Genomic DNA, 132491 nt, shown 5'->3' with positions numbered 1-132491 from the left:
TACAAATCATGATTTTGTTTTCTTGTCAGTCAAGATTCATTTTCGTCTGTAAAACAGTTTTATTTGCTCGTAGCCCATGCCTCTGATCAGTATAGAGTTACACATGACATAGTGAAAAATTTTACTTTGGCAACTTTTACAAATCATGATTTTGTTTTCTTGTCAGTCAAGATTCATTTTCGTCTGTAAAACAGTTTTATTTGCTCGTAGCCCATGCCTCTGATCAGTATAGAGTTACACTTGACATAGTGAAAAATTTTACTTTGGCAACTTTTACAAATCAGGATTTTGTTTTCTTGTCAGTCAAGATTCATTTTCGTCTGTAAAACAGTTTTATTTGCTCGTAGCCCATGCCTCTGATCAGTATAGAGTTACACATGACATAGTGAAAAATTTTACTTTGGCAACTTTTACAAATCATGATTTTGTTTTCTTGTCAGTCAAGATTCATTTTCGTCTGTAAAACAGTTTTATTTGCTCGTAGCCCATGCCTCTGATCAGTATAGAGTTACACATGACATAGTGAAAAATTTTACTTTGTCAATTTTTACAAATCAGGATTTTGTTTTCTTGTCAGTCAAGATTCATTTTCGTCTGTAAAACAGTTTTATTTGCTCGTAGTCCATGCCTCTGATCCGTATAGAGTTACACTTGACACAGTGAAAAATTTTACTTTGGCAACTTTTACAAATCATGATTTTGTTTTCTTGTCAGTCAAGATTCATTTTCGTCTATATAACAGTGTTATCTGCTCGTAGCCCATGCCTCTGATCCGTATAGAGTTACACTTGACGCAGTGAAAAATTTTACTTTGGCAACTTTTGCAAATCAGGATTTTGTTTTCTTGTCAGTAGAGTTCTCGTAGAGTAAATGCTATTTTCGGTAATATGTTTTGTCTCATATGGCAACATAGGATAACATAAAACGCCTGAACAGATTTTCATCCGGTGAACTTACCTATAAACATGCGTGATATGGAGAACTAATGCTATTTTCGCATTTGTACTATTTGGTGATTAGTTTTAAACATCAAGAAAAGATGACTTATCAAAATAAAATTACAAAGCAAATACCTAGCATTTTGACAGTTTTTACTACCAATTTATATGAAGATTGGACTGTAACCATAGTTAAATAAGTATAAATAGATGGCAAACACGGCCGCTTTGATGTTACATCAATTATAATTCTTTCAATAGATGTCGCAACCAACTGTAGCACGTAAATTTACCATCAGGTTCAATTCTAGATAAGATTTATTTGAATATATAATATAGAAAAGACACTCCTGATTAATTTGACTAAATGAAATTAGAACAAAATATACGCGTATCAAATATATTTTCAAAAAATCGCAAATGTGTTGTAAGAAATCTATGATGAGAAAAAATTAAACATTTTTTTCATTCAAAAACTATATATTTAAAAATATAAAATTGGTAATTTACGTGTACTATATCTAGAGAGACTGTATTTTAAACTGTGTGTGCTGAATTTGAAGCACACTAGCACCATCTTTTGAACGCTGAAAATACTCAAACCGTGTAACGCGTATTTGTTCTATGTTTACCCCCCATGACTGTAACATAGCGTTGCCATTACAACACTGAGTTACCTTTCTATTGCATCGAAAAACAGGCCCCGGAATTTAATAACAGTACCTTATTTCTATCAATCTTGAAATCATAACATTTTTGACAGTTTTTACTACTAAAAATTACAAAAAACCACTTATCATTGTTTGACATTGAAAACATTTGAACAGTTATATGCTAGAAATTCACTTGAAATTTGAATTTAGCTGACTATGCCAGAAATTAAAATAATATAAGATACAGTGAACAGTAAATGTTAGGCAGATGAAATTATATAACTTATAAGAAGATAGGAACGTATCATTTAGAGTTACATTTCTATTTTCGGAAAATAGGCTCCTGCATTTAACATTAGTATCTTATTTCTCACAATCTTAAAATCTAACCATGTTACTACCCCCCGCTTTTTAATATTTTCAGACTCCTCTTCTCAATTACAATCTTTGCTAGTTTCGCGAAGGTTGTCGACAATGGACCAGGAATGCATGCAGGGGCATCAGCCGGAAACAGGAAATCGGACCAGGGCCGGAAATGATGCATACGCACGCACCCCTTTTGTTAACCAGAGAGAGAGGGATAGAAGGTGGGCTGGTGCAGGGGATGGGACTGTAGGGATGCAGCGGTTGTTATGGATATGTAGATGTCAGGCGATAGTAGGCAGATTGCGGCACAATGGTGAGTGATACTAATGTGTAGATGTGGATATATATATATATATATATATATATATATATATACTAGCAAACCCGACGAACTCCGTTTCGCCACCAGATGGTTTCGTGAGATAGATGAAAAAAATATTTGTTTGTTTTATATTTGAAAAGGAAAAATGTGATTTTATTATACAACAGTAATGAATTTATTTCGATTACAAAAATGAAGTGTTTTTTAGTTGAACTTCTCTAAGTAAATGAAAGTGAATCCGCAAATTATCCGTTTTATTCAAGTGCTCTTTGGTAAACCACATTTTTTGTTTTTTGGTCTGACGTTAACACAAACAAAGCGGATGGATTTCCAACTCGTGAACAGGCAACGTATAACTGCCCATGTGAAAAACAATGATTTTCTAAATAATCTATTTGAAATTTATCCCGCAAACACAAAGCGATTGGTGTCGGAATCATTGGTATGTCACCAAATCGCCAACAATTTTTGATTGAATGGTGAAATTCTGTGCGTGTACATCATTATTCTTTGCGGCAAGAATTGCTCGTTGACTTAACTAAGCATAATTCTGATAAATCTCACTAATGCAATTACTCGAATTTTTAATTACGGTGCGTGAAGTTCCAGCAATTTGCATTAGGGCACGATACCATGCATCACTAATTTTCTTAGCTATAAACCTTGCGGAGCCCGAGACCTTAACAACGAATACAAAATTTTCGAAATCGGTTCGTGCGTTCTGGAGTTAAATCGTCAGGAAGGAAAACCCGACTTATTTTTATATATATGTAGATTTTTAAACTATACATTATTCATTTGTTATCCTATCCTTATGTCAACAATATATTATGAATTTATTCTAATTCTCCTTCGGAGTATAAACGGTGCGCCCTGAAGAGCTTTCACCTTTTTATCGGCGAGTGACATAATTGTGGGTATTTGTGCCCCTACCTTGTAAAGGATTTGGGGTCTCAAAAAAAATAGCTAGGATAAGCCAAAAACGTATGTTGGTACAGTTATAACAAAAAAAAAACTCTCAACGCTATTTAAGATACTCAGGCAGTACAACGCAGCGCGAGTTAAAGAATTGTTAAGATTAATTAACTTACCGAAGGAAAAATTGATTTCGTCAGAAAATCCTAATTGCTGATTTTATATTATCTCAGAGTTTCAAGTCATTTTGAATCGATTGACACCCAAATTATAAATATGTGAATAAGTATATAACAGTATATATATATTACCAGGGTTTGGTAAAATCCGCTAGTGTATCTAATTCGCCTAAGTGCCGGGGCGGTGATTATGCAACTTTCGACACTATCATCCATCGTCGTCTCTTTCTAACTTACACGAAAACATATCTTGTATCCTTCTCCCTCACCATAATTGTGCCTAAAACGTTCCCATGACTGATAATGCGATTCTGGGGTGCAAATTGGGGAAGCAATTATTAAAAAAAATACACTTAATGGTATCATCCATTAGAATATATCAGGCTGACTATTAAACACATACATACACACAAACATATTAAAAAAAACAATAATGAGCCAAATAAAATGAATTCAAATTACTTTCATTCATTAAAATTTTCAATCAAGATTAATGTTTACACACATACGTGTGTGAACATCTAATCATGATTTTTAGTCGTATTATTCTAAGATCGAGACTTACGATTGTGAAATTTTCAAAAGAAAAGGAACCTTGGCTGCAAACATGTTTTTCGACACTATGAGAAGAACAAGAAAAATAGAACTGTACTGACGAGCAAAATGTATCTTCATCATTATTTTTTATTTTGCCCCACAGTATTTAATGAAATATCTTATGGCTCAGTACGGATCAGAAATATGGACTATATAAAAAAAAAACTCTACTGGTGAACAAGCTATGTAACTAAATAACCAGATATATAAATGGAACCTCACTGTCGTCTTAATTCTATTTGAAAAGAAACTAGAATACTACTGATCACGATTTACAAAACTTTAATTAATTTTTTTTTTCAAATAAACTATTTTTCATAAGCCTATAATATTTTTTGTTTCATTAAAATCCCAGAATAGTAAATCTGAAGTGTTACCCTTGTTAGGGTAAATAGAACTCTACTGACCAGTAAAATCGATTTGTTAGAAAACTGGTTTGGTACTGATCTCACTTTTCAACAATTTAATTTTTATAATTAAACCACCTCTCATAGGCCTATAATATTTTAAGGAGTTCGTTTTGACTACAAACTCTTCCACCATGCCAAGTTTCATCAAAATCCCAGAAGAGTAAACCTGAGGTTACCCTGGTTAGAGAAATAGAACTTTACTGACTATAAATCACTTTTCAAAACTTATATTAATTTTTACAATTAAACTACTTCTCATAGGCCTATAATATTTTAAGAGTTTTGTTTTGACTTTCAACTTTACTATCATGCCAAGTTTCATCAAAATCCCAGAAGAGGAAATAGTTTAGACTTCTACTTTTTAGCAAATTAGATTTAAATAAAAAATAGAACTCTACTGACAGGCAAATTAGATTTGAAAAAAAAAATCGAATTTTTTCTTTAGTGACATTCATGAAATCAGACGTCAGAGCGATCAATTCGTGAGAATTTTCTAGTGCTCGTGACGAATTATTTATGTACCAGATTAAATTAACTGTGTATAAATATATAATCCTGATAATAAACTGCAACTAATCTGTTGTCAGTATGAAGTGCATAATGAAGTGATCGGCAGTCGTGGATTAGGGGGGGAACTGTATTGCAAATAATCCGCGTAGGGTTAATTTTCGAATTAGACACACCGCAAGGCATTTGTATCGGCCCCTCGATAATAATAGGAACTTAAAAACATACATTTAAGCATGCTGTGGTGAAATGGTAAAAAAATACATGGACAAGAAAAGACTAGTTGGATACCAGATTGATATCTGTCTGGGGTTTGCCCAGATTGATATCAAGCAGTATGATATGAAATTTACACTTGAGGTTATAGATCTGAAGTGGAAATTACTTTTGGTGTACCTTGTTGAACCACATGTACGTCGTTACTATTATTGATACAAATCTAATTTATATAGTCTATACATGAAAAAGACTGGTTGACCACTGGGTTGCCTATTCGAGAAAAATATTACATTGGAATGTACTATAACTGTCGAACATAGATAATAGATTATGTAGTTCTGATTACTGTTAAAAATGCTGTCCAAATGAGAATTTAAAATTCTAGAATTTATTATTCTTTTGAAAGTTGGATTAAACAGTGCGTCCTGACGAGCTCGCTTAAAACGACATTGGTTGCAGAGCTCTGGCTGTGTAATCAACCTTACAAAATCTTCTGTAACTTGAATTTTTGTTCCGTACCCCATTGATTTTAGTATTTGTTTTTGCAATAGACACTTTTGAGGTATGACATGTTAATTTTCAAGGTTGTAGTACAAACGGTGCGTCCTGCAGAGCTTTTAGAAATATTATATGCAAGTCTATGCAGAATATATTACAGAGTGCAAATTTTTATAAAATCTTTTTTCAATTAAATTGTTGTTCCAAAACATGTCGATTTTAGTATTTGCTATAATAATAGAAATCTTAAACAATATAATCGTCAAATTAATTACAAACGGTGCGTCCTGCAGAGCTCTTCGAATGCCGAAAGCCCTTTCTACATGAAATTAACTAATAAATGTCATCATAAATTCGGTTACGTGCCCGTACGTCCTGAAGAGCCATCTAAATAATCAGTTTTATTTCCCATTTAAACAATTAATATTTGGGTTTTGAAAAATGAAAATCGGTTCAGCCGTTCTCCTTGATTTTATTTAGAAATTATCAGTAGGTCCTAAAACTAAACTAATTGTGTCAATATGAATGGAATGGTTTTCGAGCTTTCAAAATTGGTCAGACGTTCTCCTTAAACTTATCACCGCAATAATATAATACTCCAAAATGATCAGAAAGCCTGGAAACTACAAAAGTCCGTGTTGACAGTACGAATTGTAAGGTTTTCATTTTAAAATAAATTCATTTGGAAGTAAAATATTTTTATTATTATTTTGACATCAATTTGTTCGCAAATGATCAGGAGGTATGGATCACCATGTCACAAGACAGTCCGAATTGTAAGGTTTTCATATTAAAATCAATTCATTCGCATGTAAAATGTTTTTATTATTATTATTTTGACATCAATTTGTTCGGAAATGATCAGGAGGTATGGATCACCATATCACAAGACAGTCCGAATTGTGAGGTTTTCATATTAAATTCAATTCATTCGCATGTAAAATATTTTTATTTAAATAAATTTGACATCAATTTGTTTCCAAATGATCAGGAGATATGGATCATCATATCACAAGACAGTCTGGATTGTAAGGTTTGCATATTAAAATCAATTCATTTGCATGTAAAATATTTTTATTATTATCGTTTTGACATCAATTTGTTCGCAAATGATCAGGAAGTATGGATCACCATATCACAAGACAGTCCGAATTGTAAGATTTTCATATTAAAATCAATTCATTCGCTTGTACAATATTTTTATTTTTATTATTTTGACATCAATTTGTTCGCAAATGATCAGGAGGTATGGATCACCATATCACAATACAGTACAAAATCCTCAATGTTTAAATTCACACGTTGCATGTAACCCTTTTAAAGTCAAGTCTATTAACTGTTAATGGTATTCAAATTTTAGTGTTGCCCGATGCTAGGGGGATGCTGGAATAATATTTATTAGTCATATTTTAAGGTTATGATTCATTAATCCTCCCCGAAAAAAAACTAGTCGTATTTGTTTTAAATTGTTTTAAAAGCACGTGCACGATTTGTTTGAAAATAAAAGGTTTGGAATTTATTAACTTCCCGTAGGGTAAGTTATAGCAAACGCAAAAAAATTAAAAATGATATTCTTTATATATCTTTACGTTTCAAAGGTTTTTGAATATTTTGGCATACCCTAAAAAATCATGATTGCGTGTATGTATTATATATATTTATGTCCAGATACATTTTTTCGTCTACGATTTTCAGACCACGGATCAACCGATTTGAATGATTCAAATTATTCAAAGCATTCGATTCATATTGATGGGTGTCGTGCTGATTACTTTTTGGCAAATATTGGTAGAGTCGTTTTGAAGATTCGGGTCAAAAAGTGCAACAAAATGGCAATTTATATTTTGAGAGAACGGAGCATCCGATTTGAATCATTCAAAGAACATTTTACTTGTATTGACATAGTTAAGAATTGATTATATTTTTGGGAAGGCACGTCCAGCGGTTTCAGAGGTCTAATGAAGAATTTAAAAAATGCTATTGGGCGTTAAAAAATGATCATTAGACATATGCACATCAAATTATCAGATATTTTATCGAGATTTTAATAAAAAGTTCTATAGTTGTTTACATCTTTATGGGTTCTGTACTAATGTTTATCCGTAAGACTGCAACACGGCGCTTAAGCGCTTCGATATTTCATCTGCCAAACAGCTACTCAACTGTCACTGTTGATCACTTTCAAAAAATTCAAAGTTGTCAAACTTTTTGTAGATTTTCAAAAAATTACATGAGTATCAAAATTGTTGAAAAAAAAAACAAAAAAAAACTTCAAATAATTTTAAAGCTTTTGCGGAACGGGAAGTTCCAGCAATTTGCCTTAAGACACGATGCCACGCATCACTAGTTTTGGCAATTTAGTAGAATCTTTTATTCCCTGATGACACAGATCTAGAGTCGAAACCTACCAAAATAATTATAATTTATAGCACATATATCCATATACATATAATATCCATAATAAATGGGCTCTCCCCTAATATCTCTTCTGCGAGGCAGCTAGTGAGATAATTCCTATCTCGGGCTTCCGTTTCGAGTGCCGCGATTGGTCGTTAAGATTGCCCAATGGGAGCGCCCGTCGAGCGGCCCCCATCGAGCACCCTCCACTCGCGACACAATCGAAAGAGGAGCATGGTGGCAGCGGAGGGACTCTTAATCTATTCCCTTGCTCCAGGAGGGAAGATGAAGTGGCGTTATCTATTGTATATGATATATATATATATATATGTATATATATATATATATATATATATATATATATATATATATATACTAGCAAACCCGACGAACTCCGTTTCGCCACCAGATGGTTTCGTGAGAAAGATGAAGAAATTTTTTGTTTGTTTTATATTTGAAAAGAAAAAAAATGATTTTATTACACAACAGTAATAAGTGTATTTCGATTACTAAAATGAAGTGTTTGTTAGTTGAACTTCTCTAAGTAAATGAAAGTGAATCCGCAAATTATCCGTTTCATTAAAGTACTCTTTGGTGAACCACATTTTTTGTTTTATGGTCTGACGTTCACACAAACAAAGCGGATGGTTTCCCAACTCCTGAACATGCAACGTATAACGTATAACGTATAACTGAAATTTATCTCGCAAACACTAAGCGATTGGCCTTGCGGCTTGTTAATTGTCATTGCAAACTGGAAATTGCAATCATTTGAAGTCAAACGGAAGACCAGTCGGAATCATTGGTATGTCACCAAATCGCCAGCAATTTTTGATTGAATAGTGAATTTCAGTGCGTGTACATCATCATTCTTTGCGACAAGAATTGCTCGTTGACTTAACCAAGCATAATTCTGATAATTCTCACTAATGTCATTACTCGAATTCTTAATTACGGTGCGTGAATTTCCAGCAATTTGCATTAAGGCACGATGTCATGCAACACTAATGTTCTTAGCTATCAACCTTGCGTAGCCCGAGACTTTTCTAACGAATGCAAAATTGTCGATATCGGTTCGTGCGTTCTGTAGTTACATCGTCAGGAAGGAAAACCCGACTTATTTTTATATATATGTAGATAATCTATTTGAAATTATTTAAAACAATTATTAATTATTTTCATTGCTCGACTTTTTAATTACGGTGCGTGAAGTTCCAGCAACTTGCATTAAGGCACGATGCCATGCACCACTAATTGCCTTAGCTATAAAAAATTTTAAAAAAAATTTTTTTTTTCAAAAAAAAAGTAATTTTTGGTCCAATTTATAGTTTCTCAAAAATCTTATTTTTTCGAAGTAAATTTTTTTCAAAAATGTTAATCGTTTTTAAAAAAAAATTTTTTTTGGTACGGGAAGTTCCAGCAATTTGCCTTAAGGCACGATGCCTTAATTGCCTTAAGACAGAATTCCACTTACAGCTAGTTGTTTTTTTAAATTACTCTTCACACCAAAATGCATATACATCAATATGAACGATGTTAAATGTTTAACATGCTTTAAATAAAATTATGAGTCTCAATTCCCACAATATTGGAAATTGAAGTCTTTTAAACGATATAATAAATTCAGAAAAAAATAATATATAGTATCCGCGGTAGAAGTACAATATTACCTTGAATTTTTTCACTCAAAATAATTGCTCCAATAATGTTGCCTATAATTTTTATAATCTCGTATCATATTTTAACTGGTTTTTAGTAATTATAATATTCAAATTACATTTTTCTTAAGTAAAGTAATAATTCAATATACATTATTACCAGGCAAGCTCCTGGGGTCCTCAGCGATCGCATGCCATTTTTTTCCTAACTAAAAAACTATATTGATAATTTCATATCGAAATCTTGTGTTAGCGCCCCCTGAAGCGTGCGCTTACATTTTTTGCATGCATCGCATTTAAGGTAGGATCGGCCCTGATTATTACTTAATTTCATATTTTAGGTGAATTAATTTGTCAAATCCTGTTCTTATGTGTATCATTCAATCTGCCATACATATACTGTATCTTATATTATTTTAATTTTTGGCACATCTCAGCTGGTTTTTGGCTATAATTATGTAGACATTTTATTTTTTTTCTTCATAGCCATGAATTTATTATACATATTCTAATATTGTCTAGTCTCATAAGTAAATTGAAATTTTTGGCAGATGACAGTTTTTATTTGTTTTCAATGCCAATAATGTCTCAAATATTTTCAATGTCAAACAATGACATGGCGTTTTTGCAATTTTTTCCATTTATTTCTATAACAATAAATTACTATATTTTTAGACAATATTACTATATTTTTATAATCACATACATCTTAAAAAATTCCTTTAACAAACTTCAGAAAGATTTATCAAAATCTGAATAATCGTTTAGGAGGAGTATATATACATACATCATTACAGAAGAATTTTATATATAAGATATGTCTTATATATAGAATAGTCGTGTCACAAAGTTTGTTCCCGTACTCCTCCAGAACGGCTTTACCGATTTTTACCAAATTTTATCTATTAAGTAAATAAGTATCTACTTTTAATACCTCTAAGCTTGTTCAACCTTAATTTTATTTTATTTTTTATGATGTGGCATTAAAAATACATACAACCCTAAGTTTTTATTTCATTATCACCAACCCCTATTTTTTATAGCCATTAGTAATTCAATCATTTTTTATTTTTTGCTCAGTTGACATAATTTTAGTTCTGATTTTTGAGTTTGAAGAAAAAGCTTAAAATTTACTTTAAAATACAATTTTTTATTATTAAGGGTTGTCCAACTCTGATACTTTTTTTAATTTTGGGTCAACTTTTTTTATTTTAATTTTTTTGATGCGGAATTGACAAAATATATAGAAATTTTTTTACTTCAAAATACTTCAAAATATTTTTATCAAGGGTTGTTCACCCCTGACATTTTTAATTATAAATTTTGGGACCAATTTTCTATATTTTGATTTTATATAATTCGAAATTGTAAAATACCTAGAACTTTTTTTACTTTGAAAAACTATTTATATTTATCAAGGGTTGTGCAACCCTATTTTTTTCTCAATTTTGGAATCAATTTTCTTTTAATTTCAATATTATTTATTATTTGACATAATTTTAATTAAGATTTTTTGAGTACATGAAAATGCCTAAGAGTTACTTTAAAAAAGCGGTTTATTTTTATTAAGGGTTGTCCAACTACAATACCTTTTATCAATTTTGAGATCATTTTTGAATGTTTATTTTTTTTTTAATGCGGTATTGACAAAATATATACAACTCTTTTTACTTTAAAATACTATTTATTTTTATAAAGGGTTGTCCATCCCTGACATTTTTTTTGAATTTATTTTTGATCAATTTTCTTTATATTATTTTTCTTATAATTCTAAATTGAAAAATACTTGATACTCTTTTCAAATTAAAAAATATTTATTTTTATCAAGGGTTGTCCTCCCCTATTTTCTTTTTTATTGTTTATTTGTTTATTTGTTGACTTTGTATACACGTATATTAGTCATATATATTTTATAAGTTATCAATTTTAACAATTTTATTTTATTTGATTGTATGTAATGTTATATTTTTTTTCTATTTGGAATCAATGTTCTTCTAGTTTTAATGTTCATAATGCATAATTAAAAAATGCACACAACTCTAAATTTTTTACCCCGCTCCCACAAATCTCTTTTTCATAATAGCCATTTTGGTAATCGAATAATTTTATATTACTGTTAAGGGCGTATTATGATATGTGGTGTGCTTTGCAGTGGGTAAACTATTATGCACCACATTTGCTGTCAGTTAGTAATTTTTGTACTAAGTGTTTATTGAAGAATCGGACAATACTAAATTTTCTGCAATTCCGAAAAAAGAAGATTTGTATATAAACGCTAATCATGAACGTTTATGAGTTCTCTTGTTTATTCTTTCACATTGTTCACTTATTTTTGCGTGTTTGATGTATTTTTCGAATTTTATCTGTTATTCATGTTAATAAATGCTTTCATTAATTGCAACCAGTGTTCCTTATTGCAACCAGTGTTTCTCAATTTTACAAAATCAATTTCAATCAAGTTCAATAAGCTATACCGAAAGGATATAATCAACCACCATCCTTAAAACTAAGAATTTTATACTGGAAATATTTTGTGTGGCGAAACAACGTTTGCCGGGTCAGCTAGTATATATATATATATATATATATATATATATATATATAACTACCCAGTTTTTTATCTGTCCCTCACCCCTCCGAAATGGCACTCGTGCGGTTTTACGAAGGGTAACACTCTTTGTCATTTTCTTTTTCATTCAACAAGCGATTTTTCTTTTATCGGTCTGAGGAGCTCGTTAAAAAGCGCTCTTCAATTTTAGATTAAGCCATCTGCGACATATATTATTATCGAAGATTATAGTTCTGTGTTCGGTTAAAACGACCCCGGTTATAACGTCATTTAACATCAAACGATGGTATAGATTTAAAGTATTATTAGATTTATAATAATTTGTTAATATTTGAATTACCCAGGGCGGGCGGCGAGGACGTTAAACTCTTTGCTGTTATATGTTGATATAACAATCTACTATATCAATCTATTCGCCCAGGGCAGGCGGCGAGAATGCATTTTTTTTTTGCTCACAACTTCTATGAAATTTCTTTTACAAGGAGAGAACTCGAGCTTCTTTTAGTTGGGATAACTCGCGCTTTGAAATACTGCCCGCGTGCCTTATAAACCTTACGCTGCTCTTTCGTTTTACTTGACTTATGTGGTGGATTTATCTAGCCCCTGTTAGAGAATCCTAATTTTTTTTAGCCCCAAATCCTTTACTAGGTAGGGGTGCAACATCATACCAATCATAATAATCATAACTCATTCATCTTAAAAGTGAGAGCTCTTCAGGACGCTCCTATTGCACTACGACGACTCAATGAAACTTCTATCGAGAACTGTTTATTATAATTTGAAATATTAAGAATTGTTTTTTATAAACTTGGTCTCTCGAATGTATTATTTTTGTATTATGTTGTTTTAAGAGCTCAACAGGGCGCACTGCTTGAACCACAGTTATAAAATCTTAATCTATAATACCTAACCTGCCATACTTTAAAATTTTTAGAGCAAGATTCGAGCTATAGAAAATTTTATAGAAACTTGCACTTTGAATTATATTCTATTTAATCATAATTCCGACGAGCTCTGCAGGACGGCACCGTCTTGGTGATAGAATTGATAGACCCTAAAATATTATAGGCTTATGAGAAGATAGGATTTCTATTTTTGATGTAGAATAGACATCTTGATTTCTATTTTATATGTAGAATAGACATCTTGATTTCTATTTTATATGTAGAATAGACATCTTGATTTCTATTTTATATGTAGAATAGACATCTTGATTTCTATTTTATATATAGAATAGACATCTTGATTTCTATTTTATATGTAGAATAGACATCTTGATTTCTATTTTATATGTAGAATAGACATCTTGATTTCTATTTTATATATAGAATAGACATCTTGATTTCTATTTTATATTTAGAGTAGATATCTTGATTTCTATTTTATATGTAGAATAGACATCTTGATTTCTATTTTATATGTAGAATAGACATCTTGATTTCTAATTTATATGTAGAATAAACATCTTGATTTCTAGTTTATATGTAGAATAGACATCTTGATTTCTATTTTATATGTAGAGTAGACATCTTGATTTCTATTTTATATGTAGAATAGACATCTTGATTTCTATTTTATTTGTAGAATAGTCATCTTGATTCATATTTTATATGTAGAATAGACATCTTGATTTCTATTTTATATGTAGAAGAGACATCTTGATTTCTATTTGTAAAATAGACATCTTGATTTATATTTTATATGTAGAATCTTGATTTCTATTTTATATGTAGAAAAGACGTCTTGATTTCTAATTTATATGCTGAGTAGACATGCTGATTTTTATTTTATATGTAAACATCTTGATTTCTATTTTATATGTAGAATAGACATCTTGATTGCTATTTTATATGTAGAATAGACATCTTGGTTTCTATTTGATATGTAGAATAGACATCTTGATTTCTATTTTATATGTAGGATAGACATATTGATTTCTATTTTATATGTAGAATAGACATCTTGATTGCTATTTTATATGTAGAATAGACATCTTGGTTTCTATTTGATATGTAGAATAGACATCTTGATTTCTATTTTATATGTAGAATAGACATATTGATTTCTATTTGATATGTAGAATAGACATCTTGGTTTTTATTTTATATGTAGGATAGACATCTTGATTTCTATTCTATATGTAGAATAGACATCTTGAATTCTATTTTATATGTAGAATAGACATCTTGATTTCTATTTTATATGTAGGATAGACATATTGATTTCTATTTTATATGTAGAATAGACATCTTGATTTCTTTTTTATATGTAGAATAGACATCTTGATTGCTATTTTATATGTAGAATAGACATCTTGGTTTCTATTTGATATGTAGAATAGACATCTTGATTTCTATTTTATATGTAGGATAGACATATTGATTTCTATTTTATATGTAGAATAGACATCTTGATTGCTATTTTATATGTAGAATAGACATCTTGGTTTCTATTTGATATGTAGAATAGACATCTTGATTTCTATTTTATATGTAGAATAGACATATTGATTTCTATTTGATATGTAGAATAGACATCTTGGTTTTTATTTTATATGTAGGATAGACATCTTGATTTCTATTCTATATGTAGAATAGACATCTTGAATTCTATTTTATATGTAGAATAGACATCTTGATTTCTATTTTATATGTAGGATAGACATATTGATTTCTATTTTATATGTAGAATAGACATCTTGATTTCTTTTTTATATGTAGAATAGACATCTTGATTTCTTTTTTATATGTAGAATAGACATCTTGATTTCTATTTTATATGTAGAATAGACATCTTGATTTCTATTTTATATGTAGAATAGACATTTTGATTTCTATTTTATATGTAGAACAGACATCTTGATCTCTATTTTGTATATAGAATAGTCATCTTGATTTCTATTTCATATGTAGAATAGACATCTTGATTTCTATTTCATATGTAGAATAGACATCTTGATTTCTATTTTACATGTAGAATAGACATCTTCATTTCTATTTCATATGTAGAATAGACATCTTGATTTTTATTTTATATGTGGACATTTTGATTTCTATTTTATATGTAGAATAGACATCTTGATTTCTATTTTATACGTAGAACAGACATCTTGATTTCTATTTTGTATATAGAATAGACATCTTGATTTCTATTTTATATGTAGAAGAGACATCTTGATTCTATTTTATATGTAGAATAGACATCTTGATTTCTATTTCATATGTAGAATAGACATCTTGATTTCTATTTCATATGTAGAATAGACAACTTGATTTCTATTTCATATGCAGAGTAGACATCTTGATTTCTATTTTACATGTAGAATAGGCATCTTCATTTCTATTTCATATGTAGAATAGACATCTTGATTTTTATTTTATATGTGGACATTTTGAATTCTGTTTTATATGTAGAATAGACATTTTGATTTCTGTTTTATATGTAGAATAGACATCTTGATTTCTATTTTATATGTAGATTAGATACAATTACCTAAACAACCAATAAACTATTGGAGACAGATGAATTCCGATTTTTGACGTAGTGTACTATTTTTTGATACTTGAAAATTCTCTTTTGTATATATTGTATATATATATATATATATATATATATATATATATATATATATATATATATATATATATATTGCCACCTTCACAGATGAATCTTTTGCAAACCCCGCCCCCGGCCACGCCCTCCCGTTACGTATGCAACCTTCCGCACATCCTCAGTCCGGCGTGAACTTCGCGCAAAGTAACACGCTTACCAATACACGAAAACGCGAAATAGTGTTTTTAGACAGATTTTTTTTTAAATATTTTTTGGAAAAAAATTGATGGTTTTTTATAATTTATATTTAATTGATAATGTTTATATCTCAATTAATTAAAATTAGGTTTTAGGGTTGTGCAGTGGTAGTTTAAAGGATTTTGTTTGTGTGGTGGTAATAATAATAATAAAAATTTAAATAAATATTTAAATAAAAAAAAGTTTAAATAATAATAATATTATTTATAATGATTTTTATAATTTTTAGTGTGTAATGTCTGTTTTTTAATTTGTGTTTTGATTATCTAATTTTAAATTAAGTGCATGATGGTATCTTAATACAGTTTTGGAGTTGTAAAGTGGACTTAGAACTTTAAATATACATATGGTAAGCCTTTTGATTATTGTTATTGCATAGGGTAGGGCTGGGCACAAAGGTCCAATTTGACTTCGAGAAATTATGGCAAAATCATACAAACAACTATATGACTCTGTTCATTGAAACTCCATGCTAATTCATTATTGTAGAAATATGTTTTTTTTAAATTTGTCACCTGGTCCTTTTTAGCCCATAGGCTGGGAAAAAAAGGACTGCCAGGAGCAAACGGGTCCTATGTCTGACTAGATTTTACGAAATAATAGCTGCAATATTCAACCAATCCAATTTTTATGGATACATTTTTTACAAAAATAACCCTGTATATAACCGTGATCTTGGATTTTGGAAGAAGCAAGGTAGGGCGAGGCACAAAGTTCAATTTTGACTTTGGGCAATTATATTGTGAAAACCAAACCAATTGTATCACAACAAATTACACATATCAAGCAAACAACTGTCTGACTATGTTCAGTAAAACTTTTAGCTAATTCATCGTTATAAAAATGTGTTTATTTTTGCTATTTTGCAAAAAATTGTCACCTGGTCCTTTTTGCCCCATAGGCGTTGTAAAATGGGACTGTTAGGAGCAAACAGGTTCAATGTCTGAAGGGTTTTTACGACATAATAATAGCAATATTCAACTTTCATTTTCACTTTGAGCAATTATATTGTGAAAACCAAAACACTTTTACCTATATTACAACAAATAACACAGATCAAACAAACAACTATCTGACTATGTTCAGTGAAACCACCAGCTCATTGGTCATTGTAGAAATGCAGTTTTTTTTGTTGTCTTCCAAAAATTTGTTATCTGGTTCTTTTTACCCCAACCTCTAAAAAGGGACTGCCATCAAGCAAACAAATACAATGTCTTATTTTCAATTTTAAAGAAATTTTACGAAATATTAACTACATTATTCAACCAATGTAAAATATAATTTTTATGGGTATACTTTTTACAAAAATAACACTATATACAACCTTGATCTGGTATTTTGACAAAATTATTCATCAACAGAATTGGAATAACTATTTAATTAATTTATCCCTTTGCAAATTGCTTTCTTTAACTCAATCTACTTTTTTATTGACTATTTTTTTTATTATTTACATCTTTGCCAAGGTAAAATTTTAGTTGGTTCCTTTTACCCCACCCACATATAATAGAGGTTATATAAACATTCTGCTGCGTATATATCCGTTGTCTCTATTTCGCATAATACGCAATCGCGTTTAAGACGAGTTTTTGATCGGACTTTTGGAAAATCGTCTTAGCTTAGTCTTTACTTTAAATAATGATAAATGGTAATCCAGCCGAAGGCAGGTCCATGCTGTGAGAGCCACCATAAATAAATGTTTTCCTTATGTTGAATGTAGCTTAAAAAAAACAACAAATCTCATAAAACAATTAAATAACGTATTCTTAAAAATTATATTGAGGTCTCGTAAACTAAACAACAGTTCCCAATACCAGAATATATATCAACGATAGAACATACTTTTGTTAAAGATTTTCAAACATTGCCTAATAGTCTTCTGATGGCAGCGTCGTAAGAATCAAGATGATGGCTGGTTATACATCTTTTGCCCTCTACTTTCAAATATTGTTGTTACAGAATTTCTAATTGGTTTTGTAGTATTGTTAATGGACCTTTTTACCCGCGCATCTTCAAGCCTCTCTCTACCCTATAATTATTATTTTTCTTAGCCTCCATTTCCTCTTCTGTTGGTATTTCAAGTTTATTTCCGTTTGTTTAAATTAAAATAATTAATTTATGCTATTCTAATATTGTCTAGGCTCATAAGTAATATTGCACCATCTCATCATCATCATTATTATAATTATTATTATTATTATTTTGCTCTCTTTTTTCTTAAGGTTTTTTTAACATTGTCATCTAAATTAAATAATGAAATACTTAAAACTGAAACTACTCTTTTGTAGAATAAAATTTTATCACTGTATGCAATCAAGATCTTAATTTTTCAAGATTTTTCAAGAATTTAAATATTTCTTTCAATGTTGGTATTGCAAATTTTTGCAAAATATTTATTGAATTGGGTGATATAAGTTTTAGTACTAATAACAATCCAACTCCAACATCGAAACGTGTTATTGAATTAATTTTTGTGAACAAAAGCCATTTATGTATATATATATATATATATATATATATATATATATATATATATATATATATTGCATAAGAATGTAAAGAAAGATATAAAATGTGTTAATATATGCATTTATGGCGTTGAAAGTGTTTTTTTGTTTCCTGAACATGAAAAAGGCATAACTCGAAAAAATATACAGATATATACATTTATATATAAATATATATATATATATATATATATATATATATATAATATATATTATTTGAGTTACATCAATAAAAAATAGTATGAGAGTTTTTAGAAATTTATTTAAAATCCATACGTTTCGGCTAGCATCTTAGCCTTCAATAAGTGGCAATCAATTTAACTATAAAAATTAATTGCATAGAAAAGCAACAATAATAATAATAATAATAAAACTTACAATTTTGTATCCTAATATAACAGATAAAAACATTATTAATCCATGATATGAGTATGTGCACAGTGGTTAAAAAGATGTTTTTCAACATCATAAATGACAAAACACACAAATAAAAATGAATAACTTTTAATAAGTTGTCGAAACTATGTATTTACTATTCGGAGTTCAAGATAAAAATGTCACATTTTTTCTTGAAGTAGTTTTTAGCATGTGTTCAAATTTCACGGGAAATTTAAAAAGCTATGGGATCTTGTCATTTTTTAAGAAATTTTGACACGTTATTTAGGAACCACGTGTTTGTTTCGTTCAGGATGTTGTTAAATCTTTTGTTTATGACCTTGTCGTTATGCAATTGCAAAAACAAGCCCTTAGTGAATCTTCTTTTAATTACGTTCTCTTCAAAATCTAAAATTTTTGGTGGAAAAAATCTATATTATGATTTAAATTATTTATATGCTCGGTTAGCATGGTTTTGAATTGTTTAGTATTTTTAGAGTTATTTTTGTGTTGATGATGGCGTTTACTCAGGTTTTGGCTAGTTTCTCCGATATTAAAAACTTTGCAATTAGAGCAATTAATCTGATATACTAAGTTCCTGAGGCGGTCAGAATTGGTGTGCAAATGCGATACAATCATTAGTTCCATTTTTATACAAATTAAATCTAAGTTTAATTCTGACCAAAAAAGACTTGGATTGGATTATACCATATTTAGCAATTAGTATTAGCAAAATACTGCTAAACGAATATTTTTAATATAGATTATATTATATTAAATGATATCTCAGTAGTAGTTTTGGTTTTATTGTTTTTATATTACATCATACAACACATAATTACTCACTTATAATAAATTAAAAATTGTTTTGATTTTCTAGAAATTGTTTAATAATGTCTTACTTAGTAATACAACGTTTGCCGGGTTAGCTAGTATATATATATATATATATATATATATATATATATATATATATACATATATATAAATTTATCCGGACGATTAATTTTGGACAAAAGCTCAACAAAAGATTAATAGATCCACCATTTCTCTTTTTCGGATGCGAGACGTCATTAATAATGCTCAAGTTATATATATAGTAGAACCCCTTTAATACGACTCTTCAAGGTTAGAGTTAAAGACGCTTTTTAAACGAGAAATCTTATCATGCGTTATATAGACAATATATTCAAATCAGAGTGCAGAAACCGTCGTAAAGTGACGTATTATGCAAGAAATCGTAATAAGCATAATCGTCTTGACCCCGTAAAACTCCTTGAAGACGATTTTTTTTTTCAAAAAACTTGATCAAAAACGCGTCTTATGCGGAAATTTGTATAAAACATAATCATCTTAACGTGCTCCTGATATAGCTGATATAACAATCTAATACTAGTGATGCATGGCCAGAATTAAATATTCGTAAAAAAGAACAGTAATCAATAAATATTAAATCCATCTGAGGATATATTTCTTACGATTAGAATAACGCATTTGAAATATTTACATTTTCCAACTGGTTTGTAAATTTAAAATTCATATTTGAAGTATGAAACTTTGTATATTTATGAAAATTTAGAAAAAAATCTGAAAATTTAAACGGTTAACTTTATTAAAAAAATAACAATATTGGTGCGGACCCAACAAAATTTTAACAAAATTAGTACTCATTTATTAAAATTTTATCAAAAATCTGATAATTTGATATGCATATGACTAATGATCATTTTTGACCACCAAATATCATTTTTATTTACTTTTTCCTCGGTATCTTCGAAACCGCTAGCCCTACTTTACCAAAAATTTCATCAATTCTTCATTCGTTTCTTGAATTATTCAAATTGGGTACTCCGTTTTCTCAAAAATTAAATTACCGTTTTTAGCACTTTTTTCCCCGTATCTTTGAAACGGCTGGACCTCTCTCCACCAAAAACTAATCAGCACGTCTTCTCATCAGTAGGAATCAAATTTTTCTTGAATCATTCAAATCAGTTGATTAGTGCACCCGAAATCGTGAACGAAAAATTGTATCCACTCACACACACACACACACATACCTATACATCCATTTTTTAAGGAATGCCAAAATTACTAAAGTTACTAATATATCATGATAGTACCAACTTAAAAAGTTAGAAGTTACTAAATTCACTAGAAAAATTGTTCTTATTTTTGTATGTTAAATTTTCATATTCGTTTTTTTCACGATTACTATAACTTACCCTACGGGAAGTTAATAAAAAATATAGCTAATATTTATATTTAACGCTGATAGTTGAGTAGCTGCTTACTTAACTTGACTTCACCGTAAACTATTTTTTCTCATTGTCAGTGTATTCGAATGGTTCAAATCTCGGATATACCTCCAACCGCTGTGAAGTACTTGCGAGTGTGTTTCGAGAAGACGTCGCCAGAGTGCGGCCCTGTCTAAAAATTAATTTAAAACGGGGCTTCCTGTCTTAATGGTAATGTGGTCGAGTAATTCATTTAGACAATCACACTTTAACTCCAACTGATACGTATCGCTATTTTGATACAGCGTGATAAAAAAGAGAAATTAGTTAGAAACTATCTTCAGGCTGTTTCAGACACTTTTAATTTTGAAAAACAAAAAAAAACTTCTTGGTAATACACTCTAAGAATTATTTAAAAGGAACTGGTGTAAAAAGGGTAAAAATTACTAAAAAAATGACTAATTTACTAAATAGTTATAGTTATTACTAAACGAATTTGTAAAAGAAAATACTTTTATTATAAAAATAATTATTAATTTGCTAAATTAGTCTCATGAAATAATCTAAAATTTGTTAAACAAAATAATTATATTGTAAAAGTTTGCGCACATATTAAATTGTTTAAAAAAGAGTGCGCGTAAGGATCACACGCGATTGAAGTAAAACTTATTTGCTAGTGTACAAAGTAGCAACTTTAAGTTAAATAAAAATAAATACATCATATAACAATTTTAAATAATGTTTATTAGTAATATGGTAACACTTGTGATGCACACATTTATTAGTGTCGTCAATCATTATACACATTTATATAATGATAAATAATAAGTTATATAATTATGATTACATTAAAAATATGTATAATATTTACAAACAATAATGTAATCAAAGTCATATTTGCAATATGACATGATCGGTTTAAAGTAATTGCTGGTTAATAAATTCTATAATATTCGTTCACACAGTGGATTATGTTAAACAACGCCTAAACAAATATTGTTTTCGTCTTCACTCATCGTGTAATAATTGTGTTTGAAGAACATTATGTAATTAAAATAAAAATTAACATACATTCATTGACTGTATCTTTTTATTTTTTCGCTGGCGATATAATTTCATTTTTTGAACAGCTGTAATATCTGTCTTGCCTAAAAGATTGAAGCCATACTTTTATATTTGTTTTATTTATCAAGCCCTGCACATAGCTTGATCTATAAATCAATTTCTTTTTTATGTGAACGTTAATGCAATGATCATCATCAATATTACGAGGTAATAAATTAACCATATTATTAATGTCAACAGGCACATTTATAATTTGGCCAAATATTCCAAATTGTCCATTTGCATGTCGCAATCGTCTAATTTGCATGAAACACAACCTAGGTGAAATTAACTTTTGAATAAATCAAAAAACATTCGATTCATATTGATAAGGAGAAGTGCTGATTAGTTTTTGGCGAAAGCAGGTCTGGCCGTTCCGAAGATATGGGGCAAAAAGTGCCAAAAACGATAACTCAGTTTTTAAGAGAACGGAGCGTGCGATTTGAATAATTTATTTGTATTGACTAAATGAAGAACTGTTCAAATTTTTGGAAAGGCAGGTCCAACGACTTTGGAGATGTGGAGGAAAAAGTAAAAAAAATGAGCCATTTGGCGGTCAAAAATAATCGTTAAATATATGCACATTAAATTATCAGATATTTTATAGAGATTTTAACAATAAGTATAAATTTTGTTTACATTCCTATGGGTTCCGTACCAATGTTTACGCGTTAGACGGCTTACGCGCTTTGATATTTCGTCTTTATGCAGGTAAAGCAGTACGATTGCTTTGAAAAAAAGTTCAGATTTTCCAAAATATTTCAAAGTAAATGATTTATGATAGAGTGATTTATTATGGTTCGAAATTCTATTACAAGTTTCAAATCATTGATCAACTTTTATTGATTATTATTATTGATTATTTTTAATTACTCGAATTTTGAATTGCAGTACGGGAAGTTCCAGCAATTTGCCTTAAGGCACGATGCCCTAATTGCCTTAAGACAGAATTCCACTTACAGCTAGTTTAGAATTTAGATTATATTTATAGATAGTTTTCATCCGCTGTATTTATATTGGTGGCGTTCTTAGCTAATTTATATTTTTTTTATTTTTAATCCGGAAGTACCAATTGACTTTGCTCTCAACTATTCGCAAACTTCATTTATATATATATATATATATATATATATATATATGGGGTGTCCCAGAGCTTAACGTCAAGCCGAAACGGGATGATAGTATTAACCTTATTTGTCCTAAAAAAATTATATTACTTTGTTTAAAAATTGAGCTTTTAAGTGCAACCTGGAGCTTTGGTGATCATGACAATTTTTTTTAGTTATTGTGGTTAATTTCTATTAATTTTGTTTATTTAAATTTAGAAACTATAACCGTGAATAAACATTACAGGACCCCATTAAAAAATAATAACAATATTTCCCCAATTTTTGAAGAACTAAAACTTTTTGTTGAACTATGGATTTAATTTTTTTTTCTGAATTTTTCCGAACAGTTAAGTGTTCTGTGACACCCTGTATAACAATTAGCTATAATCAATGCAAACTGTAAGTGACATTGGTACATTTTTTATTTGCTATTTTTCATTTTTTACATCTTTGCCAGGATATGTATAGTAGGACCTTTTTGTCCCACCCAGGTGTAAAGTTACTATGCGGTTTTGAAATAAAATTTCATCTTTCCCACAACCTCAGGATTAGCACGAATTTTTAAGACTAAGAATGGCCAAATCGGTCAAATGTATTCTGAGTGGTTAAATATTAATTCGGAAATATGAACAAACAGCACTCTTTTTTGCATTAATTTATTAAATAATATTAATTTTACAAACGTTTCAAGACTAGGTTTGTCTCGTCATCAGTTTATAATAATTTAAAATTTAAAATATGCATATCTAAAATAGAATTATGCGTTAACTTTTCCAAATTTTTCTTCTTACTAAATGCACGTGCCATACGAATTGTACTAGACTGAAAACTTCTGACTGAGTGAAGGTCAATTTGGTGACTCATGCAATATCAAAAATATAAGGGCCTTATGAATAAACAGCACCCTTTTTTGCACTGATTTATTAAATAATATTAATTTTACAAACGTTTTGAGACTAGGTTTGTCTCATCATCAGTGTTTTATAATTTGCAATTTAAAATTTGAATATCTAAAATAGCACCCTATTCCTGAAATGTAAGTTTATTGAAGTAATTTGTATTATTCGAGTTTTCCGAGGTTATTATATAAATGGAAAATACTTTTATAGGCAATACAGATACTATAGTTGCTCAGAGAATGAAACTGTATCGCCAGCGAAATAGTCAAAACAAACAAGCAGTCAATAAACGTATGTTAATTTCAATTACATTAAGTTCTACAAACACAATTACATGATAAGTGAAATTGTGAAAACAATATTACTTTATTGGAAATTTAAAGAAAGTTTACATGTTTCTCTTTTATGATGGCTATGAAGACTAATTTTATTTAATAAATTAGTGCCCTATTCTTTCTCATTCTTTTTTGATATTGCATGACTCACAAAATTGACCTTCAGTAGTCAGTCAGACGTTTTCAGTTTTATATATTTGATATATATATATATATATATATATATATATATATATATATATTTATATATATTTTGCCTGATTCGCCTCTGTTACCAAAAAACTACTCTTATTACAACTTGCATTCAGGCAATTTTTTTAGTCAGTGCGTTTTGCTCTTTTGCCATCTGTGTGTGTGTTTCGGAACTAAAAATAAAATACTAGCAATTGTGTGTGAAAAATATAATGTGCTTTTATTTAAATAATTTTGTGTTGCTTTAATGAAATATTAGTTTCTAAAATGAGGTTAGAATCTTATATATTATAGTTATTGACTTTATGGAAAATATTTCAAGCAAATATTCGGACAATTTTGCATAATTGTTTTTTTTTCTTATTTTATATCACAATTTATTTTTTCACATAATTAATATTCAAATAGCTTGTAATTTAAAAAAAAATCTGAATTTTCAAACCATGTTGGTTTCTAAGTTGTGATATTAACTTTTTCATACTATTATTAATCAAGTTGCCTGAAGGTTACCTGAACATTAAAAAGTCAGACTTGTTTGTAAATATTACAATAATATCCTTGAAATTGTGCTATTTGAATTGATATTCGATTTGCAAATTAAATTATTTTTATTACTAATAGTCAAGTTGCCTGAAACATTCTTGAATTTTAGAAAACTTGTCAAGCATTAATTATCTAAAAAATTAATTCTTATATTTGTTATTCATATAAATTGAGTTTTCTGTCAGGCCTCTAAATTATTTTATAATTATAAGAGCACTTTTATTTATTTATAATAAATTTTATTTATTTATTTAAATTAATATTAATGTTGCTTGAATGATAAGCAAAAAATCAGCACTTACCTGACAACCCTGGAATGATTTTATTTTAGTTAAAATTTGACCTGAATTTATTTAGTAATATTAATAATTTTGAACATAAACCTTTACAAAAATTCACGACCTGTCTATCAGACATTATTGTATTAGATATTTAAAAAAAATCAATAATCTTTGTCAGGCAATTCACAAGCTTGCCTAAAATAATTTTTAAATTTTATATAAATTAATGCTTGAAATTCTCTCAGAGATATAATTAATTATTTTTAATGTACTTATATTTGAACATTATAAAAATCGATAAACTCATCAGGCAATTCGTAGACTTGCCTGAAATAATTTTCAAAATTTATATAAATCAAAGCGTAATAGTCTCAAAGATACAACTAATTATTTTTGATGTTCTTATATTCGAACTCGATTATGCTTGAAAAAGTCTCAAAGATATAAGTTATTATTTTCAATGTACTTATATTTGAACATCATAAAAATTGATTCTTTATTAATCAGGCAATTCGCAGACTTGATATATCCAAGATATAACTAATTATTTTTAATGCTCTTATATTTGAACATTATAATAATTGATTATTTATTTATCAGGCAATTTGTAGACTTGACTGAAATAATTTTTAAAATTTATATAAAATAACTTCAAATAATTTCAAAGATATAACTAATTATTTTTAATGTACTTATATTCGAACATTATAAAAATTGAAATAATGTTTAAATTGTTTTCAAATCAATGTTTGAAATAGTCTTAAGGATATAAATCATTATTATTTATATATTTAATTAATAAAATTGTATACTAATCATCAGGCAATTCCTAGACTTGCCTAAAATTATGTTTAAAATTATTTAAAATGATTATTTGAATTAATCCTAAAGCTACAAGTTGTTACTTTTAATATGATTGTATCAAACGTTAGATAAATACAATATTTATTTTTCAGGCAATTTCTGGAGTTGCCGAAATTCATTTTCTAATTGGTATTTGAAATAGTATTCATGCTACAATTATGTGCTTTTATTATAAATAGAAAGCATCAGACAAATGCTAAATTTAGTTGTCAGGCAAAGTAAAGTCTTGCCTGAAATTATTTTTAATATTGCAACTGAATTCTATATTTGAAATATTTTAAAAATGCTTAACATTTAATTAAAATATATTATTAATGAACAGTGTTTTCCTATCAGGCAATTGCCTGAAATTATTCTAAAAACCTAATTTTTCAGGTTGGTATACCGTCAGCGCAAATCTTCTGTCCCCAGGAAGAAAATACGGAAAAAGATCGACAGGGACAAATCCTGTGACGTCATGTACGAAATGACGTCATCGTGCTCTTATCAGGTAACAAATACACCATTATTGGAATCACCTAAAACTTAATGAGAAGTCTTTTCATTTCTTGGACTTGTCTCATTGTATATTTTTCCATTAGGCCGCCTTAGATCTGAAACGACACCACCTGTCGACAACTTCATCAGCCACTTCCCAGATTCAGAACCAGCACTCTGTCCTGACTGGAGGTTCCTTGAGTGACGTCATCAATGGCGTCGGAGGTTCTCTCAGTGATGTCATCAGTGGTGGTCTTGGTCAGATCAAAACCGAGCACGACTGTATTGGCGGTCTTGCACAGGTGAGATAATAGACACGAAACTCCAAGACTTGAAATTAGACAAAAAACGCTAAATACTAAACACAGGGCGTCAATTGCTAGTCAACAGACCTGAGATATACTGTCATAAGACTTTTTTATGACAAAGGGCAATAGGAACATGATACTATTCAACCAGACAAGACCAGAGAGATGAAACACAACCAGATAAGATAAGAGGGTTGAGACACTAGATTAGAATCTAGACAATTAGATTGTTTAGAAACATAAAATTAAAGCCAAGACACATTAGACCCTAGCCATTAGGAATGAGACATAAAACATTAAAAACAAGATACCAAATACCACGTACTTTGACACTAGAAACTCTAATTTAGGTATACAACATTAGAAACAAGGCACTAGAAACAAAACGCCATAAACAAGACTTCAGAAATGATGGACCATAAAATCTATTTGGTTAGAGGTCTGGTGTCTTGTATCTGGTGAGTTGTGATCACCTGTCTTGTTTTTTTTATGATGTGCATCGAAATACAAAACACCATAAACAAGACACCAGGCAGGATGGAGCATAAAATCTATTTGGGCCGTAGTCTTTTGTCTGGTCTCTTGTTTCTGTTGTGTTGTGACCTCCTGCCTTGTTTTTTTATGATGTGCAACAAGAAACAAAACACCATTAACAAGATACCAGACAGGATGGATCATAAAATCTATTTGGGTAGAGATCTGGTGAGTTGTGACTACTTGTCTTGTTGTTTTATGATGTGCAACGAGAAACAAAACACTATAAACAAGACACCAGATATGGTGGACCATAAAATCTGTTTAGGTACAGATCTGGTGTCTTCTGTCTGGTGAGTTGTTGCAACTTGTCTTGTTTTTTATGATGTGCAACGAGAAATAAAACACCATAAACAAGATACTAGACAGGATGGATCATAAAATCTATTTGGGCAGAGATCTGGTGTCTTGTGTCTGATTAGTTGTGACCACTTATCTTGTTTTTTATGATGTGCAACGAGAAACAAAACACTATAAACAAGACTCCAGGCAAATTGGAGCCTAAAATCTATTTGGGTAGAGGTCTGGTGTCTTGTGTTTGGTGAGTTGTGACCACTTGTCTTGCTTTTTTATGATGTGCAATGAGAAACAAAACGCCCTAAACAAGACACCAGGCAGGGTGGACCCTGAAATCTATTTGGTTAGAGGTCTGGCGAGTTGTGACCACTTGTCTTGCTTTTTTATTATGTGCAACAAGAAACAAAATACCAAAAGCAAGTCGCCAGGCAGGATGGACCATAAAATGGCTGGTGAGTTGTGATCACTTGTCTTGCTTTTTCATGATGTGCAACGAGAAACAATACACCATAAACAAGACACCAGGCAGGATTGATCATAAAATCTATTGGGTAGAGATTTGGTGTCTTGTGTCTGGCGAGTTGTGACCACTTGTCTTGTTTTTTTATGATGTGCAACGAGAAGCAAATTACCATAAACTAGACACCAGACAGGATGAACCAAAAAATCTATTTGGGTAGAGGTCTGGTGACTTGTGTCTGGTGAGTTTTGACCTCTTATCTCATTTTTTTATGATGTGCAACGTGAAACAAGATACCCGACAGGCTGGACTTTTATCTGATATCTTGTGTCTGTTCCTCTTGGCTTGTTTTTTATAATGTTCAAAGAGACACCAAATATCATTTTAATTAAAATTAAATTATTTTTTTAAGACGGTCACCGGTGGCGACTGGACAAGGTACGGCTTGCACCAGAGCACCTTTGAGCAACTCAAGCAGAGTGTCGAGAAGGCGAAGGCAGCGCTCCAGGACAGGACGGCAGGTCTTCTAAGCACTGCCAGCGCATTCAGGCAAGTATAAAATAGAGACGAACTTAGATATTCTTAAATACATGACACAGGACTGTAAATATGAGACTCAAGACATTCAACACACAAATTTGAGGCCAGAATGCAGTCAACATAAAACTCTAAATGCAAGGCCTAGTAGTCTGAACAGAAGATATTTTTATAGACTCCAAACGCAGGGTACATATGACTCCAAATATAAAACATAAGACTGGATAGATACTAAATTTTGGATACAAGAACAAAGACTTTAAAGAATACAAGACCCAAGACTTGAATTATAATACATAGTGCTTTTGTTATAATCCAAGATCATTATTAAAATATTAAAATATGGCAGTAATTTTATTGTAACAAGCTTGAATTACAAGTCATGAGATCTTAAAAAGACGCAAGACTTCAATTACAAGATCCACACTTCAATTCCAATACACACCAATAAAAACAACAATACTTTTATTACAAGACACAATATTTTTATCACAAAACTCAATTTTTAATCACGATATGCATTATTTCTTTTTTTCAAATAATAAATTTTTATTAACTATTTCTTTTACAGTGACATCTACAATAGCACCCGCCTATCAGCCGACACTTTATGTTCCTCAGATGCGACGACAGCGCCACAAACGTCGATCAGTACAAACAATGTGTCGCAACAGCAGCAAACTTCACGTCATAACAACTTGACGACACGGAATAGCGATAGCCAACATAATAACGATAAAAACACTAGGAACGGTGAGTGAAATAAAAATGAATTTAATAACTTCCTATAGGGTAAGTTATAGTATTCGCAAAAAAAAAATGAAAATGAAAATTTTTATCTATCTTTACGTTTGAAAGGTTTCTGAACATTTTGAAAAAAATGATATATGTGTGTGTGTGTGCGGATACAAATTTTCGTCGACGATTTCGCGAACACGAATCAACTGATTTGTATGATTCAAAAAACATTAGATTCGTATTGATAAGGAGACGTGCTGATTAGTTTTTGGCATAGGCAGGTCTAGCCGTTCCGAAGATACGGGGCAAAAAGTGCCAAAAACAATAATTCAGTTTTTAAGAGAACGGAGCGTCCAATTATAATAATTCAAAAAATATTTTACTTGTATTGACAAGATGAAGAATTGTTTATATTAGGCGGTTGTGGACTCTCAATAAAAATAAGTTAAAAAAATGCCTTTTGGCGGTCAAAAATGATCCTTAGACATATGCACATCAAATTATCAGATATTTTATAGAGATTTTAATAATGTGTACACATTTTGTGTAATTTTTTTGGGTTCCGTACTAAGACTTTTAATTTTAAAGTTTATTTATATGGTTCAAACAAATGTCCTCGACATTTTCGACAGTATGGATTAACCGATTTGTATGATTGAGAAAACATTCGGTTCGTTCTCGATTGCGAGACGTTTTTGTAAAAGGCACATCTTGCCGTTCCGGATGTATGGAGCGTAAAGGGTGTAAAAATGGTCATGCATTTTTTGAGAGAACGGATCATCCTATTAGATTAATTCAAAAAACCTTTTGCTTGTGTACACCATGTGCAAAAAATGGTTTTACTAAAAATTTCGTAGTTTTGAAAATTTTCAAAAAAAATAAAAAAAAATCCAAAAATAGTTCAAAGTTTCAAAAACTCATATTTTCGAATTTTTTCATCATTTTCGAGAAAAACTAAATTTTGAAAATATTTCGAAATTTTCAAAAAAAACGAATTTCGAAAACGAAAAGTTCTCAAAAAATTAAAAAAAAATCCAAAAAAATCAAACTTCAAAGAAAATATCAAAATTAAAAAAAAAATGATTTCTTACAAAAAATTGAGAATATTTATAAATTTTCAAGAAAATCGAATATTTTCAAAAATTTTCAAATTTTCAAAAAAATAAAAAAAAGGTTTTTTTTTTAAATTCCAAAAAATTTCAAATATGTTAAAGAGAAGTAAAAATTTTAATTTAATTTCAAAATTTAAATTTAATTTCTAAATTACCAAAGAAAAAACAAATTAAAAAAAATAAGAAAAAAATGAAAATAGAATAAATAATGTATTTGAAATTATTAAAAAAAGTTTTGGTTTTTTTTCATTCCTCAAATTTTTAATTACGGTACTGGAAGTTCCAGCAAGGCATGCACCCCAGTAGCTCTAATTTCAGTTCCTAATTAAATTAATTACAACATCGTCTAACATCATAAGTCTCTACAGCAACTCGGTTTACTCTAAATTTTCTCTCCAACATCAAAATTCTCTTCCTTCACCAAAAATGCATTACCACGAACGTTTCGATCATTATAATAGCCATCGTCAGTGATTTCATGTTTATATTTATACGGTGTGCATGTCGCAGGCAATTTAGAAAAATAGAAAAGAATAGAAATGATGACAATTGTTATTGTGTCGGTGTTCACTTGGATGGAAATCAAAAGTCCCCTAATAGAAAAAAATAAACAGCGCGTGCGCGCACACCCTAACAATTAGGGAAGGATTTTCTCACACATGAGATGATGCAGATGAGAGACACCGAAGGCAGGTCCATGGGGAGAGGAAGTAGAAAAATAAGAGAGTAAGCAGTAAGCTTACTACTTACTTGACTTCCCGGAGGAGAATTTTATGTTTTTACCAGAAAATCCGACTTGCCAATTTTATGTGTTCTCGACCTTTCAAGTCATATTGAATTGTTTGATATCGAAATTGTAAGAAGTGTGCGTGTGCGAGAGAAAATGTGTTTTTTAGTTCACTTGTTCTCACAAACTGCTGTACCGACTTTAAATTTTAGAAGCCGAAAATATTTAATGTATGAATTTGGAATAGAGAATATTTAATGTTCGGATTTGGACCAGAAAATCAGACATGCAAATTTTGTGTTTGCTCGACGTTTCGAGTCATTCTAAATCGTTTGACACTTGAATTGTAAAAAGTATGCGTTTGTGAAAGAAAATTTGATTTGCATTGTCGTTTTCTCAAAAACTGCTGGCCCGATTTTAAAATTTAGCTCTTTCTTTATAAATAGCTGAAAAGTGCAAAAATGTTCATCCTAGTTTTAGCCAAAAATTCTGAATAGATTTTAAAATCTAGAGTATACATATTAGTTTTAGAATAGTGATGATTCATAATGTAATTTTATTGTTAAAAATATTTTTTTCGCATTTTTAAAAAAACTTAACATGGCGATAGAGTTCAGGATCTAACTAACTGGTCATCCTAAAAATATTAGAGGCTTATGGAAAATTGTTGTATTATAAACTATAGTGGTGTATGGCATCGTGCCTTAAGGCAAATTATTGGTACTTCCCGTACCAAAAATTCATTTTTTTTTTAAAAAAAAGATTAAGAAAATTTGAATCCGAACACATACACATACATCTATTTTTTCTTGAATTTTAATTTTCGATTTTTTTTGCGATTGATATAATTTACCCTTAAGGGGGCATCCAATAATCACGTGAGCGAGTTTTTAAGGATTTTTGGTCTTCCCCTCCCCCTTGGTGATATTCAAAATTACCCCCCTACCCAACCAAACATCACGTGTATTTTTAGTTACGTGATAAAACTGTAAAATTTTTGATTTTTTTTTTTTTTGAAAATGTTCGATTTTTATTTAAAAAAAAAGTCCATTAAAAAGTAAATACACGTGATATCTTACTATACCCCTCCCTCCCCCACGTGATATTTCGTGATTTTTTTGTCAAACCCCCTCCCCCTAAATACCTCACGTGATTAATGGACGCCCCCTAAGGGAAGTTAAAAAAGTTTTTTTTTTGCATTTTTAAACAAACTTACAATGGTGATAGAGTGTATGATCTAAATGAACATCCTCAAATATTAGTGGCCTATGAAAAATGGTTGAATGACAAAAAAATATTTAATGTTTTTTTTAGGACATACATACGCGTGTGTGTACTATAAATAATATAATTTCCTAAAAGTCTGTTCAAAAAATGGTAATTGAAATTTGCAGTAATTAGGATTTAGTGAAATCAAAAATTTCTAGAAATATACCGTTGAGCTCATTTTCAATCCATATTGATTAAATCGACTTGTATATAACTTGTATCATACATCTATAGCATTAAGGCAAAATGCCACTCACACCTAGTGTATTTCACACCACCGGTTAATAAAAACAAATCTGTAAATTAAAAAGAAAATCTTAACAAAGAACCGCCCATAATTCTTTTCCAAAGACAAAGAAAGTCTTTTAGACAATACAAAAATATATTCAAAGCGCACAGCGACATTCTCTATTGTGCGGGAGATTTATGAAGCTTAACTTTATTTTTTTTGCAGTTGTGGCCAAACTGTGATTTGAGATTATTGTTTGTTTTAGTAGCCAGAATAATTATTTGAACTAGTTTGTTTTGCATTTTAGCTATCGGCGACGTTCAAGAAAAGTAGTCTAAATGTGAAACAGTATTAAGCTTATTTAACTAGGGCAGGGGACGAGGACGTCCTTTTGCTTAGAAGGGTTGTTACTACTTATTGTTAATGACGTCAACGTTTTTAAATCAGTGTTATCATATGTCGCCAATAGCTGATTGGTTGGTAACTAATAAGAAGGAAATACTGTTCTTTAAACAATATAAAAGTTTCTTTAAAGTCTATTGTTAGAGAAAGTGCATTACTCTATTTTTGTAGCCCAACGTAAACTTAAGATTATACAAAATTTTTTTGCCAACAACTCGCCAATAATATTTAATTTTATTTATTGTTATTTTATTTTTAGGATTGGATAAAAGCGTTTTGTTATCGAGTAATTCGCTAGGAGATCACCTGCGCAGCTCTAAGTGTTCTGGTGAGTTTTGTTTTTGTTATGTTTGTATACTTGGGTAAATGTATAATGACTTATCTTTTATAAATTGGTTATGTTTACTTATCTATGGCTGTTAGCGTATTGCTGTTAAGTTGTTCAGTACTAGTAAAAAAAATATTATTTATTCTATTAATACACATCTTAGATAATCGGAACTTTATTAAAATAAAATGAAATTATGAATGCATTTCGATTTGCCATTTTCAGTATTTGTTTATTGAATTAAATTTATTTTTTATAAATTAATGAATTATAATTTAATAACAACTATAAGGAATAAATAAATGCAAAATGATAAACACATAACAAATAAATAAATTATTCATAAACAAGAAAGTTGAATTTGGCGATTAACGAATTATTAACGCCGCGTGAAGTTGTGTTCAGCAATGTTGCCAACTTTTATTTTGTAAATATGGCGATAACGCCGCCATTACATTTATTATATATATATATATATATATATATATATATATATATATGTATATATATATTTATTTATGCAAATATATAAATTTATATTAGGTTAGACACAGTCCGGAAATAAATAGACACGTGCTTAAACCGTTACGAAACGGAAACGCGCCAAAAAGGACTATTCTTCTTCTTCTTAATGTATTTCTGCATATATGTTAGATATATATATATATATATATATATATATATATATATATATATGTATGTACAAAGCTGTCTTCTTACTCAAAATAAGTTACCAAGGGCAGGCAGCGAGGTCGTCCCTTTGTCTTTAGAAATATTTATAAATTGTAATGAAAAACAAATTAGAGCACAGTGATAAAACTATTTATTTAATAAGATTCATTTTCTTATTTTATTCATTATATTTTAATCTATTTTATTTTCATTGGTTTATCACATTTAAAAGAGAACCATTTTTGAAAAATCATACCAAACCTTAATATCAGCTATTGGCAATAATTCAATCTTTCTGTCATTCACAATATAAAAACTACGATCTCTATAACTCAACTAAGGAGTCAATTCTGCGGTAACATAGCGTTGTCATAGCAACACTATCTCATCTTTCTTTCTTGGTAGTAAAAACTGTGAAAATGTCTATTTAACTACTGTATGAATTAGCCAATGTTAACATAACAATAACAAAATACTCTCTGCAGTTTTCAACCTTCTCCTAGACGCTGTTGTCATGGCAACGGCATCTAAAAGAGAACATTTTTTTAAAAACCATACCAAACCTTAATATCAGCTATTAGCAGTAATTCAATCTTTCTGCTATTATCAATATAACAATTACGATCTCTATAACTCAACTCAGCAGACAATTCTGTGGTAACATAGCGTTGTTATGGCAACACTATCTTATCTTTCTTTCTTGATAGTAAAAACTGTGAAAATAACTTTTTGATTACTGTATGAATTAGCCAATGATAACATAACAATAACAAAATACTCTCTGCTGTGTTCAACCTTCTCCTAGTTGCTGTTGTCATGGCAACGGGTGACATATATCTTCGTAGTTCCCAGTGGTATTTTTATCTATTTTTATCTATTTTTATTTATTTTCATTTATAAAAAAGGGAATTGCAAACAAAGCAATTAAGAAAGCATTGTCGTGAAAAGAATAATGGCAGTGACATCTGGGGGCGGTTTTGAGTGGTCGACGAGGCGCGTGTTTTGAATATTCAAGGCACGCGCCATAGTAATGGAAACTGATTTATTAGCAAAGTCTAGTAATCGGGCATAACATCAATAAAAACATGAATTACTTTCAAAAATTTATTTGACATCCTTACGTTTCAGCTATAATCATAGCCTTCATTCAATGGAAAAAAAATAAAGAGTAAAAACTACTTACAATTAGTTAAACTTTTAGTGTTAAAATAGAAAATTCTAATAATTCATTGTATCAGAATATGGTAATGCACTACACTATGTAATATAAACAATAAACTTCCAATTAAACAATATTTTACAAAATACTAACTCAACAAATCACAATTAGAAATTGTGTAATATATGCGTTGTCTGTAAACTTCTCGAAGACATGAAGAAGTTAAATTTTTTTTAAATATTTTTACCAAGATTCTACACATTTTTATTATTTTGTGAGAAATTTGAAAAAATTATCTAAATAAAAGAGATTTTTGTTGTACAGCGTGCTGAGTTTCATTCCGTTTATTTATTGTTTTATTGTTATGAATAGTCAAAAAAGATCCTTCTATAATTGTTTGTTTAAGTAAATTCTGTTCGTATTATAGTACAGTCGGGTTAAAAAAGTCTATATTTTGTTTTAAAGCATTAATGTGGCCCGCAAGCATAGTTTTAAATTGTCTGGGAATTTTTGAATTATGTTTGTGTTGTTGTATACGTTTAATCAAGTTTTGGCTTATTTGTCCTATGTAAATTTTACGGTTTCTATAAGTCCTGCTTTTTCTGGTGCTTCATTTTATCGTCTCCACTCTTCATAGAACTATTTTTTCAATATGGATCGAAGTCAGCTTCCTTGTGACACTAAAGGTCTTTCCCAGAAAATGATTAACAATTTCATATTTTAGACATGAACCCAGCCCGGTTTTGCTTTCATGGAACATATTGATTCCCCTGCAAACTTGCTCATTATTGTTTTTATTGTTTTGACGATTTTTAATCACTGATGAAGGGAGATCAGTTTTCTGAAACGTTGCTTTATATATTATTTATATATATATATATATATATATATATATATATATATATATATATTAGGGTGGTCCTTAAAAGGGTCATTTTCGAATTTCCTTGCTCCCAGGGGCTCAAATGGTTCCAAATAGATAAAAAACAATTCTCTCAAAGTTTTAGCTCTTAATATTAACGTTTAGATAGAGCGCAATTCAATCAAAGTTTGTATGGGAAGAGCATGGAAAAAATTTTGAAAATTAAAAAAAAATGTTTTAGGTATAACTTAGCGACAAATGAATGAGTTTTATTCATTCATTTGTTCGCTAAATTACATCTAAACAACATTTTTAAAAATTTTGAAAATGTTTCCATGCTATTTCCATACAAAACTTTGATTGAATTGCGCTCTATCTAAACAATAATATTAAGAGCTAAAACTTTCAGAGAATTGTTTTTTATCTATTTGGAACCACTTGAGCCCCTGGGAGCAAGGAAATTCGAAAATTACCCATTTAAGGACCACCCTAATATATATATATATATATATATATATATATATATATATATATTATATATATATATATCGGAAACGGAAATGTCATTGACGAGATGATCTATGGATTTGAAAAAGAAAGGGCGCGCTTTGACACGTGTCTGACATTCGAATAAATCTGGCGGGTGACACAGAAAAAACAAAGATACATTTTTCGAAATATATATGTATATATATATATATATATATATATATATATATATACCATGGACCTGCCTTCGGGCAGACTACCATTAGGACGCACCGTTTGTACTACATTTTTATTAAAAATTATTCAATATCCTAAATATTCATATCGCAAACGCTTGACTGAACAGCAACCTCTTAGGATTTTAGAACGATTTATAGTACCATTTTTTACAAAGTTATCAGCATCATTTATATGAAAACTGCTACACACCATAGCTTTGCCATAACATTGGTCTATTTTACAGCAGAATCCGGACTTTAGGGTCATAACATCATCAAACATCATTCATCTACTAAATCAAAAATTGTAGAACTACGGCACCGAAGACAAACTTGCGCAAAATTTTATAACCTACAAATGACGTCATAACTTCATTTCTCCCAAACCCAACAGCTTACAATATATTTACAAAAAACTGAAAAAACTTCCCAAGTAATAAGTCATTCCTTACTCGTATATCAACCTTTATCTAACCTCCGAACCAGGCGTCAATTACTTTCGAATTTGAAACATAGATGTCACACATAAATGGGGGTGAAAATGTGTAATAAAATCGATTTATTTGCTGCCACCATGTGCTGACCTCTAGAAATAAATTTGAACTATAGTCCCGCTAAAACGTTTCGATTTTGCGTCATCAGGTATTTGTTTCGGTTATTCTGTTTTTTACATTAGGGTGAATAGATATCAATCTATAAATCTGACCCCGAAAGTACATAATTAGTTATCGGTACAAAGAAAATAATTAAGGTTACCACATGTAAGCCACAAAGGGGTTGTCATATCGCAAAATCTATTTCGCGGTGTCATTATCTTTATCTGAGTATGGTATCTAAGAAATGTGTGGGAACGATTTTGGATAAAAAAGAAAGAAACTAGTGGTGCATGGCATCGTGCTTTAAGGCAAATTGCTGGTACTTCCCGTACCGAATTATTTTCGATACTAAAAAAAATTGGAATGAAAAAAAATTATCTTTGCCAAAATAAAAATTTGAATCATTCAAATCTGATGCTTATTTCTTTCAAAAACTGCAAGTTTTTGCTCCGTATCTCCAAAACGGCTGAACCTGCCTTTGCCAAAAACTAATCAGCACATCTCTATATTGATAGGAATCGAATGTTTTTAAACCATTCAAATCGGTTGATCCGTGCACCCGAAAACGTGGACGAAAAATTGTTTTTATACATACATACACACACACCTCCATTTTTTCTAAGGTATGCCAAGATGTTCAGAAATCTCTGAAACGTGAATATATGCAAGAATTTTCAATTTCGATTTTTCGACTATTACAAATGTGTATTGTGTGTGTATGTGTGTGCAGAAACAATTTTTTGTTGACGATTGGATCACCCGATTTGAATGATTCAAAAAACTTTCGATTCCTATTGATAAGGAGACGTGCTGATTAGTTTTTGGTAGAGGCAGGTCTTGCAGGTAAATTAATATTAGTCAATTACGTCCGTTGCCATCTTCTGGTGTGACTTTCAGTTATGCAAACGTTTCGACTAGGTTTATTGTCATCATCAGATGAAAATAACAAAGTGTTTTTTCTTCAATAAATATATTTTTATAATACATTTTGTATATAGTATAATACATTTAAATTGTTTACTGAATTGGTTAAATACAAATAAATTATTTTTAAATCATCGTACGTTCAGGCTACAATCTTTGCCATCATCAGATAAAATTATATTATGCATTTAATTTTTTAAATAATGTTTATAAATTGAAATAATATTTTAAACTTGATGCCATGTTTATGTAAAAATATAAACTTATTTATTTATTTATGAGAACAATATTTAATAAATTACATCTGAAACTGAAACATTAAAGTCTGGCACTACGATTCATAAAGCACACTGGTGATAATAATATTTTTCTGATGATGACGTAAATTATCACCGAAACGTACTCATTATAAAATGATATGGTAAATGTTAAAACTTAAATCTTAAGTCTAAGGAACCGATTCTACCGCATAACAGACCAATGTTATGGCAAGGCTATGCTATGAAGAACTTTCCATACTAAATATTGACAAAAGCTTGTGGTGGTTGTGCAGTCAAGCGTTTTTCTCAAGTTATCAGATAGAAAACCTAACCTAGAAACCGCACAAATGTCAAAAAACGATGTTACATAACAGGGTCTTTCTGACTCACCTTCATAACGTACGAGTGAAGTTGCAGTTTATGTGTAAAACGCCTGATGCACTGCAAATACATGACATTTTGACAGAATTCAGTATGATTCAGTAGCATAATGTATGGAAGTTGGAGCGTAACATAGCCTTGCCATAACATTTGTCTGTTGTGCGCCAGAATCGGCCCATTAGATAGAAAACCTAACCTAGAGAACAAGGTCTTTCTGATTCAGCTTCATAACACACGAGTGACGCTGCAGTTTATGTGTAAAACGCCTGACTGCTGAACAAAGACATGGCATTTTGACAGTATTCAGTATGATTCATTGCTATAGAATAGTATATATTGAATCATTGTTCAATAGTGACAAAAGCCATGTGGCTGCTGTGCAGTCAGGGTTTTACTTAGGTTGTCAGATAGAAAATCTAACCTAGAAACCGCACAAATGTAAAAAACGATGTTAGATAACAGGGTCTTGCTGACCCAGATTCATAACATACGAGTGACGTTGCAGTTTATGTGTAAAACGCCTGCATGCAAAGCAAATACATGACATTTTGACAATATTCAGTACGATTCAGTAGCATAATGTATGGAAGTTGGAGCGTAACATGGCCTTGCCATAACATTGGTCTGTTATGCTGCAGAATTGGCGCATTAGATAGAAATTCTAACCTAGATAACAGAGTCTTTCTGACCCAGCTTTATAACATACGCGTGACGTTGCACTTTATGTGTAAAACTCCTGAATGCACGGCAAATACATGATATTTTGACAGTATTTAGTATGATTCAGTAGCATAATGTATGGAAGTTGAGGTATAACATGGCCTTGCCATAACATTGGTCTGTTGTGCGGTAGAATTGGCCAATAAATCATCGTACGTTTAGACTACAATCTTTGCCATCATCTGATACAATTTTATTATGCCTTTAATTTTATGAACGATTTTAATAAAAGAAAATAATATTTTAAACTTGACGCTATGGTTATGTAAAAATATAAACATATTTATTTATTTAATTCCTTTTTTTATGAGAACAATATTTATTAAATCAAATCAGAGAAACTGGAACGTTAAAAGCTATCTTCTTTAATAAAGCATACTGGTGATATTTACTCTTATGATGACATAAATCATTGCCGAAACGTATGTATTGAAAAAAGGATATTGTAAATATAAATCTAACTTAAATGAAAATTTAAATCTAACTTAAATGAAAATTTAAATCTCACTTATTTTTTTTTTTTATCATATTCATATTACCAAAAAATATTGTTGGTCTAGTTGTTTATTTATTATTGTCCACTGATGGCTTAAATACAGTTCGAAACGTCTAAAGTACCATTTATCTATCTATCTCTGTCTCTGTCTCTGTCTCGACAAGGACGACACGATATTCCCGTCTCCGCTGTCTAGCTCTCTATCTCGCTCGCACCCTGATCGATGCCGTCGCCATGGCTACACTTTCCGGTTTCCGGTTAACAGTTCCGGACTTTCCGTCCGGTTATCGGGCACTTGACAGATTTTTTTATTGGCGACATCTGTTGTTTGTTGCGGTGGCCTATTGAACTATTTAGGGGATAGATTTAGGGGAAAAAGGAAATTTTTATTTTAATTTGTTTATGTGAATTCAAAGTGGTTGTGTTAAGACTTTTGTGTGTGTGAGAAAAAATTCAATTGATTTTATTCAATTAAATGCTTAAAAGAAAAAAAAGACTTAACTATAATACTTTCATTTTACTATTTTTTTAAGTTTTTTTATTATATTAGCTCTAGTAGATACGCTACTGGGGGGATCTACTAATTTGTTAACAACTTTTCAGCATTCTCTGCTAAATCTAAAATATATACAGATTGCAGAATAAAATTACAATTAAAAAAAATGATGATTATAAATATTTTTTTTAGTATTTATTATTTATTTTAATTTATCATAGTGAAGTCAAATCAAGTTCAGAATGTTGACAACTCCTGTACCGCATCTTGTTTAAAAGTTTACTATTGTTGATATCAAAGATGCAACACGACAAAATTGAAATTATTTTACAAATGTAATAATATTGATAATCTTACCCTTTCCACTCGCTAAATCCAGAATTAACACGTATCTTGCCGCCGAAGCGGCAACCGAGTGGAAAGTGTTAAATTATCAACGTTGAAACAATTCACCAGATACCGAACCAAAAATTTAGGAATGCATATTATGCGGAATATGAGCATTTTTTCTCAAAGTGCAGGGATTTTCTAAAAGTGGTGTATTATGTGGAAAATTGTATTAAGCATGATCGTCTTAACGCATTTTTCTGTATATTTGAGAGCTCAGTCGAAATGTTTGTAAATTTACTTGGTTTTTAACGTATATTATTGTTGTTTTTGTTTTTCTCAAAAAAAATTTTTTTTTTGAATAAATATAGATAGTGTGATGCGTGCAATAAATTTCTAAAACGTATAATTTGAATTATTTCAAATTATAAATAAATGGAAGAATACATCAGATTCCAATGTACTGGCAGATAATAGAATATATATATATGTATATATATATATATATATATATATATATATATAATACGAGCTTTGAGCTTTTGCAGGCGTTAAGCTCATTTCCGGGCTGCGCCTTGCCTCGCTATATTAATTTTAAATTAAACTTTCATACAATCATACATACTTATACATACTCATACATATATAAATATATATATATATATATATATATATGTGTGTGTGTGTGTATAGGTGTGTATATATAAATCGTTTTGATATTCCGAGTTATCAAAAGTTTGAAATAAGTTGCCTAAAGTTTGTTTTCACTTGAAATGACAACCAATACAGAAAAACCGAAGTGTGTTTGCATCCTTAGCAATGAAAAGTTGAAAAGGCGGAGGGCACATCTTGGATATATATTTTATATATAAAATTCTTCTGTACGGGTGTATGATTTGATACTTCTCCTAATCGGTTATTCGGATTTTGATAATTCTTTTTAGAATTTGTTAAAGGGAATTTTTAAGATTTAATCTATAATATAAAAATGAATCGCAAAATATGTTGGTAAACGCATAACTCAACAACGCCTGGATCAATTTGGCCAATTCTTCTTTTAAAATGTTCGTTGAAGTCCAAGGATGGTTCTTACGATGAGAAAAAATTGAATTTGAGCCGGGAAAATCCTAAGAACAGCTTTTTTCTTTTTCACATACAAACGTTAATATTTTCATATTTCTGCCATCGGCGTTTGAGCGTTTTGGGTCTGAATTTTTTTTACTGTGCTCCAATTCGTATGAAATTTTGAAATTAAGTTTATCTTACTCTCAAGTTCAAAAGTGAAAATCCTCATCATTTTATTTAAAGCAGTTGTACATTGAAGATTCATATGGGGTGGATGTATATACATTTCGGTATAAACTGTAGTGTAAAAAACATAATAATTTTTATTTAATTGGTAAATATCAGTATAGGTTATTAAAAAAAATGTGAACTTTTGAATTGTAAACATAAGTACAGGACAACGTCTGTCGGGTCGTCTAGTGAACGATAAAACTATAGTAATATTGTAGAAATAAATGGCAAAAATTACGAAAAACTACTTATTATTGTTTGGCATTGAAAACATTTGAACTGTCATCTGCTAGAAATGTCCATTCACTTGAAATTTGAATTTACCTAAAATTATGAGCCTATATAATATTAGAATATGATATATAAGAAAAATGTAATGTCTACATTATTATTGCCGAAAAACAGCTGAGATGTGCCAGAAATTAAAATAATATAAGATACAGTCAACAGTATATGTTTGGCAGATGAAATCATATAATTCAGTTTAATAAATAACGTTTAATAAATAATAATAAGTTAGTCCAAAATTGCAAATACATTATATTTTTTTAAACTTATGCATGTCGCATTTTGAATTACTTTACTAAATTATTTAACAATACAAAAAAATATTTATACTTATTAAAAAATGATCTAGAATTTTGTTTCATGTGACAAAAATTCATTTGTTTGGCATTGGATATGGAATATTTAGCAAGTTGATCTTAGATTGAATAGTGCACATATGAACTACATTTTACAAATTAATTTACCTAAGATTTGAACATAAACAATAATGTTTATTAAATTATTAATGAGAAAAATGTACTTTATAAATCATAAATGCCAAAGAGCAACTAATATATCGTACGAGATTATGAAAATTATAGACTAAATTATTGAAGCAATTATTTTGTGTGGTAAAATCAAGTACGATTGCAATTTTTTCATTCATTTTTACAATATTATTATAGTTTTATAATTCATAATATTTTAAAAATTTTCCTTAACCAACTCCAGTAAGATTTATCAAAATTCGAAAAACCGTGTAGGAGGAGTTTGAAATCATACATCTGTACAGAAGAGTTCTACATATAAGATATATGCGTTTCGTTGTTTCACTGAAGATTAATGTAATATACCAGTAAGTTCAAAACGTTATATATGCATGTAACAAAAATATTATTAGGAGCTTGAGATCGAACCGAGTACCTCGTTGCTATAAGGTATGACACACAAACTGGAGTTTCTTAAAAATGACTTATGCAAAACTTTAAAAAGCGAAACATCAGTCTTGCATTCCTCAGAATATATACATATCCCACCGCCAGTATCAGATTTCAAGTCAACTTTTCCCGACCGCCACGCGTCCCGCACGCGTTCGCGAACCGCCGTCCGCCGTCGTCCCCCGCCGCCGTCACGCGTGACGCACGAACACGCGCCGACCCGACCCGACATCGCACGCAACACGTAACGGAAAGAGACGACGCTATACATTTTCCATACAAACGTCTATCCGTCTCCCTCTCGCTGTAAAAATTGGGGTTGCCAGATTTAAATGGCTTGATACGCGTTTAACTTCATAAGGTCATGGTGTGATCTGCGTAGGAGGAGGAGGGGAAAGGTGATAGGGGAGGGGGTAGGTTATGAATATTTTGGGAAAAAAATTGAGGGCAACGCTGAGAGTGAGAATTAATATAGTCGGCAATTGTAATTATTACGAGTACTTATGTTATGTATGATAAAATTGTGCTGGGAGGAAAAGGAAACTGGGTTGGAATCATGTAGAAAAAACCAACAATCTGATATTCCGGGACAAAAAATGCGGTAAAGATTTGAAAAAAACAGTTTAACATTATGCACTATATATATTAAAGATTAACATCAATCAACCAAGAACTTCGTACCAAAAATTCTACTGAAACAGAAACAAAACAAGGTTGGACTCATTTATTTAAACATTCGAAGATCTGAAAGAGTAAATACAAGCGAGTACGATGCAAATATATTAAATGCAATTATGTTTGTGTAAACGATAGTTGAATCGTTTCTTCAATAGATAAATCGGCCATTTAACTTGGCACTCACACCTAGTTCTTTTTAATATAAGAGTTATCTTATTTCAAATAATAGACAGTCGGTCGGTTTTAATAATAACCCATTTAAAATTTATTCATGTAGAAGTAAAATGTTTCGTCACGCGAGATTAAATTAAACACTCACACCTATACTGTAACATCGGGTAACACTCCGGCATTCACAGGCGCACAGTTTTACCCGATAAAGGACACAACTTGGTACAGAAAATGTTTGTAAAGAATCTTCAGTGCGCAAGAGTAACTAACTTCGTTCAATCAGAGAATTAGACTTATGTTGGTACCCACTGAGCAATAACTAACTTCATTACATTACACTTATGTTGGTATTCACTATGCAAAAGCTAACTTCACATTCATGCTTAGTAATTGAATTGAAATGGTTAGTACAATCTAGTTCCGGGTCGATTCCAAACGGATCCAGCTCGATATCAAGCAGTATTATATCAAATATTATCTCAAGTGAAAATCGACTTTCATGCTGCAAAACTTGCTTGGCGACACTATTGCATATACATATCTAAGGCATACATAGTCGGCTTATAAAGTGGTGTAGTTGACCTCTGGGTTGCCATTTGAAGAAATATACTAGGTTAGTATGTACAATAGCAATCTCAGCTCATGACACATTTGCTGTGAAAATATGTTTGGTACTACTTCACACCAATTTATAAAACCTCACAATTATCATTTCTCTCAATTCCCCAACTTGCCTCCATCCTTGAATTAATATTTTCGATCCCCGGCCCCAATCTTGGCCTTCGGTGGTCTTATTTAAATCGAAACGCGTATGAGTTACAATTACCTAAGGGTGCGGGCGGACCGTTGGGGAGTAGATTGTAGTGAAGTGTTGTGCGTAGGGGAGTGTGGGGTGCCGATGAATGCATTTCGACGTAACAGCGGATGACAGCTTGATTGTGTCATGTCAGGACGTACTTGAAATGTAAAAGGGTACATAGCACACTTGACTACGCACACTACGATATATATATATATATATATATATATATATATATATATATACTCGATAACCCGACAGACTTTGCCCTGTACGCACGTCTACATTTCAAAAGTTCCAATTTTTTTAATATCCTATCCTATACTTTTTAATATCTTATTTGATGTCCTGCCTTTATGATTCATTTATTTTCTTGAAATAAGCAGCACAAAAAATTCAAAAATAAAAATAATATAGTATCTGCAGTAAAAAAAACAATATCACACTTGATTTTAGCACACAACATAATTGCTTCAATAATTTAGTCTATAATTTTCATAATCTCGTAAGACCAGTCATCTGTCATAAATGTCAATTTACTTGAAATTTGATTTTAGGTTAAATGATTTAGGTTTAATAGCGTAACGGGGTGATGCATTGCCTGGTGTGGACTGGGTCGTGAATTCAAACCTCCACTCTGGCAACCTGACATCAGGCAGCAGCGATGACTTGATATTTACTTGAAAATATAGATAAAAAATATGTTTATAATTGAAAATGAGCCCATTTCGGGCACTGCGGTGTGAAATGACAATGGAAAATTTTTCACTCTATTCTTTCCTGAATTCAGTTGGAGTTTAACTCAGCTCACAGCATATATATATATATATATATATATATATATATATATATATATATATATATATATATATATATATATATATATATATATATATATATATACATATTTCTATTCCTATTCCTATGAATGGGTTCACCAGAGCGTATCGAAATACTTAAACGCGACAAGGTGATACGTTTCGAGATTGGATTGTGTCACGTATCAGTGACGTGTCAGTACGGTGACATGACATGACATGACCATTGTGTGACACATGTCATGCGGTTGCGATAACGCGACCGCGTGGAAAGAGGGTGATCCTGTTATCGGAATTGTATTATATATATATATATATATATATATATATATATACTAGATGACCCGACAGACCTTGTCATGTACCCACGTCTACAATTTTTTAATATACTATACTAATATTTGGTTTTGAAACATTTTACTTATTTATTTTGGGCATTTCATACGATTTATTCTATTGAGCAAATCATAGAGAGCAAAAAGTTATAGCCTTTCATTTTTAAACATAACCATAACATAAGACTGGCACTTCATGTTGGATTATAATAAATAAATAATACTTCAACTCCTTGGCTAACTAAAGGGTTGAGAATTTCACTTAAAAGATTAGCATTTCTTGAGAGATTATCGGTACATAATAATAACATGGCTTTTATAATTTATTTTTTGAAATATAGGGCAACTTTAAATGATCTAATCAATTTAGCGAAGATCAAATTCAACCAAAACTTAATTTTCAATTCAGCAAATAAACAGAAAACAATTTGGTCCTTAATTAACTCGGAAATCAACACGAAAACTAAATCTTCACAGATTGATTGTCTTACAATTAACGGCAACAAGATTATTGATAAGGTAGTCATATCTAATAAATTTAATCACTTTTTTGTCACCGAAGCGTCTAAATTAACAAGCGCAATCAACTCGATCACCACTAGTTCGACTAAATCTTTATCCGCGCGAAATAATTCTACATTCGTTCTTTATCCTGTAAATTTAGAAGAACTAAAGCAAACCTTTCTATCGATAAAAGTTACTAGTTCAGCGGGTCCGGATCAGATACCTAGTCTTATTCTTAAAGAATTCTATCCCTTTTTCATAGACAAATTTATGTTATGTTTAAATAAATGCTTCGATGAAGGAATATTTCCATCCCACCTCAAGCATTCAAAGATTTTTCCACTTCATAAGAAAAACAATAAAGACGATATAAATAATTACCGTCCCATTTCCCTCTTGAACTCTTTCGATAAAATAATTGAAAAAATCTTGCATACTAGGTTAACGTCTTTTCTCAATAAATATAATATTTTGTTCAAGAATCAGCATGGTTTCCGAAAGAACCATTCTACTTCCCACTCAATTTATAATTTAGTTCATAACATCATTGACTCCTTCGAAGAAGCCACATATTGTACTGCGATATTTTGCGATCTGTCCAAAGCTTTCGATAGTATTTCTTATCAAAGACTTCTTGACAAATTAGAAAATTGTGGTATTCGCGGACGTTCGCTCAAACTATTTAAATCTTACCTGTCTAATCGAACACAAAGCGTTTACTTAATTAACGATCACGAGCAAATAATTTCGGATAAATTGACAAGTACATTGGGCGTGCCCCAAGGATCAATTTTAGGGCCTCTCTTATTTCTCATATATATTAATGATTTACCTCATTGTACAAATCTTTGTGATTTTATTCTTTTTGCGGATGATACCAGCGTTATCATCAAGGCCAAATCTCTTAATGAATTACAACATAAATTAAGCGTGGTTATGTCAGAAATAACGAAATGGTTTTGTGAAAATAATCTAGTTCTCAATAATGATAAGACCCAAATCATATCTTTTTGTACAAAAAGTCATTTATCGAATAATATTACTTCTTTAACCATCAATAATTCTACACATAATTTTTCGCAAGTATCAAAGTTTCTTGGTATCCATATTAATAATAATTTAAAGTGGTCTGATCATATCTCTATCTCTCTATCACCAACTTTATCTAGAACATGTTTCATGTTGCGCACCCTAAAACCCAAACTTGGTTTAAATTGCTTACTTTCAGTTTATTATAGCAACTTTTATTCTCACGTTTCATACGGCATTCAATTCTGGGGTTTTTCATCCGAACTAATTAAAATATTTAAGCTTCAGAAAAGAGCTATTCGAATAATTTTTTCCTTGCCCAGTAAAGCCTCCTGCAGACCCATATTTAAAAAATACAATATTCTAACTGTACCATGCATTTTTCTGCTGGTAACATTAACTTTCATCAAAAACAATTCGAAACTTTTTGATATGGCTTCGTCCTCAAATTTCAACACTAGACACAAACCTATTAAGGCGCGTACATATAAATTAGCCAGCTCTTTCAATACGATCGACGGTCTAGGTATTCAGCTTATGAATAAACTTCCACTCAATATCCGAAACTTAGACAGCAAAAAATTTCATGCTTCCCTAGTTAAACTTTTTAAAGACATAGCTTTTTATGACATTACTGAATTTTCTCAATTTGAATTCAATAACTATTTTCTTGCCTAATCCTTATCCAGTATCTATGTAGTCTGACCATTTGATCGCCTGTACAACCATTTTTTTTTTTTTCATTTTTTTTTATTGCTATTTTACTAATTTAAATTTTTTACGGTTTTAAATGAGTATAACTTTCAACCTTGTGCAAGAATTTTGAGCTTGACTGGTGGTCAAATAGACTTTAATATGATGAACTTGATGATGAACATTGTATTTAATGTTCGAATGCTTTTTTTCAGCTCTTTTTTTTCAGAAGCGAAATTCGTGCAGCTACTATGATTATTATAAAATTACTATCCTTTTAATATTAACTATGAATAAGCTTGACAAGAGCCTGAAATAATATCTATTATTATTGATTACGGCTTGCTTATGAATAAATAAATAAATAAATAAATATTTTAATTTGATTTTTTATTATTTAAGATATCCAAAATTGCATCTTAAACGTCTTCTAATTAATATCGTATGGGCCGAATTGTATGTATTCATTTTTACTTTTCCATTTGTTGTTTTAAAGTGAAATTTTTAACGTATTTTAAAAATATTGCGCAAAGATTAGTAAAAGATGCAAAGAAATAATATATTTCTTGAAGTATATTGAAAAAAACTATATTGAAAATTTCATATCCAAATCTCGTGTTGGCGCCTACCAAGACGTGCGCTCGTATTTTTCACTCGAGTTGCATTCAAGGTTGGACCGGCCCTGATTATTACTTAATTTCATATTTTAACTGAATTAATTTGTCAAATCCTGTTCATATGTGTATCATTCAATCTGCCATACATATACTGTACCTTATATTATTTTAATTTCTGGCACATCTCATCTGCTTTTCGGCAATAATAATGTAGACCTTTCATTTTTTTCTTTATAGTCATGAATTTATTATACATATTCTAATATTGTCTAGACTCACAAGTAAATTGAAATTTTTGGCAGATGACAGTTTTCATTTGTTCTAAAAGCCAAATAATGTCTCAAATATTTTCAATGCCAAACAATGACATATCGTTTTATGCAATTTTTTCCATTTGTTTCTACAATATTACTATATTTTTATAATCATATACATCTTAAAAATTTCCCTTAACAAACTTTAGAAAGATTTATCAAAATCCGAATAATCGTTTTGGAAGAGTATATTCGCATAGATCATTACAGAAGAATTTTATATACAAGGTATTTAAAATTCAATATTATTTGGGCTAATTCAAAGAGATTCACCCAGGGCAGGCGGCGAGAACGTCCAAATCGAATCTAAAAAATTATTTCCTTAGCCAGTAGATTCCTATTTATCTATTACCATATATTTTTATTATTCCCCTTGAAGATGACCATATCCAATGGCCCGAAACGTAACAATCGTTCAATAAGTGTGCCACCGTGCCCCGGTTAATTTTTATCGCCCCAGGGTTGGGTAGTAGTAGTTCACTTCGCTCGATGTTAATGTATAAATAGGGCATTTGACATAAGTTTTGTATCAAGGGGAGACAGGGGTAAAAGGGAACAATAAATATTGATAACATAATTATTATCTCGATTGTCAGTTGTGATTGTGACCCCTCTCAGTAGTCTAGTGTGAGTTGTTGCAATTTTTAATCCCACGGTATTGGAATTACATGTTTGGGTGAAGTGGCATCTATGGATTTAAGTGAACAATGGTAAACAATAATAGAGATAAATGCATAAGTAAACATATTTATTAGATCAACAAAAATGGAACTGCATTGATGAGCAAATTTGAACTTCAAATAATTGATCTATCTCAATAATTTTTTTTTTTGTTAGAAATCATAAGTTGGTTCAAAGCACACGTTTCTCCAATTTTTTAGCCAATAGGCAAAACCAAAACCAATAATTGTTATATAATATATAATGAATGATACTGCTCAAGGGCAGGTCCATGAGCCAAGTTAAGCTTCAACTGGTTTCCGAAAAGATTGGTGTGAGAGATTTCCTTTTCCCATTTTACACCCCAGTGCTTCAAATGGGCTTATTTTCAATTCCAAACATATTTTTGATCTATCATTTTCAAGTTAAAATAAACATCGCTGCTGCCCGATGTGAGGTTGCCAGAGTGGAGGCTTGATTTTCCGACTCACCACACACTAGGCTCCGCATTTATATTTTTAGAAAGAATAAAAACTCTACTGACGAGCAAACAAGATTTAGATTCAAGGAATTGTTAAAAATGCTTTAATATTTAGAGCACCCTTCTGTACGGATCAGAGACACGGGCTGTGAGATAATAGAGCTCTATTAATAACCAAAATAAATCTGGATTTGATAGAAAGAAATGGAACTCTACTGGATTTAACTTCATATTATTATGCTTATATTGGTGACATGACTACAAAAACTAACATGTAACTGACTTCAGAAAATTATAATTATGTTGGTAAACATCCTGCAACAAATAACATGGAACTGACTTCATGATGGTGGAATGATTGCAACAACTAACATGAACTCAACAGAAATAAAATAATGCTCATAAAGAAGATGGACTTTGGACAGACAAAATAACAAATGAAGAAATCCTGAGAAGAGTGATCGAAGAAAAGACTCTACTAAGCACAATCCTGAAAAGAAAAGGAAATTGGATTGGACCTTCTTCTGCAAAAAGAGTGCCTCTTGCACGACATCGTCGAGAGTAAAATAGAAGGACTGAAAGGATTGGGAAGAAGAAGAATGCAGGCGATTGACGACTTACACGAGAAGAGAAAATACAGGAAACTGAAAGCCGAGGCGCAGGATCAAGAAGCATGGAAGCAGAAGTTCGGAAAGAAAAATACATGAAAAAAAAAAGGGGGGACTGGAAAAAGTGGCAATGGGCATGTTAAATGACGAAGGAGCAAGGGAATTGTTTATTTGTGGTGGCTCTCGCACCATGAACCTGTCTTTGGCCAGACTGCCATTTATTATTTATTTTTTATGCTCATGTTGGCGTTGATCCTGTAACTATAACATGAAACTAACTTCAATAAAACTACGCTCGTCCTGGTAACAATATGAAACTGACTTCATGATGTTATGCTCATGTTGGCGACATGACTGCAACAACTGATATGAAGTTAACTTCAATAGAATTATGCTCATGCTGGTAATAATATGAAACTGCCATAATGATGTTATGCTCATGTTGGTGACATGACTGCAACAACTAATATTAATCTAACTTCAAGCAAATTATGCTACATGAAACTGTCTTAATGATGGTGTGCTCATGTTGGTGACACGTCTGCAACCACTAATAGAAAGCTAGCATCAACAAAATTATGCTCATGTTGGTAACAATTAACATGAAACTAACTTCATAATGTTATACTCATGTTGGAGACATGACTGCAAAAACTAACATGAAGCTAACTCCAATAAAATTATGCTCATGGTGGTAACAATGAAACTGACTTCACGATGTTATGGTCATGCTGATGGCACGACTGCAACCACCAACATGAAACGAACTTCAATACAATTATGCTTATCTTAGTATTGATCTTGTAACAATTAATATGCACCAGATTCACAAATTTCTTACATTGGTGATGAAAGTGGCAGAGGACTCTACTGATGATCAAACTTTATTATAGAAAAAAAAGGAACTCTACTGACGAGCAAACAGGATCTCGTTTAAAGAAATAGTTGAAGTTATTTGTAAATTCTGTACTATTTAGAGCACGTTTCTGTACTGATAAGAGATACGGATCATGAGATATTAGAGGTCTGGTAACAACCAAATTTAATCTGGACTTGACAAAAAGAAATGAGACTCCTGCTGTCCAGCAAACAGGAAATCAATTTCACTAAGTATTTGCTAAAGTTATTAATATAATCTTCTATTATTTGGATTTCTAAACATAAACAAGAAAAACCTGAATAGATACCAAAAGTGTAATGAACAATAATTTAGTTACCCACTCGTGTGTCCTTTTCCCCTTTTCACACGAATCCCTTTAACTCGACAAAAAGAAATTAACGACCTAAAAAGAGTCCATTTCTCAAAATCCTTAATATTTTGGCAACAGATTACTCAGTCGGCTTGCTCACAAAGGGCGCACGTTTCGATGGAGTCGCATTGTCATCATCATCGTCATGAGGGAGAAAATAAAAATCACGGACGGAGAATAAATTGTCGTTAACTCCCGGACTGTTATTTCGAGTCGAGTGGCTTTTATTCATAAACAAACCTCCCACGGGATAAGGGATAGGTAGATAGATACATATATAAATTTATCCAGGGCAGGCGGCGAGGACGTTCTTTTGACTGCAGATCTTCCTTGATTGCTGCAGTATATGGATTTTGTTATTATAAGTTCTATTCAAATGGATGCTTACATAGGTTTATAAGAATTTAAGGAGATTTACTTAGGGCGGGTGACGAGAATGTAATTTTAGTCGCTCTTAATTAGGGTCACTCTTAATGGATGTAATTTTTACACTATAAATATTGTGTTACATTTGAACCCTTGCATTGGCACTTTTGTAATTAGTTAGTAGTACGCAAGCAACCAATCAAATATTGACATCATATAAATATAATAAGGAAATTTTCCAGGACAGGAGGCGAGGACGTTTGCATATTATGTAAATGTGCAAAATTGAGTATGAATGCATATAAATATAACCATTCAAGTCGGATGCTCCTTTTCACAAATTGCCATTCTTTTTACTTTTCACCCCATATCTTCGAAACGACCGATTCTGCCGTGGCCAAAAACTAGTCATCACGTCTCCCCACCAATATAAATCGAGTGTTTTTGAATTATTCGGACATTTTGTTCACACAAAATTGCCATTCTTGTTACTTTTTACATTGTATCTTCGAAACGACTGGTCCTAACGTGGCCTAAAACTAGTCAGCAAGTCTCGCCATCAATATGATAGAATGCTTTTTGAATCGACGCTCAGTTCTCTCAAAATTGCCATTCATGTTACTTTTTACCCCGTATCTTCGAAACGACTGGATCTGCCGTGGCCAAAAACTAATGAGCACTCCTCCCCATCAATATAAATCTAGTGTTTTTGAACCACGGCTGGACCTGCCTTTGTGAAGAACTAATCCACACGTCTCTCCATCACTACGAATCGAATGTTTTTTTGACAAAGACCGGTACAATGAATCATTCAAATTCGTAACTCCGTTCTCTCAAAATTGGCATTTTTGTTACTTTTTGCCCCGTATTTTCGGAACTGCTAGACCTGCCTTTGCCAAAAACTAATCAGCACGTTTCCTTATCATAACGAATCGAATTCTTGAATTATTTAAATCGGTTGATCCGTGTTCCTGAAATCGTTGACAAAAATTTGTATCCGCACACAGACACACACACGCGCACACACATAAACGCATAAAACATACATCCATTTTTTAAGGTATGCCAAAATGTTCAGAAGCCTTTGAAACGTAAAGATATATACAAATTTTCATTTTCGATTTTTTTGCGATTACTATAATTTACTCTACGGGAAGTTGATAAGGAAAATCTCCAGAGCAGGAGGCGATGTGTCAATATGTGTCAGCAAAATATATCAATATGTGTCATAGTTGATCATTAAGTAAATGAGTGTGCAAAAAATGTCCATAAATGTCATTACCTAATTATATAACAATAAACATCATCTCCCATCCATCCCTAATCCACCATCGTGTCCTTTTCCATTTCGAAAGTCAATAAAAAAAATTAATCGTCCATCGATACTGTAATCGTACCGTCGACAATAGCACCACTTAACTCGGGACCATTATGTTTAGTGTTACCAGATAGGGATTAAAAGTCCCACACTTGAACTAAAACATACACGATTGGGGTGAAGTGATTCACACGTACGATGATAATAGACACATGGTACCAACACAACGATATAATCACATACACACTACGGAAGGCAGGTCCATGGGGTAAGGGGGTAAGAGGGTAAGGATATCATTGCAACAAACATGAAAGGACACAACTAGTTATATATGCGAAGGCAGGTCTAATGAAGAAGTACAAACATACACAAAAATAGTTGTAGGTCTATGTTAAAATATCATCCAATTTGAATGATATTTTAACATAGTGAAATGAAAAAATATTCAATTCGTAATGATGTGAAGAAGTGGTGATTAGTTTTTGGCAAAAGCAGGTCTATCAGTTTCGAAGATACGGACATGAAATGGCAGTTTTTGAGAGGTCTAAGCATCCGATTCGAATGAGTCAAAAAACTTTCTGCTTGTATTGACGAAAAGATTGCTTCTGAGGAATTTTTTTTCAAAGAATATTTTTTCTAATTTTTATTCTTTGAATATTTCATTATGTTACGAGAAGTTCCAGCAGTTTGCCTAAAGGCACGATAACATACACCACTAGTTAGTATTTTTCTCATCTATCTCAACAAAACATAATTTGTATAATAATTCTCAAATTCTATCCATTTCCAACGTTTCAATACATGCTTACTGCCAACTTCAGGCAAATCTTTTTATTATATCAAAAAATCAACTGACTATTAATTCACAACTGAAGTTAGTTAATTTGCATTGCTACCAACGAACAAAAAATGGTAATGACTGTCCTTTCTTACGGGGTCAGGGTCGGCAATGGGTCGTCGTATAAATCGAGGGTCGGGGAAAAACATATGCGCCGAGTCAGTGGAATTATTATCGTGGGAATATTTTTATTTTTTTTGACTTGGGGGATGACTGTAGTTCATATATTAATTCGATAAGTGGTGCCCTCCTGCGGAGAAGTCACACGATAGAGATTTAATTTTGTTATTGTTAGTTTGGTACTGAACTTTAAATTAGGTGGAATATTCTGAGGCACTCAAAGGTTTTTTATGAATTTAAATCATTGATAGCATGGATCAGAGGTACGGACTTAAAAGAATGATAACGCATATGATTCTGATTTTTATATTGAATTTTTATGTCACCATACATATTTTTTTGTAATTTCATAAATACTGAAAAGTAGGGTTATGAGCATAAATTTAAAAAAAATTTAACATGGTTCTATATGGATCAGAGGTGTGGACTCACGATAGACTGGCTTCACATTAAAATCTTATTTGAAAAGGAAACTGAATGACAAACAACGAGTTCCAGTTAATGGAACTAATATATATATCAATCGCAAGAAGCGTAAAATAATTTTTTTCAATGATTCTATATGGATCAGAGGTATGGAATCATGATAGCTTGGCTCTACTTTAAATTGTGATTCGAAATGGAAGCTGGATTGGATACTAAAATAAAATTGAACGCCCTCATAACATGGATCTGGTTGTAAAAAAAGAGAAACGTAGTGGTGCATGGCATCGTGTCTTAAGGCAAATTGCTGGAACTTCCCGTACCGAAAACTAAAATTTAAAATAAAACTTCAAAACATTTGAAATAATTAGATTTTTGAGAATTTTGAAATTATTAATTGACTTTTTTGCAAAAAAATTTTTTTTTTCTATATTTTGAAAATTTTGAACTGTTTTTAAAACAATCGCTGTCTGAAAGTGGAAGTATCGAAGCGCGTAAGCGCCGCGTTGCAGTCTTATGGATAAGCTATGTTAAGGAATCCATAAAAATGTAAACAAAATTTATGCTTATTATTAAAATCTCTATAAAATATCTGATAATTTGATGTGCATATGCCTAATGATCTTTTTTGACTGTTAAATGGCATTATTTTTTACTTTTTTATTAGATCTCCGCAAACGCTGGACCTGTCTTACCAAAAATTCAATCAGTTCTTCAATATGTCAATACAAGTAAAATGTTTTTTGAATAATTCAAAGCGGACGTTCCGTTCTCTCAAAAACTGAAATACCATTTTTGTCACTTTTTGCACCGTATCTTCAAAATGGCTTGACTTGCCTCTGCAAAAAACTAATCAGCACATATTCTTATCAATAGGAATCGAGTGTTTTTTGAATCATTCAAATCGGTTGCTCCGTGTTCTCGAAATCGTAGACAAAAAATTGTATCTGCACATACATGCACACACTCATAACCACACATACATCGTTTTTTCTAAAGTTTACCAAAATGTTCAGAAACCTTTGAAACGTAAAGATATGCCAAAATTTTCATTTTCTATTTTTTGCGATTACTATAACTTACCCTACAAGAAGTTAAAAATTCTTAAAAGTTGAAGATTTCTAGACTGATGATGACACACTGAAACGTATCAATGATTTGTCTTCTCTTTAAATTCATTCATATACATACATACATAATACATATTCTTTTCTTACTCTCTCCTTCTACATACGTATACATCCATCTCCCTCCCTCTTGCTCTATATCACCCGCCGTCGCCCACTGGCGGCGCCGGTTGAAAACATCCCTTAAGGGGTGTTTATTAGCCAATAGGATGTCCGGGGGCGTGGCCGCTTCCACTATCTGATTGGTTCAATCCGGGGGTGAGTAATAACGAGGTCTCACGTGTACATATATATATATATATACTAGGCGTACATACAGATGTATGTATTAAGTGGAACATGACTAATTGACTGCAAATTACTTTATTTTCTTTAAACGTCAAGAAAAATAATTAATTAAAGTGTCGTACGTTTTGGATATGTATTTATGTCATCCCCAGATTGTTGGAAAGTAGTTTTTATCGAACAAGGTTTTTTTAGCATATTAAAATTTCACTTCATCTTTAGTGAAAATTATTTTTATAACTATAACTTTAAGGTTATTAAATTTAATTTTATTTTGAGACAATTTGTATTATCTTCAATTTTTTTTATTAAATATTTCTGATTGCTTTAAGAAAGTAAAGTGGAAAAAAACAATTTTATGGGTTTAATCATAATTATTATAATTTTAATAAATTTTATCTTTTAACAAATAAGAAATAATACTTTAAGGCAAACGCTTCGATCAGAAATTATCAACATCATCAAAGAAAATTAAAAATACTTGCCAACGTAGCCGGAAAATCTGTTCTAACTATTAATAAAATCTGAAATATTTTTACTAAAGCCTGGTGCAGACGACTCCAGAATTTCTTGCGACATATTTTCTGTCAAGTTTTTGTTATCAGATGTGCGTGTGCAAAGAAATTGTTCTATTGCAATGTGAACAATAAACATATATGTATCGTATTCGATTAAGATAAATCCTTGTGATTATTTTATCTCATATTTATAAGAATTAAATAGTAAAAAAATTGAATAATAATGATGAAGCAAATCTATTGTGCAAGAGTTATGAGTTATAAGCACTGATGATGAAACAAAACGACCCCGAAACGTGTGTAATTTTCATTGATTAGTAATTGTTATCAATACTTTTTTATTTTCAATTAAATTATCATTTTAAGCCCGGTGCACACGACGCCAGAATTTAATGTGACATATTTTCTGTCAATTTTTCTGGAATGTAAACATAAAACATATATGTATTGGGATAAATCCAATCGTTTATTTATAACAATTAAATAAAATAATAAAATGCTAGAGTCATATTTCACGATTAAATATGCTCACTTTACGATAATAGCTTGACAGAAAATATGTCACAAGAATTCTGGCGTCGTGTGCACCCGATTTAAAATGATAATGCAATTGAAAATAAGATAGTATTACAAACAAAAATAAAAAAGTATTAAAAATAATTAGCAACACAATCAATGGAAGTCACACACGTTTCGGGATAGGTTTGTTTCATCATCAGTGTTTATACTTTTTGCACAATTTGTTCCACTTTATTTCAAATGTCAGAAACAAAATATACTGATGATGACACAATGTTCAAAACATCATTCATACAAAATCAACCCGTACAGCAAATTCTAGAAATTTCCTTCAATTATTATTTCTTCATTCTTGATTTACTTTATTAATTGTAATTAATTTTATCAATTAAATTTATTTTATTGAATCATGCGACTCAAAAAGTAAAATGTGACATCTTCAGGTTTTTTATTGGTAGTTGTAAAAACGTAGTTTTTTTTGGGGACCTTTTTTCTGATAAAATATACCGTAACATAACGTTGTTATGGCAACGCCATTTCTTTATAAAAATGGTAGAAAAATTGTCTAAATGCTATGTGTTTGATGTGCGGTCAGGCGTTTTTTAAATAAAACCTAAATTCACGTATGTGCCATCAGAAAGATGCAGTTATGATAACATTTCTTTTTAACGTTTGCACGTTTTTGAGGTTAGGTTTTAAATCTAAAAAGCCTGACTGTACAACAAATACATAACATTTTGAATACCAGTTTATATGAAGGACTGTAACAAAGCGTTGCCATAGCAAATTATGCTCAGCAGCTGTAATCATTTCAATTTATTATAATAACCATTTATTTGCTTATATTATTTCGATAATTAATTAAAACAAGAAATAAATTATGAACTTAAAAATTCATAACCTATTTTCCACCTCAATCAATTCCCTATAAACAAATTTTGAACTTAAAAAAAAACTATCAAATTCATAACATATTTTCCACCTCAATCAATTCTCGCTTGACTGTCATAAAAGTCCCACCGGTGTGTCCCCACCCCTGTCAGAAGTTTCACCCCCGCCCCTGCCTCCGCCCTGTCCCTTGATTTTATTCAAGGCTCGTATTAGGGTGCACTCACATTCTCGCTTCAGCCGTTGCGGAGGCGACATCTGCTGAAAAAAATTAATAATAAATTAATCGATTTTTATTGTAAAGATCGATAAGTAGTGTGAAGTTAGTGGTAATAAAAATTTAAAAAAAAAATTAAGTCGTTGTGTATTGATGTAGCGTGACTTTTTTAAATGCATTAGAGTGATTTTTTTAAAAAAATTGCGGTTGTAACTGGTTTTTAGATAATTTTGAGGTTATAACGTTTCTGTTTGTACAATTTTAAGGTTATGATTAGTGTACATGTGCATGGTGCACTGTGGGGTCATAAGAATTGTTTTAGGACTTAAATTGTGTCTGTGAAGAATTAAAAGTGTTTTCCTATTTTTTTGAACTTGGTCTCTTTTGGGTACTTCATGGGACCTGTATGGGACTAGTATGGACTTGTTTGGGACATCACAATCAAACTTTTTGTATAATTTATAAATAATCGAATGTTATTGTGATTCTTTACCACGATGTTGTGTGATTGGACATTAACAAATTTAATAAACAGATCGGCACAGTCGTTTCTGCAAATTCTAAAATAATTCAAAAATAAATTTAAAAATATTGTGGTAAAAGATTATTAAAAAAATGTTGGATATTAAAAGTTCGGCCGATTATTTGACCAGGTCGAATTTTAGTAATTTTTCGATGCTGTTTGCAGGTAAGAAAATAAAAAATAGTTACGAAGTGTTTCCATTTTTTTATTTTTTTCTAATTCCTAAATATTTGACGTTTCGGATCGTGGTTGATACCATCACCAGTGATTTTTTCAAGGAATTTTTATAACGATGTGCATTTTTTTATTATATATCTTGTAATTTTTAAACGGTCAGTCCGATTTGAACGCAATATTCGACGAATTTATTTAAAATTAAATACTTAGTAATTTTGATTAACATCGCAAGGCTCTAGAGCAAGTCGGTATACTTTAAAATTGTATTTGAATATAGGCAATGAATGTGAGTTTATTTGTTTACAGTACGTACTGTAACTTTTAAACCATGTGATCAAATTGTACGATGTTTTTGACAAATTTGTTCAAAATTAAATTATCTAAAATATTGTTTAACATCATAATGCGCTATAGCAACTTGGTATACTTTAATATCGATTTGGAAATAGATTAGAATCTATGTTATGCGCCATCTTGAAACGTTGACCGTCATTTTTGAGCATAAAATTATAATATTTCTTGTACCTTTAAATCAATTCGATTAATATAAATATTTTGTTTGAAAATTATGTTTAAAATTGAATAATAAACAATATAGTCTAATATTGTATAGTTCTACAGCAATTCGGTATACTCTAAAATCGCGCCTGAATTTTTATTCAGTTTTTAGATCAGTGTTAATTCTAATCAAGAAAATTATAAAAGCTTAAATTTTTTCATACAAAACCCTAAATTTTCACATTCCTACGATAAACCCTTATTTTGTAATAGACCATAAAATGCGTAAAACCTTGAATATCAAAATGTGCCAATCTAATTTAAATGAAATCAGTTTTAGATCAGTATTTTTCCTGAATATTTATATTTAGCATGGTTTGCAGTGAGTAAACTTTCCATATAATATTGCTCCTCTCACTTATATACCAAATACTTCTACAATCAGAATTATATAATATTATAAAATTAAAGTTGCCCCTGTCACTTAATACTAAAAATTTTCTAAATATATTTTGAAGTAAAACTTCTTAAGGCGCGACTGGGGTGTAAATCCGTACAAATGCAACGGAAGTGCTTTACGACAGTTCAGAGTCGATAAGATAAGAGTCGAGTGCCAATGATTCGTCATTCGCTCTCGATGATACCATTTCTATACGCGTCGATTGTGATTAGTTTTCGTGTATGTGAATAGAGATCTGTCGTTGTATGCGTACCGGCATCAACGTTGTATACATTCCGATATCGACAAGGAAATCGGCATAGATGAATAAACATTTTAAAGTTATATCGTAATACAAATCTTGATTTAATGAAAATGCCTGAATTAGAAGAATATTTTATCCTGTTCCTTAAAAATAATAAAACAAATTAAACATTTGTGCCGTGTACTAAACGTAAGTTTATTGATTAGAAATTATTTCTATATTATTCGTAGTTTATATAAATCTTTGAAGTTATTAAAATCGAAAATATTTTTAGGCAAGACAGATATTACAGCTGTTCAAAGAATAAAATTATATCGCCAGCGAAAAAGTAAAAAAAATACCATCGGTAATTGAATGTATGTTGATTTTAATTACATGAAGTTCTTCAAACACAATTATTACATGGTCAGTGAAATTATGAAAACAATATTTGTTTAGGCGTTGTTTAACATAATCTACTTTGTGAACGAATATTATAGAATTTATTAATCAGCAATTACTTAATTTCTTTAATGAAAGTTCATTTCTAAATACTAATTACAATGACAAACCGATCATGTCATATTTGAAGTATGACTTTAATTACATTATTGTTTTTAAATATTATACATATTTTTAATGCTATTATAAATATATAATTTATAATTTATCATTATATAAATGTATATAATGGTTGACACTAATAAATGTGTGCATCACGAATGTTACCATATTGCTGATAAACTCATATCAATACTCAAAATTGTTATATGATGTATTTATTTTTACTTAAATGTCATCTTGTACAGTAGCAAATAAGTTTTACTTCAATCGCATGTGATCCTTACGCGCACTCTTTTTTAAACTAAGTTTGCCGGGTCATCTAGTATACATATAAACAATTTAAATTGTTTATTATTTTATTATTATTATAAAATGATTTATAAAAACAAAAAACGTTCCCAGATTAATTGTTATATTTTTCTCATGTGTGAGAAACTATTTGCTCAATTTGATTGTTTATGTTTAATTCTAAATTGTTTAAATTAATTATAAACAAATTAATTTGTTTATTTAATTTTGTTTCAGATTCGACTTACAAATCGACATGGGGTTCTCATACAACAAGTCAGTCTCAGAGTAAGTTTTAAATGAATAATTATATAATAATAGTTAAAAGTTTAGAAAAGTTTAGACAGGTTTAGTTGATTATATATAAAGATGTTTAGTGTGAAGATAGTGTTTACACATGTTGTGCCAACCGAAGAAGGTAAAATTTTTACATTTTTGTAAAAACGTAAAAAAAACATTCGATTAATGTGGATGGTGCTTTCAGAACTTTCAGAAGTTTTAAATGAGTAATTATATCCTGATAGTTATAATTATGGCGAAAAGTTTGGACAGGTTTAGTTAATTATATATGAAGAAGTTTAGAGTGAAGATAGGTTTAAAGACAGGGTGCCAACCGAAAAGGGTAAAATTTTTACATTTTAGTAAAAACGTGCATTTGTTTATAGATCGTAAACCATTCGATTAATGTGGATGATGATTCCAGAACTTTCAGAAGTTTTAAATGAATAATTATATAATAATAGTTATAATTGCGGTGTGAGTTTGGACAGGTTTAGTTGATTATATATGAAGAAGTTTAGACTGAAGATAGTCTTAAAACACGTGGTGCCAACCGAAGAAGATAAATTTTTTACATTTTTGTAAAAACGTGCATTTGTTTATAGATCGTAAACCATTCGATTAATGTGGATGATACTTTCAGAACTTTCAGAAGTTTTAAATGAGTAATTATATACTGATAGTTATAATTATGGCGAAAGGTTTGGACAGGTTTAGTTAATTATATATGAAGAAGATCAGAGTGAAGATAGCGTTGACACACGTGGTGCCAACCTAAGAAAGTAAAATTTTTTACATTTTTGTGAAAAAGGGTATTTGTTTAGTATTTTGTTTATAGATCGTAAAGCATCCGATAAATGTGGGTGGTGTTTTTGGAACGTTTGTTTAGAATTAAATTTTGCACAATTTTGTCTAATATTATAATGCTCTAAATGAACTCTATATACTTAAAATATTGCATAATTTTGTCTAATATTATGTTGCTCTAAATGAACTCTATATACTTAAAATAGTGTTTAATGGTGGATATACTTTTTCTTCAGTGGACAGCACATTTGTGTTTTATAAAATTTGTAACTTTTGAACCATTTGATTAATATGAATAATGTATGAAACAATCTTGTACAAAACAAAATACTTTATAACAATGTCTATTATCATAAAGCCTTACAGCACCTCGGTATACTCCAAAATCGCAAAAGAAATCAACTATTATTTTTTTTACCCAAGTATACATAACCTCACATATTCCCACCAAGCAAATATTATTTCTAAAGATCGATTTTTAGTTTTTTTCTATTTATTTCTTAAATTCAATTGAAGTTATTTCGTTTTATTTCGAAAATAAATGAAAGTGCAACATTTACGATCGCAAAGGGTGCTCCGCCCCAGTCGGGAGGACAGGAACGTTCCAAATTAATTTGGAATTGGTTTTTGGAATCGAATTATTTTGTCGATAGGAGGACATATGTCATATAAATATTATATATATATATATATATATATATATAAATATACATACAAATGCACATCATTCATACTAATCGAATGGTTAAGAGTTATAAGAAATATAATAACAATCTGAAACAATGTTAGCACTTACAATTGTATTACCACTACGCACCATTAGTTTTTCTCAAATAATATCTGATTAAGAATTTATTGTTTTCCGAGGTCGCAAATTTAAATTATGGTGTGCCGCAAGGTAGTACAATAGGCCCTTGTTTATTAATTTTCTTTTAATGCTGTTGCTTCATTATAAAATACTATAAAAATTAATATCAGTTATAATATTAATAATTATTACAATGAGAATATTAATAATAATGTTTTGCTATTTATACATTCAATAAATTTAATATCGTAACAAATACACACACAGTTGAGAAAAAAACGTGTTATGAAAGTGGTTTTAGAGTATACGTACAGAGTTGTTGTAAGTCATCATGATGTTAGACAACATTGCAAAGTATTTTATTTTGTACAAACTTATCGAATACATCATCTATACTAATCGAATGGTTTGTAAGCTATGCAAGATATGCTGAAGAGTTGCATCAATTTGCATATGGCAACACTCTGAAAGGGTTCATCATTTTGAATTGAGTTTAGGGTATACCGAGGTTTGTAGAGTTTTTTTGTTGTTAATACAACTTTGAATTTATTAAATTTTGAACAAATTTGTCTTTTACTTCATTCATACTAATCGAATGGTTTGAAAGTTACAAGAGATGTAATAAATAAATGCACTTACGGATTGGATCAATCAAGTCAGAATTGTATTACAATGTTTGGAAGTGATTTTAGAGTATAGTGAGTTGTTGTACATTTTAATATTAGAAAAGATTGTTTATTACTCGATTTTGTGCATATTTTCCTAATACATCATTAATAATAACCGAATGGTTTAGAAGTTATGTACGATTTATTAAAGTGATACATTATTTGTTCATATGGCAACACTTTGTAACTATTTGTCATGTTCAAATGAGTTTCTAGAGTATATCGAGTTGTTGATCAAAAATGATTATTTTTTAAAAAAAACTTAATTTTTTTTAGAATCTTAAAAAAATAGATTTTTGAAAATTTTAAAATTTTTGAAAAATTTGACCTTTTTGAAAAATTTGATTATTTTTACTATGAAATGTTTTGGAAATTTTGAACTGTTTTTAAAGCAATCGCGATACGTTAACTGCGTATCGTTAATACAAATAAAATGTTTTTTGAATCATTCAAATCGGTTCTTGAAATCGTCGTAGAAAATTTGTGTCCAAACATACACACGTACATAAATACACACTCACACACACACATGCATCTATTTTGTCTAAGGTATGTCATGAATCATTCAAATCGGTTGAACCGTGTTTACGAAATCGTCGACAAAAATTTGTTTCCGAACACACATACAAACACACACACATCCATTTGTTCTAAGGTATGCCAAAATGTTCAGAAACCTTTGAAACGTAAAGATATATAACAATTTTCACTTTCGATTTTTTGCGATTACTGTAACTCATATCATACATGATTTTACTATAGTGTGTGATCGATCCCATTACCTCAAAGTCACAAGTCAGTACGCGTACGTAACCACTTTGATACGAACAACCCAAACACCCAACACACATTTCCATACATGTATAGATATATTATTCCTTTGAACAATCAAACAGTTCATCCCGAAAACAAATCAAAACACGCCTAAAATAACACCATTCATTGTCACCCCGCAAAGGAGCCCCCGGGGGCCCCGCGCGGCAGGAGGACCCACTTTCCATACCATTCTAAGCCTTCGTCTCTTTGAAAACCATCGAAGCGCATAGGTTTAGACTGGTACGATAATGGGGCGCTATCACTTATCTAGTTTAACGCCTTAGGTGTCTCAACGGGAGCCCCCTTGGGGTGACGAAGTCTTTGATCTTTTGGTTGCGCGCTGATTGAACGTTTGTCGTCGTGATTTTTTGCGGTGGATGGAACAATTGTTTTTGTTGCATGGCTTAAGGCGAAAGGGGTGTTTGGAAGCGCTGATGGCGCTGCGTGGTGGCACGGATGGGAATTAATAACTAAAATATATTAATGTAAAATTTAAATAAAAACTAGTGGTGCTTGGCATCGTGTCTTAAGGCAAATTGCTGAAACTTTTTGTACCGAAAATGAAATTTTTTAAAAAAGCTTTGATAAGTTTTGAAAATTTTGAAAAAAGATTTTTGAAATTTTTGAAAATATTTGAATTTTTGTGAGCAATTTTTTAATTTCTCGTAGGGTAAGTTGTAGTAATAGAAATAAAATTTCTATATAGCTTTACGTTTTAAAGCTTTCTGAACATTTTGGCATACCTTATATAAAATGGATGCAAGTATGTGTGTGTGTGAGTGCGTATTTATATATGTATGTGTATATATTCGGATACATATTTTCGACGACGATTTCGAGAACACTGTTCAACCGATTTGAATGGTTTAAAAAACATTCGATTCCTATTGTTAAGGAGACGTGCTGATTAGTTTTTGGACAAGGCAGGTCCAGCCGTTTTGAAGATACGGGGCAAAAGGTTTCAAAAATGGTATTTTAATTTTTGAGGGAACGGAGCGTCCGATTTGAATGATTCAAAAAACATTTTATTTGTATTGACAAAATGAAGACCTGATCAAGTTTTTCGAAAGACAGGTCTAGCGATTTTGGAGATTTTTTGTATGTTGATAGATATTTTTCGCAATGTGTCTATTATTAAAACAAAGACTAAAATCGATATGTTTTGAAACAAAAATTCAAGATACATTGTAAGGATTTTATAAAAACTGCAATATATTCTATATAGACGCTAAATCAACGAGCTCTCCAGGGCGCACCGTTTGTTCCACACCTTGCAAATTAAGGAAAAAAATATTAAAAGCGATATGTTTTGGAATAAAAATTCAAGATATACAGGATTTTATAATAACTTGCACTGTGTAATATATTCTAGAATGTAGATAGTTGCTAAATCGAAGAGCTCTTCAGGTTGCACCGCTTGTACCACAAAGTTGTAACTTGCCAAATATATGCCTTAAAGTATCTTTCAAGGTAAGAAATACTAAAATCGATGAGCTTTGGAATAAAAATTCAAGTTATACAGGTTTTTATAAAAACTTGCACTGTGTAACATATCCTAGAATCTAGATAGGTGCTAAATCGAAGAGCTCTGCAGGGCCTATGGCGGTAATTACATATATATATATATATATATATATATATATAACAGGGGGTATACATACGATATTGTGGTTATTAACCATTAGGGCGTGGTAATGCAATGATGTCCTGAAAAGCTTTTGATCTTTTTCTCCCCCAATGAGATAAAATGATCTCTTATATATATATATATATATATATATATATATATATATATATATATATATATATATATATACATAGCTGGGCACCGTTAATCAAATAGTTAACTTCGTTAATCGTTAATCCGCTACAAAAAAAGTTAACTTCGTTAAACGTTAAAGCGTTACATTTCGGAAGAATTAACGCAAGTTAACGTTAATCGTTAATCCGTTAATATGTGTAAAATTACATTTTTATATCGTTGCGTTAGTGAACTTAAAAAACTTATTAGTTTAGGTTCTGAAAGTTAACAGGTTATGAATAAAACAAAATACTTGTATAATTCAAATGTGTAATTTAACCCCTCGCGCGTTTTATGCATACTTCCGTGTGTATAAGGAAAATGGCACAATTATCACATACCGTGATAAACGCTATTGGTCAACTTTCCGTTTTTATGATTGCATATTGTTTTTACAAGAATTTTTTTCTAAATAAAGGGAAAGAGTTTTTTTAACTTCCCGTAGGGCAAGTTATAGTAATCGCAAAAAAATCGAAAATGAAAATTTTTATATATCTTTACGTTTCAAAGGTTTCTGAATATTTTGGCATACCATATGTGTATGTGTGTGCGTGTCTGTGTGTGTGTGCGGATACAAATTTTCGTCGACGATTTCGGGAACACGGATCAACCGATTTGAATAATTCAAAAAACATTCGATTCGTATTGATAAAAAGACGTGCTGATTAGTTTTTGGCAAAGGCAGGTCTAGCCGTTCCGAAGATATGGGGCAAAATTGAGCCAAAAACGGTAACTCAGTTTTAAGAGAACGGAGCGTCCGATTTTAATAATTCAAAAAACATTTTACTTGTATTGACAATTATGAAGAACTGATCAATTTTTCATGAATGCAGGTCTAGCGGTTTCGGAGATCTAATGAAAAAAGTAAAAAAAAAGCCATTTGGCGGTCAAAATGATCATTAGACATATGCACATCAAATTATCAGATATTTTATAGAGATTTTAACAATAAGTATAAATTTTATTTACATTCCTATGGGTTCCGTACCAAAGTGTATCCTTTAGACAGCGACGCGGCGCTTACGCGCTTTATATTTTGTCTCTATGCAATCCTAAAGCAGTAAAATTGCTTTGAAAAAAAGTTCAGATCTTCCAAAAAAATTAATTTTTTGTCCAATAGTTTATAGTTTCTCAAAAATCTTATTTTTTCGAAGTAAATTTTTTTCAAAAATGTTAATCGTTTTTAAAAAAATAATAATTTTAGGTACGGAAAGTACCAGCAATTTGCTTTAAGGTACGATGCCTTAATTGCCTTAAGACCATTTACGGCTAGTTTTTGCGAAAAATAGGAAACGCGCGACTGGTTAAGCGTCGGGCATAAGGTGCATATTCCCCTTCATGAACATTAACATGTTGAAGTTCTCGTCTGAAAGCGAAGCTCGTTTTGGTGTCAAAATGTCTTTACCCGTGGAAAACAAACGTTCAACTGCAGCGCTTGAGGGTATAGCAGTATTGTATTTAATAAATAGATTTATGAATATCTGTTCCCCGAGGAATGCAGCATCGTTGAACGAGTCTTTTGATTTCATATCCAGCCACATTTTAACGAGAATTTGCGCTTTATTCTTTAAAGAGTTTGTAGCTTTTTGGTTTTTCTATAGACTGAGTGACAGAATTGAAAAAGTCTTCCTCCTCGTCATCATCGTTGTTACTCGCATTGCTCCCTCCGCCACTTAAACTATCTCTGTCCTTCGAATTTTTCGCTACTTCTTGCCATAAGGCATCTTCTACCTTTTTTTCCGTGCATTTTCTTACTGCATTCCTCTCTACTGCTGTCATACGTTTCCAGCCACATTAACCGAAACTTTGGGTGAAATGCCGCGGCAAGTTGGCACTGTTCATCATTCAGGAGTAGTCCAAATCTTTTCTCTATGTCGTTTAATAAGGCATTGGCTAAAGCTGTGCCGTGCGGTAAATAGTAGGCATTGGATTAACGATTAACGGACTTCTCGCATTTTAACGGAAGTTAACGTGTCCGTTAACATTTTTAAAAGTTAACTTAAAAGTTAATCCGTTAATCAAAATGTTAACTTCGTTAATTAACGATTAACGGATTAACGAGTTAATGCCCAGCTATGTATATATATATATAAGGATCAAGGCGCTGCCACCAAAATTATCTGAAATGTATCTTTTCCTTAGTTATTGTGTTAGTTTCATCATTGTTAATAAATTTTGATCATTTTTTTATATTTCATATATATATTGACAATAATTTGTTATAAAAATACCATTATTCAAAAAAAAGTTTGTAATATTTTTTATTAATTTAAATAAAATTATTGAACTGCTGATGGGGGCGCAAATATCCGAAACGTGGTCAGATGTCAGATGTTAGGAAAAAAGTGAAATAAAAATAAATGTTAATAGACCGATTAAACTTCTAAAACCATTTTTATCTTATATTGTTATAAAATGTCCTAATTTACTGAGATTGATCGGTTGAATGTAACATTCGAGTAGTCAACATAACCTCAATGTAGCCAATTGATAGATTTTATTTTGACTTTGACATGATCACTTGTCTTACGTAACATAAAATAATATTACATGATTTAAGATAAAATAATATGCGTTCTAAGATCTGTATTAAAATAATAAAACAAGTTAGATCTGACATAACCTCAAAGAGAATATGTCATAACCTCAAAGAGAATGTGCCATGATCTCAAGTCATAGTTGTTTTTCTTTCTATTGTGAAATAACATATTTTCTTTCTTTTCTAAGTTCCTTGCTATCCAATTTAATAATCAACTATAATAAGATGAGATAATTTCCTTGGCATTATTTAAAATGTCAACTATATACATAACCTCAAAGTTTCCAATTGGCATCTTTCATTCTTGCTGTTTTATCTTACTGAAAGATAGCAGAACAAGCCTATATGAGATTAATTTTATTATTTAAATGTAAAATTATTTTTAATAAATCTATTTTTATTTTCAGATTACGGTTCGAATGCTCTGAGTGTTACAAAATCTTCCCTGGACCCACATTCGCACTTGAGGCAACCCGGTGAGTAAAATCAGGCAACACTAACGTGCAAATAAAGTCTCTTACTACAATTAAATAATATTAATTTAAAACATTCTATTGAATGAGCATAAACTGTCAAAACCATTTGACATTTGACGTATAAGCCGCCGTCCATTGTTTTATTTTAAATAACGCTTCTACAAAAAAATAATAATAAAAAATGTAAAGTTTTTTTGCGGTTTTGAAATAATATCTACGTTTACGTTACATTTGTACGGAATTACACTCTAGTCTCGCCTAGAGAAGTTTTTATTCAAAAAGTTTCTCATCATTTTGATAATTAATTTTTTCTTAGTCTTTTGTCCGTCCTTGAAAACGTTCCTGCATCAGGTTCCTGTGAACCCCGTCGTTTTTTATCGGTTTGGTTCGGACTATCAGTTCGGTCACACGTTGATTAACTTTTAAATATTTTATTTAAATTCTAACGATTGTAATTGTTGTTACATTGGAGAAGGTTCACAATATATTTACAGTAATTTACAAGAGAATGAATCGACATCCCTAATATTCAAAAAAATCCAAATCAATTTAAGACTATGTTTTTGGAACATATTATTAGTTTAAATACCAAGAATTATATTATTTTACACAAAGGAAAGAATATTGACCGTGGAAAACTAGCTGAGTCTGTTTTTATTTTTTTAAATCTTTTTTGTGTTATAAAGGAAATTCTGTCCTTTTATTACCTGATACCATGACATTATCAATTTTTTTAAAATAATTTTTTATCTTTAGATTTTTTATTTTATATGTTTTTTTATAAAATGCCTTATCATTTTGATATTTAATATTCTCTTAGAATTAGTCTTTTATCCATCCTTATCTCAACTATCATTGAAAACGATCTTGCATCAGGTTCCTGTAAACCCCGTCGTTCTTCTATCGGTTTCGTTCGGACTTTTAAATATTTTATTTTATTGTTTTGTATTTTGAGATAAAAAATAAAATTACAGATATTTTACTTTTGTGAACTATATTTGCTTAATAGATATCGAAATTTGCATTGATTAATTTTTATTAACAAGTAAGACAAAAGGCTTAGGGTATTTATATTGAGGCAAAATGACCTAGTTCATAATATTATATTTCTTTAAGATAAAAATTTAAGCCAGAATGGACTTATAAAAGTAACTATTAGGGATTATCGATTTTGCCTTGTGTTCCCTATTTTTCGCACGCGAAATATTTGCACAGCCACTGTGTATGTCAACAAATATATATATTTATACATTTATATATATATATATATATATATATATATATATATATATATACATGAGGCTAATGTATAAATGAACGTACGGTCAGTTAGTCTTGACAGAAAATCGTCTTGGCAAACTTTTTCATTGTTTGCCTTTTGCAAACATTTGCCACTTTTCCCCAAACGAACGACGTGTATATCAATACACACACATATACCTTAAATATTGTACACATAACCTTAATTATTGTTTAAAAATCCAGAAGACATAACCTCAAAAATTTTATAATGTTTACCATGTACAATGTTTTATACTTGTTTATCTATGATGTTTATCCACTTTTTTATTGCAAGATACTAAAATTTTAATTAAAATTAATTTACATTTATATTCTGAAACATATTCTGACAAACGTGTCATCAGAAATATTTGTTACGGTTTTTTTTTTTTAAATTGTCGCATTCTTAAAAATCTTGAGTGTGTTTGCACCCTAACATTAAAAATTTGTTATAAGGCGGAGGGCGCATGTAGACTTTTTAACTTCCCATAGGATAAGTTTAGTTATATAATCGCAAAAAAATCGAAAATGAATATTTTTGCATATTTTTACGTTTCAGAGGTTTCTGAACATTTTGGCATACCTTAGGAAAAATGGATTTTTGTGTGCGCGCGTTTGTGTGTGTATGTGTGTGCGGATACAAATTTTCGTCGACTATTTCGGGAACACCGATCAACTGATTTGAATAATTAAAAACATTCGATTCGTATTGTTAAGAAGACGTGCTGATTAGTTTTTGGCGAAGGCGGGTCTAGCCGTTCCGAAGATACAGGGCAAAAAGTGCCAAAAACGTTAACTTAGTTGTCAAGAGAACGGAGCGTCCGATTTTAATAATTCAAAAAAAAATTTACTTATATTGACAAGATAACAACTGATTAAATTTTTGGAAAGGCAGGTTCAGCGGTTATGGACTCTTAACAAAAATAACTTAAAAAAATGTCATTTCAAAATGTCAATGTCAAAAGGTCAAAAATGTTTATTGGACATATGTACATCAAATTATCAGATATTTTATAGATATTTTAATAATGTGTACACATTTTGTGTAATTTTTTTTGGGTTCCGTACCAAGATTTTTAATTACGGTACGGAAAGTTCCAGCAATTTGCTTTAAGGCACGATGTCATCCACTACACTAATTTAGTATAGCAATCGAGAAGTTCATAGAGATAAGAAAATAGATAAGTCACTTCAAGAATATTTCGAGGTCATCGGAATAATTGCTTATTACGCCGCTAGAGGCGCTAGTGGTTTATACAATGTTTTATTTATGAAAATATTTTTTAGGTATTAACCATTTTATAATACATTATAATTTTATTAGCAATCAACAATTTAAACCAAACAATTAATGAAGTAATAACATTCTATCTTAGTTACTTATTACGAACAACCTTAACTATGAAGTAGTTTTGATTACGCTTTCCTTATATATAAATAAATGAATAAAACATAAGTAATTTTCGTGAAAAATACAATAAAATGTAAAACGTTATAATGAAATCATAATAATTGATATTATAAATAAATACTAAAGGTGCATATCATCGCGCTTTAAGGAAAATTGCTGGAACTTCCTATAGAAATTATAATTTTCTTTCCTCAGAAATTATAATTTTTGAAAAAGATTGAATTTTTTTTTAGAACTTTGATAAAAATAGATTTTTGAGAATTTTAAAATTTGTTCCTACTATTTAAATATTTAAAAAAATTCTGATAATTTGATGTGCATATGTCTAGTGATAATTTTTGTCTGCCAATAGACCTGCCTTACCAAAAAATTCTTCAGTTCTTCATTACGTCAATGCAAATAAAATGTTTTTTGAATCATTGAAATTGGATGATACGTTCTGTCAAAAAATCACTTACCAATTTTGGCACTTTTTGCTCCATATCTTCGAAACGGCTCGACTTGCCTTGGCCAAAAACTAATTAGCACGTCTCCTTATCAATAGGAATCGAATGTTTTTTGAATCATTCAAATCGGTTGATCAGTGTTCTCGAAATCGTCGCCGAAAAATTGTTTCTATTAATTCATATTAATAATTGCACACGATATACATATTTTATTACCGGTTTGAAACTCAAATTTTTGGGTCTAATCCACGCTAAACACCATTGACTATATTTCATCCCACTCCACCTATTATTATTTTTTTTATTCCTCCAAAAATCACAAAAGCCCTAAATTCGTTTGCGAAGGGAAAGCGCGGCTCCGTGACGACGTCGTGACCCCCCTGTCGGAAAAAAAGAAAATAGAGAAAAAAAGAAAAGCAAAAAGTAGTCCCCCTATTATGTATTGTGTCTGGATTCCGACGGCGCCCCCTTGGTTGTAAGAAAATGACTGCGCTTTCAATAAAAATCGTGGGTTTCTTTTTATATAATTTGCCAGATTGTAAAAGAGACAGCAGATGATTAGATAAATAAATAATATTGTATAAAAGATGTTGGCAACCACTGTTATATATTATAGTTTTTAATATTTGCAGAAGCCAGTCGTATTATGCAATTTTAAACTTATATATTTTTATTATTTTATTAAGTATTTATTTTAATTTTTATAAATATTAACTTCCTTAGTAGGAAGTTATTGTAATCGTCCAAAAATCGAATTGAACTTTTTTGCATATTTTCACGTTTTGAAGTTTTCTGAACATTTTGGCATACCTTAGAAAAAATAGGTGTGTGTGTATGTATGGATACAATTTTTCATCCACGTTTTCGGGCGCACGGTTCAACCGATTTGAATGATTCAAAAAACATTTGATTCCTGTTGATAGGAAGATGCGCTGATTAGTTAGAAATAAAATTCGAAATGTTGAGAAAACGGAGCAATCCGATTTGAATGATCCAAAAAACATTTGTAATGATGGGGAGAAGAGGTGATTAGTTTTTGGCAAAGGCAGGTCCAGCCGTTACGGAGACACGAAGCAAAGAGTGCAAAAAATAGAAATGCAGTTTTTGACAGAAAGGAGCATCCGATTTGAATGATCGAAAAAACATTCAATTCATAATGATGGGGAGAAGTGGTGATTAGATTTTGGCAAAGGCAGGTCCGAAGACATGGGCCAAAAAGTTGAAAAATAGCAATTCTGTTTTGAAGAGAACTGAACTTGGGACGATTCGCATGATTCAAACAAAATTTCACTTGCGGTGTGAAAAACATTTTCACAATGGCAGGTTTAGCGTTTTCGGAGTTTTGGGAAAAAAGTAAAGAAAATTGACATTTTGTGGTCTGAAAAATGATGATCATAAAAATCATTATTGACTGATGTTGTACATATGGAAATAATAATACACAGATAACAGGTGTGCAGGTAGGCAGATGGTCGGATAGACAAATGGACAAATAAATAGGTGAACTCGTAGACAGGTAGACAAATAGACAAATAGGAAGTTAGACATATACACATATTGACAGGTAGACAGGTAATCATGTATTCATCATATACTGTTGACAGTATCTTATATTATTTTAATTTCTGGTACATCTCAGCTGCTTTTTGGCAATAATAATTTAGACATTACATTTTTCTTGTATATTATATTCTAATATTATCTAGGCTCATAATTTCAGCTAAATTTCAAGAGAATTGACATTTGTAACAGATGACAGTTCAAATGTTTACAATGTCAAATGATACTTGTTTTTTTTGTTAGTTTTGCCATTTATTTCTACAAGATTAATATAGTTAAGTTTATCGTTAATTAAATCTTAAAAATTTCCTTTGTCAAATTCTAAAAAGAATTATCAAAATCCGAATAACCGTTTAGGAGAAGAATCAAATCATACACCCGTACAGAAGAATTTTGTATATAAGAATATATGTGTGTGTCTGTATAAATCTTAAGTTTCAATTCGATAAGAGTGAAGTTTAATCAAGATGTCAGTGAAGAGGTGTTGCCAGTAATTACTTTCCTCTGAAACCTTTTATTAGTATTGCCACAGGTGAACTACTACGAGAAGAACAAAGACAAACAAAAAAGTAATCTGGCAATCCACACAATCAGGCGAACAGGAAGATTATTAGATTCTAGACGGACAGTAAGAGCGGGAAATTTAATTGTTAATAATGAGAAGAGATTTATTTATGTATATCGTGGACCTGCCTTGAAAATAATTATTTATTATTAACACTGTACACATGATTTTTTTGTAATTTTTGCAAATGAAGCAAAAAAAAGATACGATACAGGGTTACCATCTGCACCAGGTTGAGATCTCTGTGAAGTTATCAAAAATAGTTACAAAAAAACTTTTTGTTTTAGTTACAAAAAATAAAAATGTTTTTCTTTTTATCCTACTGATTGTTCTATCGTAAATTAAATTTCCAAAAACAAATCGCCCGAAAAAACTTTCTTTTATCATCCCCGACTTCTAATTTGCAATCAATATCCCTCCTTTGTCCAATTTGGTACCATGATCAAAAACAATTACCCAAACAGTCTTCTCTGGGTAATCGTTATTTGATACAGTAACGGAGGAGCCCTTCGGAAATAGAGCTCCGAGGGGGTTCTGGGATAAAATCAAGGTTCCGTAACAAGATTTGGTGGACAAAAAGACCAATTAATAGACATCAGAGATATGAGAATAGAAAATTTTGCTGTCAAAGGACTAAAACTCATTGTCAGTTCCAAAAAAAGTTGCTAACATGTTTAGTAAACTGGTTTATTGGTTGAAGTGTAGATCTATGCGGATCCGAGACATGGACACTAAGAAGAAGACATCACAGGAATGATCTTTAAAAAAAAACAGTGAACTCTACTAACGAGCAAGTAGAATCTAGGTTGAAAAACTTTGCTAGAGTAATTGTTTCACTGTTTTGTTACATGAAGCCCTGCACGGATCTGGGACATGGGCTCTATGAGTTGGAGAAGAATGGAGAAGGTGTTTTGGATAACCGATAAAATGACAAATTAAAAAGCACAATGTGAAAAGCGAGAGAAGACAAGAGCGAGCATCAAGGTCTGAAGCAAACTGGGTTGGATTCATTTTGCTAAAAGATTGTTGTGGAAAGACTGAAGTTTAAAAAAGTCCGGAGAAGTATTAGATGAAACTATTTGAAGTTTTTCTCTATACGGATCAGATGCATGGACTATACAGTCGCTTTCGCAAGCATATCTAAGAAAATGTCTACAAGATCTAATATAAATTTTGTCCTACATATATTCCAAACTCGAATCCTAAATTATCCAATTTCTATATCAGATGATTCAGAATGACTTGAAACGTCAAGAAAACATAAAGTTAGCAAATCAGATTTTTTGGCAAAGACATAAAGATCTCTTCCGGGTAATTAAAAATAGGGTAGTAGACATAACCTCAATTTAACCAGCTTTAGTTAATATCTCATCATCAATTTTTAGTGTCAGTAGTCAATTTTTAGTGTCTTTTTGTTTATTGTGTGGTTAATTTGTAAGACATTGTGTGGTGTGTGTGTATGAAAAATCCATAAAACGTCTCGGCCACCCTCAGAACATGATAACTTGTACGCATTACTAAACTAAGTCTATTGTGATACGTGCAACCCCTTTTCTGATTTTATGCGAAAAGGGGATGATTCAGACACATTTTTTCTGTCTGCACCCCGAGAATATATATATATATATATATATATATATATAAAATGATTGTTCACGGATTAGAGACTTGGACTCCTAAAACTCCTAGAACGTCACTGACTGGAAACTGAATCTCTCTTTAAAACAATGAAACTAAAACTTTGTAAAAATCACTTTGGAAACTTGGTAAAACTGTTTGCTTGTTGGATCTATACAGATCAGAAATATGGACTCTAAAGAACTACCTCAAATGTTTCAAGATCTGATTGTGAAGAAGACGGAATAGGACAAGGTACCAAATTAAAATGTACTGCTTAAGAACGCTTCTGAACACGATTGTGAAAAGAAAAGGAAACTGGATGAGACTCTGTGTGATAAGAGCTTTCTACAAAGATATGCTTTGTAGGTCATACTATACTATCTTTTGAATTGCTCTGCAAGGATCAGAGACGTGGACTTTAGGCAATGCCAGTAAAAACTACCTGATTATAAAATAAATGATAAAGGTGACAAATAACGAAGCAATTAGAAAAGTGGAAGAGGAAAAGGAATCTACACGATTGTCTGTGGTTTATAATTTTTTTAATTGCTCTGCAAGGATCAGAGACTTGAACTTCAAGCAAAGCCGACAAGATGTATCTTTTAATCAAACAATTGAAGAAGGTTACAAATGAGGAGACAATTAGAAAAGTAGAAGAAGGAAAGGGCTCCACAGGACCTGATTGTCCAATATTGAGGTTATGTGTGTATCATGCTTTGCTATCTTTTGAATTGCTCTGCAAAGATCAGAGACTTGGACTTCAAGCAAAGAGACAAAATCTATCTATTAATAAAATAAATGAAAAAGATCACAAATGAGAAGACAATTAGAAAAGTGGAATAGAAAAAGGACTCTTTACGATTGTCTGTGGTTTTGTTTACATTGAGATTAAGTATATATCTTGTTTTGCAATTTTTACTCTGCAAGGATCAGAGACATGGACTTCAAGGAAAACCAACAAGAACTACCTTTTTATAAAACAATTGAAGAAGGTTAGAAATGAGAAGGCAATTAGGAACGTAGAAGAAAGAAAGAGTTCCACAGGACGTAATTGTCCAATGTCCTGTGTTCGAGGTTATGTATGTGGCATATTTTACAATATCTCGATTGACTCTGTAAGGATCAGAGATATGTATACACTGCAGATAAAATCGGGAAGGTGACAAATGAGGGTAGCAGTGAGAAGAGTAAACTGGATACGATTGCCTGTGATTTTGAGGTTATGTTTCCACCTCGATTTTCTTCTAATAAAATTACTTTCTGCAATATTTAAGGTTATGTTCTCGCCATAATTATCCCCGAAGTCCGAAAATGGCTAATTTTAATTTTATTCACCCTCTTGCACAAAAATTATTACTTTCGTTAGGGTGGTAAGTTAGTTTATTAATGCGAAATTATGAATAACAATAGACCGAGGGCACACGACCACGGTCATAAATTCATTGTCCGAGAAGGGTGGCAGCGCCCCTTATGTAAAAATCTTATACGTGTTAATTTTTTACACATAACTATGTGAAGTAAGTAGGTGTAAGTAAAATTTATAAATCGATATTTTATTACTTTCTTACTGATATATAGATATTCGATATATTTATATTGTAGTCGTAGGTTGTTTGTCCCTTGGGACAAATCAAACACAATAATGCGACAGGGCAAACATAATAACTGCGCCCTCTGTAAATCAACACGTGTACTAGCGACCCTGGTGGTCGGAGACAGAAGTAACCAATGTTCTGGATATTAAAAATTACATTTAAAGGTAGTTTGAATAGATTTTTCAGGGCGGGATGCGAAGACGTATGGGATTAACTATATGGCATCTGACATCATGGATGTCAAGAATTTAGAATAATAAAATTGTTTGAGCAAGGGTAATTGAAATACAAAACAAAATATTTTCACGTATTACCAAGGGATCCAAAAATCGTTAAAAATCGATCACGTGATCAATGGACGTCTCATTAGTTTCAAAATCATCCATAAATGTCGCTGTGCTCCTTTGCGAAATGATGATGGAGATAGTTATACAATTTGTGAACTTCGTTAAAAAAGATTATGCTTTGTTAGTTTTCCGCATAATACGATCTTATTGACTTTCTCCCAGAGAAATCGTCTTAACGGGAATTCAAATGTTTATAAATCTTGATATATCTTTACTACTGCAGTCAACACTGTTTATACTTGTGTGCAATCGATTCAATTTGTAATTACATAATTTACAACTTTATAAAAATGTATTACAAAATATTTGTTTTCAAAAATAAACATTATGACATGTGTCATTCTCATTTATTCGGATGTCCAGTCTATTTTGATCCCACATTTGTTCACCTATGGTTGTCAGCTACGACCGTAATTAGTTCCATATTCGCCCACCATTGTCGCTGTACCCATTCTTCTTTAAAAAAAAGTCCCTCTTATGAATTAATTAGCAATCTGAGAGCATCTAGAAATGACTTTTTGCACGCCTAATAAATTTTTACGTCTTCAGTTATTACAGTTTATAATTTATTCATACTTGATTTTTTTAATTACAGATCCGTATCAGATGTTCGGGCCCACCAGCTCCAGACTGGCGAGTTCAGGTAAAAGATTTTGGATAAGATTTCTATTTTAATAAAATAGTAATAAAATATAAATTAGTAAGATACTTATTGTAAATATTTTATCTTTAGATAATATATTTATGATAAGTATCTTACTTAGTTTGAGACATAACCTAAACGTCGCCAACTGATCTATCTTTTTGTTTTTTTTATTTTATCTTTGATAGCAAGTTTACCGTCTATTTATCTTTTTTATTACGAAACGGTGTCTCGGAGTGAATTTATGTAAACACCTTGTGTATTCGACCCTTACATGGTGCCCCCTTGGGTAAAAAAAGTGGCAGTAGCCCTGATTGACTGACTGACCACCCCTTACATTGTGACGTCATGGATTAAGTAAATATATGCACGCGCGATAATAAAATAAATAATATTTTTTATGTTGCAAGTCATAATATAAAATAAGATCAGTAGAGACGTTTATTTTTGATCAAATATTTTTTGTTTTTTTTTAAACAACAAATATGACGTGATTTTGAAAATTTAAAATATTTAGGTTGGCTATAGTGTTTTTCGAACTGAAGATTGTTCAGACTGTTCGAAGTAAAAATTTTTTAGTTTTAAATTTAAACTAAAGATTTGTGTAGTGTAAGTTGCAAGCATAGAACCGAGTGCACTCGATGAAAAACCGGGGACACACGAAGATGTTGTGCAGAGGGTTTCAAGGATAGTTAAACAGTCGGAACAACAATTAGAGAAAATAATAAAAAATAGGAAATATAAGATTAAAAAGACTAATAGAAAACCACAAGAGTCAAAGATTTGAAGAATTAGTTAAAAAAAAATTGATATTATTACGATAAGAGTCATATACTAACAGAGCAGAATTTCGTTTATTAACGCAAAGGGGGTTTAAAATGATAAATACAGATTCAGCAAATTTTCTGAGGTTACCATTATTTTTCTCATGTAATATAATAGGATTTTTGGTAATGAAAGTATGGTTTAAACTAATTACATGTTCCGAAAACATTGTCTTATACTGATTTGGATTTTTCGAATTACAGATGTGCTTGTTCATTCTCTTGTAGATATATGTATGTATATATATATATATATATATATATATATATAAATTTTTATATTTATGATCCGAGTGCTTCGACTTTAAGTATATAGGGGAGTGCGGCGTAGCGTGTGATTCGGCCAATATGACTTTGAGTAGGAGACATTGGTCCCAGAAAGAAGAACATTGTATTCGAATTATTCACGAAACATTTATTCCGACATCGAAACAGAATGATATACACATTTATATATATATATATATATATATATATATATATATATAATATAAATTGTGAGTCATATCGCTAAAAATGGCAAATAAGCGCAGTTAATCTATCAACAAATTTTAGTCAAATCATATTTTCTGACAAATATCTGTCCAAATTTAAATTTCTTTAAAAAAATTTACAAAAACAAAAATTTGTTTTACTTAGCCTCATATAATTGCCTATAATTCGATTACACAATATCAACTTCCAAAACCTAACCTCCAAATGGCACAAATGTGTCACTATGTCATTATAACATTTGTTCGACTTGTGCACGTTTTGACTCTAGATCTGTGTCATCATTTAGTAGTTGACACACAGATAAGAAGATAATTGTTACTAACTGGTAGTGCATGGCATTGTGCCTTAAGCCAAATTGCTGGAAATTTTAATAAAGCTTTAAATTTGAAAACTTTGAAAAAATTATGTTTTGAGATTCTCGAAAAAAAAATACTTTTTGCTTTTTTTATGTTCTAAATTTTTTTTTTTTTTAATTTCAATAAGTATTACAACTGTTAAATTATTAACATCTAGTAATATTGATAAATAATAACAAATTTAAATTTAGATTTTTTCTTAAATCAATAGCGCTGCTTAGCTGTTTTAGAGGCAAAATATCGAAGCGCGTAAGCGCCGCGTTGCGAATCTCTATAAAATATCTGATAACTTGATATGCATATGTCTAAATATCATTTTTGGTCGCACTTTTTGCTCTGTATCTTTGAAACGGCTGGGCCTGCCTTGTCCAAAAATCAGCTCGTCTCCTTACTAATAGGAATCGAATGTTTTTTGAATAATACAAATCGGTTTATCCGCGTTGTTGAAATCGTCGACGAAAAATTGCATCCGCATATACATACATTTTTTCTAAGGTATGCTAAAATGTTCAGAAGGTTTTGAAACGCAAAGATATATAAAAATTTACATTTTTGTTTTTTTTTGCAATTTTTCGATTTACATATTTTCAAGTACATAGCATAATTAGTGCGTTTATAAAAGTTCCAATATATTTCCAAAACATTTTAAAATAAAGAAAACATTTTTTTCAAAAAGTCTTTTTTTTTGAAAAAAAAAGTAAATTTTTGTCAAAAATTTATAGTTTCTCAAAAATCTTATTTTTTCAATGTAAAATTTTTTCAAAAATGTCAATCTTTTTTAAAAACAATAATTTTTGGTACGGGAAGTTCTAGCAATTTGCCTTAAGGCACAATGCCATGCGCCCCACTAGTTAGATTTTATATAATAACATTGTTCAATAAACTATTTCATGTAATATTAAAAATGATCACAATGATAAGTCGAAATCCTCGTATATAAAAATCTTAACACTATATGCATTCTATGCTGTATTTATTTTCTTGTAAAAAAGCGACTTAGGGGGGCATTTGTATAAATATATAAATATATATACATCGTATCGTGCCGAGGTCATCTAGGGGGGCGCACAGCTATTAATAAAAACTGGACGATCATTTGTTCACGCACTTTTAGCCTCCGAAACATTTATCAAATCTGCACTTGGATGTTGTATAATTTTTTGTCTGCCTTTATATATATATATATATATATATATATATATATATATATATATATATATATATATATATATATATATATATCTTATATATAAAATTCTTCTGTAATGGTGTATGAAAGGTAATCTTCCTAAACGATTATTCGGATTTTCATAAATCTTTCGGCAGTTAAGGGAATTTTTAAGGTTTGTTTGATTTATAGAAATATAGTTAGATTGTAGAAATAAATGAAAAAAAATACAAAAAACCGCTTATAATTGATTGACATTGAAAATATTTGAGGCATTGTTTGACATTAAAAACAAATGAAGACTATCATTTGCCAAACATTTCCATTCACTTATAGGCTAAGATAATATTAAAATATAATATATTTTTGATTATGAATAAGAAAAATGTATTGACTACCTTATTATTGCCAAAAAGCAGCTGAGATGTGTTAAAAATTAAAATAATATAAGATTTACTGTCAACATCTGACAGGTGATGCAGTCTGCGCATGCGTATGTCAGTGGTCGCACATCAAACTTAGCCTATAATTCACTTTGACTGATTATTATTTTTTAACTTTTAAATGCAGTCGTGTTTTGCCTTACTTTACTAAATCACGATACAAAAATAATTTACTTATTCAAACAATTATTTAGAAGTTTCATTGTGTCAAAAATTTATATGTTTAGCACTCCATGGATACGGAATATTTACTCAAGTCAATAGAGTGGTTTGGTTCTGAATTTTTTTACTATGCTCCAATTTGTATGAAGTTTTGGAATTAGGTTTATCTTACTATCAAGTTCAAAAGTGAAAATAATTTAGACTCCTTTGCCACTTCCCGGGGGGATGACATCCCTCTCTGTGGTGTAATTTTATTATTTTCAAGGTGATATTGTACCTTTATCGCGGATACTATATATTAATTCTTTTTGAATTCGTTATACTATTCAAATGACTGCATTTTCTAATTCGTATATCATATGTCATAAATCACAAAGGCAGACGATGAATTTTTGTGTGATAAATTTGGAAAATCGATGTTTTTGTCCTGAATAAACAAAAAATCATTTATTTATACATCTACATCTACATGAATAACTAAACATTTTGGATAACCCTTGGCATTAAAATAAATTGAGCTATAGGAAATAAATTTGTTCTATAAATTTCACTGTATGATTTTTTATACAATTTTATTGAACATATTTTAATATTTAGGGATAATTAAAGTGTTAACTGTGGGAATTGAGAATCATCATTTTATTTGAAGCAGTTCTACATTTAACATCACTCATATATTTGTGTGAATAGTAATTCGAAAAACAATAATTATTATTTTTAACTGAACGGTGTAAATATTAGTATAGGATATTAAAAAAATGTAGATGTGGGTACAGGACAACGTCTGTCGGGTCATCTAGTATATATATATATATATATATATATATATATTGTGGGGGGCACACGAGTCGATAATAGAGATGATTTAGTGAAAGGCTAAACGGCAGAGCCCCCCTGTAAATGGCAAAGCCATCAATTACCGAACAGTTAGCCTATAGAATCATTGACTATACTATATAGGGATTCGTGTTACATCCACACTTGCACATAGTCAATGGACGGATCATTGCTAACTTCATTACGTACCAACATTGGGAAAAAATGATACAAGTACATTTTTCTTACTAATAATTTAATAAACATTATTGTTTATGTTCAAATCTTAGGTGAATTAATTTGTAAAAACTAGTTCATATGTGCACTATTCAATCTAGGATCAACTAAATATTCCATATCCAATGCCAGACAAATGAATTTTTAACACATAAAACAAAATTAAGTAATAGACTAACAAAGGCAGGTTTGGCTAACGTTTTACTTATCGAACTTGTTTTTTCAGTTTATTTAAAATCACTAATATTAATATTTCCATAAACATTGCGTCTTCCATTAGTCCCTTTACAATGACCCCACCCTCTATGAAACATTATCAAACATATTTTCGTATGAAAACTAATAGAGCGCCACGTGTCTCGATGCCCGAATACTACGGGGGCCCCCTTGATTCCTGTCCGTCAGACACGCGACAGTTAATGTTCCTTCTAACGGGAGTCTTAGGACGAGGCGGCCCCCTTAGAATGACTTTTGATTGGTGGGTGTTGCTGTTGACACTTTAATAGAGTGAATAAATTTATATTGATAGGAGTGGGATGAAAATTTTAAATTGTGAATTATATAATATTTTTTATGTCCTTAAAGGAGGTTATGTTTTAGCCAGAAAATTCGATTGACTAGATTTATGGTTGCTCGATATTCCAAGTCATTCTAAATCGTTTGACTCCGAAATTGGAAAAAAGAGTGCGCGTAAGGTTCACAGGCGATTGGAGTAAAACTTATTTGCTACTGTACAAAATGGCATTTAAGTAAAAATAAATACATCATATAACAATTTTGAATAATGTTTATTAGTAATATGGTAACACTCGTGATGCACACATTTATTAGTGTCAACCATTATACACATTTATATAATGATAAATTCTAAATTATATATTTATAATAGCATTAAAAATATGTATAATATCTAAAAACAATAATGTAAATAATGTCATACTTCAAATATGACATGATCGGTTTGTCATTGTAATTAGCATTTAGTAATGAACCTTCATTAGAGAAATGAAGTAATTGCTGATTAATAAGTTCTATAATATTTGTTCACACAGTTGATTATGTTAAACAACGCCTAAACAAATATTGTTTTTGCAAATTCACTCATCATGTAATAATTGAATTTGTTTGAAGAACTTCATGTAATTAAAATTAACATACATTCATTGACTGATGGTATTTTTTTACTTTTTCGCTGGCGATATAATCTCATTCTTTGAACAGCTGTTATGTCTGTTTTGCCTAAAAATATTTTTATTAATAACTTCAAGGATTTATAGAAACTACGAATAATATAGGAATAATTTCTAATCAACAAACTTACGTTTAGTACACGGCACAAATGTTTAATTTGTTTTATTATTTTCAAGGAACAGGGTAAAATATTCTTCTGATTCAGGCAATTTTCATTAAATCAAGATTTGTACTACGATGTAACTTTAAAATGTTTATTTATCTATGCCGATTTCCTTGTTGATATCGGCACACATACAACGTTGATGCCGGTACGCATCACGACAGATCTCTATTCGCATACGCGACGACTAATCACAATCGACCAGAATAGAAATGATATCATCGAGAGCGGATGACGAATCATTGGCACTCGACTCTTATCTTATCTTATCTGCCGTAACGCACTTCCGTTGCAGTTGTACGGATTTACACCCTAGTCGCGCCTAAAGAAGTTTTACTTCAAAAAAATTAAGTGAGCCAAAATGTTACTTTTCTTCTCTCACATAAATTCAATTTCAATTTATAACCTAACCTCAAAATTGTATCTACATTTTTTATCTATTACCCTTATCTAAAATTTCATCTGAAATCAGCGACCGCAGCGCCCCAACAGTTCGTTTCGCGCACCTGGTCGCTTTGTTTTAATTAAAATTAATTTCGAATTCCAATTTACACCTGGCCAATAAATATGTTTAGTAACCGTTAATAGCACGAGCCCCGTTTTTGCATGCGGCCCCCATGTAACAGTCAAGGGGGCGTCAGTGATTTGGATAGAAATGAATATTAATTACTTTGACCGCCAGGTGGCAACTTTTGATTTTAAGGGTTAGAAGGTAATTGTTAGAAATAAATTAAATTGAGATAAATAATTATAGTTTTGGGCTCAGAATTTGATACGGTTTTAGTTTTTGCAACTATTATATGGAACTAGGTGTAAGTGGTATTTTGTCGTATGTAAAGTGATCATAGTTTTATTAAGTCAAAACCGGGATATTCTCAGATAGGTAATTGTAATTTTATTATCAAGTAACAGAGAACGACAAAACATCTAAATCCAGGGTAAATGATGTTTTTAGAAAACCCGGGACACAAGGTGGAAATCCGAAACTGTTCCGGCCAAATTGGGACGTATAGTCACCTTAGTCTTAATGCAAGTTGCATGAACTTCCCGATCAGTTCAAATTATCTACTTCATGAATAAAAATTTAGATTTGGCTAAGGAAGTAGACTACGTGAATGAAAAATTTTTACACTTTTCTACCAATGATAAAGAAATGGCTTGCACGATCGTCTCCCAAAACTAATCACCATGAGTTCCTACTGAGTTCTATGAAATGGCTTTTACATTCATACACAAACTTTTTCAACTTTTTGTAGAGTAAGTTATAGTAATCTTTCAAAAATCGAATTTTTTGCATATCTTTACGTTTGAGAGTTTTATGAACATTTTGGCATACCTTAGAAATAATGAATGAATGTGTTTATGTGTGTGTTTTGTGCACGGATCAACCGATTTGAATGGTTCAAAAAACATTCGATTTCTATTGATAGGGAGATGAGCTAATAGTTTTTGGCAAAGACAGGTCCAGCCGTTACGGAGATAAAGAGCAAAGTGTGCAGAAAATAGAAATCGAGTTTTTGAGAGAACGGAGCATCCGATTTGAATGATCTAAAAAATATTCAATTAGTACCGATTGGGAGAAGTGTTTATAAGTTTTTGACAAAGGCAGGCCTAGCCATTTCGAAGATACGGAGCTAAATGCGTAAAAAATTGCAGTTTTTGAGAGAACTAAGCGTCCGATTTAAATGATTCAAAGAACTTTCTGCTTGTCTTAACAAATAATTGATTCTGGAAAAAATTTGTTTCAACTTTTTTGTTCAAAAAAAAAAATTTGTATATCGAAAATGATTCAGATTTCATTTTTAATACTGACTAAAGTTCTAATATACTTTAAACAAATAATTTCAACGGTGCAATTCAGTTTATATAATTCTTATAAATATTAGGCAATGTTGCAATATTTATAATAATCTATTTGAAAACATTCAGTATTCCTCGAACATTTTGTTACGGTACGGGAAGTTCCAGCAATTTGCCTTAAGGCATGATGCCATACACCGCACTAGTTTATATCTGAAATTCTAAATATTCTTTGAATATTTCATTACGGTGCGGAAAGTTCCAGCAATTTGCCAAAAGACACGATGCCATACACCACTAGTTCCATTTTGGTGTAAAACTACTAAGCATGACTTGAAACTTCTGAAAGCATGAAACTATCAATTTGAATTTTCTAGCAAATACACAAAACCTCTCATTCGAGATGGTTAACCTGAAGAATCCATTTCAGTTTCCTTTTCTCTCCATAAACTGGCCCATTATAATCTTTTATCTGTTGCGGAACCCTTTTATGGGTTATATTCTACGAATGTTTCATTACGGTGCGGGAAGTTCTAGCAGTTTGCCTTAAGACACGATGTCATACACCACTAGTTCTATTTTGTAGTCTAAGAAATATTTGAAACGCTTAGAAAACTTTAAGTTAGCAAGTTGGATTTTCTTGTAAAAACACATACATTCTCATGTAGAATGTTATCTAGAAACTTAGCCTGTAGAATCCATTTCAGTTTCCTTTTCTATTATAATCTTCTAGTTAGTCCATTATAATCTTCTATCTGTTACGGAACCCTTTTAAGAGGGTCGTCCAAAATGTGTTAGTTCATTCGGCGTGCGCGAGAGGCGTGACGGTCGCATGACAATCCATCATTCCCTCATTATTCAATAGAGCGCCCCCTTCGGCGACTTAAATCTGGAGTCATGTTAGTGTAATTATTGATCATTTGTTAAAAGGAACACGGGCGCCCCCTTTGGAAAATGATAGTTGGTTATGAGTAATAGGCCTATTGTAAATGACTCATGAGTCAACATTGTTGCCAATTAATGGTTTAATGGATTTGTTTTGTTGGCCTATTGGCAAGTTGGTTAATAAAATAGCAATGTAATTTCTGGTAACTTTCTGGAGGACATGCTTATGTTTTTACCAAATTAGATAATCCACAACATTGTCTATTATCTACTAAATTATCTCATTTCTCATCCACCGTCGTTTTCCTTTCCCCAGGTTCAGGCCAGATTCAGCTCTGGCAATTCCTCCTGGAGCTGCTAAGCGATTCGACGAACGCTGGTTGCATCACGTGGGAGGGCACCAACGGCGAATTCAAGCTGACGGATCCTGACGAGGTTGCCCGAAGATGGGGCGAGAGGAAGAGCAAGCCGAACATGAACTACGATAAATTATCCAGGGCACTGAGGTAAGAATGATATGGTTTACTTTGAAATTGGTATTGGATATAGATTAGTAGTCTAATGATAATAACCGTGAAGATATTATGGGACTGACTAAATACTGTCGAAATGCCATGTATGCAACTTTACTCATATGTTATTATGTCATATCACAAAGATGCAGTCATGATAACATAGTTTTTTTGACATTTGTGCGTTTTCTGGGTTAGGTTTTATGTCTAAAACTCCTGTCTGCACAGCAAGCACATGGCATTTTGACAATATTAACTTCCCGTGGGGTAAGTTGTTGTAATCGTCCAAAAATCGAAATTGAAAATTTTTACATTTCTTCACGTTTTGAAGGTTTCTGAACATTTTCGCATACCTCAGATAAAATGGATGTGTGTGTTTGTGTATGTATGTATGAATATATGGATAAAATTTTTCGTCCACGTTTTCGGGCGCACGGATCAACCGATTTGAATTGTTCAAGGAACATTCGATTCCTATTGATAGAGAGATGTGCTGATTAGATTTTGCGAAGGCAGGTCCAGCCGTTTCGGAGATATCGAGCAAAGAGTGCAGAAAATAGAAATCGAGTTTTTGATAGATTGGAGCATTCCATTTGAATAATCGAAAAAACATTCAATTCGTAATGACGGAGAGAAGTGGTGATTAGTTTTTGGCAAAGGCAGGTCCAGCGGTTTCGAAGATACAGAGCTAAATGTGCAAAAATTGCAGTTTTTGAGAGAACTGAGCGTCCGATTTGGATGATTCAAAGATATTTCTGCTTGTTTTAACAAAATTATTGCTTTTTGAAGAAAAAAAATTGTATCAATTTTTTTTTCAAAATTTTTTTTTTTTTGTATATCGAAAATAATTCAGATTTTAATTGTAATTCTGACTTAACTTCTAATATACTTTAGGCAAATATTTTAAACTTTTCAATTCAGTCTATATAATTCTTATAAATATTAGAAAATGTTACAGTATATATTTATAATAATCTATTTGAAAACATTTAATATTGCTCGAATATTTCGTTACGGTACGGGAAGTTCCAGCAATTTTTTTTAAGGTATGATGCCATGCACACCACTAGTTTAGTACCGTCTTGAATGAGATCGCTACGTATCATAGCCCTGCCATAACATTGGTCCTATATTTTTCAACGTTGGTATCGCTGATACATGATGCAACGCAGGATCAAATTGAGTATGTTCTTCCTATCACAAAACAATATCAGCATTTATTTTCTAATATTGTTATTTCTATCTATGTAATAATAATAGTAAGTAAAGATAGATCTAGAATAAAATAGTGTTTTCCAAGTGATTGCGCCAACCTAATTTTCTTATGGAATAACGTGGCAAAGGCAGGTCTAATTAAAAGTGCCTCGCATTTATGTCGTATTGATTTTCGTCTTTATATATATATATATATATATATATATATATATCTGTCAGTTATCTGATCCGATCTTGTTTTTCCGGGCAGACCCCGCCCCCTCGCATTCCAATCCCCAGCACCTAAATCCCTCCAACCAATCCCCAGCCCTCCATCCCTCTCCTCTCTCTTTCTATCTCTGCGTCTCCGTCTCCGGTGGATCAATCTTTCGGCGCCGCCCACCGACGCCGCCACTTCCCGGAAATCCGGAACAAAATGGCGTCCTTCCTGTGTGTGCGGCGCTAGTCTCTCACCCTCCTCTCTCTTCTCTCCCTCGTGTGATAAGTCACGCGATAAATGTATAATATATATATATATATATATATATATATATATATATATTGTAGGGTGTTCGTGTTGCCTGATGAGTTCCGCGAGTTTAATTAAAAACAGATTGGTATCTGGTACGGAACTTTATGCAATTATTTTCCATTGCCATTTATTTTATTTATGTATAATTAAATTTGTAATTTTTATTTCAAAGATAAACTAGGTGTAAGTAGCATTTTGCCTTAAGACAAAAAAAATTTTATGAACTAGATGTAAGGGGCCATTCAAGTATTACGTAAGCTCTATAGGGGGGCGGGGGGTTGTTGATTTGCTTATTTTTTTGACATGGAGGGCAGGGGAGACTGGATGATAATTACGTCATAGGTAGTATTTTTATTTTTTTACATTAATTGCAAAATGTTTACGTAAGCATGGGGGTAGGGGGCAAGAGCTTTGCTTACTTTTGCTGACAAGGGGGCTGGGGGGTAAATAATTGTAATAAATCTGCTTACGTAATACTTGAACGTTTCCTAAGTGGTATTTTGTCTTAAGACTAAAAATGTACTAGCCCAGTCATTCAAGCTTAAATTAGGTAAGAATCTCGGAATTAGAGATACATAGCTGTAAGTCTGTAAATACTTGTATATTGACATTTAAAAGTTGTCTCAAAACCTACATATGGTAGGCTGTACGTACCATATGTAGGTTTTGAGACAACTTTGAATTGTCCATATACAAGTATTTACACACTTACAGCTGGGTATCTCGAATTTCGAGGTGAACTTACTATAATGACTGGACTATTAATTATTACCCTAACGTATGTAGGTTTTGAGACAACTTTTTAGTGTCAATATACAAATATTTACAGACTTACAACTGAGTATCTCGAATTCTGGACTATATATAATTAACTTCCGTTTTAAAGGTTTCTGAACATTTTGGCATACCTTAGAAAAAATGGATGTATGTATGTATGCGTGTGTGTGTGTGCGGATACAAATTTTTGTCGACGTTTTCGGGAACACGGATCAACCGATTTGAATAATTCAAAAAAACATTCGATTACTATTGATGGGGAGACGTGCCGATTAATTTTTGGCAATGGCAGATTCTGCTGTTTTGAAGATACGGGGCAAAAAGTGTCAAAAATTGTAACTCAGTTTTTGAGAGAACGGATTGTCTGATTTGAATGATACAAAAAATATTTTATTGTATTGATTTGAATACTTCAAAAAACATTCGATTTCTATTGATAAGGAGACGTGTTAATTAGTTTCTGGCCAAGGCAGGTCTAGTTCTTTCGAAGATACGGGGCAAAAAGTGCCAAAAACGGTAACTCAGTTTTTAAGAGAACGGAGCGTCCGATTTGAATAATTCAAAAAACATTTTACTTGTATTGGCGAAATGAAGAACCTATTAAACGTTTGAGAAGGCAGGTCTAGCTGTTTCGGAGATTTAATGAAAAAAGTAAAAAAACACTATTTGGCGGTCAAAAATGACCATTACACATATGCACATCAAATTATCAGATATTTCATAGAGATTTTAATAATAAGTACAAATTTTAGTTTCCATTCCTTTTGTACTCTTAATTATCCGCTAGACCGCGACGCGGCGCTTACACGCTTCTATGTTTTGTCTCTAAAACAGCTACACAGCGCTATTGCTTTAAAAAATATTTCAAAGTTTTCAAAATATTTCAAAATGCAAAAATAACTCAATTTTTCTTAAAAAGTTCAAATATTTTCAAAAATTTCAAAATTATCAAAAATGTAATTTTTCCAAAATTTTAAATAAATTTTAAAGCTTTTAAAAATGTTAAATTACATTAGGCAAAAATGCCATGCACCACTAGTTTATTGGACTTAATAATAATAACTAATGGTAATCTGCTCGAAGACAGGTCCATGTTATGAGAGCCAGCACAAATAAATAATTCTCTTGCTCTTCGTTGTTTGTCATGCCCATTACCACTATATTCTCCCCCCCTTTTTACATGTAGTTTTCTTACCCAACCTCTGCTTCCATGCTTCTTGATCCTGTGCTTCGTCTTTCAGTTCCCTGTATTTTCTTTCTTCGTGTAAGTTGTCAATCATTTGCATTCTTCTTATTGGACTTAATAAATAAGAAATCAATTTATTAATTTATGATGGATTTATGAGTATACCGAGTTTTGCAAAACATGTTAGTTATATTCGACAAATAGTTTAAATATTGCAAAACTTGTTTGAAATGTGTTATTTGTTGTGATATAATTGTTTTGTTTTTCACAATATAATTAATATTTGCTCAAGGTCAAGTTGGACCTTTGTGCCTCGCCCTGCTCTACATATATACTTTTTTATTAAATTTACTTTAATTCATCGAATGTTACTTGAAACTTCAAAAAGCAGGTCAAAGAAGAAATACTTAATTCATTTTCTATCTCTCCTCGCAGAAATTTGGAAATTTTGTATAAGCTAGAGTAGTATTATTTACAAGTAGGAGGATTAACCCAATTTTTAGTTAAAATTTATTATTAAACCAATTGTCGTATGCCTCTAATATTTTAGTATTTTTATTAATACCAGGAAACCTATCGCCGTACAAAGTTTCACAAAAAAAGTTCAATAATTAATCAGTTGTGTTTATGAGTAAACCTAGGCGTTGTAGAGTTTTTTACTGTTAGATAAAGTTGTAAATAATTCAATTTTGTTGAATACATTATTCATATAATCCATAATCAATAATCACAAGCGATACAGGCACAACTACCAATTCCATTCTACATATCTAAAAGCTAACAAATACAACTCTTTTTATGATTATTATTTTTTCCTAATTAATTTAAAAGCGCCACCGTCGCATGTGTTTTTTCCCCGGAACTAAATGATTTCCCCGTCGGCGCGCGTGCCGGACGACCGGTTCCGCTTCCGGACTCTCTCGGGTTCCGGGGGCGCCGGATAACGGATAACGGATACCGGATTCCCGGAACGAAGACAACTCGTTTCCAAACGGCGGACCGACGGACGAACGTGACGGACGCCGTTAATAATAATAAAACGTAACGGTAACGGATTTTTGGAGGTGGATGGAATATTAGACAGTTTGTTACTTTTGAATCGTTTGGTTAATATGAATAAGGTGTTAGAAGAATTTGTGCAGAATTAAATGATATACAACTTTGTCTAACATCATAAGACCCTAAAACAACTATCTATACTCTTAAAGCTCAATAGAACGTAAAAAATGGTGGCAGCGGTTACATATGCCAAAAAAAGAGTGCGCGTAAGGTTCACACGCGATTGAAGTAAAACTTATTTGCTACTGTACAAGATGGCATTTAAGCAAAAACAAATACATCATATAACAATTTTGAAAAATGTTTATTAGTAATATGGTAACATTCATGATGCACACATTTATTAGTGTCAACCATTATACACATTTATATAATGAGAAGTTATGAATTATATATTTATAATAGCAATAAAAATATGTATAATATTAGAAAACAATAATGTAATTTAAGTCATGGTTCAAATATGACATGATTGGTTTGTCATTATAATTAGCATTTAGAAATGAACCTTCTTTAGAGAAATGAAGTAATGATATTCGTTTACACAGTGGGTTATGTTAAATAACGCCTAAACAAATATTGTTTTCCCAACTTCACTCATCATGTAATTGTGTTTGAAGAACTTCATGTAATTAAAATTAATATAAATTCATTGACTGGTAGGATTTTTTTTTTACTTTTTTGCTGGCGCTATAATATCATTCTTTGAACTACTATAATATCTAATATATAGAAATAATTTCTAATCAATATACTTAAGTTTATTACACGGCACAAATGTTTAATTTGTTTTATTATTTTCAAGGAACAGGGTAAAATATTCTTCTGGTTCAGGCATTTTTCATTAAATCAAGATTTGTACTACGATGTAACTTTAAAGCGTTTATTCATCTATGCCGATTTCCTTGTTGATATCGGTACGCATACAACGTTGATGCCGGTACGCACATAACGACAGATCTCTTTTCACATACACGACGGCTAATCACAATCGACCCGTACAGAAATGATATCATCGAGAGCGAATGACGAATCATTGGCCCTCGACTCGGCCGTAACGCACTTCCGTTGCATTTGTACGGATTTACATCCTAGTCGCGCCTAAAGAAGTTTTACTTCAAAAACCATTGCTTTAGTATATCTTACATAACTTCCAAACCATTCGAGTCGTTATTAATCAGCAATTACTCTAGTGAAGGTTCATTTCAAAATGCTAATTACAATGACAAACCGATCATGTCATATTTGAAGTATGACTTTAATTACATTATTGTTTTTAAACATTATACATATTTTTAGTGCTATTATAAATATATAATTTATAATTTATCATTATATAAATATGTATAATGGCTGACACAATAAATGTGTGCATCACGAGTGTTACCATATTACTAATAAACATTATTCAAAATTGTTATATGATGTATTTATTTTTACTTAAATGGCATCTTGTACGGTTGCAAATAAGTATTACTTCAATCGCGTGTGAACCTTACCTGCACTCTTTTTTTTAAATTATAATTCTCAAACAAAACACTAATGATGCACAAAAGACGATGACAAAACGTATTTGTCACAGTTTCCTGTTCTTTTTGCATTCGATTCAATTTTTCATGGAAAACAAAATAAATGATGGAAAACGTCAGATAATGTCATTAGCGTTTCTTTTGTTTCCAGAAAAACCGAAAGAAATAGGGGGTGATTTTGAGGTTATATTTATGGCTACATGTGTATTTCTGTGTGTGTGTGTGTTTGTGGATAAATCTTAAAGGGCATCATATCTAGTAAAAGGGACAAGATACAGTTTTCAAACCATTTTTAATGTTTGACCTTGCAACGACCTTCAGCTAATAAAATGCACTTGGACTAATAAACCCTGTGGAACACCTAAGCTAAAAATTTTACACCAAAAATTCCTAAATGAAAATAAAGCTTAAACTTTATGCTAAATTTCATAGCCAAATCAATAGCTTCACGCGATTCCAAGTTATCGCACATAAAACAAAAATTCGTACCACAACGACATCATGCAACACTGATACCAATTAAATTTTTATTTCTGTCTTTACACCTTATACACAAGTTATATGTGTAATGTATGTATATGTATAAATACACAAAAAGTCACCAGTATGTATGTACATGTATCCCCTTTCTCAGAATTCTATTTCCTTCCCCAAAAATCAGGGCTGGGCACTGAAACGAAAATTCCAAAATAAAATTGAAGCCTAAACTTTTGGCTAAATTTTATCCTAAAATACCAAACTAATAGCTTCACGCGATTCCAAGTTATCGCTCATAAAACAAAAAACCGTATCACAGTGACATCATGCAACACTGATACCAATTACATTTTTATTTCTGCCTTTACTCTGTCTTTACACCTTATACACAAGTTATATGTGTAATGTATGTATATGTATAAATACACAAAAAGTCACGAGTGTGTATGTACATGTATCCCCTTTCTCAGAATTCTATTTCCTTCCCCAAAATTTAGGGCGGGGCAAATCTAATCAATGAGCAATCACGAGAACACTAACGAGCCCATTAGGGCACCCAACCCTCAGACGTCGTAATTATAATCAAAGAAAATATCTAAAAGCCCTCTTTTGGGAGTGAAGGGAAAGTAATAGGGCATGAGGAAAAGTGTTGCCACATTCATACTAACTGAATGGTTTCAAATTTTCTAGATAATAAGAATAGTGTATTTTTATTTATAGGGAGGATCTAAACTATAAAGAATAATTGTTTGTCAGTAGGGTTTACTTTCGTTGTATCAATCGAGAGCCCGTGTCTCTGATCCATAAAGAGTAGTATGTATTTATTTATCTTTTTATTGAGAGTCCGTGTCTCTGATCCATAAAGAGCTTTTGTTTGTAAGTGGACTTTGTCAGTGGAATTCTTTTTATTTTTTTTAATTGATATAAATATCAGTAGTATGTATTTTTTTATCTCTTTAGTTGAGAGTCCGTGTCTCTGATCCATAAAGAGCCTTTGTTTGTAAGTGGACTTTGTCAGTGTAATTCTTTTTATTTTTTTAATTGATATTTGTTATCAGAAGTGTGTATTTTTTTATCTCTTTAGTTGAGAGTCCGTGTCTCTGATCCATAAAGCGCTTTTGTTTGTAAGTGGACTTTGTCAGTGGAATTCTTTTTATTTTTCTAATTGATATTGTTTATCAGTAGTATGTATTTTTTTATCTCTTTAGTTGAGAGTCCGTGTCTCTGATCTATAAAGAGCTTTTGTTTGTAAGTGGACTTTGTCAGTGGAATTTTTTTATTTTTTTTATTTTTTTTATTTGATATTGTTTATCAGTAGTATGTATTTTTTTTATCTATTTAGTTGAGTGTCCGTGTATCTGATCTATAAAGAGCTTTTGTTTGTAAGTGGACTTTGCCAGTGTACTTTGTCAGTGGAATTCTTTTTTCAATCGATATGCCAATCATCAGCATTTTTCTTCTTCCTAGTCCTTTTAGTCCTTTTATTTTATCTTAGACGACGTCGAGTAGCAAGCACATGAGTCCGGCCAGTTTCCTTTTCTTTTTATGATTATCAGTAGTGTTCTTTCGTCTACCTCTCTTCTTGGAAACTCTCCAGGCAGCTGTTGCTAGCATTTCTTAGCGTCTCTGTGACTCTGATTCGCGCAGAGCTTTATTTATCTCTTGCAGATCTAATTTCTTAGTCAGTACAGTTCACATCTCTGATCCATTTACCATCTATGTCTTTTGCCCAGGTACCACTACGACAAGAACATAATGACCAAGGTCCACGGAAAGCAGTACGCCTACAAGTTCGACTTCTTCTTCCTAGTCCTTTTAGTCCTTTTATTTTATCTTAGACGACGTCGAGTAGCAAGCACATGAGTTCGACCAGTTTCTTTTTTTTTATGATCATCACTAGTGTTCTTTGGTCTACCACTCTTCTTGACAACTTTCTAGGTAGCTGTTGCCAGCCTTTTTTAGGGTCTCTGTGACTCTGATTCGCGCAGAGCTCTATTTATCTCTTGCAGATCCTATTAATTAGTCAGTATATTCCACATCTCTGATCCATTTACCATCTATCTTTTACCCAGGTACTACTACGACAAGAACATAATGACCAAGGTCCATGGCAAGAGGTACGCCTACAAGTTCGACTTCCAAGGTCTAGCTGCTGCCACTCAGCCAGTGTCCGCCGGTGGTCCTGCTTCGTCGGCGGACGCCTACAACAAGTACACGGATGCAGCCCTGTTTTCCTATCACCACCACGTGTACGGAAACGCGGCGGCGGCGGCAGGTACAGCGGCTGGTGTCTACCACCAGCACCACTCGGGGAACGGTGGTTCGGGTGCCGGGGCTGTTGGAGCTGCGGCGGGTAAACTGGGGCTGGGACTTGGGGGGCATCATCATCATCACGGGATGGGGGCGGCTGGAGGTAAGGAAGGAAAAGATTGTTATTAAAATCCGACTTGATAATTTTAACCCTTTCCACTCGCGAATTGCGAGATTTACATGAATGTTGCGACAGGAGCGGTAGCATCCGAGTGGAAAGGGTTAAGACATTTTTGAATGTTTGAGAACAGATTGGGGAAAAGTTATCATCGAGGTTTACTTAAAAACAGCTGAACCGATTTCAAAAATTTAGAAGCCATTTGATAAAACTTGTTAAGGACTCGCGTTGATTAGTTTTGAGAGACAATCGGCCGAAGCGTTTCTTTAGAAAAGTGCAAAAAATGTGTAATATATACACACACACACACACACATATATATATATATATATATATATATATATATATGTGTGTGTGTGTGTGTGTGTAATGATATCGATGTAATGGGTTAGAAAATCCTAAATGGGGCGCGAAAATCGAAGATTAGACTACTTGAGACCTGAAAGTGGCTCAAGTATCTTGGGGGAAGGGGTGCTCCCTTGCACCTCCGAGGGACGATTGGGGCCACTGAAAGCTTTTCAAAACGATATATATATATATATATATATATATATATATAAATGTATATCTCTGCTTTTGAATAAATTCATGTCACCGCCAGACAAAGTGGCGGTTTCGAGTTCTTTATCAATATTGACCTGTAGATTTGTATTTTATATTGTAAATGGCTTTTTGAGTTTTTTGATTGATATTTTCAGTTTTTGTTTGGAACTAGTGGTGTATGGTTCAAAGACTGAACTTGTTAATGGATATTTTAACCCTTTGCACTCGTATGCCGCGACAAAATTCATATAAATCTCGCAATTCGCGAGTGGAAAGGGTTAACACATTATATCTTACCGTCAATTAATTATTTTTTTAATTTTCAATTACATACTATTTAAGAGTATACCGAGTTGTTGTAGGGATATACACCTAAGTCTGTTTTTACACGGAGATTGGTTCCAGAAGAAGCCGTGTAAAAAAAAAACGTGTAAAAAAAGGCATTGATCTTATACAAAAATGGGTGATTTGTTCCTAATCTCTAAAACCTATTAAAATTGGTGAAAAACAAGAATTTTTAAGAACAAGAATTAAATTAGTGCTTTAACCAGTAAAAATTGTTTGTACGCGCTAAAGGGGAATTCACACACGGGGACAAGATCGAGATAGTCGATTCTAAGTATCGGTCTTGTATTGCGTCTTTTGTAAACAAAGCGCAAATTTGTCAGGGGCTTGCTCCGCTTCCGACGCTAAATTATAAGGTGAACGTGCCTTTTGCTACTTTCATTCCAAATTCTGGGTCGGAATTGGTAATGGATTGAAAGTTAGCACATTTGAAAGTGTTATTCAAAATTTTCTAAAACCAGTACAGTATTTTATATTTTAATAAATTCAGTGGACATCGTAAGAAAATCGCCAGAATTCCCGGGCGGGAGCCTCGGGAAATGTCGCAAGACATGATGGACGTCTTGACGAGCACCGTCCTAAAAAACAAGTACCAGGCATTATCGGACCGGAGTGAAATGGACACGGATCGAGAGATAGACGAGTACCGGACAGTCAAACGCAAGAAGCGGTTGAGGCAAAACAACGCAGACAATGTGATAGGAAACCAGACTGTTAACACTCTGAAGCCATCTACATCGAAAACGGGGAATTTAGCACCCAAGAACACCACCGTAACAGATCCAAAGATTCCACCTATCATCGTCAAAGGCCAGCTGGATTTAAAAGTGATCAAATATATCAAAGATACGACGAAAATAATATTCAGGACCCAATATTTAAAGCCACAATTGCACAAAATATATGCCGATACGATTGCAGAACATGAAAAACTGAAAACCATACTAAGGGATTGTGATTTCCAATTTTACACCTATACTATGCAGCATGACATCCCTAAGAAAATCACTATAACTGGCCTAAATCCAGATATTACTGAAACGGTGGTTCTTGATGAGCTGAAAGCCAAGGGCATTAAGGTGAAGCAGGTGGTCCAAATTAAGAAGAAGGAATCGGACGGCAGTCAACGCAAACTCCCTATATATATTGTCCTTCTAGATAAGGAACAAGAGATGGCCAAACTGAAGGAAATAAACAATATAGAAGGACATATATTTAAATGGGAAAGCTACAGGCCACTAAACAAGACCATCCAGTGCCACAAGTGCCTAAACTTCGGCCATACCTCGTACACGTGCGACATGCGGTATAGATGCATAAAATGCACGAATGTGCACCCACCGGGAGTGTGCACGAAGCCACCAACCGAGGATCCGAAATGCGTGAACTGCCAAGAAAACCACCCGGCTAACTATTCTAAATGCCCAGCTCTAATCAACTATAGAGCAAAAAGAGACAAAGATGCGCTTAAGAGAAATCCAGCATACAAGCCAGCGCCAACACCTGCGCCGCTGACGAGGAGCTTCTCGTCAGCCTTACAACCCACCAGCGATGGCCGTAACAACAGATCTGCGTTTCCTGAACTCCCGGTACCATCATCACCACGAACACAGCCGGCCTCCCAGTATCCATCGCCGAAGATCCAGCCAACACCAGAACCGATCCGGCCAGCATCCTCACGAATCCGGCCTACCACCAGCCAGTCCGATCCAGACCTGAGTACACCGGAGGGACTATTTACTGTTATGGGCGAGATCAGGAAGTTATTCGCGGATCCCGAGGTAAGACAAATTTTCAGTGAGCTTTATAAACTGACAAAGACATTGAACACAAATATGACTTACAATGACAAATACACAACCATACTTAACTTTTTAACGGCATGCCCATAAATCACGCACGCGACATACACATAATGTACTTCAACTCCAACGGACTCAAAAACAACGTAGACGAACTGAAACAGACCATAACAAAATATGACTTGGACATTGTACTAATTAACGAGACACACCTTAAACCCACGGACAGACTTTACATCAACAACTACAAAGTATACAGGAACGACAGACTGACAAACTCACGCGGATGGGGAGGCACTGCGATATTGATCAAGTCTTATATAAGACACGAGCAAGTGCCAAACCTGACAGCGGGCGGTTCTGAAATAACAACTATTAATGTATACAAAAGAGGTCAAAAAGTGACTATAATATCGATTTACATCCCGGCAAGCGGACTGCAACTGACGGACCTACAAAACCTACTTGACTCAAATACACACGTCTTAATGGCAGGAGACTTCAACGCGCAACATACATCCTGGAACTGCAACTACAACAACGCGAACGGAATCCGACTCTACGAATATCTGACGGAACACAACACCACGGACGCACAACTGCACTATCCTGACACGCCGACCAGATACGCCACCGTACAGACGCACCATCACAGCACGATCGACCTAGCCTTGACAAAAAATCTTCACATAACATCCGAACCCATAACTAGAACACTTTTCAACTCTGACCATAACCCTGTTTTTATGACTATCTCTGACAGACTCGACGTCGACAATACTCCAGAACGCAACATTTTGGATTATTCCAGAGCCAACTGGCCACTTTTTAGAGAAATTATTACAGACAATATACGACACACGATACCCATAGAGACCAATACAGACATAGAGGAGGCTGTGACACATCTGACACGGACGATCACGGACACCATCCAACACACAATACCGCTGCGACACGCAAATACATCCACATTTGACACGCTTCCTCAACAAATATTAGTAAAAATTAAATTAAAGAACAATATAAAGAAACTGTGGCAACGTACTGGTGACAGACTACTAAAGGAACACGTAAACAGACTGACAAAAATTATTCATAATGAGATACGTGAGCACCGGAATGACACTTGGACTAAAAAACTAGAAACCATCAACACTGACCCGCACAAAGTTTGGCAAACAGCCAAAAGACTGACGAGGAAAACAACACCTATCCCGCCACTCAAACTACCTGACAACAACTACGCCACGACACCAGCAGACAAAGCAGAAATTTTAGCAACACACTTTGAAAACATACACAGACAAAACGCCGACATGTCCAACGCAGACTTAAGACGAGACGTACGCAATTCTATTCAAAATTTTACTGAACAATTTAACGACAAAGACCTACGAATAGACCCTGCCACAGTTTCAGAAATAAAGTTGACAATCAGAAAACTACCGAACAGGAAAGCACCCGGACCGGACGGACTACAAAATATAATACTGAAACAACTACCAACGAACGCATACATACTAATCACACGACTGGTTAACCGTATAATGGCCAAAGGCCACTTTCCTGCTTCATGGAAAACATCGACCATATTTCCTATCCTGAAGCCGAGGAAACAGCCAGACTCTCCGCAAAATTACAGACCAATCAGCCTCCTCAATACAATGAGCAAAGTAACTGAAAAGGTACTACTCAAACGCATCAACAGACACATCAGACGAAACAAGATTATACCAGACACACAGTACGGCTTTAAGGAACAGCACTCTACGTTACATCCACTGACACAACTAATAGAAAACACTGTACTCAACTTCAATAGACGAAACCATACCGGATTGGTGTTGCTCGATTTCGAGAAGGCTTTTGACACCATCTGGATGGACGGACTGATACACAAATTCATAACCCTTAACTTTCCACCATACATCACAAAACTACTCCATTCTTACCTCGCTGACCGTAATTTCACAGTTCAAGTAGACAACACACCCTCGACGATTAAACAAGTGACGGCGGGAGTACCGCAGGGCTCGATCCTGGGACCGTCCTTGTTTAACGTCTACATCCACGACATGCCCACTGACGCCGACACAACACTGTTGACATTTGCTGACGACACTGCCATTTACAGATCATCACGTTCACCTACGCTACTGACTACAAAAATACAGAGACATATAGACGCCCTGACTGATTACACGAAAAAATGGCAAATTAAAATCAATCCTTCTAAAACAGAAGCAATTTTCTTTACAAAAAGCCGTTGGTCCATTACACTTACTGACTTGACGAAACTAAAGGTAATGGGCCATGAAGCTGAGTGGTCCAAGGAAGTCAAATACCTTGGCGTAACCTTGGACTATAGACTCAGCTTCACAAAACATACGAATACAAAAATTGGACAGGCTTACGGGATGATGAATCTACTGAGACCTCTTTTGAACCACAACAGCCCGCTAAGCGTGAAGAACAAGCGGACACTTTACTTGACACTGATAAGACCATTACTGACATACGCCGCTCCGGCATGGAACGCGACAACCAAGACCAACAGACGGAGACTACAAATAGCACAGAACAAAGCACTGCGACTGGTACTAGACAAATCAAGGAACCCACTGACGAGACACTACTACCCAACGAAATATTTACACGAACAGACGGACATACCGACCATACTCGAACACATAAAAAAGCTCACCGAGAATTTTTACCGAAAGTGTAGGGATCACGATAATAGTACCATCCGCGCGTTAGGCCAGTACACATCAGAAATGATCTGGTACGGGAACTATGCCATGCCTAACTACCTGATCGAGCCCGCAGTGAATACATAAGCCATAAAACAATGAATAAAGGATTTTTTTTAGGTGACAAAAATCGTCTCCTTTTTTTGTCCTTGCGAAATAATGAATAAAATATTGTACAAATACAAATATATAGACAATATTGTAAAACCACAAACTTTTGGGTAAAATACCCCCAGGGTAGACAAACCCACATATAATTCACTGTATTTTACACTGTATATATTGAATAAATTTTTATTTCTGTCTGTTCTGTCTGTCAGGGGAATTCACTTAAATCTTTAAGCTAGTGTTTGCAAACTATCGATAATATCATATTTTCTTTCATAAATTCTTTTTTGTGATATGAACATACTTCGCAAAAATTAAATTTGACAAAAAAAAAATTAAGTACATAAAATTTCAAATCGTGCTAAATGGAATAAAATCGTGTAAAAAAATTAAAAATATTCAATTTTCAAACCGTGTTATATCAAAACCGTGTACAAAAAGACAGTGTAAAAACAGACTTAGGTGTATAGTAATATAAACAAATTTTGAACAAATTTGTCTTATACATCATTCATATTAATCGAATGGTTTAAAAGTTACAAGAACTGCAGTAAATAAATGTATCTAATGTGCGCTTCTGAATTATATATTTGTCTAAGTTCAAATACAACTTTAAAGTACACTAAGTTGCTCTAGAGCATTTTGGTATTAGAAAACCTTGCTGATAATTTAATTTTAAACAAATCAGTCTTGAACATCATTCATATTAATCGAATGGTTTTGAAGTTATAAGAATTGAAGTATATAAATGTACTAAGGTGCACCCCTGATTTAATATAATCATTTAAGTTTAAAAACAATTTTAAGTTGTTGTACACTTAACGTTAAAGATACATTAATGCTACATTTTAAAACAGTGATGAGAATCCAACTATAACAAATATTACGTTACAGTTACGTAGAAATTGATAAATTACGTTACAGTTACGTAATAATTGAGAAATTAACGTTAAAAATAACTTACTGCTTACAAATGTTACGTTACAGTTACGTAATAATTGAGAAAGTAACGTTAAAAATACCTTACTGCTACATTTTTAAAACAGTGATGAAAATTTAACTGTAACAAATGTTACGTAACAGTTACGTAATAATTGAGAAATTAACGTTAAAGATACCTTACTGCTACATTTTTAAAACATTGATAACAATTTAACTGTAACAAATGTTACGTAACAGCTACGTAATATTTGACTAATTAGCGGCAAAGATACTTGCCGATACACTGCTACATTTTTAAAACTGTGACGAAAATTTACATCATTCATATTAATCGAATGGTTTTAAAGTTACAAGAGATGAAGTAAATAAATGTACAAATGTGTGCTCTTGAATTAATATGCATATCAATTTTCAAATACGCCTTTCAGGTATTAAGAATTGCTCTAGAACATTTTGTCGTGAGAAAACATTGTTGATAATTTAATTTTAAATAAATCTGTATTATACATCATTCATATTAATCGAATGGTTCAAAAGTTACAAGAGATTTAATAAATAAATGCATAAATTACACTAAAATGTATAATAAATATAGAATTTTCAAATACGCCTTTCAGGTATTAAGAATTGCTCTAGAACATTTTGTCGTGAGAAAACATTGTTGATAATTTAATTTTAAATAAATCTGTATTATACATCATTCATATTAATCGAATGGTTCAAAAGTTACAAGAGATTTAATAAATAAATGCATAAATTACACTAAAATGTATAATAAATATAGAATTTTCAAATACGCCTTTCAGGTATTAAGAATTGCTCTAGAACATTTTGTCGTGAGAAAACATTGTTGATAATTTAATTTTAAATAAATCTGTATTATACATCATTCATATTAATCGAATGGTTCAAAAGTTACAAGAGATTTAATAAATAAATGCATAAATTACACTAAAATGTATAATAAATATATATAAATATTATTTTTAATTACAACCAATTAAATAACTATTTTTCTTCCAGCTTCTATTTTCCCTTCGGCCTCATGGGGCAACTGGGGAACCCCCGGAGGCGCCGGAAGCCTCTACGCGCCCCCCAGTATGACGCACCACGTTGCGTCGCACGTTGCCTCACACCATCACCATCACTTGGGTTCGTATCCTCACTACGCAGCGTGACGACCGAAAGATGGCAGCTCCGACTTCATATCAGTCGGAGGGGGCTTTTCCCACAATGGAAACCTCGAAATTAGGAGCCCCCATGGCGGGGAGGAGAGAAAATGTGGTAATGAATAGGAAAAGGGATGGTAGGTACATGTTGCTTGAGGGGGTTGAGGAACGATTTGTTTTGGGTTAGTCGGTACAATTGGAGTTGGTAGCATGAGTCAAGTAAAATAAATGTATATCGTAGCCTTGAATTTGTAAAGTTTTACAAAAAATTTGTTTCACATCATCACCATCACATGTGTTCGTATCTTCACTACGCGAAAGCTGGCAGTTCCGACTTTATATCGGTCGGGGGGGGGGGGGGTTTCACAATGGGAACCTGAAATTTAGGAGCCCCCATGACGGAGAGGAGAGAAAATGTGGTACTAAATAAGAAAAATAATGATAGATGAAGTTGCTTGAGTTGTTTTGAGGGAATGATTCGTTTTGGGTTAGTTGGGACAATTGGTGTTGGTGGTATGAGCCAAGAATAGAAATTTTCTTTTTTTTTTTTTGCAAAATTTTTACAAATTCTAAGGTTTTTGAAGACCCTCTGACGAGTACATTTGTTTTGGTATAGTCTCAGATATTTAAATAATAGTTCGTGGAATTACCCTGCGTAGTTGAAGTGAAACTTCTTTATAACACATTTATTCTAACCATGTTAAAAGACGCATTAGAAGTTCCGCCAAAAAAGAAAATGATATGAATGAATGAAAAATATATTGTTTGAATAATATCGTCCCAAAATGTGTAAATAAATTAAAAAAATTGATATACATTTATTATTATACTCAGTGTATATATATATTTAACCAAATGTTACACCATATCACTAAACGTATGAGAATTTTTGTAAATGTATACATTCTCAAAAAAAAAAAATTAATTTCTGTTTATAGTGCAATATTGTATTTGGGAAAAAAAGTGACGTGTAACAACAATTAATTTTAAACAATCATTTTGATAATTAGTATCGTATGTGCCATATTGGTAAAATATAATTCGGGTTGAGTCTTTTATCACGTTAGTCGATGAGGATAAATGTGTAAATTGCATAATATTAATGTGTTAGTAATTAAATCTAGTCAGAAAATTTTAAAGTCACAAAAATATGTTTATAATTAATAGTAAACTCTTCTACAACGTGGTTTGAAACTTTGCTAGAATGTAAAAAGTTTTAGTCAAGTAACAGGTACGTACATACAACGTAACAAGCGTGTGATATAATATTATCATTTATTACGTTACTGTTTGTAACGAAACAAACGTTACGTTTCAGTTACGTAAAGATCGACAAATTGACGTTAAAGATACCTTACTGCTACATTTTTGAAACAGTGATGTTAATTTTACTGTAACAAATGTAACGTTACAGTTACGTAACAATTGAGAAGTTAACGTTAAAGATACCTTTCTGCTACATTTTTAAAACAATTACATAATAATTTATAAATTAACGTTAAAGACATCTTATTGCTACGTTTTTAAAACAGTGATTAACATTTGACTGTAACAAATGTTACGTTACAGTTACGCAATAATTGAAAAATTAATGTGAAAGATACAGTTACCTTTCTGCTACATTTTTAAAATAGTGATGAAAATTTAACTGTAACCATTGTTACGTTACAGTTACGTGATAATTGAGAAATTAACGCTAAAGATAACTCAGTGCTACATTTTTGAAGCAGTGATAAAAATTTAGCTGTAACAAATGTTATGTTAGAGTTACGTAATAATTCAGAAATTAACGTTAAATATACTTTACTCCTACATTTTTAAAACAGTGATGACAATTTAACAAATGTTACGTTATTTTGACGTAATAATTGAGGAATTAACGTTAAAGATACCTTTTTGCTACATGGCCTAAGAGTCTTTTTTATATATTAAGAGTCTTTTTTAGTCTTCTGTTTTATCATCCATGTTGTGGAAGAGTTATGAAGCCTCGGCTAATCGAAACTGTGATAGCAAAACTATTCCAAGTAAAAAAGGCTTTTTGTGTAAATATAAATAAATATATTGTAATATATATAATTATTAATATATTGTAATTATATATAAATTATATATATAATATTATAAAAGTAACTTATTATGTTTTAATATGAAAAATGTTTTAAAGACAAACTAAAGTCTTCTCACAAAGATTTTTGTGTACGAAACCATTTGTTTCTTGAAGACATTTTATATTTAATTTAAATACTAAAATTTTCTAAATTATTATTTATTTATTTTATTGTACAGTAAATTTATATTAAATGTAATATATATGATAGGAATATCCAGCATTAATGTAACAAAATAAAAACAAATATCAATGTGATTATCAAGTTTGTAAATAATGTTTAATTAGGAACGATATATTCTGATCCATTTAAAATTAAATTTTTAAAAGTTAGGATGGGTTCTAAAATGTCATTTTTTTTTGTAAGTAACACGAACGTAACATGTTAAGCACTTGTTACGTTCATGTTACTTACGCATCAGTAATACAAAGTTACTGTTGTTACGTAGCTGTTACGTTAATAACTATCACCTTTGTTTTTAATTACAGTAATTGTGAAAATACACATCATAGTATTTTATAAATTTCAAATTGTCTTGTAAATACTACTACTTGTTTTTGATATTATTTTTCTTAATTATTTACAAACTTGGAAATCATCTGTAAACTATAGTGAAATAATATTATAAATATTAATCTTGTAATTGTTGTAAAATGCTTTTATGTAAACGACACAATGATGAAAATGACGTTAATAGCAAAAATACAAAAAGTGACAAAAAAATATACCAAATAAAAATACCAAATCGATGTTATATTAAAAAGTTTTAAAAACGAAAAATAAATATATATTATAAACTATATTTTGTGTCTTTTATTATAGAAATATATACATACAGATTATGTAAAATACATATAAAATCATATAAACATTTATATCTAATTGAAATTGTATTAAAAGCAAAGTATATAATAATGTTTATTTATATAATTTTATATATTATTATAATATTATTTTAAATTTTAAAGTATATATTCTATTAGCGCCACAAGCGACTAATTTTGAAATTAATATATGGATGAAAGCTTTGCTAAATTGGTTTAGATAGTTGATAAATTCCACTTACACTTGGTTTCTTTATCATTAGCTGACGGCGCAATTGAATTAAATATTTAAATAAAATGACATAAAATATTATAGGGCTACGAAGTGAGATTTAATTATAATAATTCCAGTGGCGGATTAGACTTTCCGTCGCCCTAGGTCCTATCTGATTAGGTGCCCTTTTTAATAGACAAGATTTTTTGCCGTAAATCGACGTTTTCTCAAAAACGGCTGGACCGATTTGGAAAATTTAAAAGCCATTCGATGTATCTCGATGAGAACTATAGCGTTAATCAATTTTGCGTGACAATCAGCCAAGCCGTTTCTTTGTAAATCGCATAAAAGTGAAAAATTCTCGTCCACGGTTTAGTCCGCAATTCTGAATCGATTTTAAAAATTCGATAACCGTTCGAACGATATAGGTTGGGAATCGTGCTGATTTTTCTTGTAATAAAGTGTTAAAAAAATTTTTTGATGATTTTTATTATTATTTTTTTGACGGTAGATACCATAGTCATATAGATCATACTAAAATATTACGGCCCTACGATAACTCGTTTAGCTTCAAAAATTCGTCGAAATTTGCAAAAATTAGTATCGGTTTTTGAGCATTTGTCAAAATTAAGCCTTGGATCGACGTTTTCTCAAAAACCTTTTTCAGAAATTTAAAAGCCAATTGATGTATCTCGATGAGGATTATCGTTTCTCAGTTTTGTGCGACGATCAGCCGAGCCGTTTTCTTTGTAATTTGAAAAAAAGTGTTAAACTTTCAGTCCACATTTAAGCTCATACTACCGAATCGATTTCAAAAAATCAAAAAAAAAGTTTGAAAGATATTAGTTGGTAATGATAGTGATCAGTTTTAGGTGAAAATCTACCGAGCCGTTTTCTTGTAATTAACTGTTGAAAAAAAAATTTAGGCCGATTTTGATGGAATTTTTTTTAGCGATATATATCATGGTCTTATAGAACTTACTGAAATATTGCGTCCTTACGACAAGTAGTTTAATTTTAAAAATTCATCAAAATTTGAGAAAATGAGTAGTTTTTTTGACGTTAGCTAAAATTAAAATTGGACGATTTTACTTGGTATAACGTTAGAGTATTTGGTTTTAATGAACATATCAAGCCATTAAAGTCCTATGGAAACTGTTTCAATTATAACAATTGTTGATTTCTGAAAATTTACTTTTAGAAAATACTCCGCGTCAAAGTGTTCGTTCGTTTTCAATTATGTGTAATAAATCCACTCGGAATATTTTTAATCAATCATAAATTAATTTAGTTTTGATTGATTAGGTCAATTAATTACACATATCGGGAAGTTCATGTAACTTGCCTCAAGGCTAAATACCAATACCAACTAGTTTTAATATCAATATTAATTAAGCATAAGCAAACCAAGTTACCCTAGGCAATAATATTTGAATATTTGAAACTCTATCGAGGGTGTCATGATCTAGAAAATACATAAAAATTTTGTTTCAAACTAGTAAAATTTAGAAGGATTTTATGAAAATGTTTATTATTAACAAAGAATTAGAAGAAGCAGTCTTGAAAGATGACTTAAAAAATGTTAAAGCACTTTTGTCTGCAGGTGCTGATGCTAATATTAAAATAGGATGGGAAGAACAAACGTTACTTCATGCTACTAGTAGTGTAGAAATCACCAAAGAGCTTTTGTTGGGTGGTGCTGAAGTTAATGCAGAAGATAAGTATGGAAAAACTCCATTACATACTGCTATAACATCAGGGAAGAAATTAGAATTAGTCAGAGAGCTTCTGAAACACGGAGCTGATGTAAATGCAACATTCTCTGGAGGCCATACCGCACTGAGCTATGCTGTAGAAAAAAGCTTCTTTCCCAAAGCAAAAAGAGATCTGGGAGTAGTAAAAGAACTATTAGAATATGGAGCTGATATAGACCTGGTAGATGGTTCATCATTATTAGATTATGCTGAAAGTAATCTAGCATGCGCTCATTTGTTGGTTAAATTTACTTTATTAAGAAACTCTAATAAAATTATTGACTTATCTTCTTTAAAAGAAGGGAGTAGAACTACTTTCATATTATTATCATGGCATCAACATTTCTGTAATTATGAAATACTTCAAATGAAAACAGATGAAATTGAATATAGACTTCCACTATATGAATTAGTTACAAACAACTTCAACATACATAGTAATAAATTATCTGTAAGAGTAGCAAAATTTGATTATTACATGCGCTATCCTATATATAATGATGTCATATCAGAAAAGTTGAAACCGTTTGTGGAAAGAGCAGATTTGTTAAATAAGTTAAGTACAATACAATTTTATACTATATTAAATGTGGCTGATCAAGATGCCAAGGAAAAGAAAATTATTCTGGACCAAGATTCTACATACCATGTAACTGAATTTCTATCCAATGATAGCTTGTTAAATTTTATAGAAGCGTTTGATGATTCCAATGAACATTTCAATGTTACCACAATAATCTCAGGACTTTATGAAACTAATATAAGTAATGATGCCAAACATGCAAGATTAGAATGAATACATTTTTTGTCAGGATTAATGTATGGTTCAAAAAAGATGATACATGAGATATTAATATAATGCATATATTTAATATCATATAATGATCGTTTCAGTAAAAATAAAATATAAATTTAAAGGATTAATGTCTTTATATATTTTGAAAACAACAGCTTAGGGGCCGTTCAAGTACGAGGTGTGTTCAAAAAGTACCCGGAATTACTAATAATTAAATTTCGCGGGTCTGGAGCGTCTGATTGTCAAAATTTTTTTTTATTGTGTTGGTATACATGCCCCTAAAGTATGATGAAATTTTCAGCTATATTCACTGTTTACTTTGTCTGTGGTAGTCGCTAAGGTTCGACGTGTTTTTCTGAGCTCGGCGATTTTTACAATGGAAGAATTGAAAAGTCAAAGAATTTGTATTAAATTTTGCGTAAAAAATGAAATAAAGTGTTGCAAAGTGCAAAAATTCACCAGATATGGCTCCGTGTGACTTTTTCCTATTCCCAAAGTTGAAGAGACCCATGAAAGGACGGCGGTTTTCCTCGATTGAAGAAAATCGCTGAGAGTGCTCAAGGACATATAAAAAAGTGAATATCAAGGGTGCTTCGAAAATTGGAAAAAACGCTGGCATAAGTGTATTATATCTGGGGGGGACTACTTTGAAGGGGACCACATTAATGTAGACGAATAAATAAATATTTTTTTGAAAAAACGAAAATTCCGGGTACTTTTTGAACAGACCTCGTATTACGTAAGCCATGTAAGCACTATAGGGGGGGCGGGGAGATTGTTCATTTGCTTATTTTGGGTTGACATGGGGGGCAGGGGAGTCTGAATGATGATTACGTCATAGGTAGTATTTTTATTTCTTTACATTAATTGCAAAATGTTTACGTAAGCATGGGGGTAGTGGGTAAGAGTTTTGCTTACTTTTACTGTCAAGGGGGATGGGGGGGGTAAATAATTGTAATAAATCTGCTTACGTAATACTTGAACAATCCCTCATTTAATTAAAAGAAAATTATATTTTTTAGATATTTATAAATATTTGTCTCATACAAAATTAAATATTTGATATTTTTATGTTAAATGTAGTATTTATTATTTTATATAGAACAGAAATAGCTGTTCCAAAGGGGTTACAAAAAACCAAACGTCGTGAAAGCTTTTCGTTATGAAATTGCAGGATTAGTAGATTAGTCATCTCAAAAATATTTTATTAACAAACGTTGCTATTTTAATTCCCGTAGGGTAAGGTATTGTAATGGGCCGACGTTTGAAGGTTTCTGAACATTTTGGCATACCTCAGAAAAAATGGATGTGTGTGTGTATGTATGTATGGATACAAATTTCCAGTCATGTTTTCGGGCGCACGGATCAACCGATTTGAATGGTTCAAAAGACATTCGATTCCTATTGATAGGGAGATGAGCTGATTAGTTTTTGGCAAAGGCAGGTCCAGCAGTTACAGAGATAAAGAGCAAAGAGTGCAGCAAATAGAAATCGAATTTTTGAGAGAACGGAGCATCCGATTTGAATGTTCTAAAAAACATTCAATTAGTAATGATCGGGAGAAGTGTTTATCAGATTTTTTGCCTAAATCTGACATTTGCAGGCCCAGACATTTCGAAGATACGGAGCTAAATGTGCAAAAAATGGCAGTTTTTAAGAGAACTAAGAGTCCAATTTAAATGATTCAAAGAACTTTCTGCTTGTCTTAACAAAATAATCGATTTTGGAAAAAAAAATTGGTTTCACCTTTTTTTATCAAAAAACATTTTTTTGTATATTGAAAATAATTCAGATTTTATTTTTAATTCTGACTAAAATTCTAATATACTTTACATAAATAATTTCAACTTTGCAATTCAGTTTATATAATTCTTATAAATATTAGACAATGCTACAATATTTATAATGATCTATTTGAAAACATTCAGTATTCCTCGAACATTTCATAACGGTACGGGAAGTTCCAGCAATTTGCTTCAAGGCACGTTGCCATACACCCCACTAGTTTAATTATTAAGTTATGATTAAGTTTATAGAAATAATAAATAGAATAAATACTTTATAAAATTAGTTGTAAATTAAAAAACAGTAGTGTGTCAGAACCCTAAGCTCTATGTCGGCGTCCATTTTGTGTGCTTCGCCTTTATAAGTGTCATATCTAAATGACATCTGTCATTTGTCCTCTATGTTTATGCGTCAGCTAGAATAATTTTTGGTGCGAAAGTCGTGATAATATTTTTATCGATTTATGTGTTTAAAACAAACAATTGTCAATGAACTGAATACAAAAAACTTTAAACAAACATTGTGTTTAATTATTCGATTTTTAAAATATATGTGAAAGACTAAAACAAACAAAAAATTAATTAATCATGTGTGATGCCGCTCGAGCCCTCTTGGACGAACTTATGGGAAGGAATCGAAACGCCGATCCTACAGAAAAGAGGAAAGAATTAAATTGGGAGGACCCCGAGGTAAATAGACACATGATAATTAATCTATCCATTCACCCTTTAACCCCCCTTGTTTTTATTTCCAGTACTGCAAATACTTCATAGTCCGTTTCTGCCCCCACGACCTCTTCACAAACACCCGTGCAGATTTAGGGCTCTGCCCCAAAATCCACGACGAAGAAGCCAAAAAACTCTACAAAAACGCTAAACCAAGCCACAGAAAAACCTTCTACGAAGACGAATTTCTCAGATTCTGTCAAAACATGATCGGGGACGTTGATCGCAAGATTGTCAAAGGCAGACAAAGATTGGCTCTCATGAATAAATCCGATGGTGAAAAGATTACCCCGGCACAAACTAAACGCAATCAGGATCAGATCAATATGTTGACCGATAAGATTGCCCAGTTGGTGAGAGGGAGGCTGAAGCGGCAGGCACGAGAGGTGATGTTGAACAGGCGCAGGGGCTTATGAAGCTTTGCGATACGCTGAAGGAGGAAAAAGAAGGGTTGTTGAATCAGAATGATAATAGGTAATAATTGAGTTAATTAAAGATTATAGTTATTTCATAAATTTATTTATTTTTTCCATTTTTTTAAAAAAAAGTTATATATCAATATTATTTTTCTCAAAATATTTCATTTTTATAAAATGTTATACATTAATATTATTTTTTTAAATTATTTTAATATTCTTTATATTACAAAAAGTTATATTATTTTTTCTCATTTTTCTTGTTATTATTTTTTCAAAAATGTAGATTATTTCTTTTTCTCTACAATTATTTATTATTTACAAAATTATTACAACTTTTCTAAAATTATTCATTATTTTTATTATTTTTTCATAAAGTTATACCATCTTTAATTATTATTTTCAATTATTATTATCTAAAAAGTTAAATTATAATTCTTTTCTACAATTATTTATTATTTTTCTAAAAAGTTATACCAATTTTTTTTTTAATTATCTAAAAAGTTATTTATTACTATTTTTCTAGAATTGTTTATTTTTTATACTATCCAAAAAGTTATGTTATTTTTATTTCTCTAAATTTTTTTATTACTAGCTAAAAACTTATTTTTGGAGAAAAAATACTATTTTCTCTAAAAGATATATCATTCTTATTTTTTTTTAATCATTTATTATTATTATTTTTTATAAATAGTTATATTATTATTTCACAAATTATTTTTTTTATTTATTTTCCAAAAAGTTACATCATTTTTAGTTCTCTAAATCTATATTTTTCCAAAGAGTTATTAATTACTATTGTTATTACTTTTATATATATTTTTTTTAAAAAAATATGTTACATTTTATATTATAAACAGTTATATTATTTATCAAACTCTTGATTTAAATTATTTTTTTTTTATATTTTTTTATATATTTAAAAAAAATCTTATTTTACTAAATTTATCTGAAAAGTTATTTGTTATTATTTTTCTAAAATTGTTTGTAGTTTACTTTTCCAATGAGTTATATTATTATATTATATTATTATTATTATTATATTTTTTTCAAATTTTCTATCATCTAAAAAGTTAGTTTTTTTTTAATTTTTCATTATTTTTCCTAATAGATATTATTCTTATCTCTCTAAATTTATTTATTATTACCTGAAAAGTTATTTATTATTCTTTTCCTAAAATTGTTTATTTTTATTTATTTTTTCCAAAATGTTTTATCATTTTTATTTCTCTAAAACTATATTTATCTGAAAAGTTATTTATTACTATTTTTTTCAAAATAACTCATTGAGTGTTGAGTTATATTATCTTATTTTATCAAATTCATTTATTATTATCTAAAAAGTTTTTTTTTCTAAAATCTTTCATATTTTACTATTCCAAAAAGTTATATTATTTTTTTCTCTAAATTTTTTATTACTATCTAAAAAGTTATTTTTTAATTGTTTATTATTTTCCCTAAAAAATATATCGTTCTTATTTCTTCTTAATAATATCATTCTTAATTATTTATTTTTATCTTAAAAGTTATGTACTATTATTTTTTTAAAATTGTTTATTTTTTTTTTTTTTCAAAAAGTTATTCTTGTTTCTATAAAGTTATTCATTATTATATTTATAAAATAGTTTATTATTTTTTTTAAATTAAATTTCATCATTTTAAGTAAAACTAAAAAGTTATATCATTTTTATTTATCTGGAATTATTAATTATTACTTAAAAAATTATTATTATTATATCTCCGAAATTATTTATTATTATCTAAATAGTTATTTATTATTATTTTTGCAAAAGGTTTTATCATAAAGTTTTTTTTCCTAAATTTGTTAACTGTTATTTAAAAAGTTATCTTATTATTTTTTTAAAATTATTTATTCTTATTATTTTTTTAAAATTATTTATTCTTATTATTATTTTTCTAGAAAACTATCATTTATTTCTGTAAGTAATTTTGTATGTGCTGTTACCATGGGAATATTTTTATACTCCTACAAAATAACACACACAAAGTTGCAGATTTGCATTCTATCTTGGACAGCTTGATATCAAGCAGTAGTGTTATCACTTCTTTTTTGATAATATATTTGAATAAGATCTTTCAGGGCGTTGATAAATAATTATATATAACTATAAAAGTTTCAAGTTTGATACTCACTTCAGATGATCTTGAAAATTTCCTTGAAAATTTAGATTTATAAATATTTTGAAGTTTCAGACAGTTTTTGTCAAGTAGTAGTGATATCAGTTTTCACTTGAAAAATTTGATCTAAATATGAATTCAAGTGAAGAATGTCCTTTTGGGGAATTAATAAATGAGTATATGCTGTATTTCACATGGAAAATCATTGGGTTGCTTTCTGTAATGTCATTAGTGAATATAAGTTGATCACAACTGCTCATTGAAAAATTTTCTAAATTGTATTGAAAGTAAAATGTTTTTCAAAAATGTTTAGTACTTTCAGATTTATTTTTATTTATATCTATATCTTTACTGTTATTTTACAGCCATTGGAGTATGACAGCAGAGTTAGCAGCTGCACAAGAGAAACAAATGGAAGTGTGCACTATTTGTGGGGCCTTTTTGATTGTTGGAGATGCCCAACAGAGGATCGATGACCACTTAATGGGAAAACAACACTTGGGGTAAATAGAAAAATCATGTCTCTGATCCATACAGAGATATATTATAAACATAACCCTTTATTGGCTTAATAATAAGATATATGTGCATATTTATACTTTTGGAGTGCATTTTTTGTACAAAAGTCTAAAGAAGTTTTACTTCAAAAAATATAGGATTTGATTTTAGGGTATCTGGGGTATCATTTAAAAGGTTTTGAAGGGCAGAATACGTTTTTATATTTAAAAACGTGATAACAGATATTATTTATGAATTTTAGTAAACGAATCTAAAGAAGTTTCACTTCAAAAATTTAAGAATGTGCTTTTAGGGCATGTGAAGTATCGTTTGAAAGGTCTTGAAGAGTAGAATACGATTTTATAAATAAAAACCTAATAGATATTATCATTTATACTTTTATTATATCTTATATGAATTTTAGTAAACGAATCAAAAGAAGTTTTACTTCAAAAAATTTAGAACGTGTTTTTATGGCATGTGCGGTATCATTTAAAAGGTCTTGAAGAGTAGAATACGGTTTTATATATTAAAAACGTGATAATAGATATTATTTATTGCATTTTTTATGAATTTTAGTAAACAAATCTAAAGAAGTTTTACTTCAAAAAGTTAAGAATGTGATTTTATGGCATGTGGGGTATCATTTAAAAGGTCTTGAAGAGTAGAATACGATTTTATATATAAACATGTGATAATATTTATTATTTATAGCATTTTTTATGAATTCCATTAAACGAATCTATAGAAGTTTCACTTCAAAAAAATTTGAATGTGCTTTTATGGCATGTAGGGTATCATCTTAAAGTTTTTGAAGAGTAGAACAAGATTTTATATATAAAAACGTGATAATAGATATTATTTTATTGCATATTTTATGAATTTTAGTAAACGAATCTAAAGAAGTTTTACTTCAAAAAATTTAGAATGTGCTTTTATGGCATGTGAGGTATCATTTAAAAGATCTTGAAGAGTAGAATACCATTTTATATATAAATACGTGATAATAGATACTATTTATTGCATTTTTTATGAATTTTAGTAAATGAATCTAAAGAAGTTTTACTTCAGAATATTTCGAATGCGCTTTTATGGCATGTGGGGTATCATTTAAAAGGTCTTGAAGAGCAGAATACGATTTTATATATAAAAACGTCATAATAGATATTATTTATTGCATCTTTTATGAATTTTAGTAAATGAATCTAAAGAAGTTTTACTTCAAACAGTTAAGAATGTGCTTTTATGGCATGTGGGGTATCATTTAAAAGGTCTGAATAGTAGAATACGATTTGATATATAAAAACGTGATAATAGATATTATTTATTTAATTTTTTATGAATTTTAGTAAACAAATCTAAAGAAGTTTTACTTCAGAATATTTAGAACGCGCTTTTATGGCCTGTGGGCTATCATTTAAAAGGTCTTGAAGAGTAGAATACGATTTTATATATAAAAACGTGATAATAAATATTATTATTGCTTTTTTATGAACTTTAGTAAACGAATCTAAAAAAGTTTTACTTCAAAAAGTTAAGAATGTGCTTTGATGGCATGTGGGGTATCATTTAAAAGGTCTTGAAGAGAGGTATACGATTTTGTATATAAAAACGTTATAATAGATATTAATTATTGCATAATTAAATATTGCATCTTTTATGAATTTTAGTAAACAAATCTAAAGAAGTTTTACTTCAAAAATTTTAGAATGTGCTTTTATGACATGTGAGGTTTTATTTAAAAGGTCTTGAAGAGTAGAATACGATTTTATAAACAAAAATGTAATAGATCTCATCATTTATACGTTTTTTGCATATTTTATGAATTTTAGCAAACAAATCTAAGGAAGTTTTACTTCAAAAAATTTAGAATGTGCTTTTATGCCATGTAGGGTATCATTTAAAAGGTCTTGAAGAGTAGAATACGATTTTATATATAAAAACGTGATAATAAATATTACCATTATACATTTGAGTTTTAGTTAACAAATCTGAAGAAGTTTTACTTAAAAAAAATGTAGAATGTGTTTTCATGGCATGTGGGGTATCATTTGAAAGTTCTTGAAGAAGCAAATGTGAAATATGTGATAAATTTTCATTTGCTGTAAAAATGTCACCCATTTTTTTAATTTTTAAGTTTGAGTCTAAAAAAGCTTCACTTCAATGTATGTACAAAGTGTGAATTTAATTATTATTATTACTATTATTATTATTATTATTATTATTTAGGTATGCTCGCCTTCGTGAAGCTGTTGAAGAATTGACTGAGGAGCGTAAAAAGGAGAGAGAGTCTTTAAGAGAGAAAGAAAGAGAGAGAAGGAAACGAGATGAAGAAAAGGACACAAGAAGGCGAAAGGAAAAGGAGAGGTCTAGAGAGAAGGAGAGAGATGATAGAAAAAGAGACAGGTAATAAAATATAATTATTTATAAATATATTATAATAATGTTATTAATAAATAAAAAAAAGTTAATCGTTTTTATTAAAGCCTTTTTTGTGATTAATTTGATTGTGTTTATTATTTAGGTCCGATAGAGATGACAAGAAAAGGAATAATCGTGAGAAGCGTGATGACTATGAGAGAGAGAGGGACAGGAGTCGGAGAGATTACAAGTCTGAACGAAGTAAGTCACTAGTCTTACCTAAATCTTTGTATAAAAAATCCAATTTGTCAAAAATTTGCGCTTTTATTACATTTATACTAAGCGAGCCTAATGAAGTTTTACTTCAAAAAATTTTGATTGTGTTTTTATAGCTTGTGGGGTATCATTTGAAAGGTCTTGAAGAGTATAATACGATTTTATAAGTAAAAACGTGATAAATACTACTATGTTACAATATCAAAACAATACATTAAATTTTATTTCAAAGCATATTAAAATGTTTAAGCTTTGAGTAATATTAGACATCAATTTTAAGTTTTACTGTAAATATTGTCTCAAATATGACACGATTTGTAAAAAATATACACTTTCATTCCATTTTTAGTATGCAAGTATAAAGAAGTTTTACTTCAAAAAATTTAAATAGTGTTTTTATAGCTTGTGGGGTATCATTTAAAAGGTCTTGTAGAGTACAATACGATTTTATAAGTAAAAACGTGATAAATACGAATATGTTACAATATTAAAATATTAAATTTTATTTCACAGCATATTGAATTTTTTAAGCTTTTAGTAACACTAGACATCAGTTTTCAGTCTTACTTTAAATTTAGTATCAAATACTAACATTCATACCATAATTTGTAAAAAAAATATACACTTTTATTCTATTTTTAGTATACTAGTCTAAAGAAGTTTTACTTCAAAAAATTTTGATTATGTTTTTGTGGCTTGTGAGGTATCATTTGAAAGGTCTTGAAGAGTATAATACGATTTTATACATAAAAATGTGATAATTACGACCATGTTTCAATATTAAATCAATAATAAATTTTATTTCAAAGAATATTAAAATGTTTAAGCTTTTAGTCATATTAGACATCAGTTTTGAGTTATATTGTAAATATTGTCTCAAATAGGACATGATTTGTAGAAAATATACACTTTTATTCCATTTTTAGAATACTAGTATAAAGAAGTTTCACTTCAAATATTTAAATAATGTTTTTACAGCTTGTGGGGTATCATTTGAAAGGTCTTGAAGAGTATAATACGATATTATATATAAAAACATGATAAATACGACCATGTTATAATATTAAAACAATATTAAATTTTATTTGAAAGCATATTAAAATGTTTTAACTTTCAGTCATATTAGACATCAGTTATTGGTTTTACTTTAAATATTATCTCAAATACTGAAATTAATGACATGATTTGTAAAAATATACACTTTTACTCCATTTTTAAAATACTAGTCTGAAGAAGTTTTACTTCAAAAAGTTTTGAGTGCGTTTTTATAGTTTGTGGGGTATCATTTGAAAGGTCTTGAAGAGTAGAACACGATTTTATAAGTTAAAACGTGATAAATACGTCCATGTTATATTATTAAAACACAACATTAAATATTATTTCAAAGCATTTTAAAATGTTTTTAATGAGATTTGAGTCATATTAGGCATCAGTTTTGAGTTTTTATAGAATATTGTCTGAAATACGACACGATTTGTTAAAAATATACACTTTTATTCCATATTTAGTATACTAGTCTAAAGAAGTTTTACTTCAAAAATTTATAGCTTGTGGGGTATCATTTGAAAGGTCTTGGAGAGTATAATACGATTTTATATATAAAAACGTGATAAATACGGCCATGCTACAAAATTAAAACAATATTAAATTTTATTTTAAAGCTTATTAAAATTTTTAAGGTTTGAGTCATACATATACATCAGTTTTGAGTTTTACTGTAAATATTGTCTCGAATACGACAGGATTTACAAAAAATATACACTTTTATTATATTTTTATTATACCAGTCTAAAGAAGTTTTACTTTAAAAAAATTTAAATAGTGTTTTTATAGCTTGTGGGGTATCATTTGAAAGGCCTTTAGGAGTGTAATACGATTTTATATATATAAAATTGTAATAAATACGATCAGGTTTCAATATTAAAATACTAAATTTTATTTCAAAGCTTATTAAAATGTTTGAGCGTTGAGTCATACTTAGACATCAGTTTTGAGTTTTACTTTAAATATTGTCTCAAATACGACACGATTTGTAAAAAACACTTTTATTTCATTTTTAGTATACTAGTCTAAAGAAGTTTTACTTAAAAAAATTTAAATAGTCTTTTAAATAGTTATGTGGTGCTATTTGAAAGTCTTCAAGAGTAGTATGTGAATTTGGTGATAATTTTAATTCATGGTAAGAAGTGTCAAGGGATTTTAAACTCTTTAGTTATGTCTAAAGAAGTTTTACTTCAAAAAATTAAATATTTGTGCTTTGTGGCATGTGGGGTATCGTTTAAAAGGTCTTTTGGAATATAATATGAATACTGATTTAAAAATTTAAATATTTCAACTTTATTTTTTTACATTTTTGAACATTTATTGCATTTTTTATGAATATTAGTAAACAAGTCTAAAGCAGTTCAACTTCAAAAAATTTAGAATGTGTTTCTATGGTATGTGGGGTATCGTTTCAAAGATCTTGAAGAGCAGAATACGATTTTATAAATAAAAACGTGATAAACGAATCTAAAGAAGTTTTACTTCAAAAAGTTAAGAACGCGTTTTTGTGGCATGTGGGGTATCGTTTGAAAGGTCTTGAAAAGTAGAATACGGTTTTATAAATAAAAACGTAATTGATGTTATCATTAATATGTGTTTTGCATCTTTTATGAATTTTAGTAAACGAATCTAAAGAAGTTTTACTTCTAAAAAATTCGAATGTCTTTTGATGGCATATGGGGTATTGTTTCAAAGGTCTAGAAGAGTAGAATACGATTTTATAAATAAAAACATGATGCTAGTTCTATTTACACTTTTATTGCATTTTTTATAAAGCTGTGGTAAACGAATCTAAAGAAGTTCTACTTCAAAAATGGGGTATCGTTTCGAGGGTCTTGAAGAGTAGAATACGATTTTATAAATAAAAACAAGATACAAATTATTGTTTACACTTATATTACATTTATTATAAAATTGTAGTAAACGAATCTAAAGAAGTTTTACTTCAAATTATACAAAGTATGTGTTTATGAGATGAGAACCCCTCTCATCCCATAGCCATACATTTACACTTTTATTGCATTTTTTATGAAATTGTAGTAAACGAATCTAAAGAAGTTTTACTTCAAAAAATTTAGAATATGTTTTTATGGCATGCGGGGTATCATTTAAAAGGTCTTGAAAATTAGAATACGATTTTATAAATAAAAACAGATACAAACTATTATTTACACTTTTATTGCATTTTGAATAAAATTGGAGTACACAAATATAAAGAAGTTTCACTGCAAAAAAATTAGTATTTCTTTTTATTGCATGTGGGGTATTGTTTGAAAGGTCTTGATAATTAGAATACGGTTTTATGACTAAAAACATGGTGCAAATTATTATTTACACTTATGGAGCAAGTTTTTATAAATTTGTAATAAATGAATCTAAAAAAGTTTTACTTCAAAAAATTTAGAATGTGTTTTTATGGCATGTGGGGTATCGTTTCAAAGGTCTCGAAGAGCAGAAAACGATTTTATAAATAAAAACATGATACAAAACTATTATTTAAAAGACTATTAATTTAAAGTATTATTTAAAGAAGTTTTACTTCTAAAAGTTAAAAATGTGCTTTTATGGCATGTGGGGTATCATTTTAAAGGTCTTGAAGAGTAGAATACGAATTCATAAATAAAAACGTAATAAATGTAATCATTTATACGTTTATTGCATCTTTTATAAATTTTAGTAAACGAATTTAAAGAAGTGTTACTTCAAAAAGTTTAGAATGTGTTTTTATGGCATGTGGGGTATCATTTCAAAGGTCTTGAGGAGTAGAATACATCTAGTTTAATTTATCAATAATTTAATATTCTATTATTAATTTATCTCTTTTTCCTCAGGTTCATCCCATCGAGAGCGCCATAGAAGTCGCAGCAAAACACGTCACCACTAAGAATCTCCTTCGTCTCCGTTGTTGTCCTCCTGTAGATACTCCAGCACCACTTCTTTTTCTTCTTTGCCGATTTGCCTGGAACCTTCAAATTAACTTTAGTAAGAGACCCACCTACCAGGTAAGTGTCCGAAAACTGGTTTTACATCAGTTTTCTTTTTTTTTTGTACTTTATTCATTACAGATTAAATCATATTCAGGTTAGTCTTTCCAAAACGTTTATATAAGGGTTTCTAATTGTTATAATTTAATTTTAAGCTAAGGATTGGGGGAGTAAGACTTTTGGTGCCAGCTTTCGTTTTCTTAATCCAACAGGGTAAAAGAAATTTAAAACGTTTTTCTTGTGATAGAAATATTTAAAAGTTGTTGATAATGATCCAGTACCACTTTTTGGTAGTTCAAGTTTTTAAAGTTTTAAATTTCTATTAAGGGTAACTCTCTTTGCGTCGTTTTGTTTTGCTTTTTTATTTTAGTAGATTACTGATTATTAAAAATTTTCAAAAAGATTTTAAAAATTGAGTTGTTTTGGGTTCGAGCCATTTCTTTTTCCTTTGTTTTTGAATGAACAACTACAATTGCTTTTTCCTTGCTAATGAAGAAGGTGACAGTGACCAGAATTTAAATCCAACGACATGTTATATTGACAATGTATCGTAATAACTATACATTATTTTTAAATGGCAGAAGATGGAGATTTGAGGTGTTTTATGGGAGCTACAAATATCAATTGCTATAACACAATTTTATGTTAAAAATAAAAACAATTTTAGAGAATGCAGAATATTTTTACACAATTTACAAAATTCTCAGACAATCTGTAAAATTTTCAGATAATCTACAACATTTTCAGACGATTCCTAACATTTTCAGACAATTCATTACATTTTCAGACAATCTACAGTATTTTCATACAATTTACATTTTCAGACTAATACTGCTACATTTTCAGACAGTTTACACCATTTTCAGAGAATTTTGATCATTTTAAGACAATTTTCAACGATTTTAGACAATCTATATTTTCAGACAGTCTGCAACGTAATCATACAGTCTACAACATTCAAAAACAATCGACAATGTTTAATGTTTGTTTCTGTTTAATTCATCATTTTAAGATCTGTAACATTTTTTAACAATCCATAGTATTTTCACACAATTTATAACATTTTCTGACAATATTGATCATTTTAAGTCCATTTCGATCATTTTCAGACAATCTACAACATTCACAAAAAATCTACAATGTTTAATGTGTTTTTGTGTTTAATTCAGACAATTTTAATCATTTTAAGATGGCCTAAAATAAAACATCCAAACAATTTGGATCATTTTAAGGCAATTTTGATAATTTTAAGACAATATTGATTATTTTAAGACAATTTACAACGATTTTAGACAATCTACATTTTCAGACAATCTACAACAATCTGCAATGTTTATTGTTTGTTTTAGTTTAGTTTAAACATATATCTGAAACATCTTTAGATAATCTACAACGTTTTCAGACAATCTAAAGTATTTTCATACCATTTACAACATTATAAGATAAAACACAACGATTTTAGACAATCTACATTTTCAGACACTCTGCAACATTTTAAGACAATCTTCTTTTTCAGACAGTCTGCAACGTTTTCAGACAATAAATAACATTCTCAGATAATTTACAACATTTTCATACAAACTACATTATTTACAGACTAATTGCAACATTTTCAGACAATCTCACAACATTTTCAGACACATTTAATAATTTTAAGACAATATACAACGATTATCAGACAATCTACAACATTTTCAGAGAATACATAACATTTTCTAACGTATTTCTAATCTACAGTATTTTCATACAATTCACAATATTGTCAAGACAATCTACATTTTCAGACAAACTACAACATTCTCTGACGTTCTACAACGTTTTCAGACAATCTACAGTAATAATTACAATCTACAATAATAATAATAATAAAATAATTTACAACATTTTCAAACAATCCACAATGTTTGCAGACTAATTGCAATATTTTCAGACAAATTTAATCATCTTAGGACAATATACAACGATTATCAGGCAATTCTTAACATTTTCAGAGATGTTATAACATTTTCACACAATCTACAGTATTTTCATACTATTCACAACATTTTATGACAATCTACATTTTCAGTCAATCGACAACATTCTCAGACGATCTAAAACTTTTTCAGATAATTTAAAACATTTTCAGATAATCTACAATGTTTTCAAACTATCTGCAACATTTTCAGGCAATCTTACAATATCTTTAGACAAATGTAATCATTTTAAGACAATATACAACGATTATCAAACAATCTACAACATTTTTAGACAATTTACAAGATTTTCAGACAAGCTACAAGATTTTCAGACAAGCTACAAGATTTTCAGACAAGCTACAAGATTTTCAGACAAGCTACAAGATTTTCAGACAACCTACAAATTTTCAGACAACCTACAAGAATTTCTGATAACTTACAAGAATTTCAGACTATCTACTACATTTTCAGACTATCAGCTTATTCTTGGACAATTTACAACATTTTTAGACACTATCTTATATAACACGTATGATGGTGATGGTACAAGTTTGGTTCTTATCTTTCGGAAGTTTGAAAAAAAGCAGAACAAAAAAATGCAAAGCGAGATACCTTAATGAAAGTAATTTACCAATTGATTTTATAATGTTTTTTTTATTTGTTTCTCTGGTGGATGAGGAAAACATTGGTATGCACCACAAGCTTGAATAAAAAAACAACAACAAAATTAATATAATTTTAGTCATGTGTTAGTTTTGCAGCCACAAAAAAAATGTGTGCGTCACTCCACGATTCAATTTAGTCACACGAGATTACGATATTGGATAGACATGTGTTTTTGAGGTATTTATGTACATTAAACCTTGAACCTTTAACTTTTTAACAATCCACCTTGATCAAAATCTGATGATGATAATAATAATATTTTGTTTTAAGTATTCAAAACCAAAAACCAAATCCCGGTTGGTTACGTTTGTAAAAAGGTTTACAGTTGGGGGCATATTTGTTAATGCCAATGATTGAAATGACATTTTGTTTATATTGTATATATAAGACTTTGGTGTTAAGACGTTGTTTATGGATGATGGTTGGTTTACACTCTCGACATGATTGAGGTATTTATTCATACATTTGTTCACATCCATTGCAAGATGGTTTTTATTGCAGGCGAAGGGATGTGGAGGCCCATTTGATATACCTAAAACCATCCTTGTCTCCTCTCACTTCAACTAAGATTTAAAGACTACACTTAGATAAGTTCTAGGGTTACTCCTAAAATTAAAAGCCAGAATATTGTCAAACATAAAGTATAGAATTTTTAGTAGTTTTATTTGCAAGATCTTCTTAGGTTGATCCATAAATTAAGATGTCTTTGTTAGACAGCAGTGTTCATTTTTCATCAAATAAATCAATTTGGTCTTCGCTTAAGTAAAATGTTTTCTAACTACAAATATCCAAAATTTTCTAATTTCACAGGTCCAATTAAAATGCCAATGTTCATAACTTGAAATTTTCAATAACATGCATTTATATCTTAAAATGTTTTGTAAAGTTAGGTGCATTTCGAAAATTTTTTATTTTCATGCTTTCAAATTTTAAAATTGCGTCACTTAAGCGGTTGAATCCATTTTTTTGTGATTAAATTTTTTTTTCATTCTAAAAGAAAATATATCATACTCTGCTTTTTTATGCGTCTAAATTTCTCTAAATATTCCATTTTCTGCGTCCAAATAAATAATTATTTCAATAATGTCCGTCCAAATACTAAAATCACAGCAATGGTGCGTCCAAATTTTTAAATTCATAATTATAGGTTTAAATGTTAAAATTTTCAATGTCAGGCGCTCAACTGTGATTTTTTTTATTGTTATGTGCGTCTAATTTTGAAATCGTATTAATTTCCTGCGTCCATATAAATAAATATTTCAATAATACGCGTCCAAATATTAAAATCACAACAATCGTGCGTCTAAATTTCAAACTTATGAGTTTAGATGTTCAAATTTTAATTTTTTTACCGTTATCCATTCAAATGTTAAAATTTCTAACGTTAGTCGTTCAAATCGGAATTTGTTTATTATTATATGCATCTAATTATTAAATCATATTTATTTTCTGCGTCCAAGTAAATAAGTATTTCAATAAAAATTAAAATAAAATTTCCAACGTTAGGCGTCCAAATCTTAAATTTTTGAATGTTATATGTGTCTAATTAACAAGTCATATTCATTTTCTGCGTCCAAATAAATAAATATTTTCATAATATGCGTCCAAATATTATCTTCACAGCAATCGTGCGTCCAAATTTTAAAATTTTAAAATTTACAAGTTTAGGTGTTCAAATCTCAATATTTATAAATCAATTTATCCCGAACTTGAAATTTTTACCTTAATGCGTTCAAATGGTAAAATTTTCAGTGTTAGGCATCCAAATCTTAAATTATTAAATGTTATATGCGTCTAATTATCAAATGTTTCGGTTTTACGCGTTCAAATCCTTGAATTTTTCAGTTTTTTTGCCTCCAAATTTTAAAATGATCAAATCTAGGCGTTTAAATTGAAATATATTTCGTCTTTTGGACGTCCAAATATCAAAATATGCGGGTTTGCGTGACCATATCCTTACATTTTCACTTTTATGCTTCCAAAGCGTTAAAGTGTGCAATTTTATGCGTCCAGGTATTAAATTTTTCGCAATTACGCTTCTTAATCCTCAAATTTCGTAGTTTTATGCGTCCAAATATCAATTTTCTTCTTTTTAGCGGCCAAACTTTAAAATTTAGTTTTATGCTTACAAGTGTTAGTTTTGAATATAAATTTCACTTCTATGCGCCCAAATATTAAAATTTCTAGATTTATGTAACTAATTCTCAAAATTTTATTTCAAAATGCGTAGTTCTGAACTTTTTTAGTTATATACTTACAAGTCTTAATTTTGGACATAAATGTCATTTCTATGCGCTCAAATATAAAAATTTCTAGATTTATGTAACCAATTCTCAAAATGTTCGGTTTTATGCGCCTAAAGACTAAAATTTTTTGCGACCAATTTTTTAAATTTTCAATGAGATGACTAGATATTAACATATTGAACAAGATTTGAATGTCCAAATCTTAAAAAATTGAATTCAGATATTCAAATCTTAAAATTCTTAGTGTAATAGTGAATTAATCGTGTAACGTCCAGATCTCAAAATGTTGAATATTGGACATCAAAATGTTGACTTTTAGACTTTCAAATGAAAAGCTGAGTGTAAATGTTAAGAGTTGCATTTGGTCGCTTTCGTAAGGATTCACATTCGCTTATGCTTACAATATCACCACTTTTCATAAGCCTATAATATTTTAGGATGGTCTTTAAGACCATGAACTTTATCACTAACTAATCAGCACGACTACCAACTGATATTTTTAATATACGACTGAAGTTTGCTTATTACTAGCAGAAAAGTTTCTTTAGGCAGACAAATCCAAAATATTGGTCCAAATCCAGCTTTTTTCCATCTTGACCTCAGTTTTATGCATGCAACTATTAAATGTTTCAACTTCATGCGCCTCAATCTCAATCTATACCTCTACCTCTACAAATCCTTAGAACTTGTAGGAACTTAGACATCTTTGTTTTCTTGTGGAACCAAATTTGCACCACATCAAAGACAAAAATATGTTTTTGAAGTTTAGGGTTCATGCTCCTCAATCTCAATCTATACACCTCTACTTCCACAAATCCTTAGAACCTGCAGGAACTTAGACATCCTTGTTTTCTTGTGGTACCAAAGTTGCACCATGTTTCAATCAAAGACAAATATATTTTTGAAGTTTAGGGTTCATGCTCCTCAATCTCAATCTTTACACCTCTACCCCCACAAATCCTTACAACCTGCAAAAATTTAGACATCCTTGTTTTTTGTGGAACCAAAGTTGCACCATATTTCAACCAAAGACAAAAATATATTTATGAAGTTTAGATCTCCTCAGATCGCTTCGCCTGCACAACATGTACCTGATGAAGAAGAATGTATATTTTAGTAATAAATTAGTTACAATTTACTAACGCAAGCTTTTTTATTATAAATATGCATTATACTTCATCTGTCTTCAAGGATCATCTGTCATTTTAGATGTGTGTCTTTGAATGCTCTACTCTTTGCAGTGCTATACAGGTTTGCAGTCTAATCTAACAATTAACCATCGATTCCAACTATTCCATCTATTCTGGAATCGATCTCTATCTTGATCTGTCTCTGATCTGTGAATGACTGGTGCTGCAATCAATGGACAATAAACTCACTCCTACACATTCGATAAGGTGATACTATTAATTTACAATGTTGTAAATATATTAATTGTAGTTTTGTTTCTTTTTGGTATTAAATGTAATGAAATAATTCTTTTCTGTACGAATGAACATTTTAGCATCGTTTGATTTTGTTTTTTTGATGTTAGAGGATAAGAATAAATTGTGTGGTAAAATATTGAGGTGTTTTATTTGATGAGGAACATGAATTCTTTTCCAGTTGATTTATTACTGTTTTAGTTTATAGTAAAATTGATTTGGATGAAACCAAAGGATGTGTTAAGTGATTGTTATTTTTGTTTGGCCCAAAATCATTGTTGGAAATCCAAACATGACAACAATCCAGGAAAGGTCTCCTGGTTGAAGATAATTTTAGATGCCTTCTTCTGTGCCACAAACCACCTTTGCCAACTCAGTCATTGCTCAAAATCTAAAGACTAGTACATACCAGGAAGAGTCTCTTGGCTAAATATAGTTTTGGATGCTTTCTTCTTCAGCCAAGAGTCTCTTCATATGTAATGCCAAACTGCCTAACCAACGTTATTGTTCAAAATCTAAAGACAAGTACATACCAGAAAGTGTGTCTTGGTTGAAAATAATTTTGGATGACTTCTTCTGCAGGCAAGAGTTTCTTCATACATAATGCTAAACCGCCTGTAACAACTAAAAGTCATTGCTCAAAATCCAAAGACAAATACAAACCAGGAAGAGGATATCTTGTTTGAATATAATTTTGGATGCTCAGCCAAGAGTGTCTTCATACTTAATGCCCAACCGCCTGTGCCAACTCAAAGTGAATGCTCAAAATCTAAAGACAAGTACATACCAGAAAGGATGTCTTGGTTGAATATAATTTTGGATGTTGTCTTCTGTGCCAAACCGCCCGTGCCAACTAAAAGTCATTGCTGGAAATCTAAAGACAAGTTCAATCTGGAAAGGGTCTCTTGGCTGACCATAATTTTGGATTTCTTCTTCTTCAGCCAAAAGCAGTCTCTTCATACATAATGCCAAACCATCTGTGCCAACTCAAAGTGATTGCTCAATATCTAAAGACGAATACAATCCAGGAAGGATCTTTTGGATGAATATGTTTTTGGATGCCTTCTTCAGCCAAGAGTCTCATTACAATAAATGCAAAATATTATTATTACTGCTGCACAGCAATCGTGCGTCCAAATTTTAAAATTTACAAGTTTAGGTGTTCAAATCTCAATATTTATAAATCAATTTATCCCGAACTTGAAATTTTTACCTTAATGCGTTCAAATGGTAAAATTTTCAGTGTTAGGCATCCAAATCTTAAATTATTAAATGTTATATGCGTCTAATTATCAAATGTTTCGGTTTTACGCGTTCAAATCCTTGAATTTTTCAGTTTTTTTGCCTCCAAATTTTAAAATGATCAAATCTAGGCGTTTAAATTGAAATATATTTCGTCTTTTGGACGTCATAATTTTGGATGTTGTCTTCTGTGCCAAACCGCCCGTGCCAACTAAAAGTCATTGCTGGAAATCTAAAGACAAGTTCAATCTGGAAAGGGTCTCTTGGCTGACCATAATTTTGGATTTCTTCTTCTTCAGCCAAAAGCAGTCTCTTCATACATAATGCCAAACCATCTGTGCCAACTCAAAGTGATTGCTCAATATCTAAAGACGAATACAATCCAGGAAGGATCTTTTGGATGAATATGTTTTTGGATGCCTTCTTCAGCCAAGAGTCTCATTACAATAAATGCAAAATATTATTATTACTGCTGCTCAATATTCTTATGAATTGTGAGTAAACAGTTTTAGTTCAAGTAAGATTTACTTTTAATAATTAAATATTATCTTTAGACAAAAACAAAAATGGTAGACTGACTTTTGTGTAAATGATTTGTAGTCTTTAAATGTCTTTAGGACATTTAATTTGCAATGGATATAACATTAATACAGCTGCTGTTGATTTAATTGTCATAATTACTAATTTAAACTAGTTAGTTCTAAATCAACTAAATTATTTTTTTATTTATTTTCAAAAATATTTTAGAGTTTAAATTTTGGAAATAACAAAAATGGCAGACTAACCAATTTTGTATAAATGATTTATTGTCTTTAGACATTTCATTGATAATAAATGTAGTAATACTGCTGCTGTTATATTTTTATTTATTAGTTGCAAATAATTAGTTGATAATCAACAAAAATATTCTTTAATTAAATTTGTACTATTGACAACAACAAAAATGGCGATTGTCTTTTGTATAAATAATTTTTTGTCGAACAATATTAATTTATTAAATAAAAATAAAAACTAAAATACATATCAATTTCGATAATAATAATAAATAATATTTTATTTCATTCATATACTGGATAATGTTTGAAGTGAAATTTCTTTAGGCGCGACTACGATGTAAATCCGTACAAATGCAACGGAAAAAGCGTTACGGTCGATTGTGAT

At 30.8% G+C, this 132491-nt stretch overlaps 2 protein-coding genes across 2 annotated transcripts; both read left to right on the top strand.

Annotated features, from left to right (window-relative positions):
• Positions 1-60191: 60191 nt before the first annotated feature.
• Positions 60192-106590, top strand: LOC113362873 (DNA-binding protein D-ETS-3). The gene is made up of 7 exons (XM_026605369.1): positions 60192-60264; positions 62547-62597; positions 70435-70503; positions 79924-79971; positions 88828-89017; positions 97850-98190; positions 105725-106590. Exons 1-7 carry the CDS (start codon positions 60192-60194, stop codon positions 105877-105879), a joined length of 927 nt encoding a protein of 308 aa, XP_026461154.1. The 3' UTR covers positions 105880-106590.
• Positions 106591-113814: 7224 nt separating this feature from the next.
• Positions 113815-124011, top strand: LOC113362872 (luc7-like protein 3). Its single transcript, XM_026605368.1, is given in 10 exon segments — positions 113815-114040; positions 114106-114429; positions 114432-114550; positions 116997-117134; positions 119359-119535; positions 119663-119751; positions 119883-119890; positions 123642-123812; positions 123876-123891; positions 123950-124011. Coding segments are annotated over 10 exon segments (1206 nt in total). The 5' UTR covers positions 113815-113938.
• Positions 124012-132491: the final 8480 nt, after the last annotated feature.

Source organism: Ctenocephalides felis, unplaced genomic scaffold, assembly GCF_003426905.1.
Source record: "Ctenocephalides felis isolate EL2017-DRISC unplaced genomic scaffold, ASM342690v1 CF-g0.4_SCAFFOLD_00845, whole genome shotgun sequence".
Taxonomy (NCBI): domain Eukaryota; kingdom Metazoa; phylum Arthropoda; class Insecta; order Siphonaptera; family Pulicidae; genus Ctenocephalides; species Ctenocephalides felis.
This window is presented reverse-complemented; position numbering and strand designations above follow the sequence as displayed.

Excerpts from the sequence above, each read along its gene's own strand:
- LOC113362873 (XM_026605369.1), top strand. The coding sequence starts at position 60,192 with ATGTTGGATATTAAAAGTTCGGCCGATTATTTGACCAGGTCGAATTTT. Across the intron at positions 60,265-62,546 it reads TTTTTCGATGCTGTTTGCAG|ATTCGACTTACAAATCGACA; the intron begins GTAAGAAAATAA and ends ATTTTGTTTCAG. Across the intron at positions 70,504-79,923 it reads TTCGCACTTGAGGCAACCCG|ATCCGTATCAGATGTTCGGG; the intron begins GTGAGTAAAATC and ends TTTTAATTACAG.